Source organism: Artemia sp. Qi Xiang Cuo, chromosome 11 (assembly GCF_049724085.1).
Source record: "Artemia sp. Qi Xiang Cuo chromosome 11, ASM4972408v1, whole genome shotgun sequence".
In the NCBI taxonomy this organism is placed as follows: Eukaryota; Metazoa; Arthropoda; class Branchiopoda; order Anostraca; family Artemiidae; genus Artemia; species Artemia sp. Qi Xiang Cuo.
The window spans coordinates 32,004,884-32,148,520 of record NC_142804.1 but is presented as its reverse complement, the minus strand read 5'-3'; the positions used below and the strand labels follow the sequence as shown (position 1 = coordinate 32,148,520).

Below are 143,637 nucleotides of genomic sequence, written 5' to 3'. Positions count from 1 at the left end.
TTTCTAAGTGAATGAGTTCTTCTTGAATCTTCTTTGATAAAGCTTTCTATAAAAACCTTATATGCCCCCAGGGCATAATTTATAACCCTTGCCCTGAGGGCTCAAAGGAGTTATCATCCTCTAAGACCTAATTTCCAGAACTTTCAACCACGTTGAACAAAATGGCTATCTAAAAATTTTGATTGGATGTATTTGGATAAATGGTGGGCATGATGGGGAGAGTTAGTTGTACTCCAATCACTTTTAACTCTTAAAAAGGGCACTAGCCATTTTAATTTCCAATCGAATGAGTCCTTTTTGAAGTTTCTACGACTACGCTTTCTATAAAGATCTTATATGTTTCTTGGGCATAACTTATAATCTTGGCCCTGACGGCTGGGGGGGGGGGGGAAATGTCATCCACAAAGACCCAATTTACAGCACTTTCAACTAAGTTGAACAAAATGGCTATCTCAAAATTTTGATTGGAAGTGTTTGGGAAAAAGGTGGGCGTGAGAGAGGGGTTAGTTGCCCTCCAATCACTTCCGACCGTTAAACAGGGAACTAGCCATTTGAATTTCCAATCGAATGAGCCCTTTTTCTAAGTTTCTACAACAAAGCTTTCAATAAAAACCTTATATGCCCCCGGGGCATATCTTACAACCCCTACCCTGAGGACTGTGAGGGGGTTATCATCCTCAAAGACGTAATTTCCAGAACTTTAAACTACGTTGAACAAAATGGCTATCTCAAAATTTGATTGGATGTGTTTGGATAAATGGTGGGCGTGAGAGAGGGGTTAGTTGCCCTCCAATCACTTTCGACTATTGAAGAGGGCACTAGCCATTTCAATTTCCAATCGAATGAGCCCTTTTTGAAGTTTCTACGACAACGCTTTCTATAAAAACCTTATATGCCCCCAGGGCATAACTTACAACCCTTGCCCTGAGGGCTGTGGTGGGGGGAGGGGGTGTCATCCTCAAAGACCTAATTTTCAGAACCTTCAACTACGTTGAACAAAATGGCTATCTCAACATTTTTGATTAGACGTGTTTGGGGAAATGATGGGCGTGGAAGGGGTGCTAATTGCCTTCCAACCACTTTCGGCTATTAAAAAGGGCACTCGCCATTCCATTGTCCAATCAAATGAGCCCTTTTCGAACTTTAAACTAAGTTGAACAAAATGGCTATCTCAAAATTTTGATTGGAAGTGTTTGGGGAAAAGGTGGGCGTGAAAGAGGGGTTAGTTGCCCTCCAATCACTTTCGACTGTTAAAAAGGGAACTAGCCATTTGAATTTCCAATCGAATGAGTCCTTTTTCAAGTTTCTACGACAAAGCTTTCAATAAAAACCTTATATGCCCCACAGGGCATAACTTACAACCCTTGCCCTGAGGACTGTGAGGGGGTTATCATCCTCAAAGACGTAATTTCCAGAACTTTAAACTACGTTGAACAAAATGGCTATCTCAAAATTTGATTGGATGTGTTTGGATAAATGGTGGGCGTGAGAGAGGGGTTAGTTGCCCTCCAATCCCCTTCGACTGTTAAAAAGGGCAGTAGCCTTTTCAATTTCCAATTGGATGAGCTCCTTTTGAAGTTTTTAGAACAACGCTTTCTATGAAAACCTTATATGCCCCCAGGTCATAACTTATAACCTTTGCCCTGAAGGCTGTGGGGGGGGGTGTCATCCTCAAAGACCTTATTTTCAGTACTTTCAACTGCGTTGAACAAAATGGCTTTCTCAAATTTTTTGATTAGACGTGTTTGGGGAAATGATGGGCGTGGAAGGGCTGTTAATTGCCTTCCAATCACTTTCGGCTATTAAAAAGGGCACTCGCCATTGCATTGTCTAATCAAATTAGCCCTTTTCGAAGTTTCTACGACAACTCCTTCGATACGAAGTGCCCTGGTCTAGAAAAAAATGGCCAACATCGATGTGCCAACATCGTTCTTTACTTAGGCAGGGCAATTGCGCTGCCTATGATAATAACCACAAGCCAAAGACATACAATATCTTTGATTTATTATCACATAAAAATCATAGTTATGAAGCTTCTCAAAATTAAATGCTAGATTGTCAATTTTAAGTCAAAATTAAATGCTAGATTGGCCGGAAAATAACACAAACAAATTAATGCTTATATCGGCCATTATTTTACAAAATTCGAACTTTACCGTAAAGAGTGAGGTATTGACAAGAGGGCGAACTTTCTCATATAAATAATACAAGGGATTTATCCCCTCGTTAATACCTTGTTCTTTACGCTAAAGTTCGAATTTTGTTCCAATTCTTTAAGAATGACCTCTGAATCACAAAGGCCGTTTAATAAGAATAAATAGCTCTTTTGAAATTACTAAGAATACTTTAGCATAAAGAGCCAGGTAGTGACGAGGGGAAGCACCCCCTCATATAAGTAATAATTTCTGTTCGTTTTAAGGTTTAATGTTACTCCTTACTTTCAGTTGAAAAATCTTGTTTTTTTTTTTAAATTTTATTTCGGATTGTTTCTAAATAATGCTGGGATATCCAGTTCCCCCTTCATGGAAATTATCTTCCCCCATTAAAAATTGCTCCATGGACAGATCCTCCCATGTCACTCGATTCCCCTCCCCCACCCCTCAGCAGAAAAAATCCCCCATGAAAACGTCTGTATATTTACCAATAACCAATACTATATGTAAACAATGGGCAAGTTCATAACTTGCAGCCCTTACCCCGGGGACAGTGGGGGATTAAGTGGTCCTCAAAGACAGAGTTATTAGATATTTCGGCTATGCTGAACAAAGTGGCTATGTCAAAATTTTGAAATGGTGACTTTGGGAAAAAAATGAGCGTGGGAGGGGGCCTAGTTGTCCTCCATTTTTTTAGTCACTTAAAAAGGGCGCTAGAAGTTTTAATTTCCATTCCAATGAACCCTCCCACAATATTCTAGGACCACTGGGTCGATACGATCACCCTGGGGAAAAAAATAAATAAACACGCATCCGTGATCTTTCTTCTGGCAATAAATGCAAAATTCCACTTCTTTTGTTGATAGGAGCTTGAAACCTCTACAGTAAGGTTCTCTGATACGCTGAATCTGATGGTGTGATTCTACGACTTTGAGGTTCTATGTCGTTTAGGCTCGTAAACGTCGTTTTCTCAGGCTCGTAACGTTTGATGGGTAGAACCAAACTTGATGAACCAAACTTATATATTTGAAATCAGCATAAAAATCCGGTTCTTTTGATATATCTATCGGTATCAAAATTCCGTTTTTTAGAGTTTCGGTACCCCAAACTATCAGAGGCAACGCTATAGCGTTGCCTATAGTAAAGGCCATACGGCTCCAATGGTTTATTATTTATTTATTTTTCCCAGAGGTACTTTGTATGGGAGTGGTCGTCGCATAAACTTCGGAGGGGGCTCATTCGATTGGAAATAGAGAGTTTTAGTGCCCTTTTTAAGGGTCAAAAATGATTGGAAGACAACTAACACCCCTTCCACGCCCAGCATTTCCCCAAACACATCCAATCAAAATTTTAAGACTGCCATTTTGTTCTACGTAGTTGATTTTCAGATAGAAATTATGTTTTGAGGAGGACACTCCCTCCACAGCCCTCAGGGCAAGGGTTGTAAGTTATGCCCTGGGGACATATAAGCTTTTTATAGAAAGCTCTGAGAGATGAGATATATGAGATATATATTTATTGAAAAAGAAAACAAACACTATTCGCCTTTCGCCTGCCAAGAAAGGCAATAAGCTTGAAAGGGCAAGCGATGTTATCAAGCTCAGCTAATTAAAACAACATTCATACCTTGCTACTCAACACACAAGAAACTCATCTGATGAAGGAATAAAGGAAAAAAAGAGAGAAAGAGGAAAAGACAAGAAGTAGATAGAAAAAAATAACAGCAAAGTAAATTGGGGAAATACCTTAAATAGAATGACAACCTGGAGTGGGCTTGACACAAGTTCACTCACGAGATAAAAGAAACATCTTTGCCCGTGACCGGAAGAGTAGGCGCATTTTTAACACGCTCGGGCAATATATTCCAAACATGGGGACCATAATGGCGAATCACAAAGATGCCCGAGTGGTGCTCCTAAACTCATGAGTTAAGCTATCAGCTTTTCTTGTATTATGATCATGACGGTCTCTATTAAAAGTAAAAAGATTTTCAAAAGCGGGGGTGACCAGCTGATTCAAATATTTATACGAGAAAATAGCGACTTGGTAATTTCGAATTAGGGATACATCCATTAAGTTATTCTTTTTAAAATGCTCATGAGCAGGAACCTCATCAGAATCATCAAATTCAGATAATAATTTTACAGCTCTATTCTGAAGTTTTTGTACTCTTTTGAAACATTTTACAAAATGACTTGCCCATATAGAGCATCCGTAGCTAATATATGGGTAAAATATAGAAAAATAAATCATTTTCAGGATCTTTATTGGGACTAGATTTTTAATTCTTCGCATCACCCCAAGGCCTCTGCTTAATTTTTTCAGCTATTGCACTTGAATGGTTTTTTCACGACAGGTTTTCATCAATTAAAAACCCCAAATACTTCGTTGTTGCTACTCTCTTTATCACATTTTCTTGAACTGTGATATGGTCATTTCCAGCACTAGACGAAAGTCTAGAAAATATCATGAAAGAAGTTTTAGAAAAGTTTAGGGTTAACATATTTTGCTGAGAAAAAGTTATAAATTCAGAAACTGCATTATGAATTTTATTATATAAAACATCAAGTGAAGGCGCTGCCAGAAAGAGCAAAGTGCCATCTGCAAACAGGATGACACCAGCCTCTGACAGGTAGTGTTTCACTCGATCAATGAAAATAATGAAAAGTAGGGGTCCCGGGATTGACCCTTGTGGGACCCCGCACTCTATTTTCTTTTTTGAAGATAAAAATGACCCATTCTGAACTACCTAATACCGATTGTGTAGATATGATGAAAACCACTCCAGGCTTCAACCCTTCACCCCAATCGAGTCAAGAGCTTGAATAAGCTCTGAGTGGTCCACCGTATCGAACGCTTTTTTCATATCCATTCTCTATCGTAGAAACTTCAAAAAGGGCTCATTCGATTGGAAATTCAACATGCTAGTGCCCTTTTTAATAGACAAAAGTGATTGGAGGGCAACTAAACCCCCTATCACGCCCACCTTTTCTCCAAACATATCCAATCAAAATTGTGAGATGGCCTTCTGTTCAACGTAGTTGATAATTCTGGAAATTGGGTCTTTAAGAATGACAACCCCCCCCCACCCCATAGCCCTCAGGGCAAGGGTTGTAAGTTGCCTTATACGCCCTGGGGGCATATAAGGTTTTTTTATAGAAAGCGTTGTCGTAGAAACTTCAGAAAGAGCCCATGCGATTGGAAATTTATATTGCTAGTGCCCTTTTTAATAGTCGAAAGTAATTGGACGGCAACCAACACCCCTTCCACGCCCACCATTTCCCCAAACAAATCCAATCAAAATTTTAAGATAACCATTTTCTTCTACGTAGTTGATTTCCAGATAGAAATTATTTTTTGAGGAGGACACTCCCCCCACAGCCCTCAGGGCAAGGGTTTTAAGTTGCCTTATATGGTCTGGGGGCATATAAGGTTTTTATAGAAAGCATTGTCGTAGAAACTTCAAAAAGGGCTCATTCGATTTGAAATTTAAATTGCTAGTACCCTTTTTAATAGTCGAAAGTGATTGGGAGGCAACTAACATCCCTTCCAAGCTCACCATTTCCCCAAACACATCCAGTCAAAATTTTGAGATTGCAATTTTGTTCAACGTAGTTGAAAGTTCTGGAAATTATATCTTCGATCAGGGCACTCCCCCCACAGTCTTCAGGACAAGGGTTATAAGTTATGTCCTGGGGCATATATGGTTCTTATGGAACGAATGCTCGTAAAAACTTCAGAGAGGGCTCATTTGATTGGAAATTGAAAGTTCTAGTTCAATTTTTAAGAGTCAAAAGATATCGAAGGGTAACCTTCCCCCATCCACGCCCTTTTTTCCCAAATGCATCCGAAAAAACTTGAGATAGCTATTTTGTTAAAAATAGTTCACAGATCATAAAACAAAAACTCAGGTGTCGACACACTCCTCCACGGAGCTGAGACAGGCGTTGTGATTTATGCCCTGGGGGTATATATGGTTCTTATGGAAGGAATACTTACATAAAATTCAGAGAGGGCATTCGATTGGAAATTGAAAGTTCTAGTTCACTTTTTAAGAGTCAAAACAGATTGGAGGGCACCAAGCCCTTCCCTCTCCCCACTTCACGCCCTTTTTTCTTAAACCCATCCGATAAGAACTTTTAGATACTTTTTTTTATAAGAATAGTGCTAAGGCTATATAACGAAAACTCCAGGGTCGACACAGCCCCCCAGGGCCCGAGCGCAGGCGTTGTAAGTTACGCCCGGGGGGAATATATGGTTCTTATGGAAGGGATGCTCGTATAACCTTCAAAGAGGGCTTATTTGATTGGAAATTGAAAGTTCTAGTTCACTTTTTAAGAGTAAAAAGAGATTAGAGGGCACCTAGCCCTCCCCCCCTTCACGCCCTTTTCCCCTCAAACCCATCCCATAAGAACTTTGAGACAGACTTTGTTTTATAAAGATAGTGCTAAGACCATCTAACGAAAACTCCGGGGTCGACTGAGCCCCCCAGGACCCGAGGGCAGGCGTTGTAAGTTATGCCCTGGGGGAATATATGGTTCTTATGGAAGGGATGCTCGTAAACACTTCAGAGAGGGCTTATTTGATTGAAAATTGAAAGTTCTAGTTCAGTTTTTGAGAGTAAAAAGAGATTGGAGGGCAACTAGCCCCCCCCCCACGCCCCCATTTCCCCAAATGTATCTGATAAAACTCTGAGATAGCCAATTAAAAAAATTAAAAATTACTCAAAAGTCAGATAACAAAAACTTAGGTGTCAACACAACCCCCCCCCCCAGGGCCTGGGGGGAGGCGTTTTAAGCTATGCCCTGGGGCATATATGGTTCTTATGAAAGGGGTGCTCGTATAAACTTCAGAGAGGGCTCATTTAATTGGAAATTAAAGTTTTAGTTCACTTTTTAATAGTCAAAAGAGATCAGAGGTCAACTAGCCCCCCCCCCCACACGCCTTCTTTTTCCAAACCCATCTGATGAAAATTTTGAGATAGACATTTTGTTAAAAATAGTTCAAAGGTCTGATAAGAAAAATTTCGGTGTCAATACAACCCCCCAGGGCCTGGGGGGAGGCGTTCTAATTTATGCCCTAAAGGCATAAAAGTTGTAAGTATTGCTCTGGGGGCATATATGGTTCGTGTACATGGTTCTTATGAAAGGGATGCTCGGTTAAACTTCATAGATGGCTCATTTGATTTAAAATGGAAAGTTCTAGTTCACTTATTAAGATTCAAGAGATTTAAGGGCAACTACCCCCCCTCCCCCACGCCCTTTTTTCCCGAGCCCATCCGATAAAATTTTTAAAATAGTGATTTCATTAAAAATAGCTTAAACGTCGGACAAGAAAAACTCCTGTGTCGACACAACCCCCCAGGGCCCGGAGGCAGGTGTTGTAAGTAATGCTTTGGGGGCATATATAGTTCTTATGGAAGGGATACTTGTTTAAACTTCGGAGAGGGCTCATTTGATTGGAAATTGATAGTTCGCGTTCACTTTTAAGATTCAAAAGAGACCGGAGGGCAACTAGTCCCCCCTCTACGCCCTAAATGCATCAGATAAAAAGTTTAAGATAGACATTTTGTTAAAAATAGCTGAAAGTTCAGATAACAAAATATCCAGTGTCGACACAGCCCCCTAGGGTCCGGGAGTAGGCGTTGTAAGTTATGCCCTGGGGTCATATATGGTTTTTATGGAAGGGATGGACGTATAAACTTCATAGAGGGCTCATTTGATGGGAAACTGAAAGTTGTAATTCAATTTTCAAGAGTCAAAAGTGATAGGAGGGCAGCTAGTTCCCCCCCCCCCCACACACACACTCCATTTATTTTTTCCCAGAGACACTTCATATAGAAGGGTTCATCGAGGGGAAATCGAGAGTTCTAGCGCCCATTGTAAGAGTCAAAAGTGACTGAAGGGCAACTAGCCCCGCCCCCTCAAGCCGTTTTACCCCAAATTCAGATAATAATAAATTTGGGGTAGCCATTTTTTTTAAAATAGTTCAAAGATCATATAACAAAAAATCCTTTACCTGTGGCCATTTCGTTAAAAATAGTTCAAAGGTCAGATAAGAAAAAATCCTATGCCGACACAACCCCCCAGGGCCCGGGACACGCGTTGTAAGTAATGCTCAGGGGGCATATATCGTTTTTATGGAAGGGATGCTTGTAAAACTTCGGAGAGGGTTCATTTGATTGGAAATTGAAAGTTCAATTTCAAGTTATTGCTCTGGGGTATACATGGTTCTTGTGGAAGGTATGCTTGTATAAACTTCGTAGAAGGTTCATTTGATTGGAAATTGAAATTCTAGTTCACTTTTAAAGAGTCAAAAGAGATCGGAGGACAACTAGCCCCCCCTCCATGTCCTTTTTCCCCAAACCCATCCGATAAAAATTTTGAGATAGCCATTTTGTTGAAAATAGTTCAAACATCGGATAACCAAAACTCCGAGGTTGGCACAAACCCATTTCTTCAGTTTGTTACTGTTACTTTGATACCAGTTTTGATACCTTGATGAACATTTGATTTTTTTTCAGAAGTTTGATTTTGAAATAAGGACTTTTTAAAAACTTAAAACTTTTTGCAATCAAATACGAACAAAAATTAATTAAAAAAAACTTTTCCGAAAAATGAGTCTTTCAAAGAAAAGTAAAGGCCATTTTATACTTAAGCTCAGCAGAAAATTTGAAAGTCACCGAGAGGAGAGGAGGTGGGAATTAAAAAAAAAAAAAAAAAAAAAAAAAAAAAGAAAAAGCTCAGCAGATACAAATACCTGTCAAAATTTAAATCAAAACAACCAGTGATTACTATTGAAGATTAAATGAAACCCAAACTGAAAAGAAATTAAATAAACAATCATAGCATAAACTATACAACAAGTAATAATATGAATGAATAAATTGATCTTAAAGTGAGTAATGCTTGGATTGAATATGAAAATAAAGCTTAAAACGAAAAAAAATATTTTGCTATTGAAGCAAAGATGAAACTTAAAATGAACAGAAATTAAATAAACAATCATTGGGAACAAACATACAATAGATATTAATGTAAATGAATAAATAAATCTTAAAACGAGTGAAGCCTAAATTGAATATGCAAATCAAGCTTGAAACGAACAAAAATCACTACAAACAAGAGTTTGGGTATCGCCTCCTTCTCTCACTGTAAAAGTCTAAATCCTACTGCGTCATTGGCGCTTTACTGAAAACTATATGCGTCTTGAATAGTCTTGGAAAGTATAAACAACATAAAATTGAATATTTGATGTATAATGATATTAATTGTTGAAAAATCCATCAGTTATAAGAATTTATTTCACTGTAATTTTAGTTTTATTTTCAATGCTGCAAGAACTGGAAAAGAAAACGAGTGCTTCACTCGTTTTCAGTGAAGCACCAATGACACAGTAGGCTTATTTTTTACAGTTAAGGAAGGGGGCAGTATCCAAATTCTTGTTTGTAGTGAGACTATATTCGTCTTGAATAATTTTAGAAAGAACTAATAAATTAAACTTAATATTTGATGCATAATGATATTCGTTGCTGAAAGCTCATCAGTTCAAAATTTTACTATCATTTCAATGTTTATTTTAGATATTAAGTGCAAAAGAAAATATTTGTAATAAAATTGGTTTGCCAATGACGCAGTAGGTTTTAGACTTTCACAGTGAGAGAAGGAGGCGATATCCAAACTCTTGTTTGTAGTGATTTTTGTTCGTTTTAAGCTTGATTTGCGAATTCAATTTAAGTTTCAGTCGTATTAAGATTTATTTATTTATTTACATTAATATCTATTGTATGTTTGTTTGCACTGATTGTTTATTTAATTTCTGTTCGTTTTAAGTTTCATCTTTGCTTCAATAGCAAAATATTTTTTTTCGTTTTAAGCTTTATTTTCATATTCAATCCAAGCATTGCTCACTTTAAGATCCATTTATTCATTCATATTACTTGCAACACTTACAAGTTGCAAGTGTTGAATGTAGGACAGCTACGAGACTACCAAATAGGAATTTTTGCTTATCAATGCTGGAATGATGTTAGTCCAGAGGTTTTTCGTGATTATTTTAATGATAATAGGTCTTTGCACCATTATGAAACTCGTCATGCTAGTGATTTCATTGTTCCGAATAGAAGTGGAACCAGGGCCGGCTTCCATACTAGATTTTCAGGACCTAATGTGTGGAACTCTATTCCAGAGAGCATTCGGGCGGCTGAGCACCTGGGGTTATTTAAAAATAAATTGAAAAAATATTTGTTAGGTCAAGGTTCATAGTTGTTTTTTTTTTTTTTTTTTTTTTTTTTTTTTTTTTTTTTTTTTTTATTATTATTATTAAATGAATTGATGAGAGATTGATTGATTTCTTTTTCTTTTTTTGTTTTGTAGTGTTTGTATGTAATTTGCGTGTGTTGTTTTTTTAGTGTATGTACCCGCCCAGTCGCAAGTGCTTTTTGGTATCTTTCTTGGGGCGGGTATTGGCATATTTGTTAAATGTATTTTGATGTTAAATAAAATGAACTGAACTGAACTGAACTTGTTGTATAGTTTATGCTTTGACTGTTTATTTAATTTCTGTTCGTTTTGGATTTTATTTAATCTTTAATAGTAATTTCTGGTCGTTTTGATTTAAATTTTAACAGGTATTTGTATCTTCTGAGCTTGAGTTTAAAATGGCCTTTACTTTTCTTTGAAAAACTTATTTATCGGAAAGTTTATTTTAATTAATTTGATAAAAAGAGTACTTTTTTATTGTTTAATGTAACAAAGGACCGGCTTTCAATCCCTAGTTACAGGTGCCTCAACAAGTTTGATCTTGATCAAACCGCTGGATTTATCCGCTGAAGACGGCCACAATATATTCAGGATTGTCATCGTTAGTGGTTTATCACTTTTTCTAGTTATTTTTTATATTTCCTAAACGAAAAAACCCCTGCATCAGCACATAAATAACTATATTATTGAAGAAAATCACTAAATCAACCAAAAAACACTAGTTTCTAGTGATTTTTATTTTTATCGTGTGACAACCCTTTGTACTCTTACAAAATGTCCATATATTATCTTTGTTGTCGTTCACGGTCTAATAAGAGATTTTCCCTATTAAACTCACATGGTTAGTGATAACGAACTGTAAGTAAGGAGCGACGCTGCTCAATAGTAACCGAAACTCTAAAAAAAAGGAATTTTGATACCAATAGATATATCCAAAGAATTGACTTCTTATGAAAAATTAAAAATACATAAATTTCATTAAGTTTAGTGTTACTCATCAAAGGCTACAAGCCTGCGAAGATTTACCTGATTTTTGAAAATGGAGGACAACACTCCTTTAAAGTCAAAGAACCTTAATGAAAATCACGCCATCAAATTCAATGTATCAGAATACCCTAGTGTAGAGATTTCAAGCTCCTATCTGCAAAAATGTGGAATTTTGAATTTTTTGCCAGAAGAAAGATCACGGATACGTGTTTATTTATTTTTTTTCCCGGGGTGATCGTATCGACCCAGTAGTCCTACAATGTATGAAAAGGGCTAATTATAACGGAAATTAAAAGTTTCGGTGCCTTTTTTAATTTACCAAAAAGATTGGAGGACAATAAGACCCCCTCCCACAACCCTTTTCCCCAAAATAGTCTGATCGAAATTTTAAGATAGCCATTTTGTTCAGCATAGTTGAAAGGCCCAATTAATATGCTATTGGAGAAAATATGACCCTCCCCCACAGGCCTTGGGCAAAGGTCTTAAAGTTATAAGATTTGCTCATTGTTTACGTATAGTATTTGCTATAGAGAAGTATGCATACATTTTTCGGGTTGGGGGAACGAATTTTCTACTTGGGGGATTTTCCATGGGGAGAATTATACATGGGCAGGTATGTTTCCAAGGGTTGAGCTTTACAGGGGATGTTTTTTATTAAAGAGTTGGCCAGAATTCCTATGTAAAATTATTTTTATATGTCTTGCTTTTCTTTGCCGACCCAATTTTACGCGTTAAGGTCCGGGGTTTATTTTCGCCGAAATTCAATTGTCTAGAGGATATTTCGGTTGGGAGGAGGGATTTTTCCATGGAAGTGGAGCCAGATATCGTGGCGTCATTTAACAAAACTATCAGAAATTTGATAAATAAAACAAGTTTTTTTCAACTGAAGCAAGAAGCAACATTAAAACTTATATCGAACAGAAATTATTACGTATATCAGGGGTGTTAGCTCCTTCTCAACACCTTGCTCTTTACGATAAAGTTTGAGTTTTGTCTGAATACTGCAAGAACTATTCCTGAAACACAATGGTCGTTTAATTAGAACAATAAAGCTTTTTCAGAAGTACCAAAAGATTTAGCGTGAAGAAAGAGATGTTGAGGAGGGGGCAACACCCCTCATATATGTAATAACTTCTGTTCGTTGAATTTTCAATGTTGCTCCCGACTTTCAGTTAAACAAATATCTAAGACCCAGGTGCAATTCAAACGTATTTTTGCTTGAATGGTTTCATAGTTAAACAATGATGTAACAATTAGGCTCTACAATAACCATGGCAAGTTGTCACATCGTAGTATGTATCTATAAGGGAAAATAAACTTTGCGTTGGAACTTTATGCTTAATTGTGAAAGGTAAGAAAAGAGTAGGAAGAGTGAATGAGTTTGGTTTATGATGAAATATTGTGTGACGCTGCTCAAGCCACAATAGTGGCTTAATAAAACGTCATACGTTCTTACCATTTCTACGTTTGGTTGATAATGTTATTTAAAAAATGTGGTAAGTGCCAGTTAATATGATGTAATTATTAGTTGAAAATAAAACCCATCTCATCTCATCTCATCTCATCTATTATGAAATTAGAAAATTTCAGCACATAAGAGGATTACGAATCAATTACAAACAGTTTAGGAATAAGAAAATTGATTAAAATTCAATTAAAAAGTGGAATTCCTTGCGATTATTTGCGTGTGATTGCTTGCAATGTGCGAAATTATTTTGTCCTAAATTACTGTGCAGGCCTAGTCGAGGTATTGGCATACTAAACTTGCAATTTTATTACTTTAGGACCAGATATTTGAGTCATGGGTTGACTTAAGAAGTAAGCCTGTATAAGATTTGACGAACACATGAATATACAGTGCAAAGATTTCACGAACACATTCACGAACACATTCACGAACACATTCACGCCTACATTCACACCTACAAGACCATACACAGTTTCAGGGATACATTCACACCTACAAGACCATACACAGTTTCAGGGATACATTCAGGGATACATTCACGAACACATTCATGCCTACAAGAATGTGCTCAAAAGTGTATAAGATTTGACGAACACATGAATATACAGTGCAAAGATTTCACGAACACATTCACGAACACATTCACGAACACATTCACGAACACATTCACACCTACAAGACCATACACAGTTTCAGGGATACATTCTCACCTACAAGACCATACACAGTTTCAGGGATACATTCAGGGATACATTCAGGGATACATTCACACCTACAAGACCATACACAGTTTCAAACTTACATGAAAACTTACATTGAATAGATTTCAAGCGTACATTCACCCCTACAAAAATACATGAAAAACATGTATAATGTAGTCAAGCATGTTTTGAGAGTTTGGTCGTAATAATATAATTTAAAGCAGGTTTTTTTCTGTTTTCGTTGACGATTGCACAATGAATGTACGTCATGAATTCACGTGTACATTCTTAAAAAAAAAAACTGGTGTGATATAAAGTAGTCAGACATGTTTTGGGAGCACACACGAAATTATGGAAATGCTTTTACAATCGGAAATGTTTGATTAACATTTGCAAAAACGGGGTAATGGGATTTGTGAAAGGGAGGAGATGGGGTGATTTTGTACTGTATAATACAAAAGTGATGTTTTGGAGAATATTGTCAATTTAAAATAGTTTAGAAATAAAAAAAATTTAACAAGAAATGGCTGAAAAGTGTTTTGAGGGAGATGGGTTGCATGGAGGGTTGAGTTGCACGAGGGTTCAGTTAAAGGGGTACAGTTACACGAGGGTTTAGTTAAATGGGGTCAAGTAGCACGTGGGTTCAGTAGCACGAGGGGTCAGGAGCACGGCGGTTCAGTTGTCCGGGATTTCGGTTATACAGGGGGTCATTTTCATGGGGAGTTCAGTTGCACGGGGGTTTTTCTGTTTTTAGAGTTATGGTTACTTTCGGACGAGTTGCACTTTACTTTCACCTTGTTTCCCAAAAACTTTTTAAAATTAGGGTTTTTTTGTAGTTGTTTTCGTTTTTGCTTTATTGTTCGACTTGATAGGAATTCTGAAACTGGATGGTCGTTGAAATTTCTTAATAACTAAAGATTTTGTTTTTCTTCTAAAGGGCTTAATATTGTCAAGGTTTTAGCTTTTGGTGGATAACATTAAACCTAAGAAAATTTATCTATTTGGAATCAGCGTATAAAGCCAATCCTTTTCATGTATCTATAATTATTAAAATTCTGTTTTTAGAGTTATGGTTACTTTCGGACGAGTCGCACTTTACTTTCACCTTGTTTCCCAAAAACTGTTTAAAATTAGGGTTTTTTTGTAGTTTTTTTAGTTTTTGATTTATTTTTCGACATGATAGGAATTCTGAAACCGGTTGCTCTTTGAAATTTCTTGACGGCTAAAGATTTTTGTTTTTCTTCTAAAAGACTTAATATTCTCAAGGTTTTAGCTTTTGACGGATAACATTAAACCTAAGGAAATTTATGTATTTGGAATCAGCGTATAAAGCCAATCATTTTCATGTATCTATAATTATTAAAATTCTGTTTTTAGAGTTATGGTTACTTTCGGACGAGTTGCACTTTACTTTCACCTTGTTTCCCAAAAACTGTTTAAAATTAGGGGTTTTTTTTGTAGTTGTTTTCGTTTTTGCTTTATTGTTCGACATGATAGGAATTCTGAAACAGGATGGTCGTTGAAATTTCTTAATGACTAAATATTTAGTTTTTCTTCTAAAAGGCTTAATATTCTCAAGGTTTTTGCTTTTGACGGATAACATTAAACCTAAGGAAATTTATGTATTTGGAGTCAGCGTATAAAGACAATAATTTTCATGTATATATAATTATTAAAATTCTGTTTTTAGAGTTATGGTTACTTTCGGACGAGTTGCACTTTACTTTCACCTTGTTTCCCAAAAACTGTTTAAAATTAGGGTTTTTTTTGTAGTTGTTTTCGTTTTTGCTTTATTGTTCGACTTAATAGGAATTCTGAAACCGGATGGTCGTTGAAATTTCTTAATAACTAAAGATTTTGTTTTTCTTCTAAAAGGCTTAATATTCTCAAGGTTTTGGCTTTTGACGGATAACATTAAACCTAAGGAAATTTATGTATTTGGAATCTGCGTATAAAGCCAATCATTTTCATGTATCTATAATTATTAAAATTATGTTTTTAGAGTTAAGGTTACTTTCAGACGAGTTGCACTTTACTTTCACCTTGTTTCCCAAAAACTGTTTAAAATTAGGGTTTTTTTGTAGTTGTTTTCGTTTTTGCTTTATTGTTCGACGTGATAGGAATTCTAAAACAGGATGGTCGTTGAAATTTTTTAATGACTAAAGACTGTGTTTCTCCTCTAAAAGGCCTAATATTCTTAAGGTTTTAGCTTTCGCCGGATAACATTAAACCTAAGGAAATTTATGTATTTGGAGTCCGCGCATAAAGCCGATAATTTTCTTGTATCTATAGTTCTTAAAATTCTTTTTTTAGAGTTATGGTTACTTTCGGATGAGTTGCACTTTACTTTTACCTTGTTTCCCAAAAACTGTTTAAAATTAGGGTTTTTTTTGTAGCTGTTCTCGTTTTTGCTTTATTGTTCGACATGATAGGAATTATGAAACTGGATGGTCGTTGAAATTTATTAATTACTAAATATTTTTTTTTTATTCTAAAAGGCTTAATATTCTCAAGGTTTTAGCTTTTGACGGATAACATTAAACCTAAGGAAATTTATGTATTTGGAGTCAGCGTATAAAGCCGATCATTTTCATGCATCTATAATTATTAAAATTCTGTTTTTAGAGTTATGGTTACTTTCGGACGAGTTGCACTTTACTTTCACCTTGTTTACCAAAAACTGTTTAAAATTACGGGTTTTTTTTTGCAGTTGTTTTCGTTTTTGCTTTATTGTTCGACTTGAAAGGAATTATGAAACCGGATTCTCGTTGAAATTTCTTGATGGCTAAAGATTTTTGTTTTTCTTCTAAAAGACTTAATATTCTCAAGGTTTTAGCTTTTGGCGGATAACATTAAACCTAAGGAAATTTATGTATTTGGAATCAGCGTATAAAGCCAATCATTTTCATGTATCTATAATTATTAAAATTCTGTTTTTAGAGTTATGGTTACTTTCGGACGAGTTGCACTTTACTTTCACCTTGTTTCCCAAAAACTGTTTAAAATTAGGGGTTTTTTTGTAGTTGTTTTTGTTTTTGCTTTATTGTTCGACGTGATAGGAATTCTGAAACAGGATGGTCGTTGAAATTTCTTAATGACTAAAGATTTTGTTTTTCTTCTAAAAGGCTTAATATTCTCAAGGTTTTAGCTTTTGACGGATAACATTAAACCTAAGGAAATTTATGTATTTGGAATCAGCGTATAAAGCCAATCATTTTCATGTATATATAACTATTCAAATTCTGTTTTTTAGATTTATAGTTACTTTCGGACGAGTTGTACTTTACTTTCACCTTGTTTTCCAAAAACTGTTGAAAACTAGGGTTTTGTTTTTGTAGTTGTTTTTGTTTTTGCTTTATTGTTCGACATGATAAGAATTCTGAAACCGGATGGTCGTTGAAATTTCTTAATGACTAAAGATTTTGTTTTTCTTCTAAAAGGCTTAATATTCTCAAGGTTTTGGCTTTTGACGGATAACATTAAACCTAAGGAAATTTATGTATTTGGAATATGCGTATAAAGCCAATCATTTTCATGTATCTATAATTATTAAAATTATGTTTTAAGAGTTAAGGTTACTTTCGGACGAGTTGCACTTTACTTTCAACTTCTTTCCCAAAAAATGTTTAAAATTAGGGTTTTTTTTGTAGTTCTTTTCGTTTTTGCTTTATTGTTTGACGTGATAGGAATTATGAAACAGGATGGTCGTTGAAATTTCTTAATGACTAAAGATTTTGTTTTTCTTCTAAAAGGCTTAATATTCTCAAGGTTTTAGCTTTTGACGGATAACATTAAACCTAAGGAAATTTATATATTTGGAGTCAGCATATAAAGCCAATCATTTTCAGGTATCTATAATTATTAAAATTCTGTTTTTAGAGTTATGGTTACTTTCGGACGAGTTGCACTTTACTTTCACCTTGTTTCCCAAAAACTGTTTAAAATTAGGGTTTTTTTTGTAGTTGTTTTCGTGTTTGCTTTATTGTTCGACATGATAGGAATTCTGAAACCGGATGCTCGTTGACATTTCTTAATCACTAAAGATTTTTTTTTTCTTCTAAAAGGCTTAATATTCTAAAGGTTTTATCTTTTGACGGATAATATTAAACCTAAGGAAATTTATGTATTTGGAGTCAGCGTATAAAACCGATCATTTTCATGTATCTATAATTATTAAAATTCTGTTTTTAGAGTTATGGTTACTTTCGGACGAGTTGCACTTTACTTTCACCTTGTTTCCCAAAAACTGTTTAAAGTTAGGGTTTTTTTTTGTAGTTGTTTTCGTGTTTGCTTAATTGTTAGACTTGATAGGAATTCTGAAACAGGATGGTCGTTGAAATTTCTTAATTACTAAAGATTTTTTTTTTCTTATAAAAGGCTTAATATTATCAAGGTTTTATCTTTTGACAGATAACATTAAACCTAAGGAAATTTATGTATTTGGAGTCAGCGTATAAAGCCAATCATTTTCATGTATCTATAATTATTAAAATTCTGTTTTTAGAGTTATGGTTACTTTCGGACGAGTTGCAATTTACTTTCACCTTGTTACGCAAAAACTGTTAAAAGTTTGGGTTTTTTTTGTCGTTTTTTTTGTTTTTGATTTATTATTCGACGTGTTAGTAATTCTGAAACAGGATGATCGTTGAAATTACTTAATGAATAAATATTTTTTTTTTATTCTAAAAGGATTAATATTCTCACGGTCATATCTTTTGAAAGACAAAATTAAACACATGGAAATTTATGTATTTGGTATCTACTTATAAATAAAATCAATTTCATATATCTATAATTATAGAAATTCTTTTTTTAGTATTATGGTTACTTTCGGATATGCTACACTTTAATTTCACCTTGTCTCCCAAAAACTGTTTAAAAGTAGGGGTTTTTTTGTAGTTGTTTTCGTTTTTGCTTTATTTTTCGACATTATAGAAATTCTGAAAGAGGATGGTCGTTGAAATTTCTTAATTACTAAAGATTTTGTTTTTCTTATAAAATGCTTAATATTATCAAGGTTTTAGCTTTTGACGGATAACATTAAACCTAAGGAAATTTATGTATTTGGAATCAGCGTATAAAGCCAATAATTTTCATGTATCTATAATTATTAAAATTCTGGTTTTAGAGTTGTGGTTACTTTCGGACGAGTTGCACATTACTTTCACCTTGTTTCCCAAAAACTGTTTAAAATTAGGGTTTTTTTTGTAGTTGTTTTCGTTTTTTCTTTATTTTTCGACTTGATAGGAATTCTGAAACAGGATGATCGTTGAAATTTCTTAATGACTAAAGATTTTTTTCTTCTAAAAGGCTTAATATTCTCAAGGTTTTAGCTTTTGACGGATAACATTAAACCTAAGGAAATTTATGTATTTGGAATCAGTGTATAAAGCCAATCATTTTCATGTATCTATAATTATTAAAATTCTGTTTTTAGAGTTATGGTTACTTTCGGATGAGTTGCACTTTACTTTCACCTTGTTTCCCAAAAATGTCGTGAAATCAACATGCAAAGTCGACATAGCTTTATTTAATTTTTTAAGGTTAATTTAGCCGAGGTTACGTGCGCGCACGTAACCTCGTCTAATTTTAAACAGTTTTTAACAGTAATTTTTAACAGTAATTTAAACAGTAATTTTAAACAGTTTTAAAGCAAAAACGAAAACAACTACAAAAAAAACCCTAATTTTAAACAGTTTTTGGGAAACAAGGTGAAAGTAAAGTGCAACTCGTCCGAAAGTAACCATAACTCTAAAAAAAGAATTTTAATAATTATAGATACATGAAAATGATCGGCTTTATACACTGATTCAAAATACATAAATTTCCTTAGGTTTAATGTTATCCGTCAAAAGCTAAAACCTTGAGAATATTAAGCCTTTTAGAAGAAAAACAAAATCTTTAGTCATTAAGAAATTTCAACGACCATCCTCTTTCAGAATTCCTATCAAGTCGAACAATAAAGCAAAAACGAAAACAACTACGAAAAAAAACCTAATTTTAAACATTTTTTGGTAAACAAGGTGAAAGTAAAGTGCAACTCGTCCGAAAGTAACCATAACTCTAAAAACAGAATTTTAATAATTATAGATACATGAAAAGGATTGGCTTTATACGCTGACTCCAAATACATAAATTTCCTTAGGTTTAATGTTATCCGTCAAAAGCTAAAACCTTGAGAATATTAAGCCTTTTAGAAGAAAAACAAAATCTTTAGTCATTAAGAAATTTCAATGACCATTCTGTTTCAGAATTCCTATCAAGTCGAACAATAAAGCAAAAACGAAAACAACTACAAAAAAACCCCTAATTTTAAACAGTTTTTGGTAAACAAGGTGAAAGTAAAGTGCAACTCGTTCGAAGTAACCATAACTCTAAAAACAGAATTTTAATACTTATAGATACATGAAAATGATTGGCTTTATACGTTGATTCCAAATACATAAATTTCCTTAGGTTTAATGTTATCCGTCAAAAGATAAAACCTTTATAATATTAAGCCTTTTAGAATAAAAAAAAAATCTTTAGTCATTAATAAATTTCAACGACCATCCTGTTTCAGAATTCCTATCAAGTCGAACAATAAAGCAAAAACGAAAACAACTACAAAAAAACCCCTAATTTTAAACAGTTTTTGGAAACAAGGTGAAAGTAAAGTGCAACTCGTCCGAAAGTACCCATAACTCTAAACACGGAATTTTAATAATTATAGATACATGAAAATGATTGGCTTTATACGCTGAATCCACATACATAAATTTTCTTAGGTTTAATGTTATCCGTCAAAAGCTAAAACCTTGAGAATATTAAGCCTTTTAGAAGAAAAACAAAATCTTTAGTCATTAAGAAATTTCAACGAGCATCCGGTTTCAGAATTCCTATCAAGTCGAACAATAAAGCAAACACGAAAACAACTACAAAAAAACCCTAATTTTAAACAGTTTTTGGGAAACAAGGTGAAAGTAAAGTGCAACTCGTCCGAAAGTATCCATAACTCTAAAAACAGAATTCTAATAATTATAGATACATGAAAATGATTGGCTTTATACGCTGATTCCAAATACATAAATTTCCTTAGGTTTAATGTTATCCGTCAAAAGCTAAAACCTTGAGAATATTAAGTCTTTTAGAAGAAAAACAAAAATCTTTAGCCATCAAGAAATTTCAACGACCATCCTGTTTCATAATTCCTTTCAAGTCGAACAATAAAGCAAAAACGAAAACAACTGCAAAAAAACCCCTAATTTTAAACAGTTTTTGGTAAACAAGGTGAAAGTAAAGTGCAACCTGTCCGAAAGTAACCATAACTCTAAAAACAGAATTTTAATAATTATAGATACATGAAAATGATTGGCTTTATACACTGATTCCAAATACATAAATTTCCTTAGGTTTAATGTTATCCGTCAAAAGCTAAAACCTTGATAATATTAATCATTTTATAATAAAAACAAAATCTTTAGCAATTAATAATTTTAAACGAGCATCCGATTTCAGAATTCCTATCATGTCTAACAATAAAGAAAAAACGAAAACAAATACAAAAAAAACAAACTAATTTTAAACAGTTTTTGGGAAACAAGGGGAAAGTAAAATGCAACTTGTCCGAAAGTAACCATAACTCTAAAAACAGAATTTTAATTATTATACATACATGAAAATGATTGGCTTTATACGCTGACTCCAAATACATAAATTTCCTTAGGTTTAATGTTATCCGTCAAAAGCTAAAACCTTGAGAATATTAAGCATTTTAGAAGAAAAACAAAATCTTTAGTCATTAAGAAATTTCAACGACCAACCTGTTTCAGAATTCCTATCATGTCGAACAATAAAGCAAAAACGAAAACAACTACAAAAAAACCCCTAATTTTAAACAGTTTTTGGGAAACAAGGTAAAAGTAAAGTGCAACTCGTCCGAAAGTAACCATAACTCTAAAAACAGAATTTTAAGAATTATAGATACATGAAAATGATTGGCTTTATACGCTGACTCCAAATACATAAATTTCCTTAGGTTTAATTTTATCCGTCAAAAGCTAAAACCTTGAGAATATTAAGCCTTTTAGAATAAAAACAAAATCTTTAGTCATTAAGAACTTTCAACGACCATCCTGTTTCAGAATTCCTATCACGTTGAACAATAAAGCGAAAACGAAAACAACTACAAAAAAACCCCTAATTTTAAACAGTTTTTGGGAAACAAGTTGAAAGTAAAGTGCAACTCGTCCGAAAGTAACCTTAACTCTAAAAACATAATTTTAATAATTATAGATACATGAAAATGATTTGCTTTATACGCAGATTCCAAATACATAAATTTCCTTAGGTTTATTGTTATCCGTCAAAAGCTAAAACCTTGAGAATATTAAGCCTTTTAGAAGAAAAACAAAATCTTTAGTCATTAAGAAATTTCAACGACCATCCTGTTTCAGAATTCCTATCACGTCGAACAATAAAGCGAAAACGAAAAGAACATAAAAAAAACCCCTAATTTTAAACAGTTTTTGAGAAACACGTTGAAAGTAAAGTGCAACTCGTCCGAAAGTAACCTTAACTCTAAAAACATAATTTTAATAATTATAGATACAAGAAAATGATTGGCTTTATACACAGATTCCAAATACATAAATTTCCTTAGGTTTAATGTTATTCGTCAAAAGCCAAAACCTTGAGAATATTAAGCCTTTTAGAAGAAAAACAAAATCTTTAGTCATTAAGAAATTTCAACGACCATCCTGTTTCGGAATTTCTATCATGTCGAGCAATAAAGTAAAAACGAGAACAACTACAAAAAAAAACCTAACTTTAAATAGTTTTTGGGAAACAAGGTAAAAGTAAAGTGCAACTCGTCCGAAAGTAACCATAACTCTAAAAAAAGAATTTTAATAATTACAGATACATGAAAATTATTGGCTTTATACGCTGATTCCAAATACATAAATGTCCTTCGGTTTAATGTTATCTGCCAAAAGCTAAAACCTTGAGAATATTAAGCCTTTTAGAAGAAAAACTAAATATTTAGTCATTAAAAAATTTAAACGACCATCCTATTTCAGAATCCCTATCATGTCGAAAAATAAATCAAAAACGAAAACAGCTACAAAAAAAACCTAATTTTAAACAGTTTTTGGGAAACAAGGTGAAAATAAAGTGCAACTCGTTTGGAAGTAATCATAACTCTAAAAACAGAATTTTAATAATTACAGATACATGAAAATGATTGGCTTTATACGCTGACTCCAAATACATAAATTTCCTTAGGTTTAATGTTAATCGTCAAAAGCTAAAACCTTGAGAATATTAAGCCTTTTAGAAGAAAAACAAAATCTTTAGTCATTAAGAAATTTCAACGACCATCCTGTTTCAGAATTCCTATCATGTCGAACAATAAAGCAAAAACGAAAACAACTACAAAAAAAACCCTAATTTTAAATAGTTTTTGGGAAACAAGGTGAAAGTAAAGTGCAACTCGTCCGAAAGTAACCATAACTCTAAAAACAGAATTTTAATAATTATAGATACATGAAAATTATTGGCTTTATACGCTGACTCCAAATACATAAATTTCCTTAGGTTTAATGTTATCCGTAAAAAGATAAAAACTTGAGAATATTAAGCATTTTATAAGAAAAACAAAATCTTTAGTCATTAAGAAATTTCAACGACCATCCTGTTTCAGAATTCCTATCACGTCGAACAATAAAGCAAAAACGAAAACAACTACAAAAAAAAACCCCTAATTTTAAACAGTTTTTGAGAAACAAGGTGAAAGGAAAGTGCAACTCGTCCGAAAGTAACCATAACTCTAAAAACATAATTTTTATAATTATATATACATGAAAATGATTGGCTTTATACGTAGATTCCAAATGCATAAATTTCCTTAGGTTTAATGTTATCCGTCAAAAGGTAAGACCTTGAGAATATTATGCCTTTTAGAAGAAAAACAAAATCTTTAGTCATTAAGAAATTTCAACGACCATCCTGTTTCAGAATTCCTATCATGTCGAACAATAAATCAAAAACGAAAACAGCTACAAAAAAAACCCTAATTTTAAACAGTTTTTGGGAAACAAGGTGAAAGTAAAGTGCAACTCGTTCGAAAGTTATCATAACTCTAAAAACAGAATTTTAATAATTATAGATACATGAAAATGATTGGCTTTATACGCGGACTCCAAATACATAAATTTCCTTAGGTTTAATGTTAATCGTCAAAAGCTAAAACCTTGAGAATATTAAGCCTTTTAGAAGAAAAACAAAATCTTTAGTCATTAAGAAATTTCAACGACCATCCGGTTTCAGAATTCCTATCATGTCTAACAATAAATAAAACACGAGAACAACTACAAAAAAAACCCCAATTTTAAATAGTTTTTGGGAAACAAGGTAAAAGTAAAGTGCAACTCGTCCGAAAGTAACCATAACTCTAAAAACAGAATTTTAATAGTTATAGATACATGAAAATTATTGGCTTTATACGCTGACTCCAAATACATAAATTTCCTTAGGTTTAATGTTATCCGTCAAAAGCAAAAACCTTGATAATATTAAGCCTTTTAGAATAAAAACAAAATATTTTGTCATTAATAAATTTCAACGACCATCCTGTTTCAGAATTCCTATCACGTCGAACAATAAAGCAAAAACGAAAAGAACTACAAAAAAAACCCCTAATTTTAAACAATTTTTGGGAAAGAAGTTGAAAGTAAAGTGCAACTCGTCTGAAAGTAACCTTAAATCTAAAAAGATAATTTTTATAATTATATATACATGAAAATGAATGGCTTTATACACAGATTCCAAATACATAAATTTCCTTAGGTTTAATGTTATTCGTCAAAAGCCAAAACCTTGAGAATATTAAGCACTTTAGAATAAAAAAAAAATCTTTAGTCATTAAGAAATTTCAACGAACATCCTGTTTCAGAATTCCTATCATGTCGAGCAATAAAGCAAAAACGAAAACAACTACAAAAACAAAACCCTAATTTTAAACAGTTTTTGGGAAACAAGGTGAAAGTAAAGTGCAACTCGTCCGAAAGTAACCATAACTCTAAAAACAGAATTTTAATAATTATAGATACATGAAAATGATTGGCTTTATACGCTGACTCCATATACATAAATTTCCTTAGGTTTAATGTTATCCTTCAAAAGCTAAAACCTTGAGAATATTAAGCCTTTTAGAAGAAAAACAAAATCTTTAGTCATTAAGAAATTTCAACGAACATCCTGTTTCAGAATTCCTATCATGTCGAACAATAAAGCAAAAACGAAAACAACTACAAAAACAAAACCCTAGTTTTAAACAGTTTTTGGAAAACAAGGTGAAAGTAAAGTACAACTCGTCCGAAAGTAACCATAACTCTAAAAACAGAATTTTAATAATTATAGATACATGAAAAGGATTGGCTTTATACGCTGATTCCAAATACATAAATTTCCTTAGGTTTAATGTTATCCGTCAAAAGATAAAACCTTGAGAATATTAAGCATTTTATAATAAAAACAAAATCTTTACTAATTAATAAATTTCAACGACCATCCTGTTTTAGAATTCCTATCACGTTGAACAATAAAGCAAAACCGAAAACAACTACAAAAAAAAACCCTAATTTTAAACAATTTTTGGGAAACAAGGTGAAAGGAAAGTGCAACTCGTCCGAAAGTAACCTTAACTCTAAAAACATAATTTTTATAATTATAGATACATGAAAATGATTTGCTTTATACGCAGATTCCAAATACATAAATTTCCTTAGGTTTAATGTTATCTGTCAAAAGCTAAAACCTTGAGAATATTAAGCCTTTTAGAAGAAAAACAAAATCTTTAGTCATCAAGAAATTTAAACGAGCATCCGGTTTCAGAATTCCTATCAAGTCGACCAATAAAGCAAAAACGAAAACAACTACAAAAAAAACCCTAATTTTAAAGAGTTTTTGGGAAACAAGGTGAAAGTAAAGTGCAACTCATTTCCAAATAGATTCCAAATAGATAAATTTCTTTAGGTTTAATGTTATCCGCCAAAAGCTAAAACCTTGAGAATATTAAGCCATTTAGAATAAAAAAAAAATCTTTTTTTGTTAAGAAACTTCAACGACCATTCAGTTTCAGAGTTTCTATAAAGTCTAACAATAAAACAAAAACAAAAACAATTGCAAAAAAACCGTAATGTTAAACAGTTTTTGGGAAACAAGGTGAAAGTAAAGTGTAGCTCGTCCGAAAGTTCCCATAACTCTAAAAACAGAAAAACCCCCGTGCAACTGACCCCCCCAGTACCATTAACCCCTGTATACTCGAACTCACGGACAATTGAAACTCTGTGCTACTGAACCCTCTAGATACTAAACCCTTGTGAAAATCGACCCTCTGTAATCATACCCCCGTGGCACTGTACCCTCTTTAACTGAACCCTCGTGCAAATCAAACCTCCATGCACCCCCTCTCCTTCAAAACACTTTTCAGCCATGTTTTGTGAAATTTTTTTTATTTCTAAACTATTTCAAATTTAAAATACTCTCAAAACCCTCACTTGTGTGTTTCGCAGTACAATCTCATCCCATATTCTCTCTTTCACCAAGCCCGGTACATCGTTTTTGCAAATGTCAATAGAACAATTCCAATTGTAAAATCATTTCCATAATTTCGTGTGTGCACCAAAAACATGTCTGACTACTTTATATCACACCAGTTTTTTTTTATAAGAATGTACACGTTAATTCATGACGTACATTCATTATGCAATCGTCAACGAATACAGAAAAAAAACCCTGCTTTAAATTATATTATTACGAGCAAACTCTCAAAACATGCTTGACTACATTATACATGTTTTTCATGTATTTTTGTAGGGGTGAATGTACACTTGAAATCTATTCAATGTAAGTTTTCATGTAAGTTTGAAACTGTGTATGGTCTTGTAGGTGTGAATGTATCCCTGAATGTATCCCTGAAACTGTGTATGGTCTTGTAGGTGTGAATGTATCCCTGAAACTGTGTATGGTCTTGTAGGTGTGAATGTAGGCGTGAATGTGTTCGTGAATGTGTTCGTGAATGTGTTCGTGAAATCTTTGCACTGTATATTCATGTGTTCGTCAAATCTTATACACTTTTGAGCACATTCTTGTAGGCATGAATGTGTTCGTGAATGTATCCCTGAATGTATCCCTGAAACTGTGTATGGTCTTGTAGGTGTGAATGTATCCCTGAATGTATCCCTGAAACTGTGTATGGTCTTGTAGGTGTGAATGTAGGCGTGAATGTGTTCGTGAATGTGTTCGTGAATGTGTTCGTGAAATCTTTGCACTGTATATTCATGTGTTCGTCAAATCTTATACAGGCATACTACTGACTTATTGTTTGGTTTTGGGACGGAGATCTGCGGCAGGACTCTGTAAGCTCACCCAGATTCGACCCCGCTCCAAATGGGTACTTTGAGAAATCTGGAGGAGAAACACGAGAAGTGTCAGATGATTTGCCCCAAGCCTCGCATAGAACTCCCAGCCGACGGTAGAGAATCAGGAAATTGGTACCTGGGCTACGCGGACCATTGGTCTACATCTGAAAAAGTATTTTTTCCCTAAAGGTTTTGATATATCAGTGGCGTTTCCCATGTTTTGTTTCGCCAAAACGCACTGAGCAACCTCTTAAATGGAGTGGATCACGACCACATCCCTGCAATATATCAAAGCAGACTATTGATTTTATCTTTTATTTATCAAAACTGTTAGTCCGTGACAATTGACGAGAGCAGATAATGGTAGAAATAAGCTTTGAAGCATGCTCTTCGAAAGTCCGGCTCATCAGACAGTAGACAATAAAGTTCACCGCTGAATTAAACAATCCTAAGATGTCAAATATCTCTCCTAGTTGATTGTGACAGTCCGTAAAAAACGTATATCCAATAATGGCACTATATAGAGATATTATCCCTTGAGGGAATTCAGTAACTAAAAATATCACATTGATTCCAATCAACAATTTAGTACGACAATCCTTCTTTCTGTTTCCATATCTTGTTGGAACATTTCCGCTAGACCTGTGTGCAGTACGGGAAGAATTAAGCGATAGTTGAGCTTTAAATTTGTTCGAGTCAAGAAGATTTCGCACCAGCCAAATTGTTAGTCCTGTGAGAATTATACATGGCAAAAGCTTGACTACCAGACCGTACATCATCAAATTCACCTGCAAAGATAGAAAAGCACAATTTATCACCCATAAACTGTAAGTGATAAGTCCTTCCTATGAAGAAAAGTCGTAGAAATAAATAGAACAGAGCAAAATTTCCCCTTACCTATTGTATATAAAAAAAAACAGCATATCGCACTGTAAAGCCACCTGAGGCCAAAACACCCGTACAAATCTGTGTTAGTTTCTTGGCTATGTTTGCCTCAAGGGTAACAACTCATTGAGCGTTATCGTTTTTTAACCTTCGTATGTTTTACAAGATTTTCCCATTTTATTCTAACGTTAACAACACCTGTTAACAACTGGGATGCCAGTTGTGCCTTTATGTTCAGCATCCCCTTAACATTCTCTGAATGGTTCAATTTTTTACGCTTCCCTAAAGCTGTTCTCAAAATATTGAAAGGGGCTGTCCCCTCCTCAACGCCTTGCTCTTTATGCTAAAGTTTTTATTGTTTTAAAAAATAGCGTTGTGAGAAATAATCTAACTTTAGCATAAAGAGCGAGGCGTTGAGGAGGGAACAGCCCCTTTCATGTACGGAATAATTTCTGTTCGTTTTAAGTTTCAATGTTGCTCCTTACTTTCAGTTAAATAAAAACTTGTTTTTTTAATCTAATTTTTGAACGTTTTTGAATTAGTGCATGTTTTGATTTTGGATCACCGTACATGAGTAATTAAAACAAAATTTGCATATTAATCTTACTTTTATTTGGTTAAATGGCTTTCTCGAAAGTTGTTTAATTTTATTTACGAACGTTTTTATTAGTAATAAATATACGTAACTTACGAATTAACTTACGTAACGAACTTCTATATTCGTATATCTTTACTACGTATATTAGGATGTTCGCCCCCTAGTCAATACCTCGCTCTTTAGGCTAAAGTTCGAGTTTTGTTCCAATTCTTTAAAAATGATCCCTTAATCACAAAGGCCGTCAATTAGAATAAATAGCTCTTATGAAAGTACTAAAAAATCTTTGGCTTAAAGAGCGAGATATCGAATAGAGGGCAACCCAATCATATTCTTAATAATTTCTGTTCCTTTTAAGGTTTGATGTTTCTCCATAGTTTCAGTTGAAAAACTTGTTTTTTTTAAATTGGTTTTTCTGACCGTTTTTTTAAATAATGCTGGGAAATCCGGCACCCTCTTCAAAGCAATGTCCCTTCCCCCATGAAAACTTCCTCCATGGGAAGATCCTCCTGCATAACCCCCGACCCCCCACTAACAGAAAAAATCCCCCCTGAAAACGTCTGTATACTTCCCAATAACCAATACTATATGTAAACTTTGGGTAACGTTCATGACTTTCAGCCTTCCCCCCGGAGGCTTTGGGGGAATAAGTCATTCTCAAAGACATATTTATTATATTTTCGACCATGTTGAACAAAATGGCTATCTCAAAATTTTAATCGGGTGACTTTGGGAAAAAAATGAACGTAGGACATTTTTGGTGACTTAAAAAGGGCACTAGAACTTTTAATTTCCGTTTGAATGAGCCCTATCACGATATTCTAGGACCACTGAGTCGATACGATTTCCCCTGGAAAAAAAACGAATAAACACGTATCTGTGATCTTTCTTTTGGCAAAAAAAAATACAAAACTCCACATTTTTGCAGATAGGAGCTTGAAACCTCTACAGTAGGGTTCTCTGATACGCTGAATATGATAGTGTGATTTTCACTAAGGTTCTATGCCTTTTAAGGGGTTTTCCCCCTTTTTTCATAAATAAGGCAAATTTTCTCATGCAAACTTTTGATGGGTAAGACTAAACTTGATGAAACTTATATATTTGAAATCAGCATAAAAATTTGATTCTTTTGATGTATCTATTGGTATCAAAATTCCGTTTTTTTAGAGTTTTGGTTACTATTGAGCCGGGTCGCTCCTTACTTACAGTTCGTTAACACAAACTGTTTGACGTGGATGCACCTATTGTCTTTAGATTCAGTGCAATATCCCCCTCAATATTCCTTGAACGTTTCAACTTCATAATCTTAGCCTTTCGTAAAATATTACAGATAAGAACTTTTGACAGCCTGAATGTTCTTTGCTATTTGACAAGCATGATGCACCCAACTCTTTAAATTTAGTTCAATAATTCTAATCGTAATAATATAAGTTTCAGTTGTATTTGCAGTCACGGTTGCGATCGCGGTAGTAATAGCAGTTTCATAGGCAACGCAGTAGCTCTGCATAAGTAAAGAACGATGCTGGCACAACGTATTATTTATTTTTTTTCTTTTCCTTTTGACCAGGCCACTTCGTATTGAAGGAGTTGTCGTAAAAATTTCGAAAAGGACTCATTCGACTGAAAATTGGAATGGCTAGTGCCCTTTTTAATAGTCGATTGGAAGGCAACTAAAACCCCTTCCACGCCCCCATTTCCCCAAACACATCCAATCAAAATTTTGAGATAGCCATTTTGTTCAGCGTAGCTGATTTCCAAATAAAAATTATGTTTTTGAGAAGGACACTCCCTCACAGTCCTCAGGGCGAGGGTTGTAAGTTATGCCCTGGGGGCGAATAAAATTTTTAAGGAAAGTGTTGTCGTAGAAACTTCAAAAAAGACTCATTCGATTGGAAATTCAAAGGGTTAGTGCCCTTTTAATAGTCAAAAGTGATTGGAGGGCAAGTAACCCCCTCTCACGCCCTCCTTTTCCCCAAACACATCCAATCGAAATTTTGAGATAGCCATTTTGTTCAACGTAGCTGAAAATTCGGGAAATTAGGTCTTTGAGGACGACAATCCCCCCACAGCCCTCAGGGCAAGAATTGTAAGTTATGCCCTGGGGGCATATAAGGTTCTTATAGAAAGCGTTATCGTAGAAAATTCAAAAGGGGCTAATTCAATTGGAAATTGAAATGTCTAGTGCCCTTTTTAATAGTCGGAAGTGATTGGAGGGCAACTAACCCCCCTCACACGGCCACCTTTTCCCCAAACACATCCAATCAAAATTTTGTGATAGCCATTTTGTTCACGTAGTTGAAAGTTCCAGAAATTAGGTCTTTTAGGATGACAACCCCCCCCCCACAAACACAGCCCTCAGGGCAAGGGTTGTAAGTTATGCCCTGGCGGCATATAAGGTTTTTATAGAAAGCGTTGTTGTAGGAAATTCAAAAGGGGCTAATTCGATTGGAAATTGAAATGGCTAGTCCCCTTTTTAATAGTCGAAAGTGATTGGAGGGCAACTAACACCCCTTCCACGCCCGCCATTTCCCCAAACGCATCCATTCAAAATTTTGAGATAACAATTTTATCGGCGTAGTTGAAAGGCCCGGAAATTATATCTTTGAGCTTGACACTCCCCCCACAGTCTTCAGGGCAAGGGTTATAAATTATGCCCTAGGTGCATATAAGGTTTTAATTGAAAGCGTTGTCGTGAAAACTTGAAAAAAGGTTCATTCGATTGGAAATTCAAAGGGCTGGTGCCCTTTTTAAAAGTTGAAAGTAATTTCAAGGCAACTAACCCCCTCTCACGCCCACTATTCCACCAAACATTTTTGGGGGACTTCGTATTGAATTATTTTTTTTCCATACCACGGCACTTCGCATCAAAGGAGTTGTAGAAACTTCGAAAAGGGCTCATTCGATTGGAAATTGGAATGGCTAGTTCCCTTTTTAATAGTTGGAAGTGATTGGAGGGCAACTAGAACCCCTTCCACGTCCACCATTTTCCCAAACACATCTAATCAAAATTTTGAGATAGCTATTTTGTTCAGTATCGTTGGTTTCCAGATAGAAATTATGTTTTTGAGGAGGAAAGTCCCCCCCATAGCCCTCAGGGCAAGGGTTATAAGTTATGCCCTGGGGCATAGAAGTTTTTTTTGTAGAAATCTTTGTCGTAGAAACTTCAAAAAAGGCTAGTTTGATTTGAAATTTAAAGGGCTAGTGCCCTTTTTAATAGTCAAAAGTGATTGGAGGGCAACTAACCCACTCTCATGCCCACTTTTTCCGCAAACACATCCAATCAAAATTTTGAGATAGCCATTTTGTTCAACGCAGTTGAAAGTTTTGGAAATTAGGTCTTTGAGGATGACAACCCCCCCACAGCCCTCCTGGCAAGGGTTGTAGGTTATGGCCTGGGGGCATATAAGGTTTTCATAGAAGGTGCTGTCATAAGAACTTCAAAAAGGGCTCGTTCGATTGGAAATTCAAAGGGCTAGTGCCCTTTTTAATAGTCGAAAGTGATTGGAAGGCAACTAATTCCCCCTTCCACGCCAACCATTTATCCAGACACATCCAGTCAAAATTTTGAGATAGCCATTTTGTTCAAAGTAGTTGAAAGGTCCAAAAATTGTATCTTTGAGGATGACACTCCCCCCACGACCCTCGAGGTAAGGATTGTAAGTTATACCCTGGTGGTATATAGGGTTTTTATTGAAAGTTTTGTCGTAGAAACCTGAAAAGGGCTCATTGGACTGGAAATTCAAAGTGCTAGTGCCCTTTTTAATAGTTGAAAGTGATTGGAGGGCAACTAACCCCCCTATCACGCTAACCCTTCCCCAAAACACATCAAATAAAAAATTTTGAGATAGCCATTTTGTTCAGCGTAGTTGATTTCCAAATAGAAATTATGTTTTTGAGGAGGACGCTCCCTCACAGCCCTCAAGATAAGGGTTGTCAGTTATGCCCTGGGGGCATATAACATTTTTAAGTAAAGTGTTGTCACAAAAAATTTAAAAAAAGGCTCATTCGATTGGAAATTCAAAGGGTTAGTGCCCTTTCAATAGTCGAAAACGATTGAAGAATAACTAACACCCCTCTCAAACTCACCATTTCCAGAAAACACATCTAATCAAAATTTGAGATATCCATTTTGTTCGAAGTAGTTAAAAATTCTATTTTTGAGGATGACACTCTCCCCACACCCCTCAGGGCAAGGGTTGGCAGTTATGCCCTGGGAGCATTTAAGTTATTTTATTTTTTTTATAGAAAACGTTGCCGTAGAAACTTCAAAGAGGGCTCATTCACATGAAAATTGAAAGGGCTAGTGCTCTTTTTAATAGTCGAAAGTGATTGGAGGACAAGTAAACCCCCACTCACGCCCACCATTTCCCCAACACATTCAATAAAAATTTTAAGATAGCCAATTTGTTTGACGTAGTTGAAAGGTCCGGAAATTATGTCTTTGAGGATGACACTCCCCCCATAGCCCTCAGGACAAGGGTTGTAAGTTTTGACCTGGGGGCATATACGGTTTTGACAGAATATAAGGTTTTGAAATTGAAAGGGCTAGTGCCCTTTCTAACAGTCGAAAGTGATTGGAGGACAACTAACCCACTTCTCAAGCCCACCATTTACCCAAACACATCCAATCAAAATTTTGTTATAGCCATTTTGTTCACGTAGTTGAAAATTCTGGAAATTAGGTCTTTGATGTTGACAGCCCCCTCCCCCCCACAGCTCTCAGGCAAAGGTTGTAAGTTATGCCCTGGCGGCATATAAGGTTTTTATAGAAAGTTTTGTCGTAGGAAATTCAAAAGGGGCGAATTCAGTTTGAAATTGAAATGGCTAGTGCCCTTTTTAATAGTCGAAAGTGATTGGAGGGCAATTAACACACCTTCCACGCCCGCCATTTCCCATAACACATCCAATCAAAATTTTGAGATAACCATTTTGTTCAGCGCAGTTGAAAGGTCCGGAAATTATTTCTTTGAGCTGGACACTCCCCCCACAGTCTTCAGGGCAGGGGTTGTAAATTATGCCCTGCGGGCATATAAGGTTTTTATTGAAAGCATTGTCGTAAAAACTTGAAAAAAGGCTAATTCGATTGGAAATTGAAAGGACTAGCGCCCTTTTTAATAGTTGAGAGTAATTGGAAGGTAACTAACCCCCTCTCACGCCCACTATTCCCCCAAACATTTTTAGGGAACTTCGTATCGAGATATTTTTTTTCCAAACCAGGGCACTTCGTATCAAAGGAGTTGTCGTAGAAACTTCAAAAAGAGGTCATTCGATTGAAAATTGGAATGGCTAGTGGCTTTTTTAATAGTTAGAAGTGATTGGAAGGCAACTAAAACCCTTTCCACGTCCACCATTTCCTCAAACACATCCAATCTAAATTTTGAGATAGCTATTTTGTTCAGCATAGTTGATTTCCAGATAGAAATTATGTTTTTGAGGAGGACATTACCCCAGAGCCCTCAGGGCAAGGGTTATAAGTTATGCCCTGGGGGCATATAATTTTTTTTATAGAAAGCTTTGTCGTAGAAACTTCAAAAAAAGGCTCATTCGATTCGAAATTCAAACGGCTAGAGCCCTTTTTGATAGTCAAAAGTAATTGGAGAGCAACTAAGCCCCTCTCACGCCCACCTTTTCCCCAAACACATCCAATCAATATTTCGAGATAGCCATTTTGTTCAACGTATTTGAAATTTCGGGAAATTAGGTCTTTGAGGATGACAACCCCCCCCCCCCACAGCCCTCCGGGCAAGGATTGCAGGTTATGCCCTGGGGGTATATAAGGTTTTTATTGAATGTGTTGTCGTAGAAACTTAAAAAAGGGCTCGTTCGATCGGAAATTTAAAGGGCTAGTGCTCTTTTTAATAGTCGAAAGTGATTGGAAGGCAACTAACACCCCTTAACGCCAACCATTTATCTAGACACATCCAGTCAAAATTTTGAGATAGCCATTTTGTTCAAAGTAGTTGAAAGGCCCGGAAATTATATCTTTGAGGATGAAACTCCCCCCACAACCCTTAAGGTAAGGGTTGTAAGTTGTATCCTGGGAGTATATAAGGTTTTTATTGAAAGGTTTGTCGTAGAAACTTGAAAAGGGCTCACTGGACTGGAAATTCCAAGGGCTAGTGCCCTATTTAATAGTCGAAAGTGATTGGAGGGCAAGTAAACCCCCACTCACGCCCACCATTTCCCCAACACATTCAATAAAAATTTTAAGATAGCCAATTTGTTTGACGTAGTTGAAAGGTCTGGAAATTATGTCTTTGAGGATGAAACTCCCCCCATAGCCCTTAGGACAAGGGTTGTAAGTTTTGACCTGGGGGCATATACGGTTTAGACAGAATATAAGGTTTTGAAATTGAAAGGGCTAGTGCCCTTTCTAACAGTCGAAAGTGATTGGAGGACAACTAACCCCCTTCTCAAGACCACCATTTCCCCAAACACATCCAATCAAAATTTTGTTATAGCCATTTTGTTCACGTAGTTGAAAATTCTGGAAACTAGGTCTTTGAGGTTGACAGCCCCCGCCCCCCCCCCGCTCTCAGGCAAAGGTTGTAAGTTATGCCCTGGCGGCATATAAGGTTTTTATAGAAAGTTTTGTCGTAGGAAATTCAAAAGGGGCGAATTCAGTTTGAAATTGAAATGGCTAGTGCCCTTTTTAATAGTCGAAAGTGAATGGAGGGCAATTAACACCCCTTCCACGCCCCCCATTTCCCCAAACATATCCAGTCAAAATTTTGAGATAACGATTTTGTTCAACGCAGTTGAAAGGTCCGGAAATCAAATCTTTGAGCTAGACACTCCCCTCACTGTCTTCAGGGCAGGGGTTGTAAGTTATGCCCTGGGGGCATATAAGGTTTTTATTGAAAGCATTGTCGTAAAAACTTGAAAAAAGGCTCATTCGATTGGAAATTGAAAGGACTAGCGCCCTTTTTAATAGTTGAAAGTAATTGGAAGGCAACTAACCCCCCCCCCCTCTCACGCCCACTATTCCCCCAAACATTATTAGGGGACTTCGTATCGAATTATTTTTTTTCCATACCAGGGCACTTCGTATCAATGGAATTGTCGCAGAAACTTCAAAAAGAGGTCATTCGATTGAAAATTGGAATGGCTAGTGCCCTTTTTAATAGTTAGAAGTGATTGGAAGGCAACTAAAACCCTTTCCACGTCCACCATTTCCTCAAACACATCCAATCAAAATTTTGAGATAGCTATTTTGTTCAGCATAGTTGATTTCCAGATAGAAATTATGTTTTTGAGGAGGACATTACCCCAGAGCCCTCAGGGCAAGGGTTATAAATTATGCCCTGGGGGCATATAAGTTTTTTTTTATAGAAAGCTTTGTCGTAGAAACTTCAAAAAAAGGCTCATTCGATTCGAAATTCAAACGGCTAGTGCCCTTTTTGATAGTCAAAAGTAATTGGAGAGCAACTAAGCCCCTCTCAAGCCCACCATTTCCCCAAACACATCCAATCAAAATTTTGAGATAACCATTTTGTTCAACTTTGTTGAAAATTCTGGAAATTAGGTCTTTGAGGATGACAACCCCACCCACAGCCCATCGGGTAAGGGTTGTACGTTATGCCCTGGGGGCATACAAGGTTTTTATAGAACGCGCTGTTGTAGAAACTTTAAAAAGGGCTCATTCGATTGGAAATTTAAAGGGCTAGTGCTCTTTTTAATAGTCGAAAGTGATTGGAAGGCAACTAACACCCCTTAACGCCAACCATTTATCTAGACAAATCCAGTCAAAATTTTGAGATAGCCATTTTGTTAAAAGTAGTTGAAAGGTCCCGAAATTATATCTTTGAGGATGAAACTCCCCCCACAACCCTTAAGGTAAGGGTTGTAATTTGTATCCTGGGAGTATATAAGGTTTTTATTGAAAGATTTGCCGTAGAAACTTGAAAAGGGCTCACTGGACTGGCAATTCCAAGGGCTAGGGCCCTATTTAATAGTCGAAAGTGATTGGAGGGCAACTAACCCCCCTTTCACATCGACCTTTTCCTGAAAAACATCCAATCAAAATTTTCAAATAGCAATTTTGTTCAACGTAGTTAAAAGTTTTATAGATTAGGCCTTGGAGGATGATAGTCTTCTCAGAGCCCTCGGGGAAATGGTTTTAAGTTTTGCCCTGGGGGCATATAAGGTTTTTATAAATAGCGACGTTGTAAAAACTTCAAAAAGGGATGATTCGATTGAAAATTAGAAGGGCATGTGCCATTTTTAATAGTCGAAAGTGATTGGAAGATAACTAACACCCCTCTCACACCCACCGTTTCCCCAAAAACATCCAATCAAAATTTTAAGATAGCCATTTTGTTCGACGTAGTTAAAAAGTCCGGAAATTCTGTTTTTGAGGATGACATTTTTCCCACACCCCTCAGGGCAAGGGTTGGCAGTTATGCCCTGGGGGCATATAAGGTTTTTTCTTATAGAAAGCGCTGTCGTAGAAACTTCAAAGAGAGTTCATTCAATTGGAAATTGAAAGGGCTAGTGCCCTTTTTAATAGTCGAAAGTGAATGGAGGGCAAGTAACCCCCACTCACACCCACACTTTTCCCCAAACACATTCAATAAAAATTTTAAGATAGCCATTTTGTTCAACGTTGTTGAAAGGTCGGGAAATTATGTCTTTGAGGATGACACTCCCCAGCCCTCAGGGAAAGGGTTGTAAGTTTTGACCTGGGGGCATATAAGGTTTTTATAGAATGCGCCGTCGTAAAAACCTCGAAAAGGCCTCATTCAGTTGGAAATTGAAAGGGCTAATGCCCTTTTTAATAATTGAAAGTGATTGGAGGACAGCTAACCTTCTCACTCCTACTATTTCCCCAGACACATCAAATCAACATTTTTAGATAGCCGTTATGTTCAACGTAGTTGAAATTTCTGGAGATTAGGTCTTTGAGGATGACAACCCTCTCACAGTCCTCAGGGCAAGGGCTGTAATTTATGCCCTGGGGGTATATACGGATCTTAAGGAAAGTATTTTCGTAGAAACTTCGAAAAGGGCTCATTTGATTCGATATTAAAAGGGCTAGTGTCCTTTTTAATAGTCGGAAGTGATTGGAGGGCAACTAACCCCCCTCTCACGCCCACAATTTCCCCAAAAACATCCAATCAAAATTTTGAGATAGCACTTTTGTTGAACGTAGTTGAAAGTTCCGTAAATTAGGTCTTTGCGGATGACCCCCTCCCCCCCCCGGCCCTCAGGGCAAGGGGTGTAAGCTGTGCCCTGGGAGCAAATAAGGTTTTTATAGAAAGCTTGTCGTAGAAACTTCAAAAGGGATCATTCGATTGGAAATTGACAGGGCTAGTGCATTTTTTAATATTTGATTGTGATTGGAGAGCAGCTAACGCTCCTCTCACGCCTACCATTTCCCCAAACACATCTAATCAAAATTTTTAGATAGCCATTTTGTTTAACGTGGTTGAAAGTTCTGGAAATTAGGTCTTTGAGGATGACAACCCCCTCACAGTCCTCAGGGCAAGGGTTGTAATTTATGTCCTTGGGGCATATAAGGTGTTCAAACAGGGCTCATTCGATTCGAAATTGAAAGGGCTAGTGTTATTTTTAGCAGTCGGAAGTGATTGGAGGGCAACTAACCCCCCTCTCACGCCCAACATTCCCCCATACACATCCAATCAAAATTTTGAGATAGTAATTTTGTTCAAGGTAGTTGATAGTTCTGGAAATTAGGTCTTTGAGGATGACTACCCCCTCACTATCTTCAGGGCAAGGGTTGTAATTTATGCCCTGGGGGCATATAAGATGTTAATAGAAAGTGTTGACTTAGAAACTCGAAAAAGGCTCATTCAATTGGAAATTGAAAGGGCTATTGCCCTATTTAATAGTCAAAAGTGATTGGAAGGCTTGAAATTTTTATAGTAAAGAGCAATGTGAATACAATGTATTATTTTCTTTTGTTTAGACCAGCACCTCGTATCGAAGGAGTTGTCGTAGAAACTTCGAAAAGGGCTCATTCGATTAAAAATAGAAATTGGGACCCTTTTTAATAGTTGAAAGTGATTGGAGGGCAAATAATCCTCCTCCCGCGCCCACCCTCCCATTTTCCCATTATGTTTATAAACTCAATATTGCCTTAAGATTAAATCAAAATACACTCTGTTAATGCTAATTCCCAATAAGCCATCTCAGTTGTATCCCATGAATGACTGAGTGTATTATGTTCAAACTTTTGGGGCTACTTCTGTCTTAAAATTTAACCAAATCAAAATAGCGAAAATAGCGTGAATGTATCTCACGCTATGCCAGAAGAAGCACTCGCCAGCATACTTTTCAATTTTGAGCCCCCTCAACATGGCTGGAAGCGCCCCCTTGGAAGACCCTGGTTCAGATAGAGGGACAGCCTTACCCAGTACTTCTTCCTTATGATCGGCACTGATCTCCAAGAAGCAGTAACGCTTGCGCAGGACCGTTCGAAATGGATGCAAAGAGTCTCATCTCTCTCTACGCTGGACCACCAGCAGAAGCCTTAAGTAAGTGAAAGTCAGTATCCAGGCTATCAAAGAAAGTAAACAGATTTTTTTTGCGAATGGTATCAAGTTTTTTATTTCAGGTGAACTAGAGGAGGTTTGAAACTAAATTAAACACTATTATTTGTGTCCAGATTTTTAAAAGGGTGTATGTTGTTAAAAATTGCTGAAAAATTATCTCCAGCATACAAATAGCAAGCCAAACTATAAAGTTTGAAAAAACGAAAAGATTTAAACTATTATTTGCTTTTTCCCTTAAAAGACTATGTCAATATAAAACGAACAGAAATTAATTGAAAAACTTTTTACACAAAATAATTTTTTCAAAGAAAATTAAATAACTCCATTAAACCAAAAATGAGCAAAAATAAAATCAAATAATCTACCAAGCGTTAATCGAACACAAATCAATAGTAGTAACCTATTACACAGTATGAACCGTACATTCAACTGTGCTTTTTCACCGGTGCTTTTTCACCGGTGCTTGCGTAATTTGTCTTATCTCTAGCATGTACAAGAATGTGCAGCATAGCTTCACGTGGACATTTTAAAAAAAGAAGCTGGCAATCTATAAACTGGTCCAACATGTTTTTTTTTGTTTTTTTAAATCGAAAACTAGAGATTGTCAAATTGCGTTATCCACTGTTCCATTTCTTTGAATTATGTGCTATCAAGAGCGGTTTCTGATTTTTTTGGACAATTGCCTTTAGCCAAGAATAGTTTGATATGAATGTGTCGATAGATAGCATTTGCTAATTGGATCCTACATTCAGAATTGTTTGATTGACATTTGCAAAAAGGGATAAGGGATTGTATTTAGTTTAAATAATGCTAGGAGGAATTGAGTTTTGTGGGTTGGGTTAAAAAAGGTACTTATTCAATATCATGTAAAGAATACGAGTAGAAGTGATTCAGCATAAAGAGGGGTTTTGCATCCTTCTCAAATTTGGGAGGAGGGGGGTGGAGGCGAGTATTTAGTTAAAATAAAGCTAGGAGGACTTGTGTTTTGTGGTTGGGGTGAAAAATGGTACTTATTCAATATCCTGGTAAGCATACGACTAGAAATGCTTCAGCATAAATAGGGGTATTGCGTCTTTCTGAACTTTATGGGGAGGGGAATAATGACAAGTATTTAGTTTAAATAATTCAAGGAGGAATAGAGTTTTGTGGGTGGTGTGAAAAATGGTACTTATTCAATATCCTGGTAAACATACGACTAGAAATGCTTCAGCATAAATAGGGGTATTGCGTCCTTCTGAAATTTCCAGAGAGGGGAATGGAGGCAAGTATTTAGTTTAAATAATGCTAGGAGGAATTGAGTTTTGAGGATGGGGTGAAAAATGGTACTTATTCAATATCCTGGTAAACATACGACTAGAAATGCTTCAGCATAAATAGGGGTATTGCGTCTTTCTGAACTTTCTGGGGAAGGGAATGGAGACAAGTATTTAGTTTAAATAAAGCAAGGAGGAATAGAGTTTTGTGAGTGGTGTGAAAAATGGTACTTATTCAATATCTTGGTAAACATACGACTAGAAATGCTTCAGCATAAATATGGGTATTGCGTCCTTCTGAACTTTCTGGGGGGGGGTGGAGGCAAGTATTTAGTTTAAAAAATGCTAGGAGTACTTGAGTTTTGTGGGTGGTGTGAAAAATGGTACTTATTAAATATCCTGGTAAACATACGACTAGAAATGCTTCAGCATAAATAGGGGTAGACCAACTAGTAAATATTTATCGGGGTTTTATTTTTTCTGTTCAATTATTTTCAGTGTAAGCCAATATAATTACCTCATTCTTTTATTCTAACTTAACTTGGAGGAATAGGACTTCTAGAATAAGGATTCATTCCCTCGACTAAATCAGTTTATTCATGTATAATGGTGAACAAAAGACTATTAATTCTCCGTATTCTTCTTCTTCTTCATATCTAGCTAAACGTTGCGCTGTGTTTGTCACACCAACTAGTAAATATTTATCGGGCTTTTATTTTTTCCGTTCAATTATTTTCAGTGTAAGCCAATATAATGATAGGGGGGTAACTTAAGTTTTAAGGGGTTTAAAAATGGTAGTTATTTAGTACCCGGTAAACATGTGACTTTAAATGCTTCATTAGAAATAGGGTATTGCTAATGATACCTCCTCGACAGATATTTTTTTTATTTTTTTATAGCTATTAGCCAAACGTTGCTCTGTGTTTGTCACACCAACTAGTAAATATTTATCGGGGTTTTATTTTTCTGTTCAAGTATTTTCAGTGTAAGCCAATAAAATTAACTCATTCTTTTATTCTAAATTAACTTGTAGGAATAGGTCTTCTAGAATAAGGATTCATTCCCTCAACTAAATGATTTTACTCATGTATAATGGTGAACAAAAGACTGTAGATTATCAATATTCTTCTTCTTCTTCTTATCGACCTACCTAGGTTGCGGTGTTTGACTTTCTCGCTAGTAAAGTAGCCCTAGGTTTTTATATTTTCCTTTGAAAGATTGACACCTCAGGCCAACATCGAGCAAGAAGCTACAGTAAGTTTGAGGGGGGTAAAATGATAGTATTATAGTAGTCTTTAAAAAGATTACTTAAAATGGTTCATTCGAAAGTTGTTATTGCTAATGATACCTCCTCGACGGATATTTTTTTTATTTTTTTTATAGCTATTAGCCAAATGTTGCTCTGTGTTTGTCACACCAACTAGTAAATATTTATCGGGGTTTTATTTTTTCCGTTCAATTATTTTCAGTGTAAGCCAATATAATTACCTCATTCTTTTTTTCTAACTTAACTTGTAGGAATAGGACTTCTAGAATAAGGATTCAATCCTTCAACTAAATCAGTTTATTCATGTATAATGCTGAACAAAAGACTATTAATTCTCCGTATTATTCTTCTTCTTCTTATCTAGCTAAACGTTTCGCTGTGTTTGTCACACCAACTAGTAAATATTTATCGGGCTTTTACTTTTTCCGTTCAATTATTTTCAGTGTAAGCCAATATAATGCTAGGGGGTAAATTAAGTTTTGAGGGGGGGTAAAAATGGTAGTTATTTCGTACCTGGTAAACATGTGACTTGAAATGGTTCATCAGAAATAGGGTATTGCTAAGGATACCTCCTCGACAGATATTTTTTTATTTTTTTATAGCTATTAGCCAAACATTGCTCTGTGTTTGTCACACCAACTATTAAATATTTATTCGGGTTTTATTTTTTCTGTTCAATTATTTGAAGGGTAAGCCAATATAATTAACTCATTCTTTTATTCTAAATTAACTTGTAGGAATAGGTCATCTAGAATAAGGATTCATTCCCTCGACTAAATGATGTTACTCATTTGTAATGGTGAACAAAGACTCTAGATTACCAATCTTCTCTTTTTTATTCTGATCTACCTAAATGTTGCGCTGTGTTTGTCATTCCAACTAGTAAATAATCACTAGGCTTTTATTTTTTCCGTTCAATTATTTTCAGTGTAAGCCAATATAATGCTGGGGGCTAAAATAAGTTTTGAGGGGGGTAAAAATGGTAGTTATTTAGTACCCGGTAAACAGATGACTTGAAATGCTTCATTAGAAATAGGTTATTGGTAATGATACCTCCTCGACAGATATTTTTATGGCTCTAACAATTGTACTCTATGCTTGCCCAGAGACACGATGCGGCTTTCCCACTATTACTCTATGGCCGGTTATCGACACTACATAGTTTATTGCATGTATTAAATCAGTATTTTTTACACGGTGGAACGATAAACACATAGCTAATATCTCTAAAAAGTGAAGATGAAGCATTCAAGAAAGTGTGTTCACATGATAGTGTTATTGTAGCATTGAATGCTGACAAGGAGAAGTATTTAAACTTTGAAATAAGTACAAGTGGTAGCACTATCGGAAACGTATGCGTGCAATGTCATGACAGTAAGGAATTGAATTTCTTTGGAGTACCAAAAAAATTCAACTCTTATGATGGTGGATATGCGTGATTGAGATCTCCGGAGATGATTGCACTCAAAGAGAATGCCAACATAAAAATAAAAGTTGATAAAGAGGGGCATCTTCTTGCTAGTGCTTGTGGTAACATGTTACCCAGTGTTAAACCATATCGTCAGCTTTCGGGTATTAGCATTCAAATGAAAGCAAAGACGACAAGAAAGGCCTACTCTTCTACTAATATCATAAACCATATCTTGTCTACGTGCCGGAACTGTTACCTGTGTAAAAATAGTGAGATAATAGACAGTGAAATTGCTAGAAAATAAAAAGGGCATTGGCAGAAAATATCACTAAGGAATATAAAGATGAATCGATGAAAAGCAAAGTACCAGCAAATGTTACCGCCATTGATCAAACAGTCAATGAATCAAATAATACCAAAGATGAAAAGCATACTGAGCCTGTCGATGACACACCTATAAAAATTGTGTATGAGTCAAAATGGAATAATGATTATTCTAATGATAACGAACTAAGAGAAGACAATAGCTATAGTATCAAAAGAGAAAATGATGAAGCATTTTATGGAACAGATTCAAAATGTCCAAAGTTGTTCACTGATTTTAATAATGTATAATAACATGTATTTTTTGTATTAATAGTCTACATGACATTATTTCATTAGAAATATATTATGCATTACATTGTTATGTGTTCATTATTTTTAGAGTAAGCTAGCATATCGAACGTTTAGAATTTCTATTAAAATATCGGAGTTGTAAGAAAAGTAATTTACATACATCATATATTGGATAGATAGGGGCGCGGTGGGGGGGGCGGGGAACACCCCGGGAGGCCGCTGCGGTGGGGTGGAGGGGGGCATTAAATAGTGGAATTTGTGAGGAAATTGCTCTGCCTTGCACACACACAGACACATTGTTACTTACTTACAATTTTTTCATAATTTCTTGAAATATTTCAAGAAAGAGTTTTTTACCTATTTACAATTTCTTCATAATTTCTTGAATGAAATTTCCGTATTGTGTATCCAATAGGTGAAAACAATAAAGAGTTTATTACTTACTTACGATTTTATCATGATTTCTTGAATTAAATATCTGTTTTGTGTCCAGGAAGCGAATTCAAGAAAGTGATTGTTACTTACTTACAATTTCTTCATAATTTAATGAAATGAATAGAACTATTCTAAAGAATTAAGATGGGTTAAGCTTAAAGATATTTATTGCTTAAACGTCTTAACAGATTTTTTTTGAGAAAAAAAAACAAACACATATTTACATAAAAATAGTACTTAGAGTTCAATCTTGAACATCCTGAAACGATGGTCTCTTGATATAGAATAGTTTTTACCATGTCTTATGGATTTATCAGGATCAGGTATGTCCTTAGATATCCACTTCGCGAAGAACCTAACCTCGTCTTCAGGACAGTGATAACCCCCTTCAAATTTAGGACAATTAAACTCTTCTAGATTGAAAAGTGGAATCCTAGGATCACACTTTTGAATTTTATGGAACAGATTCAAAATGTCCAAAGTTGTTCACTGATTTTAATAATGTATAATAACATGTATTTTTTGGATTAATAGTCTACATGACATTATTTCATTAGAAATATATTATGCATTACATTGTTATGTGTTCATTATTTTTAGAGTAAGCTAGCATATCGAACGTTTAGAATGTCTATTAAAACATCGGAGATGTAAGAAAAGGAATTTACATACATCATATATTGGATAGATAGGGGCACGGTGGCGGGGGCGGGGAACACCACGGGAGGCCGCTGCGGTGGGGTGGAGGGGGGCATTAAATAGTGGAATTTGTGAGGAAATTGCTCTGCCTTGCACACACACAGACACATTGTTACTTACTTACAATTTTTTTCATAATTTCTTGAAATATTTCAAGAAAGAGTTTGTTACCTATTTACAATTTCTTCATAATTTCTTGAATGAAATTTCCGTATTGTGTATCCAATAGGTGAAAACAATAAAGAGTTTATTACTTACTTACGATTTTATCATGATTTTTTGAATTAAATAACTGTATTGTGTCCAGGAATCGAATTCAAGAAAGCGATTGTTACTTACTTACAATTTCTTCATAATTTAATTAAATGAATAGAACTATTCTAAAGAATTAAGATGGGTTAAGCTTAAAGATATTTATTGCTTAAACGTCTTAACAGATTTTTTTTGAGAAAAAAAAACAAACACATATTTACATAAAAATAGTACTTAGAGTTCAATCTTGAACATCCTGAAACGATGGTCTCTTGATATAGAATAGTTTTTACCATGTCTTATGGATTTATCAGGATCAGGTATGTCCTTAGATATCCACTTCGCGAAGAACCTAACCTCGTCTTCAGGACAGTGATAACCCCCTTCAAATTTAGGACAATTAAACTCTTCTAGATTGAAAAGTGGAATCCTAGGATCACACTTTTGAATTAAAACTTTATCTGTAGGTACATTACCCTTTACGTAGAGTGCTTCGACCCCGAAAAAGCTGCAAATTTCACTGACTTCCTCCTGAACATTTCTCAGTTCCTGACCAGTATTATTAAGTGGTGTAATCACTCTATCGTAGAATCCCAGTCTGTTTATATGACGTAATGTAGTACTCCACAAGCTTTTATCATACTCAAACATGTTATAGTTCACTATCGAATGATAACAGTCAATTTCTTGATGTTCCATAGACATTAATAGAAATGAACATTCAAATATAACACCACAAGTTGATTTTTTAAAACCAATAAATACGGTTTCATACAGTCCTATTATCTTGGAAGCTATTAATGTAGTTCTTAAGTAGAGAAATACTTCATCAAACTTTTATACCTTCGCTCAAGGTTGAATGGAGTTATGGCTAGGGGGATGAGTCCTAAAACCATCTGAATTCATTGTGGGGAGGAGTCATAAAACCCTTAAAAGTCATTGCGGGGAGGGGTCATAGAACTCTCAGAATCTATTGCATGCAAATGAAGTCTGGAAATGCAAATGAATTGCGTGCAATGAAGCATTTCTAGTCGTATGTTTACCAGGATATTGAATAAGTACCATTTTTCACCCCATCCTCAAAACTCAATTCCTCCTAGCATTATTTAAACTAAATACTTGACTCCATTCCCCTCCCCAGAAAGTTCAGAAAGATGCAATACCCCTATTTATGCTGAAGCATTTCTAGTCGTATGTTTACCAGGATATTGAATAAGTACTATTTTTCACCCCATCCACAAAACTCAATTCCTCCTAGCATTATTTAAACTAAATACTTACCTCCACCCCGCTCCCCAGAAAGTTCAGAAAGACGCAATACCCCTATTTATGCTGAAGCATTTCTAGTCGTATGTTTACCAAGATATTGAATAAGTGCCATTTTTCACACCACCCACAAAACTCAATTCCTCCTAGCATTATTTAAACTAAATACAATCCCTTATCCCTTTTTTGCAAATGTCAATCAAACAATTCTGAATGTAGGATCCAATTCGCAAATGCTATCTATCGACACATTCATATCAAACTATTGTTGGCTAAAGGCAATTGTCCAAAAAAAATCAGAAACCGCTCTTGATAGCAGATAATTCAAAGAAATGGAACAGTGGATAACGCAATTTGACAATCTCTAGTTTTCGATTAAAAAAAAAAAAAAAAATCATGTTGGACCACTTTATAGGTTGCGAGCTTTTTTAAAATGTCCACTTGAAGCTATGCTGCACATTCTTGTACATGTTAGAGATAAGACAAATTACGCAAGCACCGGTGAAAAAGCACCGGTGAAGAAGCACGGTTGAATGTACGGTTCATACTGTGTAATAGGTTACTACTCAAATCAGCATCGATAAATAAATGAAACCCAAAACGAACAGAAATTACAATAAATAACCGAGTCAAGCTCAAAACGAGCATAAATTTACATGAGGAGATCTCACAACCCCTGTGCCTTCTCAAGGCCAGAACATAAATTGCACTTTACTGAAAAAAATACAAATGAATGTGCATCGTCAGTTTGATATACATATACTGATATTTATTAATCAAAATGTTAATATTATCTGATTTATTAAAGTTATAAAAGTAAAGATACTTATATTTTTTTAATTTCTGCTTGTTTTGTGTTTGACTCGGTTATTTATTGTAATTTCTGTTCGTTTTGGGATTCATTTATTTATCGACGCTGATTTGTGGTAGTTCCACGCTTGGTAGATTATTTAATTTTATTTTTGCTAATATTTGGTTTAATGGAGTTCTTTACTTTTCTTTGTAAAACTTATTTTGTGGAAAAAGTTTTTTCATTAATTAATAGTAAAAGTCACCTTCGCAATTAGTAGTGGTTGAAGTGAGAAGTTCGTGGCCACAAATTGTCGCTGTTGCAGTCACAAGTTGTCACAGTTGAAAGTAGCCATAGTACCAGTCGAATTGCATTCGTATTTATAGTTGCAAGTAGTTGCACTCGCATTCATAAGTTCACGCAGTCTCAATTAGTCATAATTTCAAGTAGTGACCGTCGCAAGCAATCACAATCCCTGTTTCAAGTAATCGTAGTAAAAGTCACAAGTAGTCACAGTTTCAAGTTGTATCAAGTAGTCATAGTTGGACTCACAAATAGTTGCAGTAACAACAGCAGTAGTTTTATTGGTCCTGAAAGTTTCAAGTTAATTCCCCTGGCCGCTCCAAACATTGCAGGTATGCCCTTTTTATAACCTGTAAACATATAATGTCTTTTCATTTAGTTTAACAGCCCCCCCTCCCACCAATATCCCCTGAAGTTTCACTTTAATAGCCTTTGCCTTTTCTGACGCACCCAGGCTCAAACACCCCCCCTCTTTCCCAATAATAAATCCTGCGTGTAAACAATGGGTACATTGCATAATTTACAACAATCTCTTCTGGGGCTATGGAGGACATAGCATCCACAGAGGCATAATTATTAGACTTTTTTGCTATTTTGAACAAATTGGCTATTTCGTAATTTTGATCAGTATGGGGGCATTTAAAAGGACAAGGGGTCGTTTGCCCTCTATGAACTGTTCAACATGCCCTGAAAGTTTCAACTTAATACCCTCAGCCGTTCCTGAGATACTGCTGATGCGCCGTTTTCATAATCAGCATGCATATTGTGTATTCTCGGCACCCCCTCAACATTTCCTGAAAGTAGTCAGAAATAGAAGTAGTAGCAGTCCCAAGTAGTCAGTTGTCGCAGTCGTAAGTAGTCACAGGCGTAGTCGCAACCAGTTGCAGTTGCAGCTTTAGTATTAGTGGTAGTAGTTGCCTTGAAAGTTTTCAAGTTATTACCCTTATTCGTTCCAAGGATATTACAGATTCTCCCTATTGCTAGCCTGGGTGCATGCAGCGTCTTTTGATTCACAGCATTCTTCTCAGCATTCCCTGAAGTTTTACCTTAAAAAACTTAGCTTTTTCGGACACACCCAGGATCAAACATTCCCTCAATGATGCATCCTGTAAGTCAACATTGGGCAAATTGAATGATTTACGACCTTTCCTCAGGTGGTTTGAGGGGCTTGGAATCCCCGGAAGTATTGTTGTTAGGCCTTTTGAATATTTTGAGCAAACTTTTTTCAAAAACACGTGTATGACAACACACACTACTTTTTTTTTTGTTTGTAAACACCTCCTTATTGACTTTGTTAATATTTTCTTACAAGTTTTCAGAGAGGAAGTCGAAAATAATACTCATGTTAATAATTGCTCGTTTTGAGTTTGACTCGGTTATTTATTGTAATTTCTGTTTAGTTTTGAGTTTCATTTATTTATTTAATGTGATTTGTGGCAGTTTTACGCTTGGAAGCATATTTGACTTTATTTCTGCTCACATTTGGCTTAATGGAGCTCTTTACTTTCTTTGAACAACTTGTTTTGTGGAAAAAGCTTTTTAAATTAATCTCTATTAAGGGCTAATTTTTGGTGAATGTTTAGGCCCAAGATGGTCAATCATTTTGATCAAAAGCTTCCGTCCATCGATTGACTTGTGCTTCAATCGACCCTTCAATCCACCCTTTAATCTTGACCAAAGCTAATTTCAAGTTTATTTTTAACTCACGGCCAGATTTTTAATTTCATTTCAGAGTCGGGCAGTGAAGTGTCTACCGTGTGTGAGATGCCACAGTAGAGAGAATATAATACAATATCGACAAAGGCTCTCTCCGTTATAAAACCATTGAAACACATTTAAAACCACAAAAGACTCATACTTCGCCTTCGCGCACGCGCGATTCCCATGTACACATCACGAAAAGCCTAAGGAAAAACCTGTTTTTTTTGTCCAACCACTAGCAACTAAACTAAGGTTGTGACCAAAGTATAATCATCTACGGAACAAGTACTGACAAAACCTATCCTCTCCACACAAAAAAGTGACCCTTTGTTATACAATTTACACAGACCCTTAGGTTATTTTTAAGGCCCTTAATTACACAATTCAATACAAATTTCCGGGTAACTCTTCGCCTGAATCACGCTCTAGCATAATTTATTGGCTGAGAGCAAAGTACTTTGGCTCGGAGCGATTAAGTAGTACAACATTTTTCGTCTAGAGGCACTGAGGTACGCGGGGTCACTTTTGGAGAGTTTTGTCAGTACTTGTTCCGTAGATGATTATACTTTGGCTGTGACGTATTTGCTCAGAGCAAGTACGCGTGGTATGAAAGTTTATCATATTTGGGAAAAGAAGACGCTACAGTATAAAGTGGTGAGATGCACGGCCCTCCAAAGTTAAAAGCGCAAAGATACACAAAAAGTCACTTTCCGAGTTACATATACCACTAGATTCAGCTCGACGAGCTGAATCGAATTGTGTATGCAAGAATACCCTAACATGATCTCCTGCAGTGTTTTTCCAGCCGAAATCGCGTATCTGTAATATTCTATCCCGTCTGCCTAAGGTAAAAACACGTATCTGTTATATACACTTTTTTACCGGTGGATTCTAGCGCGCAGCGTCATGGCTCCGCATATACGGGATTTTACTTTTGGCAGCCAGACACATTTTTGTATATACGCGTTATTAAACCACAATTTTTCATAGCTTTCAGCAAGTTTAGCTAACTTAGCAGCAACATAAATGTAAATAAAACTTGTCTCCACCAGAGTCTAGGGGTCTGAAAAGTCTAAAATTGGCCTTGGAGATAAGGAAAAAGCAACAGTGAGTACAACTTTGAAGTATCTATTCATATATGTATGTACAGGATCTTTGTGTGTTATATGTACTAACTGTTGGAAATTTAGTGTTCACTGAGTTTCATATGATCTGGTAGGCCACACTGGAAGCTGGAGTATATCATAGGAGGTACTTGTGTGTGTCGTACTATGTCTAAGCCTACATTAATTACACTTTGCCTACACTACGCTACCTAAGATAGCTGCTGGTTTAGTGATATAACTAGTAAAAACAACTTGGTACAAAAAGGTAAAATTACTGGTATAAAAGCAACATTTCTGAACAGCAACCTAGTGTGGGTGTAACTTTCCAGGAACAACGAAGTGCTAGGCACTGATTTAGTTACTCTAGCAAAAGATAAGCTTACTTCTAAAGAGGTTAAATTTGTTGCAGATATTGTATAAACAGACAGCAAACATTTAAGTTTTGTCTCAATGGGAAACACTGCTGAAACTATTTAACCTAATAAGAGCTGCTGGTCTGGTGGAGTAACTAGTAATAATAACTGGTATAGGCTATTAGGTAAAACCATTATAAAAATTGACTTCTTAAGACCTAATGGTATCAACTTTCCAGGACTGACGAAGTACCAGCTGCTGATTTGGCTGCTCAGTCTCCCCAGCCTACCCCGAAGGATAATAAGTACTCAACTATAAAGATCAGACAGAATGTCGACTATGCTGACTGTGGCAACGACAGCAGTAGCACTAGTGAGAAAGATGATTCAGATAGGCCAAAGATATATAGTAAGCTCGAACCAATGTCTGTTGCAAGCCTGGTCAAATATGCCTCCAATGATACAGATTTTCCATCATGTTTTAGTGTTGTGTCTGATTTAATCTCAAAGCTGCTGGAGACAGACCAAACATTGATCCTTTCCTTGGCGATATGGACATTTCCTTGTGCCCAGATGAAATTGAAGCTGAATTGATTGCTACAAGTGTTGCCGTCTTTCAGGAGCACCAAATAGTTCTCGATCAGATGACATATGGTAGCTGCATCGAAGATGTTGAACCAATAGTGCAGCTGCCCCCCGCAGACCAGTAAAGTCCATATCGACAAGGTGTTGAACCATCAATGGAGCTCCCCCCCGCAGAACAGAAAAGTCAAGAAAGACAAGGGGTTGAACCATTTGTGGAGCTCCCCCCGCAGAACATGAAAGTCAAAAAGACAAAAAAGTGAGATTGTTGCACTATGTTTGAGTCATCTGGTTATTCGGAATAGAGTGAGAAATAAGAAAGGGAAAAGTGTAAGAGAAATGACAAAGCATCCTTTCCCATTAAACACAGATTGCGATTCAAAGAAATGCACTAATAATTGCAATTTGTTTGATCACGAAGACATGAAAAAGCTATATAACAGGTTTTGGACAATGAGCTATGAAGAAAGGGGTAAATTGTTCGTTACGCTGTTATGCTTTCTTCTAGTCACCCGAACAGTTGCAGAATGTGTAGAAAAGTTCCGAAAGAACTCTACTGTGGTTTATTTTATTACTAAAAATACAGCAAAAGATCTAAGTGCCACCCCAAAAATTGAAAGAATTAGGGTTTGCAAGTCCAAGTTCCTTGCCAGCTTTGGATTAGGAAAAACAGATGCTGTCATTTTCTCCATAAGAAAATACCTTGCACGTGATGAACTAAGTACAATAGTGCTGAAAATCGTGGCAAAAGGTACAGAAAACATGGAAACAAAATCGACAGACAAGTAAGAGTATACCAAGGAGAAAGTTTCCATCCAGCTATACCGCAATACCGTTGATCGCATGCACCTGACATGAGGTACCTGCCATGGGATCTTAGTGTTTTGATCATGATGGAAGATTTCCAGCTTAAAAACCCTGGCATCAAGATTTCAGAGGAGACGTACAGAAAAATATTGAAGGAGGAAAATGTATCCCTCTGTTTACCTCAGAGTGATAGTTGTGATATTTGTGTTCTTTTAAAGGACAAGGTTGAGCAAGATCTTGCATCTGATACACAAAAAGAAGACTACCACAAAACACAGAGCTCTAAATGAGACTGTGAGGCGAGAAATTGAAAAAGATAGAACTGAAACGGAGACAAAGGTCTATACGGTGGATTTGCAGAAGGTGCTTTTTTGCCAATTATGCCTAGCAGACAAGAAGCCTTTTTCTTGTCGCGCCTTGTCTGTTTCAATAAAACTTTCCCCCATTTGAAGCTACAAGACAGAATCCCAATTTGTGTGACATGTGGAATGAAACTTTGCAAGAACTTGACGCACGATATTGGTGGCTCGTATCGAAAAGTTGTCAAGATGAACCGTGACACGAATAAGTTTTTGTTCTGGGCCAGTAATTGTTTCGCAGATAACAAAAATTGGACCCTTTACAGTAAGTTTCTGATTTTTTTGAATTCGAAGGATGGGCCTGATAGCATCGTCATCAAATATTTAGTGAAGGGTCACACGCATGTGGCTGCAGATTCTGTGCATGGATCCATAGACTCCAAGCTTCGAAATAGAGACGTTCTGTACTTCGATGACCTGTGTGACCTGATTGAAAAAAGCAGGAGGCACGTCAAAGCTGTGAGGATGTGCTTAGACGATTTTCGACAGTGGAGTTCCATCAGATCTCCGTCCCTGGTGATGAAAAAGGTTGGAGTCAAGATCGAACAATTTTTTCGAGTAAGATTTGAGCGTGGTCAATCATCTCTGTTCTACAAGACCTCACCAGATAGCGAAGAAAAGTCGATTGATTTTGTGCTGAAAAAGCATGTCAAAATGATAGAAGAGGGTAAGCATCCTCTTGCTGAAAAGGTAAACGGAGTGAGAGGGGTGAAACCTGGGAAAAAAGATGCTATTTTGACAAAGCTTGTGCCTTTCATGCCAGAGAACCGCAGAATTGTTTGGAAAGACATGCCATCTGGCACCAATTCTGTTGACCTACTAAAGATTGTTGGCTACTGAATGATTTTTTGTATTCTGAATATGATTTTCCTCTTACTGTCGGAATAAATAACTGAATCTTTAAATTTTGCTCCAAGGGTTAAAACGCATATCCACGGATCTACGTTTTTTATCCGAGACCGGTTCATACAGGAACAAGAAAAACGCCAATGGTAAAAACGCGTAGATGACATATAGCAGTGTTAGCGAAGTCTGGCATTTATTTTACTCATGTAATCGGAAAGAACACTATCTAAAACCCGTCCAAACAACTTTTCACTTAAATCCTGTGTCTAGATTTTGATCGGATATCTCTTGGTTTACGGGTGGGTAGCAAAAAAGGACATCTGGGGGTTTGCTTCCCCTCTAATCAGTTTTGACTCTGAACGGGGATACTAGAAATTTTTGTCGCTAATATAATGAACCGCTCTTGGGTTTCTACTACTACCTTTTTCTTGCCAAGTGGCTAGGAACAACAATACATGGAAGGCAAAAGGCTCTTTACTTAGAGAGGGCTATTGCTCTTTTTCATTCCCAATTGTTTTTATTTCCCAGTGGCCCAGAGTAATTGCCCAAAAAACTCAAGCCGATCGGTGAAGAAAAGCTTACTGAAAAGTTGCTTATGGAAAATGGTGCTGGAGGGACCAATGGCTCATTTTTTGCCTTCAACCACATGGACTGAACATTTTTATATCATCCACTTCTAAAGGAATGTAAGACATCTATGTTTCAGCTAAAAAGTTTGCACTGCACCCCTCCCACGAAAAAGTGTTTCATCGTTTTGAACCTATTGAGCGATCCATGTAAGTTTTGAGTTATTTAATACCCAAGACCAAACATTTCCTCCTCTTCCCACAATATAAACAACATGCAATTTTTAGAATTTACGTCTTGTGTCCCAGGTGTTCTGGGGATTATGTAATCCCTGGAGGCATATTTATTGAGCCTTTTGACTATTCTGAACAAAATGACTATCTCAAAATTTTGATCCGACATCTTTTGTTCCATGGGTGGATAGTAAAAAAGGACATCTTCGAATGATTTGCCCTTTAATCAGTTTTGACTCTAAAAGGGAGCGCTGGAACTTTCTCTAATCAAAATGAACCCCTCTCAGGTTTTTACGACCACCCTTCGAAGGAGCGCTCAAATGGGGAATCAAGCGTGGTTTTCTTGCACCCCATGTGTACTTCCGCACCGTCAAGGTGTACATGAATTGGTTTTAAACTGGTTTTAAAACCAGTGGTTTTAAACTCACCCACATTCCCATTACTGGATAGTGTTCACTTGACTCGGTTGTCGCCCCCCTATTTTACAGGTCGAGGAGCCTTTGTGGGGATTAGTGCTAAATGTATATTGTATACTTATTGTACTACGAATAAACCTCTTTTTGTGAATAATGTTTGAACTTGTATTAACTATACATCTCATAATTAATAAATAATTGAATTTTCATCTGTCACTCCTGAAAGAGACCGATGATGGTATTCCCCTTTGACAGTTTATGTGACAAAACTACACATTTTTTTGTGACTAAGTTTCATGTGATACAAAACTTATATTTTATCCCCTATGCTGATAAAAACACTTCTTCGCCTATGCTAGACAAAGAACTTTTTGTAAGGTTTATTGTGTATAATTAAAAATCTGAAGAATAAACAAAAATTAAATTTTGCTAATAGAAGTAAAGAGCGTAAAATGAACAAAATTATTGTTCCTAAAATTAATTATTGTGAAAGAAACAAAACAACATATATCCTTCTGGAAATCTGGTCCAAATAAACTGACTCGTGAGTTTTCACAACGTTTTTAGGATTTTGAAAAACCAGAGCTTAGGCAAAAACTAAGCTTGCTTGAGTTTTTTTTTATAATAAAGATTATATACTAATATTTGTAACTTCACTAACGGTGAACTACTATTCAGAGCCTTACAAATTAATCTTTTATTTCTGCAAGTTAGTTAAGGATATTTCTGGTACAAATTCTGTTTTGGTTTTGTTTTTTGTAAACCGCTAGTTATCAGAATTCTACAAATAGCCTATTGGGATATAGGCTAAATCTTTTACTTGAGCCAGTCTTTTAGGTCAATACTGCATAAACAGTGAAGCAATAATACTTTTTCGTTTTAAGTTTCAGTCTCGCTCTTTACTTCTTTCAGAAAAACTTTTTTTTAATTAATTAGAAAAAAATCAAGATACAGCTCAAAACAGTCAACCTTGCGGGGAAAAATTACCTTAATGCACTGTATCATGTGTTAATACTTTTACAGCAGTAATTTTCGTCCATCTATTCCCCCTTTGAATCCATCTCTTTTGAATAGAGTATAATTTCGTTAATTTAAGTACTTTTAGAAATATTGATTGACAATGTTCGAAGCAATTTATTGATTTATACAGCGAGTAATAAAGCCAAACTGAAAAACGAACAGAAGTTACAACGAATAAGAGTGGGGTTAGCACCCACTCAAACTCCACGTCATGCTAAAACATCATTTCTGGCTTAATGTAGTGATAATGATAATAGAATAAAAAAAAATCGAAGTGGGCTACATTGGAATTTTGTATTTTTTGCCAGAAGAAAGATCGCGGATGCGTGTTTATTTGTTTTTGTTGTGTTTTTTCTTTTTTTTTCAAGGAAAGATTGTATCGAACCTATTTTTCCTAGAATATCAGGAGAGGGATCATTCGAACAGAAATTAAAATTTAGGGTCAGGACTTCCACTCTCGACTCCTAAAATTCGGGGACAAATCTTCAAAATTTGGGGAATTTTTGGGTAAAAGTCTTGAAAATTCGGGAAACTTCCGGGGGAAAAAAGAACTGAAATTCTGTTGCAAAAATCTTGGAACCAAAATTAGTTTTAGCTTTATTTTTAGGCTCAAGCAGGGCTTGAATCTGCGACTGAATCAAGTTGTTTACAGAGTAAGCTCCAGATTGAAATCACAAGATTGGAACTAATAGCTGAAAAAGCTTATTGCGGATATTGCGGCAAAAGCTTCAAAATTGTTTTCAAAGTAAAAAAAAAATGGCTGACATATACTCTGGTTCTCTGTTCCTTTAGCTTTTACATTATCTTTGTCGCTTTGTTCTCTTAGCCTGAAAACAAGGCTTTTATGTCACTTATTTTCAGAAATATGACAAAATTAAAGTGTAGAAAGGCAATAATCAGAGGCAACGCTATAGCGTTGCCTATAGTAAGGCCATACGGCTCCAATGTTTTATTATTATTATTTATTTATTTAATATTTTTTTCTTAGAGGAACTTCATATGGAAGGAGTCGTCGTAAAAGCTTCAAAAAGGGCTCATTCGATTGGAAATCGAGAGTTCTAGTGCTGTTTTTTAGGGTTAAAAGTGATTGAAAGGTAACATCATCTTCTCAAAAATATTAGATCCAGATTTTAATAGGACCATTTTGTTCTACGTACCGGATTTCCTAATAGAAATTGTGTTTTTGGGAAGGACACTTCCTCGCAGCCCTCTGAGCCCGGGTTTTAGGTTGTGCCCTTGGGGAATATAAACTTTTTATAGAAAGCTTTGTCGTAGAAACTTCAAAAAAGGCTCATTCGATTGGAAAGTCAAAGGGCTAGTAACCATTTTAATAGTCGAAAGTGATTGAAGGGCAACTAACCCCCCTCTCACACCCACCTTTTCCCTAAACACATCCAATTAAAAGTTTGAGATATCCATTTTGTTCAAAATGGTTGAAAATTCTGGAAATTAGGTCTTTGAGGATGACACCCCTCCCCCAGTCTTCAAGGCAATGGTTTTAAGTTATTCCCTGGGGGCTTGTAAGGTTTTTGTAGAAAATTTAGTCGTAGAAACTTCAAAAAGGGCTCATTCAATTGAAAATTTAAATGGCTAGTGCCTTTTTTAAAAGTCGAAAGTGATTGGAAGGCAAGAAACACCCCTTACACCCCACCATTTCCCCAGACACATCCAATCAAAATTTTGAGATAGCCATTTTGTTCAACGTAGCTGAAAGTTCTGAAAATTATATCTTTGAGCATGACACTTCCCCTCATCAAGGTCTTAAGGGCAAGGATTATAAGTTATGCCCTTGGGTCATATATGGTTCTTATGGAAGAAATGCTCGTATAAACTTCAGAGGGCTCATTCGATTGGAAATTGAAAGTTCCAGTTCACCTTTTAAGCGTCAAAAGATATTGGAGGTTAACCAGTCCCCCCACGCCTTTTTTCCTAAATGCATCCGTTAGAAATTTCGAGATAGCTATTTTGTTAAAAATAATTCAAAGATCGTATAACAAAACTCCGGTATCGACACAACCCCCTAGGGCCTGGAGGCAGGCGTTGTAAGTTATGCCCTGGGGCATAACTTACATATATAGTTCTTATGGAAGGAATTCTCGTATAAACTTCAAAGAGGGCTCATTTGATTGGCAATTAAAAGTTCTAGTTCACTTTTTAAGAGTCAAAACAGATAGGAGGGCACCTAGCCCTTCCCCTCCACGCCTTTTTTCTCAAGCCCATCTGATAGGAACTTTGAGATATCTATTTTGTGAAAAATAGTTCACAGACCAGATAACGAAAGCTTCAGGGTCAAAAAAGGCCCTCAGGGCCCGAGAGCAAGTGTTGTTATTTATGCCATTAGGAACTATATCGTTCATATTTACGGAATGATGGTAAAACTTTATGAGAGGACTGATTTGATTGGAAATTGTAAGTAGCCCACCCTCCCATTGGAAGGGTAACAAGCCCCCCCCCCCTTGCTCTTTTTTCCCAAATGCATCCGATAAAAATTTTGAGATAGCTATTTTGTAAAAAAAAAAAATGTTCATATATCAAAATCTCCGGTATCGACACAACCCCCCAGGGCCATAGGGCAGAAGCTGTAAGTTAAGCCCTGGGGGCATATATGGTTCTTATGGAAGGGATGCTCGTATAAACTTAAGAGAGTACTAATTTGATTGGAAATTGAAATTTCTAGTTAAGTTTTTGAGAGTCAAAAGAGATTGGGGGGGCAACTAGCCCCCCACACGCCTCTTTTTTGCCGAATACATCCAATAAAAATTTTTAAATAGCCATTAAGTTAAAAAAATTTCAAAAATCAGATAACAAAAACCCAGGCGTCGACACAACCCCCCCCAGGTCCCTAGTTCATTAGTTCAATTGAAAGTTCTAGTTCACTTTTCAAACATCAAAAGATATTGGAGTGTAATCATCCCCCCCCCCCACGCCCTTTTTTCCAAATGTATCTTTTAAAAATTCCGAGATAGGTATTTTGTTAAAAATAGTTCAAAGATCATATAACAAAAACTCCGGTGTCAACACAACCCCCAGGGCCTAGGTGCAAGCGTTTTAAGTTATGCCCTGGGGGCATATTTCATTCTTATGAAAGGAATACTCGTTGGAAATTGTAAGTAGCCCCCCTCCCATTGGAAGGGTAACAAGCCCCCCGTCCCATGCTCCTTTTTCCCAAATGCATCCGATAAAAATTTTGAGATTGCTATTTTGTAAAAAAAAAAAAAAAAAAAAAAATGTTCATGTATCAAAATCTGCGGTATTGACACAACCCCCCAGGGCCCAAGGGCAGGCGTTGTAGGTTATGCCCTGGGGGCATATATGGTTCATATGGAAGGGATGCTTGTATAAACTTAAGAGAGGACTAATTTGATTAGAAATTGAAATTTCTAGTTCAGTTTTCGAGAGTCAAAAGAGATTGGAGGGCAACTAGCCCCCCATGCCCCTTCTTTCCCGAATACATCCAATAAAAATTTTGAGATAGCCATTCAGTTAAAAATTGTTCACAAGTCAGATAACAAAAATCCAGGTGTCGACACAACCCCCCAGGGCCCTAGTTCATTAGTTCACTTGAAAGTTTTAGTTCACTTTTTAAACGTCAAAAGATATTGGAGGGTAATCAGCCCCCCCCCCCACACCCTTTTTTCCCAAAGACATCTGATAAAAATTCCGAGATAGGTATTTTGTTAAAAATAGTTCAAAGATCAGATAAACAAAAATTCCGGTGTCAACGCAACCCCCTAGGGCCTGGGGACAAGCGTTGTAAGTTATGCCCTGAGGCGCATATATGGTTCTTATGAGAGGGATGTTTGTATAAAATGCACAGAGGGCTCATTTGATTGGAAATTGAAAGTTTGAGTGCACTTTTTAATAGTCAAAAGAGATCCAAGGGCAACTAGACTCCCCCATGCCTTATTTTTCCACATCCATCTGATGAAAATTTTCAGATAGACATTTTGTTGAATAATATAGCTCAAAGGTCGGAAAAGAAAAATTCCGGTGTCAATACAGCTCCCCCAGGGAGAAGGTGTTCTAAGTTATGCCCTAAGGGCATGTAGGCTATGGTTCTTATGGCAGGGATGCTCGTATAAACTTCATAGAAGGCTCATTTGACTGACAATTAACAGTTCTAGCTCAATTTTTAGAATTCAAGAGATTTCAGGGCAAGTTGTCCCCCCACGCATGCTCTTTTCCCCCAAACCCATCCGATACAAATTTTGAGATACCCAGTTTTTTAAAAAGTGTTCAAAAATTACACAACAAACCCTCCAGTGTCAACACAACCCCCCAGGGCCCAGGGGGTAGGCGCTGTAAGTGTTTTCCTGAGAGCGTGTATAGTTCTTATGAAAGGTATGATCGTATAAACTTCAGAGAAGGCTCTTTTGGTTTGAAATAGAAAGTTCTAGTTCACTTTTTAAGAGTCAAGAGACACTACTGTGTCGGTACAAGCCCCATGGCCCGGAGGCAGGCGTTGTATGCAATGCTCTGTGGGCATATATCGTTTTTATGGAAGAGATGCTTGTATAAACTTCGGAGAGGGTTCATTTGATTGGAAATTGAAAGTTCTCGTTCATTTTTTAAGATTCAAAATAGATTGGAGGGCAACAGCCCCCCCCCCTCCTCTCCCTAAAGGCATCAGATAAAAATTTTGAGGTAGACATTTTTTTTAAAAATAGTCAAATTTTCAGTTGGAGTTTTGTAAATTTCAAATAATAAAAACTCCGGTGTCGACAAAACCCCCCAGGGCCCGAGGGTAGGCGTTGTAAGCAATGTCCTGGGGGCATATATGGTTGTTATGGAAGGGATGCTCGTATAAACTTCATAGAGGGAATATTTGATTGAAAATTTAAAGTTTTAATTCACTTTTTAAGAGTAAAAGGTGATTGGAGGGCAGCTAGCCTTCCCCCACACTCCATTTATTTTTTTTCCAGACGCACTTCATATAGAAGGGGAAGTCGTATAAACTTCAAAGTCGGCTCATTTCAAAGGGGGCAAACTTGTTTCACTTTGATACCAGTTTTGATACTTTGATGAAGATTTGAGTTTGTTTTTTTTTAAGTTTGATTTTGTAAAATAAGAAATTTTTAAAAACTTGAAACTTTTTGCAATCAAAAACGAATAAAAATTAATTAAAAAAAACTTTCCAAAAAATAAGTTTTTCAAAGAAAAGTAAAGGCCATTTTAAACTTAAGCTCTGCAGATACAAATAACTGTTAAAATTCAAACTCAAAACGACCAGAAATTACTATTAAAGAATAAATGAAACCCAAAACGAACAGAAATTAAATAAATAATCATAGCAAAAAACATACAACAAGTAATAATATAAACGAATAAATAGATCTAAAATAAAAAAGAAATCAAGTAATGCTTGGATTGAATATGAAAATCAAGCTTAAAACGAAAAAAATATTTTGCTATTGAAGTATAAATGAAACTTAAAATGAACAGAAATTAAATAAAGAATCAATGCGATCAAATTTATATTAGGTGTTAAAGATGATTAATGAATAAATAAATCTTAAAACGAGTGAAACTTAAACTGAATATGCAAATCAAGCTTGAAACCAACAAAAATCACTACAAAACAAGAAAATGGGTATCGCCTCCTTCTGTCACTGTAAAAAGTCTAAAACCTACAGCGTCATTGGCGCTTTACTGAAAACTGCATGCGTCTTGAGCAGTCTTGGAAAGTATAAACACCCTCAAATTGAATATTTTATGCATAGTGGTATTAGTTGTTGAAAGATCCATCTGCTACTACTACTACTAACAACTCACCGCAGCACCAAGCCGCCTGAGGCCAACACAGCTACGCACGCTCTTCCTCCATCCCAATCTATTCAAAGCCTCCCTCTACACCCTCCCACGAATTTCCAATGTCCTTTAAATCTTTCTTTATGACGTCCTCCAACCCCAGACGGGGACGCCCTGCTTTCCTTTTAGCCCTAGACGGTTGGCCAAAAAGAACAATCTTCAGCAATCTGTCATCCTTCATACGTACAACGTGCCCTAGCCACCTCAGCCTTTCTTCATTATAGCCCTAGAGAGCGGTATTGAACCACATTTTTCGTACAGCCTATTGTTTGAAATACGGTCAGTCAGCCGGGTACCCAGAACAATCCTTAAGCAATTTCTCTGGAAAACATCTAGCAAATGTTCATCCGAATTTCGGAGCGTCCATGCTTCAGAGCCATATTTGACCACTGTCATCCATGTAGCTTCTAATATTCTAATCTTGGTTTGCACACTTATCTTCCTATTCTTCCAGACTTTTTTTTAACTGTGAAAAAACACCCCGAGCCTTGGCTATTCTACTTTTAACATCTTCACTGGTCCCACCGTATTTAGTAATAATACCACCAAGTTAAGTAAAGCTGCTCATCTGATCAATCTTTTCATTACCCAACGTCACCTTTTCATCTTCTCTTATTCCCAGCCTTAGTGACTTAGTCTTCCTAACATTAATTTTCAATCCAATTCTAGCACCCTGAAATCACAAAACCTCTAAAACTTCATTCATTTGCTCACACTTTCATCTATGATGCTTAAATCGTCAGCATAACCTAAGTCCAGGAAACTTTTTCCTCCCCATTTGATTCCGTAGCCTCCCATTGCCTTTCCTGTGCTCCTTAAATCAAAGTCCATCAACATAATCCATATAAAGGGGGATAGAACACAACCCTGCTTAACACCTGATTTAATCCAAAACCAGCTGCTAACCTCATTTCCTACCTTAACCGCAGCAGTGTTATTCTCGTACATATCACTAATCACTTTTATGTATTTGTCTGGTATACCATACAAGGATAAAACCTTTACTAAAGCTCTTCTATCAACAGAATCGAACGCTTGCTCATAATCTATAAAACTGAGCACTAAAGGTGTTTGAAAGCTCTGGCGCTTCTCAATTATTAACCTAAGAGTGAAATTTTGGTTAACACATCCACTACCCTTCATAGAGCTACACTGCTCTTCTCTTAAAACTTTGTCTATAGCATCTATCAGTCTAAAAAGTATCATATTACTAAGTAATTTACTAAGTTAAATAATTTATTTCACTTTATTTTTTTTTCTTTTTTCAATGCTGTAATAAATTGAAAAGAAAATATTTGTAATATAATTCTTTTACAGTTACGCGCCAATGACGCAGTAGGCTTTTGGTTTTTATTTACAGTTAAGGAAGGGGGCAGTATCCAAATTCTTGTTTGTAGTGAAACTATATTCGTCTTGAACAACTTTAGAAAGAACTAATAAATTAAATTGGATATTTGATGAATAATAATATCAATTGCTGAAAGCTCATTAGTTTAAAATTTTACTATAATTTTAATGTTTATTTTCAATATTAAGTACAAAAGAGAAAATTTGTAATAAAATTGGTTTTTAGTAAAGCGCCAGTGACACAGTAGGTTTTAGACTTTTACAGTGAGAGAAGGAGGCGAGACCCAAACTCTTGTTTGTGGTGATTTTTGTTCGTTTCAAGCTTGATTTGCAAATTCAATTTAAGTTTCACTCGTTTTTAGATTTATTAATTCATTTGCTTTAATATCTATTGTATGTTCGTTTGCATTGATCGTTTATTTAATTTATGTTCGTTTTAAGTTTCATTTATACTTCAATAGGAAAATATTTTTTTTCATTTTAAGCTTGATTTTCATATTCTATCTAAGCATTACTCGCTTTATGATCTATTTATTGATTTATATTGTTACTTGTTGTATAAATATTGACGAAGACCACACTGCCTTTCATATCAAACAAACACAACCTAAAAACAATAGGGAAATTTTTTTCTTCAAGACAGTGCAATTTAAATTGCACTGTCTTGGAAAAAATTTCCCTATTGTTTTTAAGTTGTGTTTGTTTGATACTTGTTGTATGTTGTTTTCTATAATTGTTTACTCAATTTCTGTTCGTTTTGGGTTTCATTTATTCTTTAATAGTAATTTCTGGTCGTTTTTAGCTTGAATTTTAACAGTTTTTTATATCTGCCGAGCTTAAGTTTAAAATGACCTTTACTTTTCTTTGAAAAACTTATTTTTCGGAAAGTTTTCTTTTTAATTAATCACATACAGAGAAACAACATCTGCAATGATTTCTCGGAATTACTGAATACTCTTCGACAAGCGGACATTAACTTATACCAGGAATTAAATAAAAAAATATCTGAAAGTAAGTAATCTGAAAGCAATTTTCATCTGAAGGTAAGGAGTAACATTAAACATCAAAAAGAAATGAAATTATAACACATATGATGGGGGTTGCCCCTTTTCCAGCACTCGGCTCTTCACGCTAAAGTGTTTTAGTACCCTTAGAAAAGCTTCTTATTGTTTTAATTAGACGACCCTTTTATTTCGGGATTCGCTCTTACAGAATTGGAACTAAATTCAAATTTTAGCGTAAAGAACAAGATGTTGAAGAGGGGCTAACACTCTTCATATTTGTAATAATTTCTATTCGTTTTAAGTTTTAATGCTGCTCCTTAATTTCGTTTGAAAAACTTGTTTTTTTTATTTGATTTCTGATCGTTTTTTAATAGTCCCAAGAAATCCAGCTCCAATTCTAGAGAGTCCCCCCCCCCTCTTCTCCACGAAATGATTGTCTAGACAATTAAATCCCCGTGAAAATTTATCCAAGACAATCACCCTTAACATCACCACACGTAAAATTGAGTCGACAAAGAGAAAGCTAAGACTTTTGTTTAGGAATTCTGGCAAATTCCCCCAGTGTAAAATTTCTCCTGAAAAGCTCGTCTTCTTGAAAACTCCCTCCTTTTGGAAAATTGTCCCTGCGGAAAATCCCTCCAGCACAAAAGTCAACCCTCCATCCAAAAAAATGTATGTATACTTCCCAATAACATATGCTATACGTAAATGATGGGCAAGTTTTATATCTTAAAGACCTTTCCCCAGGGACTGTGGGGGGGTAAAATTAAATCTAAAAGCATATTATTGGGTCTCTCAACTATGAACAAAATGGCCATCTCAAAATTTTGATCAAACAATTTTGGGGGAAAAAAGGCATGGGAGAGGGCCTAGTTGCCCTCTAATGTATGTGGTCACTTGAAAAGGGCAGTAGAACTTTTAATTTCCGTTCGAATGAGCACTCCTCCGATATTTTGGCATCATTGGTTCGATACGATACCTCCTGAGAAAGAAAGAAAAAAAAAAAAACAACAATAAATATATACGTATCCGTGGTCTTTGTTCTGGCCAAAAATACAGAAGTCCATATTTTTGCAGATAGGAGCTTCAACCCTCTACAGTAGGATTCTCTGATACGCTGAATCCCATGGTATTAAAGTCATTAAGATTCTATGACTATTATAAGTTATTTCTCCTCTTTTTTCAAAAATTGTGCAAATTTTCACAGGCCCTTAGCCTTTGATGAGGAACGCTGAACTTAATGAATCTTATATATTTGGAATCATATGTAGTGCAATAATGCTGCCTATATAAAGAGTGATTTTAGCACTAGGTGCATACATATATATATATATATATATATATATATATATATATATATATATATATATATATATATATATATATATATATATATATATAAAGGGGCTCATTCGATTGGAAATTCCAACGTCTATTACGTCTTTTAATATTGGATAGGAATTGGAGAGAAACCATCTCCTCTTTCCCTAAGCCCATCATTTTCCCAAATACATTAAATCAAAATTTTGTGTTGGCCATTTTATAAGCGTAGTTTAAAGGTCCAGTAGTTATATCTTTGAAGATGACAACCTCCCCCCACAGCCCACAGGGCAAGGGGTGTAAGTTGTATCGCGGGACAGACAAAGTTTTTATGGAAAGGGTGGTCGTATAAACTTTGGAGTGGGCTCATTGGATTTGAAATCAGAAGTTTTAGTTCCCTTTTTAAGATTCAAAGTAATCAGAGGGCAACTTAAAAACTATTTTCCCCAAGTGCATCCGATAGAAACTTTAAAATAGCCATTTGTTCAAATACACTCCAAAGATCACATAAAAAGGCCTTTGGGGTTGACACCCTCCCCCCCCCCAGAGTCTGGGGTCGAGAATTTTAAGTTATACCCAGTGGGCATTTAACCTTTTATGGAATGGATGGTTGTGTGAACTTTAGAGGAGGCTCATTTGATTAGAAGTTTAAAGTAATAGTTCCCATTTAAGAGTCAAAGTGATGGAGCACCACTAGACCATCCTCCCTGACACCCTTTTTTTCCCAAAGGCACCCGATCAAAATTGTGAGATAGCCATGTTGTTCCCAATAGTCCAAAGAGCATATAAAAATTCAATAATAGTGGACACAATCCTCCAGAGCCCAGGGGCAAGGGTTTTAATTTGTACCCCAGGCAAATAAGGTTTTTATGGAACAGACGGTCGTATAAGCTTCGGATCGGATGGGGCTCATTTGATTGGAAGTCACGGCAGTAGAGAGGCCTTATCCGATACTAGACGAAGTGACGTCACAGCCATACGCCTATTTCTAGGCTAATCAGAGATGTTTATGAGCCTAATGAATACCGCTGGGAATCCACCTTTCAAGGAATTTAGCATTGGATTTGCGTGATAGCCTATTTCTGTTTTGATACGATTTCACCTTGGAACATTGTACAAGAGCTTCGACTGTGTAAGAATTCATGACAGAAAAATCAATAGGATTCATGGGAATTAGAATATATCTGAGCATAGTTGTCTATACACAATGGAAGAGACAAAAATTACTTTTAGGGGATTATTTGGGCGAAACAGATTGTGACATTTTAGAGGATTATTTGGACGAAACAGGGGGGCACAACGAAATGTTGGACAAATTTAGTAACTGAATTTAGTGATTTGATGAGTTTGGGCTTATAAATAATGACTGAAAGGCCTTATTGTCCCCCTCATGAAAATTTAGGGTAATGAGAGATTACGCTCTTTCGGGGGGCACAGCGAAATGTTGGGCAAATTTAGTAACTGAAATTAGTAATTTGATGAGTTTGGGCTTATAAATAAAGCCTAAGAGGCCTTATTTTTTTCCTCATGTAAATTTCGGGTAATGAGAGATTACGCTCTTTCGGGGGGCACAACGAAATGTTGGACAAATTTAGTAACTGAATTTAGTGATTTGATGAGTTTGGGTTTATAAATAACGCCTAAAAGGACTTATTTTTCTCCTCATGTAAATTTTGGGTAACGAGACATTATGCTCCGTAGGGGGCACACAACGAAATTTTGGACAAATTTAGTAACTGGATTTAGTGATTTGATGATAAATGATGATTTGCACAACGAAATAATGCCTGAAAGGCCTTATTGTTCCCCTCTTGAACATTTAGGGCAATGAGAGATTACGCTCTTTTGGGAGGCACGACGAAATGTTAAACAAATTTAGCAACTTAATTTAGTGATTTGATGAGTTTGGGCTTATAAATAACGCCTAAAAGGCCTTATTTCCCCCTCATGTAAATTTAGGGTAATGAGAGATTACGCTCTTTTGGGGAGGAAAACGAAATGTTGGACAAATTTAGTAACTGTATTTAGTGACTTGATGAGTTTAGGCTTATAAATAATGCCCGAAAGGCCTTATTTTTCCCCTTCCTGTAAATTTAGGGTAATTAGAGATTACGCTCTTTTTTTTGGGGGGGGGGAGGGGGGACAGCGAAATGTCGGACAAATTTAGTAACTGAATTTAGCACTTCGTCATTGATTTTAGTTTAATATAAACTTTCCAGTACTATTTCATAATAAAATTCAGTGATTTAGCTGGGCTGAAATCTTCCACAATGAATAGAATAATTTAGTTGCGGGGCCAACACTTTGATTTTTGTATTGTTTTTTTTCCTGTGTCGATGATTTTAGTTTACTATAAGCTTTCAAGTACCCCTTCTTAGTAAGAATCGGGGTTTGACTAGGACTGGGTTTCTCCCACACAAAAAGGATTATTTGGTTGTGGGGGGCAACACTGATTTTTGCCATGTTCCTTTTCGCTTTGTCGGTGATTTTAGTTTAATATAAACTTTCAAGTACCACTTCATAGTAAAATTCGGGAGTTGATTTGGGCTGGAATCCTCCCAAACAAACAAGATTTGGTTGCGGGGGCAACACTTTGAATTTCGTTATGTTTTTTTTTGCTTTGTCGATGATTTTAGTTAAATATAAACTTTCAAGTACCATTTCATAGTGAGTTTCTGTGGTTGAGTTGGGTTGGGATCGTCCCACAGAAATGGGATAATTTGGTTGCGGGGGCAACACATTAAGTTTTGTCATGGTTTTTTTATCGCTTTGTCGATAATTATAGTTTATTATAAACTTTCAAGTGCCACTTCATAGTAAGATTCGGGGGTTGAGTTGGAGTAAGATCCTACCACACCGACTTATTGATTACAGTGAAAATAATATCTGTTGTTCGAATGGGTTAATGCGATGTTTCAATTGAGTTTGCTAATGAGTTGATGAATAAGCTTTTTAGATATCCATGGAAAAGTACCATCGCCTTATTGGTTACTGTTAAAGTACAGCGGACAGTGAAAAAAAAATATGTTGTTTGAATGGGCTGTTGGAATTTAATGTGCTAATGGGTTGTTGAATGGGCTTTTTAGGTATCGATGGAAAAGTACCATCGCCTTATTGGTTACTGTTAAAGCATCAGATACAGTAAAAATAAAACCTGTTGTTCGAAAGGGTTAATGGGTTGTTTGAATTTAATATGCTATTGAGTGGTTGAATTGGCTTTTAGGTACCCATACAAAAGTAACATTGCATTTTAGGTTACTGTTAAAGCATCGAGGATAGAGAAAATACAATCTGTTGTTTGAGTGGGTTAATGTGCTGTTTGAATTTAATGAGCTAATGGGTTGTTGAATGGGTTTTTAGTTACATCTCTGACTTTTTAAATAAACGTTCTAAACGTTTGACTTGCTAGCGTACCCTAAAAATAAAGGTAATATAAAAAATTAATGCATAAAATATTTTTATTGAAATAAAGACATGTAGAATATCATAGGTAGCGTGCTAGCGCTGCCTAATAAAAGAACGATGTGGGCCCAATGTGTTTTTATTTTTATTTTTTCTTCAGCCGGACACTTCGTATCGAAGAGGCTGTCGTAGAAACTTCAAAAAGGGCTCATTCGATTGGAAATTGGATTGGCTATTGCCCTTTTTAATATTCGAAAGAAATTGAAGGGCAACTAGCCCCCCCCCCCACACCCATCATTCCCCCAAACACATCCAATCAAAATTTTGAGATAGCCATTTTGTTCAGCGTAGTTGATTTTCAGATAGAAAATATCTCTTTGCGGAGGACACTCCCCCACAACCCTCGGGGCAAGGGTTTTAAGTTATGCCCTGGGGGTATATAAGAACGATGTTGGCACAATGAACCATTTATTATTTTTTTTTTCTTTAAAGTAGGGCACTTCATATGGAAGGGGTCGTCGTAAAGACTTCAAAAGGGGCTCATTCGATTGGAAATTGAGAGTTCTAGTGCCCTTTTTAATAGTCGAAAGTCATTGGAGGGCACTTAGTCCCGCCCCCACGCCCGTCATTCCCCCAAACACATCCAATCCAAATTTTCAAATAGCCATTTTGTTCAGTGTAGGCTAGCTGATTTCCAGATAGAAAATATGTTTTTGAGGAGGACACTCCCCCGTAACCCTCAAAGCCAAGGTTTTAAGTTATGGCCTGGGGTATATAAGGTTTTTATAGCAGGCGTTGTCGTAGAAACTTCAAAACAGGCTCATTTGATTGGAAATTCAAAGGGCTAGTGTCCTTTTAATAGTCGAAAGTGATTGTAGGGAAGCTAGCCCCCTCCCACGCCCATCATTACCCCAAACACATCCAATCAAAATTTTGAGATAACATTTTGTTCAGCGTACTTGATTTCCAGATAGAAAATGTGTTTTGAGGAGGACACTCCCCCACAACCCTCAGGGCATAGGGTTTTAAGTTATGCCCTGGGGGCATATAAGGTTTTTATAGAAGGCGTTGTCGTAGAAACTTCAAAACAGGCCCATTCGATTGGAAATTCAAAGGGCTAGTGCTCTTTTTAATAGTCGAAAGTGATTGGAGGGCACTTAGTCCCCCCCACGCCCATCATTCCCCCAAACACATCCAATCAAAATTTTTAAATAGCCATTTTGTTCAGTGTAGGCTAGCTGATTTCCAGATAGAAAATATGTTTTTGAGGAGGACACTCACCCGTAACCCTCAAGGCCGAGGTTTTAAGTTATGGCCTGGGGTATATAAGGTTTTTATAGCAGGCGTTGTCATAGAAACTTCAAAACAGGCTCATGCGATTGGAAATTCAAAGGGCTAGTGCCCTTTTTAATAGTCGAAAGTGATTGTAGGGCAACTAGCCCGCCCCCACGCCCATCATTCACCCATATACATCCAATCAAAATTTTGAGATAGCGATTTTGTTCAGCGTAGATGATTTCCAGATAGAAAATATGTTTTTGAGGAGGACACTCACCCTTAACCCTCAAGGCCGAGGTTTTAAGTTATGGCCTGGGGTATATAAGGTTTTTATAGCAGGCGTTGTCATAGAAACTTCAAAACAGGCTCATGCGGTTGGAAATTCAAAGGGCTAGTGCCCTTTTTAATAGTCGAAAGTGATTGTAGGGAAACTAGCCCCCTCCCACGCCCATCATTACCCCAAACACATTCAATCAAAATTTTGAGATAACATTTTGTTCAGCGTACTTGATTTCCAGATAGAAAATGTGTTTTGAGGAGGACACTCCCCCACAACCCTCAGGGCAAGGGTTTTAAGTTATGCCCTGGGGGCATATAAGGTTTTTATAGAAGGCGTTGTCGTAAAAACTTCAAAACTGGCTCATTCGATTGGAACTTCAAAGGGCTAGTGCTCTTTTTAATAGTCGAAAGTGATTGGAGGGCACTTAGTCCCCCCCCACGCCCGTCATTCCCCCAAACACATCCAATCAAAATTTTCAAATAGCCATTTTGTTCAGTGTAGGCTAGCTGATTTCCAGATAGAAAATATGTTTTTGAGGAGGACACTCCCCCGTAATCCTCAAGGCCAAGGTTTTAAGTTATGGCCTGGGGTATATAAGGTTTTTATAGCAGGCGTTGTCGTAGAAACTTCAAAACAGGCTCATGCGATTGGAAATTCAAAGGGCTAGTGCCCGTTTTAATAGTCGAAAGTGATTAGAGGGCAACTAGCCCCCTCACGCCCATCATTCACCCATATACATCCAATCAAAATTTGGAGATAGCGATTTTGTTCAGCGTAGATGATTTCCAGATAGACAATATGTTTTTGAGGAGGACACTCCCCCACAACCCTTAGGGCAAAGGTTTTAAGTTATGACCTGGGGGCATATAAGGTTTTTATAGAAGGCAGTTGTCGTAGAAACTTCAAAACAGGCTCATTTGATTGGAAATTCAAAGGGCTAGTGCCCTTTTTAATAGTCATAAGTGATTGGAGGGCAACTAGCCCCCCACCACGCCCATCATTCACCCATACACATCCAATCAACATTTTGAGATAGTGATTTTTTTCAGCGTAGATGCTTTCCAGATAGAAAATATGTTTTTGAGGAGGACACTCCCCACAACCCTCAGGCAAAGGTTTTAAGTTATGCCCTTGTGGCATATAAGGTTTTTATAGAAGGCGTTGTCGTAGAAACTTCAAAACAGGCTTATTCGATTGGGAATTCAAAGGGCTAGTGCCCTTTTTAATAGTTAAAAGTGATTAGAGGGCAACTAGCCCTCCCCCACGCCCATCATTCCCCGAAACACATCCAATCAGAATTTTGAGATAGCCATTTTGTTTCAGCGTAGGCTAGTTGACTTCCAGATAGAAAATATATTTTTTAGAAGGATACTCTCCCACAACCCTCAGGACAAGGGTTTTAAGTTATGCCCTTGGGGCATATAAGGTTTTTATAGAAGGCATTGTCGTGGAAACTTCAAAACAGGCTTATTCGATTGGAAATTCAAGGGGCTAGTGCCCTTCTTAATAGTCGAAAGTTGGAGGGCAACTAGCCCCCCCCCCCCAAGCCAATCATTCCCCCGAACACATCTAATCAAAATTTTAAGATAGCAATTTTTTAAGCGTAGTTGATTTCCAGATATTAAATATGTTTTTGAGGAGGGCACTCCCTAACAACCCTCAGGGCAAGGGTTTTAAGTTATGTCCTGGGGTGTATAAGGTTTTTACAGAAGGTGTTGTCGTAGAAACTTCGAAACAGGCTCATTCGATTGGAAATTCAAAGGGCTAGAGTCCTTTTTAATAGTCGAAAGTGATTGGAGGGCAACTACCCCTCCCCCCCACGCCCAACATACCTCCAAACACATCCAATCAAAATTGTGAGGCAGTAATTTTGTTCAGCGTAGTTGATTTCCAGATAGAAAATATGTTTTTGAGGAGGACACTCCCCCACAACCCTCATGGCAAGGATTTTAAGTTATGCCCCAGGGGCATATAAGGTTTTTATAGAAGGCGTTGTCGCAGAAAATTCAAAACAGGCTCCTTCGATTTGAAATTCAAAGGGCTAGTGCCCTTTTTAATTGTCGAATGTGATTGTAGGGCACCTAGCCCCCCCCCCACGCCCATCATTCCCCAAACACATCCAATCAAAATTTTGAGATAGGCATTTTGTTCAGCGTAGTTGAGATCCAGATAGAAAATATGTTTTTGAGGAAGACACTCCCCCCAACCCTCAGGGCAAGGATTTTAAGTTATGCCCTGGGGGCATATAAGGTTTTCATAGAAGGTGTTGTCGTAGAAACTTCCAAACAGGCTCATTCGATTGGAAACTCAAAGGGCTAGTGCCCTTTTTAATAGTCAAAAGTGAATGGAGGGCACCTAGCCCCCCCCATGCCCATCATTCCCCCAAACACATCCAATCAAAATGTTGAGACAGCCGTTTTGTTCAGCGTAGGCTAGTTGATTTTCAGATAGAAAACATGTTTTTGAGGAGGAAACTCCCCTGCAACCCTCAGGGCAAAGGTTTTAAATTATACCCTGGGGGCATATAAGGTTTTTAAAGAAGGCTTTGTCGTAGAAACTTCAAAACAGGTTCATTCGATTAGAAATTCAAAGGGCTAGTGCCCTTTTTAATAGTCGAAAGCGGTTTAGGGAAACTAGCCCCCACCCCTATGCCCATCATTCCCCCAAACACATCCAATAAAAATTTCGAGATAGCCATTTTGTTCAGCGTAGTTGATTTTCATATGGAAAATATGTTTTTGAGGAGGTAACTCCGCCACAGCCCTCAGGGTAAGGGTTTTAAATTGTGTCCTGGGGGCATATAAGGTTTTTATAGAAGGCGTTGTCGTAGAAACTTCAGAAAGGGGCTCTTTCGATTTGAAATTCAAAGGGCTAGTGTCCTTTTAAGTATTCGAAAGTGATTAATAATGATTTTTGTTGTTGTTGTTGTTTAGACCAGGACACTTTGGATCGAAGGAGTTGTCGCAGGAACTTTAAAAGGGGCTCATTCCATTGAAAATTGAAAGAGTTGATGCCCTTTTTAATAGTCGAAAGTGATTGGAGGGCAACTAATCCCCCTTCACTCCCACCCTCCCACACCCATCCTCACATTTGCCCATTATGTTTAAAAACTAAATATTGCCTTAAGATTAAATCAAAATGCACTGTGATAATGTTAATTCCCAATAAGGCATCTCAGTAGTATCCCAAGAACGATTGAGGGTATTATTTTCAAACTTACGGGGGTACATCTGCTCTTAAAATTTAACCAAATCAAAATAGCGTAAGTTTATCCAAGCTATCAAAGAAAGTAAACAGATTTTTTGCGAATGGTATCAAGTTTTCTATTTCAGGTCAACTAGAGGAGGTATAAAACTAAATTAAACCTTAATATTTGTTTCCAGATTTTTAAAAGGGTGTATGTTGTTAAAAATTGCTGAAAATTTTTCTCCAGCATACAAATAGCAGGCCAAACTATAAAGTCTTATAAAAAGAAAGGATTTAAATTATGATTTTCTTTTTCCCTGAAAAGACTATGTCAATATAAAACGAACAGAAACTAATTAAAAAAAACTTTTTCCAGAACATAAGTTTTTCAAAGAAAAGTAAAGAACTCTATTAAACAAAAAATGAGCAAAAATAAAATTAAATAATCTACCAAGCGTGAAACTACCACAAATCAGCATCGATAAATAAATGAAACCCAAAACGAACAGAAATTACAATAAGTAACCGAGTAAAACTCAAAACGAGTAGAAATTAATATAAGTTGGGCGCAAAACCCCTATGCCTTCCCAAGGCCAGAACAAATTTTGCACTTTACTGAAAAAATACAAATGAATGCGCATTGTCAGTTTAATATACATATACTGATATTTAGTAATAAAAATATTAAATTATTTGATTTATTAAAGTTATAAAATTAAAAACATTCATATTTTTTTCAGTAAAGTGCAAATTTTATTCTGGCCTTAGGAAGGCATAAGGTTTTCGAGCCAAACTTATGTAAATTTCTGCTTGTTTTGAGTTTCACTTGTTTTGTGTGCGCATGCTAAAATCATCGTTGCGTTTAATGCTGACAAGGGGAAATATTTCAATTATGAAACAAGCACTACTGGTAACACTATTGGAAATGTATGCATGCGATGTCATGACAGCGAGAGTTTAGATTTATTTGGAGTACCCAAAGCATTCTACAATGGTGATGTTGGATATGCGAGAGTGAGATATCTGGAGATGATACTGCTCAAAGAGAATGCCAACTTTGAAAATAATAGTTGACGATGAGGGGCAACTTCTTACTTATGGATCTGGTAACACGTTACCTATTGATAGATCCTATCGTCATCTTTCTGGTATTAGTATTCAACGAAAGCTAAAAAGGAGACAGGCATACTCTTCTAGCAAAATTATAAACCATATTATTTCTTTCTAACAGAATTGTTATCTGTGTAAAAATAATGTGACAATAGACAGTGATATCACAGGCAAAATAGAAAGGGCACTGGCAGACAATATTACTAATGAATATAAAAATGAATTGACGGAAAATAAAGCGCATGTGAACATTGTTGCTAATATTGATCATATAGTCAATGAACCCAATAATATCAAAGATGCAACACATATTGAACCTGTAGGTGAAACCCCTGTAAAAATTGTGTATGACTCAAAATGGATTAATGATTATTCTACCGGTTATGAACTAAGAGAAGAGAGTAACTTTAGTATCAAGAGAGAATATGATGAATTATTCTATGGAACAGATTCAAAATGTCCAAAGCTGGTCAATGATACTAATAATGTATAAAATGCATGTAATATATTTTTATTTTAATATTCTACATGTCGTTATTTCAATAAAAATATTTTATGCATTACTTTGTTAAATTTCCATAATTTTAGGGTACGCTAGCAGGTCAAAAGTTTAGAATGTTTTTTAAAAAGTCAGAGATGTAAGAAAAGGAATTTTCAGAGATAAAGATACTGCTAACATTCTCATATGGGGATACTGAAATAGGTTAACAGATTTTATACCAAAGTCTGAGCATACCCCTATACTAAGCAATACTTTTCAGAAGACATTATTCTATCGTTTCTCTCATATGGGATGTCACATCATCACTTAGAATGGACATTTCAATGTCGCTATTTCAATAAAAATATTTCATGCATTACTTTGTTATATTTCCATTATTTTAGGGTACGCTAGCAGGTCAAACATTTAGAATGTTTATTAAAAAGTCAGAGATGTAAGAAAAGGGATTTTCATAGATAAAGATACTGCTAGTATTCTCATATGGGGATATATTAGAAACTGAAATAGGTTAACAGATTTTATACCAAAGTCTGAGCATACCCCAATACTAAGCAATACTTTTCAAAAAATTATTCTATCGTTTCTATCATATGGTATGTCACATCATCGCTTAGAATGGACATTTCAATGTCGTTATTTCAATAAAAATATCATATGCATTACTTTGTTATATTTCCATTATTTTAGAGTACGCTAGCAGGTCAAACGCTTAGAATGTTTATTAAAAAGTCAGAGATGTAAGAAAAGGAATTTCAGAGATAAATATACTGCTAGCATTCTCATATGGGGATATATTAGAAACTGAAATAGGTTAACAGATTTTATAGAAAAGTCTGAGCATACCTAAATACTAAGCAATACTTTTCAAAAGACATTATTCTATCGTTTCTCTTATAGGATGTCACATCATCGATTAGAATGGACATTATTTTATTAATTTTGACTTTATACATATCCCCAATACTAAGCAATACCTTTCAAACGACATTATTCTATTATTTCCCTCACATATTTGTAAATTTATGCATGTACATCATTTGTACTCTATGATTGCACATAGACACTACGCGACTGTCAAGATTCTCTATCGCTACTTATCGAAACTACCTAGTTTATTGTATGGATTAAATCAGTAATTTTGACACATTGGAAGGATAAAGACCTGCATCTTATTTTTTTTTTAAGTGAAAATGAATTGTTCTAAGAGTGTGTTATATTTGCTAGAGTGGCAGAAACGTTACATATTTATTAAATTTAAACTAAAAAATTCTAAGCGTTTGACCTCCTAACATACCCTAAAATAATGGAAATATAACAAAGTAATCCATAAAACATTTTTATTGAAATAACGATATGTAGAATATTAAAACAAAAATATATTACATACATTATTGATATCATTGACCATTTTTAGACACTTTGAATCTGTTCCGTAGAATAATTCATCATGTTCTCTCTTGATACTAAAGTTACTCTCTTCTCTTCGTTCATAGCCGGTAGAATAATCATTAATCCATTTTGAGTCATACACAGTTTTTACCGGGGTTTCACCTACAGGTTCACTATGTGTTGCATTTTTGATATTATTGGGTTCATTGACTATATGATCAATAGTAGCATCAATGTTCATATGCGCTTTATTTTCCGTCAATTCATTTTTATATTCATTAGTAATATTGTCTGCCAGTGCCCTTTCTATTTTGCCTGTGATATTACCGTCTATCGTCACATTATTTTTACACAGATAAAAATTCTGGCACGTGGACATGATATGGTTTATAATGTTGCCAAGAGAGTATGCCTGTCTTCTTTTTAGCTTCCGTTGTATATTAATACCAGAAAGATGACGATAGGATCTATCAATAGGTAACGTATTACCAGAACCATAAGCAAGAAGTTGTCCCTCATCGTCAACTATCATTTTTATGTTGGCATTCTCTTTGAGCAGAAACATCTCCGGATATCTCACTCTCGCAAATCCACCATCCCCATTGTAGAATGCTTTGCGTACTCCAAAGAAATCTGAACTCTCGCTGTCATGACATCGCATGCATACATTTCCAATAGTGTTACGACTTGTACTTGTTTCATAGTTCAAATACTTGTCCTTGTCAGCATTCAAAGCAACGAAAATTTTATAATGCATACAAACTTTCCTCGAATAATTCATTTTCACTTGTATGATGCAGGTGTTTATCCTTCCAATGCGTGAAAACTGCTGATTTAATACATGCAATAAACTAGGTAGTGTCGATAACCTATCATAGAGTACCATTGGGACATGCGCGTAGTGTCTATAAGCAGCCATAGAGTACCATTGATACATCAGCATTAATAAAAAATAATTTTACAAGTCCAAGAAAATCCTAGTCAGAAAAAGAAAAAATGGAATAGTGCTACTTCTTCTTAATTTTTCCTGGGCTTTATGTTACAGCGAGCTGTTAATAGTAGTTCTATTTTCGTGTTTTTTGTAAGTCATTTGTACTATAACTTAACAATTTTCAGATATTTTCTTGATAAAACGTACCTTTTGTTTCCCTCAGGTGGCTTGGTATTGCAGTGAGTTGTTAGTATTAGTTGTATTTTCACCCTTTTTTTGCGCGGCAATCATACTATAGCTTAAACATTTTTAGATATTTTCTTGATAAAACGTATCTGTATTGACCTCAGGGCGCTATATGTTAAAGCGAATTGTTAGTAGTAGTTCTATTTTCATGTTTTTGTAAACCATTTGTACTATACCTTAAACATTTTCAGATATTTTCTTGATAAAATGAGTTTGTTGCTAGCAGTAGTAATAGTATTTTCGTTATTTTTGTAAGCCCTTTATTATATAGCTTAAACATTTTCAGATATTTTCTTGATAAAACGTACCTTTGTTTCCCTCAGGTCGCTTGGTAGTGCAGTGAGTTGTTAGTAGTAATTGTATTTTCACCTTTTTTTAAGACTTTCATACCATAACTTAAACATTTTCAGATATTTTATTGATAAAACGTATCTTTATAGACCTCAGGTGGCTTTATGTTACAGCGAGTTGTTAGTAGTAGTTTTATTTTCATGTTTTTTTGCTAGCCATTTGTACTATACCTTGAACATTTTCAGATGTTTTCTTGATAAAATGAGTGGGTTGTTAGTAGTAGTAATAGTATTATCATGATTTTTTTTTGTAAATCATTTTTTCTATATTCTATACCTTAAATATTTTCAGAGTGAAAATTGTGTATGACTCAGAGTGTGATAATCTTTGTTTCCCTCTGGTGGCTTGGTAGTGCATTGAGTTGTTAGTATTAGTTGTATTTTCACCCTTTTTTTACAAGGCATTCATACTATACCTTAAACATATTTAGATATTTTCTTGATAAAATTTATCTGTATTGACCTCAGGTGGCTAAATGTTACAACAAGTTGTCAGTAGTAGTTCTATTTTAATGTTTTTGTAAACCATTTGTACTATACCATAAACATTTTCAGATATTTTCTTGATAAAATGAGTGGGTTGTTAGTAGTAGTAATAGTATTTCGTGTTTTATTGTAAACCATTTATACTATAGCTTAAACATTTTCAGATATTTTCTTGATAAAACGTACCTTTGTTTCCCTCAGGTGGCTTAGTATTGCAGAGAGTTGTAAGTAGTAGTTGTAAGTGTATTTTCATCTTTTTTTGCAAAGCATTCATATTATACCTTAAACAGTTTCAGATATTTTCTTGATAAAACGTATCTGTATTGACCTCAGGTGGCTTTATGTTACAGTGAGTTGTTACTAGTAGTAGTTTTATTTTCATGTTCCTTGCAAGCCATTTGTATTATACCTTAAACATTTTCAGATATTTTCTTGATAAAATGAGCGGGTTGTTAGTAGTAGTAGTAGTATTATCATTTTTTTTGTAAACGATTTATTCTATACCTTAAATATTTTCAGAGTAAAAATTATGTATGACTCAAAGTGGGATAATGATTACTCTACTGGTTATGAACTAAGAGAAGAGAATAACTCTAGTATCAATAGAGAGCGTGATGAATTATTTTATGGAAAAGATTCAAAATGTCCAAAGCCGTCAATGATATTAATAATATATAATAATGTATATTACAGATTTTTATGTTACTATTTTAAATGTAGTTATTTCATTAAAAATATTTCAAGAATTACTTTGTTATGTTTCCATTATTTTAAAGATACGTTAGGCAGTCAAACCTTTAGAATGTTTATGAAAAAATCAGATATGTAACTAAAAACCCATTCAACAACCCAATAGCTCATGAAGTTCAATAAGCACATTAACCCATTCAAACAACAGATTTTATTTTTTGTGTCCTCTATGCTTTAACAGTAACCTAAAAGGCAGTGTTACTTTTCCATGGATAACTAAAAGCCCATTCAATAACCCATTAGCATATTAAATTTAAACAGCCCATTAACCATTTCGAACAACAGATTTTATTTTCACTGTCCTCGGTGCTTTAACAGTAACCAATAAGGCGATGGTACTTTTCCATGGGTAACCAAAAAGCCCAATCAGCAACCCATTAGCACATTAAATTCAAAACACCCAGTCAAACAGCAGATTTTATTTTCACTGTCCTCTGTACTTTAACAGTGACCAATAAGGCGATGGTACTATTCCATGGATATCTAAAAACCCTATTCAACAACTCATTAGTACACTCAATTGAAACATTGCATTAACTCATTCGAACAACAGATGTTATTTTCACTCTCCTCGGTGCTTTAACAGTAATCAATGAGTCGGTTTGGGAGGATCTTACTCCAACTCAACCCCCAAATATAACTATGAACTTGTACTTGAAAGTTTATAATAAACTATAATCATCGACAAAGCGATAAAAACATGACAAAACTCAATGTTTTGCCCCCGCAACCAAATTATCCTATTCGCTTGGGAGGATCTCAGTCCAAGTCAACCCCGAATCTTACTAAGAAGTGGTACTTGAAAGCTTATATTAAACTAAATTCATCGATAAAAAAACATGACAAAAATCAAAGTTTTGCCCCCGCAATAAAATTATAACTAAAAGCATCGACAAAGCGAAAGAAAACATGGCAAAAATCAGTGTTGCCCCCCGCAACCAAATTATCCTATTTGTGCGGGAGGAACCCAGTCCTAGTCAACCCCCTGACCTTACTATGAAGTGGTACTTGAAAGTTTATATTAAACTAAAACCATCGACACAGCGAAAAATAACTTGATAAAAATCAAAGTGTTGCCCTGTCAACCAAATTATCCTATTTGTGTGGGAGGATCTCAGCCCAACTCCACCGCCGAATCTTACTATGAAGTGGTACTTGAAAGTTTATATTCAGTTACTAAATTTGTCCGACATTTCGTTGTCCCCCCGCCCCCCCCCATAAAAAAGAGCGTAAGCTCTCATTACCCCAAATTTACAGGAGGGGAAAAATAAGGCCTTTCGGGCATTATTTATAAGGCTAGGAACTTCACTTATTATTACTACTTTTCTATTATACGGACCCCATTCCAAGTAATTATGCATGGAAATTTCGCCAGGATACAAATTTTACCTAAAACTGTGACACCTGGTCGTGCCAAATCTTGCCTGTGCGGGAATGTCGCCTAAAATTGCGACACCTGGTCGCAAAACGAGGAAATCGCCGTTAAACATTCTTCTTGAACCTATGGAAGAAAGAATAATCCCTGGGATGACTTTGAAAGTAGTAACCCCCCACTTCTAAAGTGTTTCCACTCAAATGAAAAAGCTGCTTCAAGAATTACAATAAGTGTTATATATGCTTATGCTAACAGTAGAATTTAAGTACGGAACGATGCGCAAATGAATTACGAAAACCAATCACGAAAAAAAGTGCTAGTGGGATATTAGGACAGCGTAGGGGCGTTTTAATAGGAATCCAAGCAAGGGTTTCACAATTAGCGTCTTATCCTTCCCCCTCGTTAAGGCATGTATCATTTGGTTATTTGTTTTGATCTTACATGGAGGCCCATCATTTAGGGACAAGGGGAAGGCACTGGCTCCCCTAATTTCGGTAATGTTCTTTGTATTATTCTTGTATTCCTTATAATAACATAATTTTAATGACTAATTATCCTAAAATTTTGGGGGCCTGAGAAGCAGAAATAACGAAAATATATTCCTTTGTGAGAAACTATAAGTTCTTTTCAGCACTGGAGGGGAAAAATTACAATAATAATTACATTTAACAACAACACAAATTTTTTTAAATTATATTTAGTATACAACTAAAATTCGTTAATGTCCTTCAGTTTTCTAAAACCTCTATACGATTTTCACAGTATATTCTACTATCGTCTCGCTTAATTACAAGAAGTACTAACGCTCAGGCATGTTTGCGAACAACCATAGATTTATTACTAACCCATTAATTTTTACTGAAACAATTAAATATTTTAGCTTGGGAAAAAATAAAATTGAACTAATCAAACAGTTCGTGGTAACGAACTGTAAGTAAGGAGCGACCTGGCTCAATGGTAACCGAAACTCTAGAAAACGGGTTTTTGATACCAATAGATACATCAAAAGAATCAGATTTCAATGCTGATTTCAAATATATAATTTTCATCAAGTTTAGAGCTACCTATCAAAAGTTACGCGCCTGAGAAAATTTGGCTGATTTTCGAAAAAAGGGGGAAACACCCCCTAAAAGTTATAGAACCTTAATGAAAATCACACCATCATATTCAGCGTATCAGAAAACCCTCCTATAGAGTTTTCAAGCTCCTATCTACAAAAATGTGGAATTTTAAATTTTTTGCCATAATAAAGATCACGGTTGCTTTTTTATTTGTTTTTTTTTTTGTTTTTTTTTTACCCAGGGGTGATCGTATCAAACCATCGGTCCTAGAATATAGTTGGAGGGCTCAATTGAATGAAAATTAAAATTTATATTTCCCTTTTTAAGTGACAAAAAAAATGGAGGGCAACTCGGCCCCCTCCCACGCTTATTTTTTTCCCAAAGTCACCCGATCAAAATTTTGAGATAGCCATTTTGTTCAGCATGGTCGAAAATATGATAAATATGTCTTTTAGGATGACTTAATCCCCCGAATTTCCCAGAGGGAGGGCTAAAAGTTATGAACTTTACCCAATGTTAACATATAGTATTGGTTATTGGGAAGTATACAGAAGTTTTCAGGAGGTTTTTTTTCTGGTAGTGGGAGGGAAGGGTGGGTCGGTGGTTATTTTGGAGGATCTGTTCATGATGGAAGTTTTCATGGGGGAAGGGAAATTGCAATGAAGGGGGCGCCGGACTAGCCAGCATTATTTATCGGTTATTGGGAAGTATACAACCATTTTCAGGAAGGATTTTTTCTGGAGGGGGGGGGGGCGATAGGAGGGGATTACTCTGGAGAATATTTTCGTGGAGGATGTTTATTTGGGGTAAGGGACATTTCTATGAAGGGGGCGCCGGATTTCCAAGCATTATTTAAAAAACGATCAGAAATTAAATAAATAAAAAAACAAGTTTTTTCAACTGAAATGTAAGAAGTAATATTAGAACTTAAAACGAACAGAATTTATAACGTATGTGAGGGGGTTCTCCCCCAAGTCAATACCTCGGTCTTTACGCTACAGTTTTTTTTTGTGCTTTCAAAAGAGCTATCTATTGTAATTAAAAGGCCTTTGTGATTAAGGGGTTTGTGAATCAAAATTTTTTTTTAACTTTTAACGTAAAGAGCGTGGTATTGACTAAGGGGAGAACCCCTTCATATACGTAATAACATATACGTAATAAAAAACAATAAAAAAACAAGCGATACGGCTCAATAGTAATCGAAACTTTTAAAAACGGAATTTTGATGTCAATAAATGTATCAAAAGAATGTGTTTATAATGCTGATCCTAAATATATAAATTTTATTAAGTTTAGTATTGCTCATCAAAGGCTACGAGCCTGAGAAAATTTACTCGATTTTGTAAAGAGGGGGGAAACATCCCCTACAAGTGAAAGAATTTTAATAAAAATCACACCGTCAGATTCAGCATAAAAGAAAACCCTATTACATAGGTTTCAAGCTCATATCTGCAAAAATCTGCAACTCTGTATTTTTGGCCAGAAGAAAAATATACGAATATAGAAGTTAGTTACGTAAGTTAATTGGTAAAGACATCCATTTAGCAAAAGAAAAGTAAAATTTTTATGCAAATAAAAGCTGCATTAACTAAAAAACGATCAGAAATTAAATAAAAAAAAGTCTTTTTTTAACTGAAAGTAAGGAGCGACATTAAAACTTAAAACAAACAGAAATTATTCCGTATGTGAAAGGGGCTGTCCCCTCCTCAACGCCTCGCTCTTTACGCTAAAGTTTGACTCTGTCTCACAGCTTTATTTTTAAAAAAATAAAAAAAATTAGCGTAAAGAGCGAGGCGTTGAGGAGGGGACAGCCCCTTTCATATACGGAATAATTTCTGTGCGTTTTAAGTTTTAATGTCGCTCCTTACTTTCAGTTTAAAAAACTTGTTTTTTTTATTTAATTAGCCTTAAATACCGAAAGAAAAATTATTAAGCATTCAAAGTATGAAAATCTAACTGAGACACAAACTCAAATAAAGCTATGATGGTTGCAGCAGCAGCTGCGAACATGGTTGCAACTATAGCTCCAACCTAGTAAAGAGTGAACTACGGCTCAAATTTGTATTAAATTTTTTTAAACGTGGTTTCAAAGAAACTACAGTGAAACAGGTATTCAATTCCAATACATTTTAGGATTGTAATTTTTTATATGGATTTAAAATCTGTGTGTGTTTAAAATTTTATCATAATTTCCATTATGAAAACGTATTTTTGAGAATTCCAATAGGAGCCTGAAATCCCTCAAAAGTGTGAGCTGGAAACTTAAAATGAACCAATATTATTTCTTTGGAGTTTATAGAATATATATCTGCACAAGTAGTTCAAAGAAACTAACTCATGACTGTGGTGCCAATGGAGGGGGGAGGTCAGCATTTGCCCATAGAATTTTTTGCGCAATCCCTAGGTTTTAAAAAAATAACGTCCCATGAATTTTCACTGAAAATGCCTTTTTTAGGTATTCCCATTGAAACGTTTTAAGAATAGCAATAAAATTATCCCCCCCCCTTAATATTGTATTGACACTACTGACTCATGATGTTCCCCTTTACCTGTAGAGTTCTGAATTAGTAGTCCTTTACTGAAACACAAAACCCTACTAAAAAATAGAGTGCTCTCTTAGCAGTAGAAGTCTTTACTTAGCCAACAGAAAATAAAAGACTAATTTATAAGGCTTTCAGTATTTTTTCACCAGCCCTCATATTGATAGTTTTAGTATACGATATTAATTATCAAAAAAAACTCAATCCTGCTGAGTTTTCAGTGAATTTCTAGTTTTTTGGAATTTCTCTCTTTATTTCATCAGAACTGTTTTTAATTAACTTTGTAAAAATACACTTATAACCGACACTGATTAACTGCTTCGTTGTGACTTACATCCATTTTTTTCCGATGTGTAGACAAACCAGAAGTTTCAGTTTAAGAATTATATTTAGCTTTATTAGCTTACAGTAAATCACAAATGATATTTTGGGGTTTTGATGTGGTATGAACACCAACATTATTTTTGGTAGTTTGTTTTACAGTGTTCACTTCATTATTGTTTTGTAATTTTGTTTTAGTTTGACTTCATTGTTAATACTCCTTGGCTTAAAGTTTATCATCCCTATTCAAGTTCCCGTATGTTGTTTTTCTAATTTTCTAAGATTTTAATATATTAATGGAAAACAAAAATTTTAATATTAACCCATAGCTCAGATTCAGTTCTATCCCTTTATCGAATTACAAATTCGAAATTTGGAACCCAGCGTTTTTTGTGTTGTAGTTCTTAGGAATTAGTTGAATATTTCAGAAAAAAAATTCTTATCTTTTAATCAAGTTTAGATCTTTTTGTAAGAAGAAGTTTGAGTAACATAATTATGGCTCGGTAACTGGACGAGTCTGAGACTAATGAATTCAATGATGCAAGTACCTTGTCCTTTTGGTATAAGTTACCGCTGTGTGGCTCATTTTTTCATTCATTTTCGAGATGGGTTTTAAAATAACTTATTGTTTTGCATTGACAATTTTTTTAACCTAAAAATGGGCCAATAACCTGTTTTGATCAGCCTAAGACTTTTTTCATTAAGCCCTTGAAGCAAGGGATTCCAATGCAAAACAAAGAAAAGAAAAAAGAATCATTCAGCCGAAAACAGGGTCCGTAAATTGTTATGTAGCAAAGCATTACCTTTAAGCTATAAAAAGAGCGAGAATTACTATCTAACTCATTATTTAAAGGTCTTTTTAAGTAGGGAGCTCTCCGAACTTCAATTTAGATACATTTGGAAAACTTAAGGGCAATTTGTTTAATGTTCATGGAAAAACTTTCAATTATTTCTACACGACGTAAGAACGATCACAACAATGAGAGGGGCTACGCGAGCGGTGGTAGTTGCCCCCATAAAATTTTAGACTTGCACTCTTTTGGACCAAAAATCACTCTTTTTGGGCCTTGATTTGCACCGTTTTGAGACGTCGGCAGTTGCCAACCGTCATTTGACTAGTTAACAAATAAATAAATTTAAGCCTGATTAACTGTATACCTGTTTGGAATATACTACAAGCGAAATACTTTTGAACAGGCAACTTAAACTCGTGAGATAATTTTATTTAAATTGCGAGATAACTTTATATACATTTTATATTGACGAGTTTATTCAGCTGTTTTTTGAAGAATTTGCATTTTAACAAAAGTGGCCCAGGGGGACTGTTGGATTTATTACATGAAAGTGGCCCTTCCGTGTAAGTTTCACTCAATCCCTTTTTATCTTGATTGAGCAGGTAGAGCGGTATTAACTGGTAGCAACATGTCAGTGAAGAAAGGCCAATTTTGGCCTTTAGATGGTACCAATTGCCATATAAACGAGCTTCAAAGTTTGATTTCAAAGCTTCAAAATGAAATTAAAGTACTGTAATAAGATAATAACCTAGTAAAGACTGAGCTGGTTTATGCCAAGACTACTACCCTGCGATCGGAAAAATATGTTCGAAGAAATAATATTCTTATTCACGGCGTCAAAGCTCCGAGAGGAACAGAAAACCTTCAAGAAACTGCAGTGACATTTTTTCAGTCCAAAGTTCAAATTACTGATGCTGATTAGCAGCGTAAGGGTGCAAAGTATTACATTTTTAAGAGAACATCCCCCCCCCAAACTTGGAGCCTGGCCAAGCCTTTGAAGTAATTCACAAAAGCAGAAAGGTCTCAAGCCAATCAAGGTTGCAACGGTAGCTGCAACCTAGTAAAGAGCAAACCACAGCCTATAGTAACCAACAATAAAAAAACACGTTTAAAAGAAAACTACCAAGTGAAAAAAATTCCATCTGACACTAATTCATGAATGGTAAATATTATTTCAGTTTGTCTTAAAACTAAAAGTTTATTGCGAAAAGAATTTGTGGTGATTAAAAAAAAATCTGAAATTTCTCGAAAATGGCGTCTGATCAAAATGAAAAGTCTACCATTGGAATCAGCATGGTCCAAAACCTGGCTTTGGGAAATTATATCCCCTTCCTTGAATAACAAAGAAAATGACTCTTTTTGCATGGGTAGCGCTGATCTGTTTCCCGTTGTTTTTTTTTCGTTTTTATTTTCTAGCAAGGCTAGGGGGTGACCAAGAATCATAGAGAGATGTGTAATAGCTCAGTCGAACGGAAATTAAATTTGCTAGTGCCCTTTTTAAGGGACCAACAACATTGAAGGTTAACTAGCCCCCTTCCCTAAAGGCCTTCTCCCCCCCCCCCAAAGTCATTCAATCCCAATTTTGAGATAGCCATTTTGTTCAACATAATTCAAAGGTCCAATATTTTTGGTTTTAGTGATGACATGACCCTCCATAGCCCCTGGAGAAAGGTCTGCAAACTATATCGGTATCGGACGTATTTATATTACGCGTACCGGTATTGGCGTACTGTTATTGGGCGTATTGGTATTGCAGGTATTTAGACATATTTTTAGTAGCTCATATAAGAGATATTACTCATATCTTCGTCCTTCATATAAACTAAACCATCAACAAATTCAAAATGGCACTAAAAACGGCACTTTTGGTGCCATGTCTCAAGTGGAAAAGCTGCGATGAGTTAGCTACCAGAGCTTTTTAGAGTGACGTTTAATGGCTCGTTTGAAAGTTATTGCTTATATCTACGTGATGTTTATCAATTCTACTATCCGTAAATGTGATATAGCTCTAAAAACAACACTTTTGATTTCACTTCTGAAGAAGAAAAGCTTGGAAATATAAAATGATATGTAATCCTTAACTGGAGGTTTGCAAGAACACCTCTCGTATGTTCCTCCTCCAAGTCCCCTTAATGAACTACGCAATTAAGATACAAAGAGTTTTTATCAAATTAAATTACTAAAGGTGTGCTTCTGCTAGTACAGCGTTCGACTTTGAATTAGTGTCTTTCGTTCGATTCCTGCTTGGGTGTTTTTTGTTTTTTTTCAATCATGGTTTTCTCCCTTCTAAGATATCATTTTCAGATAATTTTACTGTTGTTGTAAATGTGATGCACTCATTTTTAACGCATGTCAGTTGTATAGGTGTATGCAGATTGAACGGCTAGTACTCCCTGGATCCAAGTATGCAGTTCGAGTGGCCCGTATCCTCACAATAGCGTATCATTCTGAGCGCACACATATCATAACATTCCAAGAGCCTAGGAAGTGTTATAAGAGAAAGACCATCCAAATTATTGCATGCACTTTAATCGCACATATATAATAACATTCCAAGAGGCATGTGCTATAAGAGAAAGACCATCCAAAGCATTACATTCACTTTAAGCACACATATCCTAACATTCCGATCGCACACATCTGGTCTTATCTCAATTTGCACTATGACAAGGCATTCTTGAAAAATACTATTACTTCAACGGGGCCCATAGGAATCTCAGCCAAAGATTTTGATATAAAAGAATGGTCGCCCTGGTTCAAGTATGTTGCTCAATAATAGAATTGAGTTTGTAGTGACATGTTGTCTAATAAACGAAGTTTTGATATGGATTCTAATATACAATTGGTAGAGATCTTTTTGTACACTAATGGTATCTACTTGATTATAGATTATTGATTATTGATAATTGCTTATGATATATCTGAGTTTCGTATGACAAATATGTTGTTCAATAATAGAATTGAGCTTGAAGTAACATGTTGTATAATAAACGAAGTTATGTTATGAATTCTAAAGATCTTTTTGTACACTAAAGATAACGAGCCGATTATTGATTATTGACAATTGATAATTGATTATGACATATCTGAGTTTCGTTTGACAAGTCTGCTTTTCAATAAAAGAAATGAGTTTGAAGTGGTATTATGTCAAATAAACGAAGTTTTGAAATGGATTTTAATATGCAATTGGTAGAGATCTTTTCGTACTCTAATGATATCGACCCAATTATTGATTATTGATAGTTGATTATGACTACAACAGGGCAGGTATCAGTATTGTAATGTAATGGTCCTGTGCATATCGGTTTTCTGTTACCGGGCTTGTGCATGAGTTCGGGCCCACACATCCTCATCCAGGGTCCCCAAGTATCCCATGTGGGCACTAAGGCCCCACTTCATGCCCTTCTCCAGGCCTCTCAAGTTTTTTGCCCCCCTTTTTTTAAATGAATTTCTTCTACTTCTTTTCCATGTCTTAAAATCACATCAAATATACTTATGTTAAAATCACGTCAAATATACTCTTAGCAAAAAAATCACCTATGATACTTTAAAAGTAAAAATGAGGATGATATTAATATGTGAGTCGTAATTTTTTTTTTATTAGAAAAATGATGTCTGTAGTGAAGTTTTCTTATTGACTTATTTTTTTATTGAAGTAAAACTGAAATTTTTCAACTTTTTTTTCATCTCCAAGTTACCAAAGCTTCCAGGTATAAAGAAAATAATCTTAATTTGACCTAAGGTACATGGATCCCAGAGACGAAAAAACCTTTTAATTTCATGTCGTTGATACCAAAACTTCCCAATATAAAGAAAATCTTAATCGGACCTAAGGTACGTGGATCCAAGAGACGAATAAACACTTTAATTTCATGTCATTGGTAGCAAAAGTTCCAAATATACAGAAAAACTTACAAAAGCATTGTTTTAGGTATGATTGGACCTAAGACTCATGGGTCCAAGAGATGAAAAACTTCTCAGTTTCATGTCCTTAATAGCAAACTTCCAAATATGAAGAAAAATCATTTTTAGACTTATGGCACATGGATCCAAGAGACAAAAAACGTTTTAATTTCTTGTCATTGGTACCAAAACTTCCAAATGTAAAGACAAATCTTAATTCAACCTAAGGCACATAGATCCTGGAGACGAAAAAACATTTTAATTCCATGTCCTTGATACCAAAACTTCCAACTATAAGGAAAGATCTTAATTGGACCAAAGGCCCTTGGATCCAAGAGATAAAACACGTTTTAATTTCATGTCCTAGGTAGCAAGACTCCCAAATATAAAGAAAATCTCAACTGGACCCAATATACATGGATCCAAGAGACGAAAAAACATTCTAATTTCATGTTAAAGACATTTCAAAATAAAGTGTAATATTTCTTTAAATAGAGATTTGGGGGAATATTCGCTTAATGCCCTATGCACAAATTTAATTAAAAATGATTTAACTAATTATATTAAAAAAACAGTAAATAATTCCACTCAACCTGTTACGAATAGACCATCTAGGCTGGCTGCCAAGAAGGCGAGATTAGCTCTAAGAGCTTGTCTGTAAGTATTTTTATTCCATTTGAATGAATTGTTCTTTTTCCACTTCGCTTGGTGTACCAGTCCTGGTTGAACTTCCTTGAAGTAATGATATTAGGGCTGTTTTGAAAATTTAAAAGAAAACTCTTTTCAGTTTTAATGATCGAATTTTAATGTAAGTTTCTTTTATATTGATTTTTCTTCGTTTGTTTTGCTGAGGACGGCCCTTGGATATAGGGTCGAAATATTCATTTAAAAGTTGCGTTCCACTTTCTTGTATAAAAAAATTCCCTGTTGTTCTACTTATTGTTTAGGATGGAAAGGCAGTGTGGTCTTCGTCGCTATTTATTTGTCTTCATATTTGGAAGTTTTAATATCAAGGGAATGAAATTAAAAAGTTTTTCGTCTCTTGGACCCATGTGTCTTATGTCCAATCATACCTGAAATCTGTGGTTTTCTGAGATTTGTCTTTATATTTGGAAGTTTTCCTACCAATGACATGAAATTAAAATATTTTTTCATCTCTTGGATCCATGTACCTTAGGTCAAATTAAGATTTTTCTTCATATCTGGAAGTTTGGTACCAAGGACAGGAAAAAAAGTTGAAAAAAATTTCAGTTTCACTTGAATAAAAAAATAAGTCAATAAAAAACGTCACTACAAACATTATTTTTCTATTAGAAAATTTGCGACTGACATATTTATATCATCCTCATTTTGTACTTTTAAAGTATTACAGGTAATTTTTTTGCTAAAAGTATATTTCATGTGATTTTAACACACGAAATAAAGCTGGAAAGAATTCAGTAAAAATAGGGGGAGGAACTTGGGGGAGCTGAAGGGTGGCATGGAGTGGGGGTTTGGTGCCCTGGTGAGGGACTTGGGGGCCCTGGGTGAGACTGTAGGGGTCCAAAGTCAAGCGCAAGCCCGGTAATAGAAATCGATGTGCACAAAACTATTATATTACAGTAATGATACCTGCCCTGTTAAAGTCATAATTAATTATCAGCTATCAATTATCGGATCAATACCATTGGAGTACAAGAAGATCTCTACCAATTGTTTATTAGAATCCATATCAAAACTTCGTTTATAAGACATAATATCACTTCAAACTCAATTCTATTATTTAAAAACATACTTGTCGAATGAACTTCAAACAAAATTCCATTCTTGAACAATATACTTTTCATACGAAACTCAGATATTTCTTTAGCAATTATCAATAGTCATTGATCAATAATCGACTCCATAAAATTAGTTTACAAAGAGCTCCCTACTAATTGCATATTAGAATCCATATCAAAAATTCGTTCATTAGACAACATGTAAATTCAAACTCAATTCTATGATTTAAAAACATACTTGTCAAACGAAGCTCAGATATATCATAAGCAATTATCAATAGTCAATAATCAACTCAATACCATTAGTGTACAAAAAGATCTCTACTAATTGCATATTGGTATATATGAAAACTTCGTTTATTAGACAGCATGTAACTTAAAACTCAATTCTATTAATGAAAAACATACTTGAACCAGGGCGATCCTTCTTTTATATCAAAATCTTTAACTGAGATTCCTATGGGCCCTGTTAAAGTAATAGCATTATCCAAAAATTTCTTATCTTAACGAAAGTTGAGATAAGACCAGATGTGGGCGCTCGGAACGTTAGGATATATGTGCACTTTAAATGCATACAATGATTTGGATGGTTTTTCTCTTATAACACCTGCTGGCCTCTTGGATTGTTATGATATGTGTGCGCTCTGAATGATACGCTATTGTGAGGGTACTGGCTGCTCAGACTGTATACAATACAGGGATCCTGGGGATACTGGCCGCTCATTCTGCAAACACCTATACTACTCATGTCCTAGGAAGGTAGCTGTTCAGTTATGTTTTTTCAAAGGGGAATATAGGTCATCCAGTTCATGGTTTGCAACGACATTCTGAGTAGATCACTAAATCCATACCCGAACAAATGGCGTAATTTTGTCAAAATCCCGTATGGTTGGTTGAAGTTGGAGCCAAATAAAAAATGTAAAGATTTACTGAAGAAAACTGACCTATTTCAGTGGATGCTTGAATTATGCAGGCTCAGCTTAGTTTTTGGCAATATTTTTGGAGAATTAAAGTTTAAGCAGGGAGGGGGGGGGACGGGGGTCTAAGATCTGGGAGGGTAAGTTGCCCCCTCTTCCCCATAGTAAATTATACTCCTGGCCCAAACCCCTTGCCACCTAGTGGTTGGAGAAGTGTAGGCATGTGGTTTTTGAACCACTCAAAGTTGTAAATTAAAAGAAGGATTACTTAATGTTATACTTATTTATTCAAATTGTTTACTTGACCATTCCACTCGTAATATTCAAGATTGTGCATCTAAAGAGAAAGAAAGACAAATGAAAACAGTTCTGTAGGAGAATTTGGGTAATTCTTCCCAAAATTTTTGACATTAAAACAAACTTAGTTTATAGTACTATTTATCGTACCTACACAAGAAATGATCTTTGTTTGAAATTTTCATTCATTTCTGAGTAAAGACGGGCCTTTTACTTAGGGACAGGTCAAATTAATCCCTAAGCCGAAAGACACATATCTGTTGAGCTAGCGAAATGTTCCACAAGTACGTCAATATACAAACCTGTCCACTCAGCTAACCTTAAGTGTGATTCAATTTGATTTTCTAAAACAAAGAATTAAAGATCTTTTTCTCCTTTATTATTTTTTTTTCTTACAAAAATAAACGACAATATGTTTTGATTTTTTTTTCACTCTAAACCTATTTTTTTCTTCAAATCTTTTACGGCTTCTTAGTTCAGCTCATTAATAAGGGTTGAGGTGTCTTATCCCCCCTAGACTAGAGATGATTAGAAATTATAAAAAAAAAATAAGTTTTCAACTGAAATCACGGACCAACATTAAAACTTAAAACAAACAGAAACTATTCGGTATAAATAAAAAAGGTCATAGCAGTGTTATTTCTAAATCAAACTCTAATCAAAAACGAGCATAGATTATGCTAATGTTAAAAAAACAAAGTTTATCCGCAGGAAGTAAATAGCAAATTTTAAACTTAAAACGAACAAAAATCATTACTTCACAGCCTATTTAACATATATCAATAAAACTAATACAAATAAATCAACAGGTGATATTTCCCTATGTTTGTAGGATTACAGAAAACTAGCACTTTACTGAAAACACAAAACAATATAGGAGTTCTGGTATGAGTAGGGATGACACTAGTACTCCCACGAGAACACCGTGCTGCCATCTACAATTGAGTCTAATGGTACCTAACCGCATAGACAATTTTATTGACTCGTGACGGGAGTTCATATATGGGCATAGACTCCCTAGGGGAAATGGATTTCCGAGAAATTGATTTGTTGGTGTTCGTCCAGGAGAATTTACTCCGGGCGAAGTTTACACATGCGCTTTCAAGGTCAATTTATTTGTTGGTGTTCGTCAAGAAGAATTGTCTCCGGGCGAAGTTTGCACATGGGCATTGACGTGTTTTGATCTTAGAGATGAAGAGACTAACGCGGGAAAGGGTTTCCTAGGAATTTCAAATGTGACAGCACAGGGATGCCAAAACAAAAGGAACACGCACAAATTACGTTTAGGGATTATTTGGGTGAAACCGTTTTGAGACATTTTAGAAGATGATTTGGGCGAAACAGTTAGAGACATTTTAAAAGATGATTTTAGAAGATGATTTGGGGTGAAACTCTGTGGTCGTTATAATACACAAGTTCTATTTGAACAGTGTTGTGAGGTCCTCTACCCCAACCCCAAAGGGCCCCGATCCCCCTACCCTAACTCCGAAGGAACCCCCGGCCCCCAAAGGTCCCCCGGCACCCCAAAGCCCCCCCCCATTTTTTAATACTTTGTTAAGTGCAGTTGAGACATAGAAGGGCCCCCCACATTTCAAAATGCTTTATTATATCTTTTCAGAACAAGTTTCTTTCTTAATATTCCCTCCTAAACCCATTTTACAAGTTGATGTACTCATCCTTTTCACCACAACTTTACCTTACGAATTTTTGAATACCCCAACGCCAAGCAGTACTTTTCAAAAGACTTTTTTATATTATTTCAGAACAAGTTCTTTATGTAATGTCCCGCCTAAACCAATTTTACAACTTGAAGTACTCATCCTTTTCACCCACAACTTTACTTTATGGCTTTTTGAATATCCCATCACCAAGCAGTACTTTTAAAAAGACTTTTTTATATTATTTCAGAACAGGTTCTTTACGTAATGTCCCTCCTAAACCAATTTTACAACTTGAAGTACTCATCCTTTTCACCCACAGCTTTACTTTATGGCTTTTGAATATCCCATCACCAAGCAATACTTTCAAAAGGCTTTTTTATATCTTTTCAGAATAAAAATCAAATATTATTAATAAAATCACATGTATTTTAAATGTGTGCATCAAAGTAACAACAATTTTCTTTAATAACACCAAACGTTTACTGAACACACAAACTTTTCTCTTAAAAATAATATTTTTCATCAATGATAGCACTTTTAGTGTTCAAACCAGCAAGTTTTCTGTCAAAGATACCAAATTTTTTCTTAGAAGTAACGTTTTTTGACTGTGATAACAACTTTTCTGTCAGAAGTATCAAGTTCTGCCTAACATTAACACACCTTCTCATCAAAGTAACGACATTTTACCTTAATACCAATATTCTTTTACTGAACACACACAAATTTCTCATAGAAATAATATTTTTCATCAGTGATAACACTTTTTCCGTTCGAACTAGCAAGTTTTCTACCAAAGATAGCAAATTTTTTCTTAGAAGTAAATTTTTTGACTCTTAGAAATAAGGTTTTTCATCAATGATAACACTTTTTCTGTTCGAACTACCAAGTTTTCTGTCAAAGTTACCAAATTTTTTCTTAGAAGTAACATTTTGTTGACTGTGATAACAACTTTTCTGTCAGAAGTAACAAGTTCTGCTTAACACTAACAAACCTTCTCATCAAAGTAACGACAAAGAACACACACAAATTTCTCAAAGAAATAATATTCTTCATCAGTGATAACACTTTTTCCGTTCGAACTAGCAAGTTTTCTACCAAAGATACCAAATTTTTTCCTAGAATTAAATTTTTTTTCTGTGGTAACAACTTTTCTGTCAGAAGTAGCAAGTTCTGCTTAACACTAACAAACCTTCTCATCAAAGTAACGACATTTCACCTTAATACTAACATACTTTTACTGAACACACACAAATTTCTCTTAGAAATAATATTTTTCATCAGTGATAACACTTTTTCTGTTCGAACTAGCAAGTTTTCTAACAAAGATACCAAATTTTTTCTTAGAAGTAACATTTTTTTATTTTTATAACAACTTTTTTGACAGAAGTAGCAAGTTTTGATTAAAACTATCAAACCTTTTCATCAAAGTAACGACATTTTATCTTAATACTAACATACTTTTAATGAACACACACAAATGTTTCTTAGAAGTAAATTTTTTTTATTAAGATAACAACTTTCTGTCAGAAGTAGCAAGTTTTGCTTAACACTAACAAACCTTCTCATCAAAGTAACGACATTTTACCTTAAAACTAACTTACTTTTACTGAACACAAACAAATTTCTCTTAGAAATAATATTTTTCATCAGTGATAACACTTTTTCTGTTCGAACTAGCAAGTTTTCTACCAAAGATACCAATTTTTTTTTTAGAAGTAACATTTTTTTACTGTGATAACAACTTTTCTGTCAGAAGTAGCAAGCTTTGCTTAACACTAACAAACCTTCTCATCATTTAACGACATTTTACCTTAATACTAACATAGTTTTACTGAACACACACAAATTTCTCTTAGAAATAATATTTTTATCAGTGATAACACTTTTTCCGTCCGAAATATCAAGTTGTCTACCAAAGATACACAAATTTTTTCTTATAAGTAACAATTTTTTGATTGTGATAACAACTTTTCTGTCAGAAGTAGCAAGTTTTGCTTAACACTAACAAACCTTCTCATCAAAGTTACGACATTTTATCTTAATACTAATATACTTTTAATGAACACACACAAATTTTTCTTAAAAGTAACATTTTTTTTATTGAGATAACAACTTTCTGTCAGAAGTAGCAAGTTTTGCTTAACACTAACAAACCTTCTCATCAAAGTAACGACATTTTACCTTAAAACTAACTTACTTTTACTGAACACAAACAAATTTCTCTTAGAAATAATATTATTCGTCAGTGATAACACTTTTTCTTTTCGAACTAGCAAGTTTTTTATCAAAGATACCAAATTTTTTTTTTAGAAGTAACATTTTTTTATTGTGATAACAACTTTTCTGTCAGAAGTAGCAAGTTTTGCTTAACACTAACAAACCTTCTCATCAAAGTAACGACATTTTACCTTAATACTAACATCCATTTACTGAACACACACAAATTTTTCTTAGAAGTAATATTTTTTGGAATGAGATAACAACTTTCTGTCAGAAGTAGCAAGTTTTGCTTAACACAAACAAACCTTCTGATCAAAGTAACAACATTTTATCTTAATACTAACATACTTTTACTGAGCACATACAAATTTCTCTTAGAAATAATATTTTTCATCAGTGATAACACTTTTTCTGTTCGAACTAGCAAGTTTTCTACCAAAGATACCAAATTTTTTCTTAGAAATAAAATTTTTTTGACTTTGATAACAACTTTTCTGTCAGAAGTAGCAAGTTCTGCTTAACACTAACAAACCTTCTCATCAAAGTAACAATATTTTACCTCAATACTAACATACTTTTAATGAAAATACACAAATTTCTCTTAGAAATAATATTAAATTTTTTCTTATAAGCAACATTTTTTTGACTGTGATAACAACTTTTCTGTCAGAAGTAGCAAGTTCTGCTTAACACTAACAAACCTTCTCATCAAAGTAACGACATTTTACCTTAATACTAACATACTTTTACTGAACACACACAAATTTATCTTATAAATAACATATTTAGTCAGTGATAACACTTTTTCTTCTCGAATTAGCAAGTTTTCTACCAAAGATACCAAATTATTTCTTAGAAGTAACAATTTTTAATTGTGATAACAACTTTTCTGGCAGAAGTACCAAGTTCTGCTTAACACAAACAAACATTCTCATCAAAGTTACGACATTTTATCTTAGTACTAACATACTTTTACTGAACACGCACAAATTTCTCTTGGAAGTAACATTTTTTTATTGAGATAACAGCTTTTCTGTCAGAAGTAGCAACTTCTGCTTGACACTAACAAACCTTCTCATCAAAGTAACGAAATTTTACGTTAAAACTAACTTAATTTTACAGAACACAAACAAATTTCTCTTAGAAATAATATTCATCGTCAGTGATAACACTTTTTCTGTTCGAACTAGCAAGTTTTCTGCCAAAGATACCAATTTTTTTTCTAGAAGTAATATTTTTTGACTGTGATAACAACTTTTCTGTCAGAAGTAGCAAGTTTTCCTTAACACTAACAAATCTTCTCATGAAAGTAACGACATTTTACCTTAAAACTAACATACTTTTACTGAACACACACAAATTTTTGTTAGCAGTAACATTTTTAGGAATGAGATAACAGCTTTCTGTCAGAAGTAGCAAGTTTTGCTTAACACTAACAAACCTTATCATCAAAGTAACGACATTTTACCTTAAAACTAACATACTTTTACTGAAAACACACAAATTTCTCTTAGAAATAATATTTTTGATCAGTGATAACACTTTTTCTGTTCGAACTAGCAGGTTTTCTACCAAAGATTCCAAATTTTTTCTTAGAAGTAACATTTTTTTGACTGTGCTAACAACTTTTCTGTCAGAAGTAGCAAGTTCTTCTTAACACTAACAAACCTTCTCATCAAAGTAACAATATTTTACCTCAATACTAACATACTTTTAATGAAAACACGCAAATTTCTCTTAGAAATAATATTTTTGGTCAGTGATAAAACTTTTTCTCTTCGAACTACCAAGTTTTCGACAAAACATACAAAATTTTTTCTTAGAAGTAACATTTTTGATTGTGATAACAGCATTTCTGTCAGAAGTAGCAAGTTTTGCTTAACACTTACAAACATTCTCATCAAAGTAACGATATTTTACCTTAATACTAACATACTTTTACTGAATACACACAAATTTTTCTTAGAAGTAATATTTTTTATTGTGATAACAACTTTTCTGTCAGAAGCAGCAAGTTTTGCTTAACACTAACAAACCTTCTCATCAAAGTAACGATATTTTACCTTAAAACTAACATACTTTTATTGAACAGACACAAATTTCTCTTAGAAATAATATTTTTCATCAGTGATAACACTTTTTCTGTTCGAACTTGCAACTTTCCTACCAAAGTTATCAAATTTTTTCTTAGAAGTAACAATTTTTTGATTGTGATAACAACTTTTCTGTCAGAAGTAGGAAGTTTTGCTTAACACTAACAAACCTTCTCATCAAAGTAACAATATTTTACCTTAAAACTAACATACTTTTACTGAACACACACAAATTTCTCTTAGAAATAATATTTTTCATCAGTGATAACACTTTTTCTGTTCGAACTAACAAGTTTTCTACCAAAGATATCAAATTTTCCACTTCAGTTCAGATTTTTCTCAAAGAGATGAAAAAGGTTTAAATAATGTTCCAAATTTTTCATAGAAGATAAAAAAGTTCAAGTTCACTTCTGAATTTTACCAAAGAACACAATTCAATTCTAATTTCTCCAGAGAAAATGAAAATCTTCCACTCCAGTTGTAAGTTCACCAAGACATAAAGAAATTTAAAGTTCTGTTCTCAATTTTTCCGTAGTAGATAGAAAAAGCAATACCATAGTTGCGAATATTTGCTATGAAGATAAAAAGTTCTACTTCAATTTTAAATTTTCTCAACGAAGTGAAGAAAATTTCAACTTCGATTCTGAATTTTCTCAATGAAAAGAAATAAGTTATTGATCAATTCTATTTTTCCCAAATAATATAAAAAATTTCCACTTCAATTCAGATCTTTCTCAAAGAGATGAAAAAAATTAAAATACTGTTCCAAATTTTTCATAGAAGATAGAAAAGTTCAAGTTCTCTTCTGAGTTTTACCGAAGAACACACTTCAATTCTAATTTCACCAGAGAAAATAAAAAGCTTCCACTTCAGTTCTTATTTCCCCAAAGACACAGAAATTAAAGTTCCATTCTAAATTTTACCATAGAAGATAGAAAAAGTTATACCTTAGATGTGAATACTTACCTTGAAGATAGAAAGTTCCACTTTAATTCTGAATTTTCTCAACGAAAAAGAAATAAGTTATTGATCAATTCTATTTTCCCAAAATAATATAAAAATTTTCCACTTCAGTTCACATTTTTCTCAAAGAGATGAAAAAATTTAAAATACTCTTCCAAATGTTTCATAGAAGGTAGAAAAGTTCAAGTTCTCTTCTGAATTTTACCAAAGAAATCAATTCAAACCTAATTTCTCCAGAGAAAATAAAAAGCTTCCACTTCAGTTTTAAGTTCACCAAGACATAAAAAATTTAAAGCTCAATTTTAAATTTTTCCGTAGAAGATAGGAAAAGTTATACTATGATTGTGATTATTTTCCATGAAGATAAAGAGTTTCACTTTAATTCTAAATTTTCTTAAATTCAGTTCCGACTTTTCTCAAAGAGATGAAAAAATTTAAAGTTCTGTTCCAAGTTTTTCATAGAAGATAGGAAAAGTTATACTTTAATCGTGAATATTCAAGTTCTCTTCAGAATTTTACCAAAGAACATAATTCAAATCTAATTTTACCAGAGAAAATAAAAAGCCTCCATTTCAGTTTTAATTTCACCATGACATGAAAAATTTAAAGTTCAATTCTAAATTTTTCCATAGAACATAGGAAAAGTTATAGTCTGATTGTGATTATTTTCCATGAAGATAAAAAGTTTCACTTTAATTCTAAATTTTCTTAAATTCAGTTCCGACTTTTCTTAAAGAGATGAAAAAACTTAAAGTTCTGTTCCAAATTTTTCATAGAAGATAGGAAAAGTTATACTATGATCGTGAATATTCTTAATGAAGATATGGAGCTCTACTTTAATTCTGAGTTTTCTCGTAGAAGTGCAAAATGTTCAAGTTTTCTTCTGGATTTTCTTAAAAAAAGAAAAAGTTAGCTCAATTCTGAAATTTACCAATGAAAATGAAAAAAGCTTCCATTTCAGTTCTTAATTTCTCAAAGACATAAAAAATTTTAAGTTCAGTTCTAAATTTTTCCGTAAAAGATAGGAATGGTTATACTATGATTGTGATTATTTTCCATGAAGATAAAAAGTTTCACTTTATTTCTAATTTGTCTAAAATTCAGTTCCGATTTTTCTCAAAGAGATGAAAAAATTTAAAGTTCTGTTCCAAATGTTTCAAAGAAGATAGCAAAAGTTATACATTGATCGTGAATATTCTCCATGAAGATAAGGAGCTCCACTTTAATTCTGAGTTTTCTCGAAGAAGTGCAAAATGTTCCAGTTCTCTTCTGAATTTTCTTAAAGAAGAGAAAAAAGTTAGCTCAATTCTGAATTTTACCAATGAAAAAAGCTTCTACTTCAGTTCTTAATTTCTCAAAGACATAAGAAATTTAAATTTCAGTTCTAAATTTTTCCATAGAAGATAGGAAAAGTTATACTATGATTGTGATTATTTTCCAGTGAAGATAAAAAGTTTCACTTTATTTCTAAATTTTCTTAAATTCAGTTCCGATTTTTCTCAAAGAGATGAAAAAATTTAAAGTTCTGTTCCAAATTTTTCATTGAAGATAGAAAAAGCTATACGTTGATCGTGTATATTCACCATGAAGATAAAAAGTTCCACTTTAATTCTAAATTTTCTCAATGAAATGCAAAATGTTCAAGTTCTCTTCTAATTTTTCCAAGAAAATAAAAAGGTTCCACTTCAGTTCTGGTTTTTTTCTCGAAGAGATGAAAAATTTAAAGTTCTGTTCTAATTTTAAATTAAATTTTAGCTCCTTTGTCTTATGAATTTACCCTCAAATTTTTAAATTAGAAAATGAGTGACTCAATCTATTATTAAAGACAATCGTTCAAACTGGTTCGTCTAACCTAAAAAACTAGAGGTTAGGTTTGGTTAGCTATAAATAAATATTGATAAATAAATAAAAACATTTCTCCATGTTTAAGTTAGATTAGGTTGGCTTATCATGAGCGCCCATGATAAGCTAACCTAACCTAACTTAAACATGGTAAAAAGTCGACCTGGGGGGGGGGAATTTTCCGGTGAGTATGGTTAGGTTAGGTTAGGCTAGATTAATTTAGGTTAGGTTAAGATAGGTTAGGTTAGCCAACGTACGCGCGCGTACGTAGGCTAACCTAACCTAACGTAACCTAACCTAACTTAATCCAACCTAACCTAACCATACTCGTCGGAAAATTCCCCCCCAGGTCAACTTTTTACTATGTTTAACTTAGGTTAGGTTAACTTATCAGGAGCGCTCATGATAAGCTAACCTAACCTAAGTTAAACATGGAGAAATGTTTCTATTTTTTTATTAATATTTATTTATACCTAACCTAACCTATTGTTTTGGAGGTTAGATGAACGAGTTTGAACGATTGTCTTTAATAATAGAGCAAGTCACTCATTTTCTAATTTAAAAATTTGAGGGTAAATCCATAAGACAAAGGAGCTAAAATTTAATTTAAAATTATAACAGAACTTTAAATTTTTCATCTCTTTGAGAAAAAAAACAGAACTGAAGTGGAACCTTTTTATTTTCTTGGAAAAATTAGAAGAGAACTTGAACATTTTGCATTTCATTGAGAAAATTTAGAATTAAAGTGGAACTTTTTATCTTCATGGTGAATATACACCATCAATGTATAACTTTTTCTATCTTCTATGAAAAATTTGGAACAGAACTTTAAATTTTTTCATCTCTTTGAGAAAAATCGGAACTGAATTTAAGAAAATTTAGAAATAAAGTGAAACTTTTTATTTTTCACTGGAAAATAATCACAATCATAGTATAACTTTTCCTATCTTCTATGGAAAAATCTAGAACTGAAATTTAAGTTTTTTATGTCTTTGAGAAATTAAGAACTGAAGTAGAAGCTTTTTTCATTTTCATTGGTAAAATTCAGAATTAAACTAACTTTTTTCTCTTCTTTAACAAAATTCAGAAGAGAAGTTGAACATGTTGCACTTCTTTGAGAAAATTCAAAATAAAAGTGTAGCTCTTTATCTTCATGGTGAATATTCACAACCAAAGTATAACTTTTTCTATCTTCTATGAAAAATTTGGAACAGAACTATAAATTGTTTCATCCCTTTGAGAAAAATAGGAATTCAATTTAAGAAAAATTAGAAATAAAGTGAAACTTTTTATCTTCATGGAAAATAATCACAATCATAGTATAACCATTCCTATCTTCTACGGAAAAATTTAGAACTGAACTTTAAATTTTTTATGTCTTTGAGAAATTAAGAACTGAAATGGAAGCTTTTTTCATTTTCATTGGTAAATTTCAGAATTGAGCTAACTTTTTTCTTTTCTTTGAGAAAATTCAGAAGAGAATTTGAACATTTTGCACTTCTTCGAGAAAACTCAGAATTAAAGCGGAGCTCCATATCTTCATGAAGAATATTCACAATCAAAGTATATATTTTACTATCTTTTATGAAATTCTTTGAGAGGTACTTTAAATTTTTTCATCTCTATGAGGAAAGTTGGAACAGTACTTAAGAGGATTTTTAAAGAAAGTAAAACTTTTTACCTTCAAGAGTAATAACTAAAATCATAATACAGCTTCTTATTTCTTCTACTAAAAAATTTAGAATTGAACTTTAAATTTTTTATGTCATGGTGAACTTAAAACTGATGTGGAAGCTTTTTATTTTCTCTGGAGAAATTAGGTTTGAATTGTGTTCTTTGGTAAAATTCAGAAGATAACTTGAACTTTTCTATCTTCTATGAAAAACTTGGAAGAGTATTTTAAATTTTTTCATGTCTTTGAGAAAAATGTGAACTCAAGTTGAAAATTTGTATATTATTTTGGGAAAATAGAATTGATCAATAACTTATTTCTTTTTTGTTGAGAAAATTCAGAATTAAAGTGGAACTTTTTATCTTCAAGGTAAGTATTCGCATCTAAGGTATAACTTTTTCTATCTTCTATGGTAAAATTTAGAATGGAACTTTAATTTTTGTGTCTTTGGAGAAATAAGAACTGAAGTGGAAGCTTTTTTATTTTTTCTGGTGAAATTAGAATTGAAGTGTGTTCTTTGGTAAAATTCAGAAGATAACTTGAACTTTTCTATCTTTTATGAAAAATTTGGAACAGTATTTAAAATTTTGTCATCTCTTTGAGAAAGATCTGAATTGAAGTGGAAAATTTGTATATTATTTGGGAAAAATAGAATTGATCAATAACTTATTTTTTTCATTGAGAAAATTCAGAATCGAAGCTGAACTTTTGTTTACTTCACTGAGAAAATTTAAAATTGAAGTTGCACTTTTTAGCTTCTTAGCAAATATTCGTAACTATAGTATTGCTTTTTCTATCTACTACCGAAAAATTTAGACCAGAACTTTAAATTTCTTTATGTCTTGGTGAACTTAAAACTGGAGTGGAAGATTTGCATTTTCTCTGGAGAAATTAGAATTGAATTTTGTTGTTTGGTAAAATTCAGAAGTGAACTTGAACTTTTCTATCTTCTATGACAAATTTGGAACATTATTTTAAATTTTTTCATCTCTTTGAGAAAAATCTGAACTGAAGTGGAAAATTTGATATCTTAGGTAGAAAACTTGTTAGTTCGAACAGAAAAAGTCTGATCACTGATGAAAAATATTATTTCTAAGAGAAATTTGTGTGTGTTCAGTAAAAGTATGTTAGTTTTAAGGTAAAATATTGTTACTTTGATGAAAAAGTTTTTTAGTGTTAAGCAGAACTAGCTACTTCTGACAGAAAAATTGTTATCGCAGTCAAAAAATTGTTACTTCTAAGAAAAAATTTGGTAACTTTGGTAGAAAAGTTGCAAGTTCGAACAGAAAAAGTGTTATCACTGATGAAAAATATTATTTCTAAGAGAAATTTGTGTGTGTTCAGTAAAAGTATGCTAGTTTTAAGGTAAAATGTCGTTACTTTGATGAGAATGTTTGTTAGTGTTAAGCAAAACTTGCTACTTCTGACAAAAAAGTTGTTATCTCAATAAAAAATTTTACTTCTAAGAAAAATTTGTGTGTGTTCATTAAAAGTATGTTAGTATTAAGATAAAATGTCGTTACTTTGATGAGAAGGTTTGTTAGTGTTAAGCAGAACTTGCTGCTTCTGACAGAAAATTTGTTATCACAATCAAAAATGTTACTTCTAAGAAAAAATTTGGTATCTTTGGTAGAAAACTTGCTAGTTCGAACAGAAAAAGTTTTATCACTGATCAAAAATATTATTTCTAAGAGAAATTTGTGTGTTTTCATTAAAAGTATGTTATTATTGAGGTAAATTATTGTTACTTTGATGAGAAGATTTGTTAGTTATAAGTAGAACTTGTTATTTCTGAAAGACAAGTTGTTATCCAAGTCAAAAAAATATTACTTCTACAATCAACTTTTTTGTATTTGATTGAAAATTTGCTAGTTCAAAATGAAAAAGTTTTACCACTAAATGAAAAATATTATATCAAATATCAGATTTTGTTTGTTCAGTAAAAGTATGTTAGTTTTAAGGTAAAATGTTGTTACTTTGATGAGAAGGTTTGTTAGTGTTAAGCAAAACTTGCTACTTCTGACAGAAAGTTGTTATCTCATTCAAAAAAATATTACTTCTAAGAAAAATTTGTGTGTGTTCTGTAAATGGGTGTTAGTATGAAGGTAAAATGCCGTAACTTTGATGAGAAGATTTGTTAGTGTTAAGAAAAACTTGCTACTTCTGACGAAATTTTTGATATCACAATCAAAAAATGTAACTTTTATAAAAAAAAATTTAGTATCTTTGGTAGAAAACTTGCTAGTTCGAATAGAAAAAGTGTTATCGCTGACGAAGAATGTTATTTCTAAGAGAAATTTGTGTGTGTTCAGTAAAAATAAGTTAGTTTTAAGGTAAAATGTCGTTACTTTAATGAGAAGGTTTGTTAGTGTTAAGCAAAACTTGCTACTTCTGACAGAAAGTTGTTATCTCAATAAAAAAAATGTTACTTCTAAGAAAAATTTGTGTGTGTTCAGTAAAAGTTTGTTGGTATTAAGGTAAAATATCGTTAATCTGATGAGAAGGTTTGTTAGTGTTAGGCAGAACTTGCTACTTCTGACGGAAAAGTTGTTATCACAGTCAAAAAATGCTACTTCTAAGAAAAAATTTGGTATCTTTGACAGAAAACTTGCTAGTTCGAAAAGAAAAAGTGTTATCATTGATGAAAAATATTATTTCTAAGAGAAATTTGTGTTTGTTCAGTAAACATTTGGTGATATTAAAGAAGATTGTTGTTACTTTGATGCATACATTTAAAATAAATGTGATTTTATTTATAATATTGGATTTTTGTCCTGAAAAGATACAAAAAAGCCTTTTGAAAGTATTGCTTGGTGATGGGATATTCAAAAGCCATAAAGTAAAGTTGTGGGTGAAAAGGATGAGTACTTCAAGTTGTAAAATTGGTTTAAAAGAGACATTACGTAAAGAACTTGTTCTGAAATAATATAAAAAAGTCTTTTGTAAAGTACTGCTTAGTGATGGGATATTCAAAAAGCCATAAAGTAAAGTTATGGGTGAAAAGGATGAGGACTTCAAGTTGTAAAATTGGTTTAGGAGGGACATTACGTATAGAACTTGTTCTGAAATAATATAAAAAAGTCTTTTGAAAAGTACTGCTTGGTGATGGGATATTCAAAAAACCATAAAGTAAAGTTGTGGGTGAAAAGGATGAGTACTTCAAGTTGTAAAATTGGTTTAGGCGGGACATTACGTAAAGAACTTGTTCTGAAATAATATAAAAAAGCCTTTTGAAAAGTACTGCTTGGCGCTGGGGTATTCAAAAAGTTGTAATGTAAAGTTGTGCCGAAAAGGATGAGTGCATCAACTTGTAAAATATGTTGAGGAGGGAATATTAAGAAAGAAACTTGTTCTGAAAAGATATAATAAAGCCTTTTGAAATGTGGGGGGCCCTTCTATGTCTCAAGTGCACTTAGAAAAGTATTAAAAAATGGGGTGGCCGTTTGGGCGCCGGGGGACCTTTGGGGGCCGGGGGTTCCTTCGGGGTTGGGGTAGGGGGATCGGGTCCCTTTGGGGTTGGGGTAGAGGACCTCACAACACTGTTCAAATATAACTTGTGTATTATAACGACCACAGAGTTTCACCCCCAAATCATCTTCTAAATCATCTTCTAAAATCATCTTCTAAAATGCCTCTAACTGTTTCACTTAAATCTTCTTCTAAATGACTCAAAACGGTCTCACCCAAATAATCCCTAGACGTATTGTGTTCGACTTCCTTTTGTTTTGGCAGCCCGGTGCTGTCACATTTGAAATTTCCAGGAAACTCTTTCCCGTGTTATTCTCTTCATATCTAAGATCAAAACATTCTCTCCACCGTCATTGCGCATGTGCAAACTTCGCCCAGAGACATATCTCCTGGACGAACACCAACAAATCAGTTGACCTTGAAAGCGCATGTGTAAACTTTGCCCGGAGACAATTCTCCTGGACAAACACCAACAAATCAATTTCTCGGAAATCCATTTCCCCTAGGGAGTCTATGCCCATATATGAACTCCCGTCACGAGTCAATAAAATTGTCTATGCTTTTAGGTACCGTTAGAATAAATTGTAGATGGCAGCACGGTGTTCTCGTGGGAGTACTAGCTTCATCCCTACTGGTATGTTAAAAGTAAACCTTTTAAGGACTCTTTTAACCGTATAAAAGTAAAGTATTTTTAGATTGTTGCTTTTATTTATTTTTTCGTTTAATTTGGCATCACTTCTGCACAATGAGATCAGTTCAATGATTGACTGTCGTTTTGGATCTGAAAAGAGGATTTCATGATTATTTTGTAGACAAGTTTGAAGAGAAGGAATCTTATTAGTATTAGGACTACTGACTCGCTTTAGAATTTGTATCACAACTCAAAATTCTCCGTTTTATAGAGAGAAATAACTTGATTTCCAGAGTTCGGTCGATATGTTCTTCATTTGGAATAGTACTAGGTGCAGGGTTGCCATCCTGAGTTCGAAGAATTTACTAAATCGGAGAGGAAAAATTTACTAGATCGTATCTGTTTTTACTAAATGCTCAAAAAAAATTTTCCATCATCAAGCATCGATTTTTACTATAGGAGGATAATCAGTACGATTTTCACATTTTTTTTCTTTTTTTTTCTTTTTTCTTCTTTTTTTCTCTTTTCCTCTTTTCTTTCGTTTTCATAGTATGATTGAAAATTCCGGAAACATACAAGTTCAAAAATCCTGTTTTTGGATTATTTGGATGTACTACTGGATAGGGTTCCTATTCCAGATGTGGTGTATGCAAGATGTCGAACAATAGTCTAGACTATTGGATTCTGGAGATTATGCAGTTGAAGCCCGGCTTTAAATTTATCAATTTTCTTCTCGTCATAAAACTCAGATATATTGAAAAAGTAAAAAACAATCAACGAAGACAAGCAGCTACAACTCCATCACGAAGCAATTCAGGCGATGAAGTGCTAAGAATCTGAGGTGTGTTTGAAAGTGACGGCTTTTGAAATTTGTCCCCCAGTTTCCGTTTTTAGGTTTGAAACCTAAACCCTTAAATTTTACATTTTTAGGAGGAAATTTGCCAGTTTTAAAACACTATTTGGGCCGGTCTTTAAATTCGGGATAAGCTGCTTACAAAGATGTCTGGCAGATTTTAAAGCAATTAATTTATGATTTTTTTTTTAACTGATTTTTTTCTGGATTCTTTCTCGTTCGTATACTAGAGAATCAAAAACCAATTTAATCTATGTCGCTTCAAAATGGAAACGACGTAATCGGCGACCGGTTTAGTTGTAAAATTATGTAAATTAAAAAGTATACCTCAAATTGGACTAGGGCTGCCAAGAAAAAGAAAACTTATATAACATACAATAGGCTAATTAGTTTAAAAAATACAATTTTGTCAATAGTCTTCAGCTATGGTAAATCATACAAATTTAATAGTAAAAAGAAAAACAGGTAGTCATAATTAAAAAAGTCGCACTTAAAAGGCTTTACTCGTCCTCGTCCTCATCCGAATTTAAAGCATCCAATAGTGTCGAATTCTGACTCAAGGGATCCACCTATTTCCATTTCTTGGTAGCCCTAGTCAAATCGCTGGGGATCACTCTGTCATGGACTCCACTTGACGACCTGAGGACAAGTTGCTTTGTTTTCATATTTAGCTTATTCCGATTTTTGGTTTTTATGACGGACAAAATCGAGAACTGTCTCTCTGCTCCAGCACATGAATGGGGCAAGCTGTAGAGAGTCAGAAAGAAGTTTGGCAAGTATGGAAACAGTTCATTTCCAGCAGTGTCTTTAAAAAGGGACAAAGCTTTCCAAAAATTGCACGGACTTTCAAGGTCAGACTGTGAAACGTGACGGATAATAGTTTTCCTCCGTTTAGTTAACGCAAACTCAAGTTTACGTTCTTTAAACTTGCTCATAACGCATGTTTACCGGATCACCCTGTTTTGCCCCCCCCCTAAAATTTTTTTCAGATCAACCTATTTTGCCCCCCCCCCTAAAAAAATCCTGGATCCACCCCTATGCAGACTGAAACCATATGTCATCTCAATCAGAAGAGAAGAAGCACTCCAGCTCACGTCATTCACCCAACACAGTGGTCAGCAGCCATTTTAGTAAGAGACTCAAATATAAACAATGGGACGATTATTTAATATCTGACAACAATAAATGTTTATTAATGTATCAAACCTATATCATAGATTTAGACCTTAACTCAATTACGAGTGCCCCACCCGCAATTACCCCCAACTCACAAATATTACTATTTACGTTAGTTCTACCCCAGGATGTAAGGATGATAAACTTTCTTTCTACAAGTAAAATGAATCATTTTATGCAATTCTGAAAAAAAGATAACTTTTTGAGAATGAGGAGATGCACAAAATCACCTTGGGTGGTTTTTGTTTTGAATGGCTTTTCCAATAGATTCCCAATCATCACAAATCCAAGTGTCATTACAGCTTCATTTTTAGTTGGTAAGATTTGGTACACAAAAAGATGATTTTGTCGACGTTTAGACACAAGAAGTGAAGTGTCTGTTTATAGAAATAGGTGACTGCTTGTCTGCCTCTTAAAATAGAGACAAGAAAAATTGTAAATTGTCATATATTTACGATAGTTTTTTTCCCTGAATTCATTGAAAATAAAAAAAGGTTTTGTTTACAATAAATCATGACTTTTTACTAGTTTTAACTAGATTTCGAGAAATTTGCTAGATCCTCTAAATTTACTAGATTTTTTTTTTTTTTTTCTAGATATAGTAAAATCCTACTGACGGTGGCAAGCCTGACTAGGTGAGACCAAAATACTACCTGACAAATTAATTCATTATTTCTTATGCTGTGTAATGACTTTGAGCTTATTTTTTTTTATGCCCAAGTTTGTAAAATAACTTTAATTGTGTACTGAAAGTTACTGGTATCACAGTTTCTGAAGGACTATGAAAAGCGTTATTATTTTGTTGTTGTGAGACTAAGTATCTACTTTTTACTTCTTAATAAATATTCTTGTTTGTTAATCTTGGCTTTTGTGTTTTCAGTAAAGCGCTAGTTTTCTGTAATCCTACAAACATAAGGAAATATCACCAGTCGATTTATTTGCATTAGTTTTATTGGTATATGTTAAAGAGGCTGTGAACTAATAATTTTTGTTCGTTTTAAGTTTCAAATTATATCTTTACTTCCCTGGGAAAAAACTTTGTTTTTTAAAACTAATCTTTATTAGCCTCTTAGACACTGAACACTCAACTGTTATGAAAGAATTTGGAAAGCTGAAAACATGGGTTTCAGCGTGTCAACAGACCTGCTGGCAGAATCCGGTAAAAGAAAAAATATCATTGCTAGCGCTAGGGTACAAGCTAAAAAGTTCTAAATCGACCACAGAAAAGGCCAGCGAGGAATAAGACTGTGGTTAGATGTAAAAAGTTGCAAAACTAACAATGGACTAAATTTCAAGACTACAACTTCTATCCTCTGAAGTGTGATTTTTTGTTTTTGATTTTTTATTTGTTGTCATCTGATAGTTCTATCGGCTGTAGTCGAATGGGGCTATGCGAAGTACTTCGGTTCATTCCTTGACGAAAACCTTTCCTAACTACATTACGTGTATCCCGTTGATATGAAGGTTTCCAGTAAGCCTGTCATTTTAAGGAAACTGGAGCATACGTTCCCTCAAAAATCTCTTCGTCTACTTTACAATAGACTTCTGAAACCTCAATTATAATATTGTGCGTCAATTTGCTTGTCAACAGTCACATGCCACCTGACAAAGCTTGGTTCAATCCACGAACGTGCCCTAAAACTAATTGTAAGTATGGACAAATTTCTTTCACTTGCATCACTTTATCATTTATGATGCTCAGTTATCGTTTTCAAATTTTTTCCGGAATACTTCCATCAGCATTCAACAAACAGTTCGATCTGGTATGAGAACAACATGTAAAGAAAACGAGACCTGGATCAATCATTCTAGGTAGACGAAAACCTGCAGTAAGATGGGATTCGGCCCCGGATGTGGTTTGCGCCCAAATGTGGAACATGCTTTCACAAGAAGTTAGATGCAGGAGCTCCCTTGGTCTTGTAAAATAATTAAATTCTGATTCGCTTTCAATAAATAGAGTTAATTAATAATTAAGAGATTTTTGGTTATCTAATTATTTTATTAATATTATTATTGTCTCCGTTTTTATTGTTATTGCTATTATTTTGTAAGGTTAAGGGGGCTGTGCTCTCGGGAAAGAAGGGGAAAATTATTATATCTTGAATTGTTTTGATGAGGGATGGGGTTGTGTTGAAGAGTGAAACGAGAGCTGTATCACGTGAATAAGAGAAATTGTTAAGTTCAAGGAACTCGTCTTGTGTTTTTGCATAGAGAAGTATAATTTATGTTTGTTTATTTCTATTTGTATTAATAAAACCCACTTGAATCTGTATCCGAATATACATGGTAATCCAGAGAAATTTATTAAAGTTATTAGTGATATGTACAAGAATAACATTATTGTGCTTAATATCGGGAATGAAGTTAGTGGCAGGTCTCGTATTGAAGCAGGAGTTAAGCCGGGTTTCGTTCTATCTCCATGTATAACTATCATTTTGACAGACTTTGTTCTAAGGAACACGGCATAGGCTTTGGGAGAGCATGGAATCAAATGCCAAAATAAAGCTATCATAGACTTAGAATATACGATTGATGTTTTGGAGGTTTCTGGAAATCGGTGGACAAGAATATGCTTGAAAATTAATGTTAAGAATACTAAGACGGAGGAAGATATGCTAGATGTTTTTCAGAGGAATTGTCTACGGATTCTCTTGGATATCCGTCTGACTGACCGTATTTCTAGCAGTAAACAGAATGAAAAATGTGGTTTGATGGATGTTATCTAGGACTGTAATGAGAGAAAGGTTGATATGGCTAGGATAAATTCTGCGCATGAAGGATGGATATTGTCAAAAATCGTCCTTCTTCAGCCAACCGTCTATGGCCAAATAAAATTCAGTTCTTCCTTGAATTGAGCTAGAGGAGGTCGCAAGGAAGGATTTAAGGCAAATTATAACTTCTTTAGAGGGTGCAAAGGAGAATTCTTTAAATAGATTGGGATGAAGGTGCGCAGCCGTGTTGGTCTCAGGCACCTTGGTGCTGGAGTGAGTAGTTAATAATAGTAATAGCAATAGGGGTCCGTTTAGCCGAAATAACATTTGATCGTTATTTTCTAGCTGATTGAAGGCACAAAATAAAACCTCCGAATTTTATGAATTCCAAGTCTTTTAGTCCTTTTGTGTGAAATAATAAAAAAAAAACAAAAAAAACACCCATTGATAAAGAGTCAAACAATAAGGCTGAGCGAGTCTTATGTGATCAGAAAAAAAAACATTTTGACCCATTCTCAGGCCAAACAGTTCAAAGAAGAAACATTTCAATGACAAAACCTCTTTTAGAGGGTTTGACACTTATTTCTGTCGGCTTTTAATTGGGGGATGGCTGGCCCCCAGCCCCCCATTGCACTTCCTGGCTGAAGGGCCAAGAAACGGAGATCAGCACCGCCGATTTGGACCTTAAGGGTCTAGTGTCGTCATACTTTTAATTAGAATTTTGATTTTTTTTTTTTTTTGGTGCTGATATTTTGACTGATAAAACACACCAGTCAAAATACAAATCACTAAATGTAAGGTACAATTGACACTCTAGCCTTTAGAGGTTTTAAGGACGTGGTACTCCTGCTCATATCTGTTTACAATAAGTTCGACTTTAACTTATCGATTAAAAGAGACTCTAAGCTAAAAGTTAGAGTACGCGAATAATAAATAATTTACCTTATACAGAAACTGATCATTCTTCTGTCCTTTCTCTGACACATCAACCGTATAAGCGACGTACTCAGTTTTGTTTTCACTTGCAGTATCTATTGTGATATTCTTCTTGACAATTGCAATATTTACGAACATAGGGATACACAGAATCACAGAGCAAATAAATACACCGGTTATGACAAAATAGCTTAAAGTTCTACCAAACTGCCTCTTTCTAATTGTTTTGAGAAAAGTATATCTCCAGAATGCTAAGCTTAAAGTTAGCAGAATTGAATAAGTGTGAAACACTTGAGAAAAAAACGCATGGAATAGGTTGAAACAGGCCCAAGAAAAAGTGTGGATGTCCTCGAGGCTGCGAATCCAGAATAGCTCATAGAAATGTATAGACCAAGGAATATACTCCAGCATCACAAGGCCGTCAGCAATAGCCAAAGCTGAAAGCAAGCTATAAAAAGGCGATCTTAGTTTTTTGTCTGTGAGAATTAAAATAACAAACGAATTTAGTATAACTCCTAAGATGCTGACTATTAAGCTAATACAGCCATGATATGGACGATAAGCGATTCCAACCGTTCTGAAGATGCTTCCACATATTCCATCAAAGCTTTTATTTAAAAGTTCCTCTTCTTCAGCGTTGGTTCTAGTTACATTCATACTTGGGTTTTCCTAAAACATCGAAAACAGATAATCTATTAGTAATCGTCAAAAATCATTCGTGGTCATATAGTTTATTTTGTGTTAATTACACATGCTGAAGTATATGAAGTTTACTTCATATACTTTTATGAAGTATAAAAGGACCTGTTACTAAAATCTTCAATATTTACCTTTTTGTTAAGGGATGTTCAAAATAAGGTATTTACGCGGAATTACGAATCCGGGGGGGGGGTTCTAGTTTTCATTAAATAAAAAAAGATTTTGTTTCACTTTAAAGTAGGAAGCGAAATTAAAACTTAAAAATGTCATAAAGCCAGACTTCAGTTTATTTAGCAAGGGGTTGAGGAGGAGGTATCCTCCTTCCTATACGGAATAAACTGTGTTCGTTTTAAGTTTTAATACTTGCGCCTTACTTCCAGTTGAATAAAAATTATGTTTTTGTTTGTTTAATTTCTGATCGTTTTTCAAGTCATGGCAAGGTCTAACCAAGATAAGATGTGAGTTACCGACCATATTAGCTCCCGATCTATTGCTGTTAAGTTTTATACATCAATAATTGTAAATTGCTTGATAGAGCCCCGCCTTTGCAGTTTTTCTGCTTAAGAAGTAAAACGTTGGATTATAATTGAAATTGTGGACAAAATTTGCATATTTCGTCAAAACTTTCGATAAAAGTAGTTTTGTTGAATGAATCCTTACTTATGTTTTTACTACCAAATTTTGGGTGGAAATAGAGGGGTAGTATAGTTCAAATAGATGGAAATTAAGCGTGAATTTTGATATTCTACATTGCTGAATCCCTCACGACCTGGAAAATACGACCTGTACTCTATGAAGTTTCATTATGTTGTATATTTACGTTTAAATACATAGAAAAATTGTATATAAAGAGGAAAAGAGATATATTAACTTTTAAAACGCTGAAAACAAAGGTCTTGGTAGCACACACTAACACCCCACCCATAAGAAAATTCCAGGCGAGGTTCATGATGTCCGGTCTCACATTTTTCACCTATGCCGCTAAACATGTGAACCTGGTATTTTATCATATATAAAAAAGATTGTTCCAATAGGAGGGGCAGTATTATCCCCCCCTCCAAAGAACTTCTAATAAAGGCGTAGACCAAAAATATTCCTGGGAATCAAGAAAGAATATATATCGAAACGATCACCTAAGGTAAAAAAAAGTAAATAAAAAAAAATAATAATAAGCATACATCCGTGGTCTTTATTTTAGGAAAAACAATTACAAAATTCCAAATGTTTGAAGATAGGAGCCTGAAACCTTTGCAGATGGGGTTCTCTGATGTACTGAAAGTTAATGATATGATTTTCATTAACACCACTTACCTTTTTGAGGCCGTTCCCTCTTCTGTTTTTCAAAAATCAGGCCAGTTTCCTAATGCTCGTAAGTTTTGAAGGGTACTATTAAATTTAATGTATTTATTTAGTTAAAATCAGCATAAAAGGCAATTCTCTGCATATATTAATTATTATAAAAATCCGTTGCTTATAGTTTCGGTTACTATTAACCCGAGTCACTCCATATTTACTTTTTGTCTCTACGAAATCTTTGAAAAAAATATCAAACAAACAAAAACACCAGAAACAAGCTTCGTGTACAAAATAGTGAAATTTGGAATAGAGGGCAAAGTTGTGTTCAGCCCCTTCTTTCTTCCTGTACAAGCACTTACACAAGGACACCAAGGGGAGCTATATGACTAAGCAACTCTCCCCTGTCCTCACAATTTAAAGATTTTGAAATTTTTCTTAATGATTTCTTATATTTTACGGGTAATTCCCATATTTTTTGTGTCTTTTTTACGTCTCTTTTCCTTAAAGAAATATCACTTCCTGAAAAATTCAAGTGTAATTGCCTGTATTTGCGCAAAAAAAAAAAAATAAGTAGTAAGCTGAATAATTTCATATTATATAAGTTTTTTGACATTGGAAAAAACATTCTTAACTTGAAAAATGTCCGTGAACTCAGCAGAACTGGTTACAACATTACATTCTGGGCCATTGTAAACACTGTCAGTACAAAGCAACTGTATTTGCCCTCATAATTTCAGTCGAATTTTTACCACACATGTATTTTCTAACGGGCTTACTACCCTGTTTATAGAGAGGGTTAGAGAGGGACGTTGATTTCAAAATATTAATACTAACAAATACACAGCCACACTACCAATTGAAAAATAAATATGCCTGCCAGAAAAAAGTAATGTAAATTGAACTACAAAAGTAATTTATTTTCATGTACCAATTATACGTAAGTATATATAATCCAATCGAAATTAAAAACAGCAGGGAGTTTAGAGACAAGGGTAGGGGGATTATACCAAATAAAACTCAGTTCTAATCACTTTTTCTAGGCAATCAAAGATATTTTGAATGTCTAATGTTATGTGTTCTGATTATGCTCTTGTGGCGTTTTATTCTTATACTTTGGTTTAATAAGAGACAAATGTGGTCTTTTTGTTTGCGTAGCTTCAAATCTATCAGCTGCACCCAAATAAGATAATAGTTTGTTTAAAAAGAAATCACACCTCACAACTAGATTACTATTCCGTTAACTGGCTAACGAAACTTGAATTTCCTGGCCTTTGCAGGAATCCTGTAGTGTGAATACTGAATTCCCAGGAAAATCTACTCGTAATTCATCAGCTTGTGACCTCGCGCAAGACATTTTTCAATAAAATATTAGCTGAAAACGTAAATGCTGGAGACGGGCATCCATGTTTATCTGTCGATCCAACATAGGGCCAATATCTAAAAGATTGGTCGTTAGATATGTTTCCTGGGGCTTCTTGTTTTTTGTTGTTTTTTTTTTACACATAATCTGATACTCTTTAATGTTCCTTTAATTCAATAGTAATGGTTGTATTGTTCTTAGTGTCTATGATACAGGCAAAATTACACGAGAAACATACCTAAGCATAAAATGCCAAGTGTTTTGAGTCTTTTTGCAAAATGCCTTTTTACTAGTTTCATAATACCTAGGGGACAAAAGAATAGAATAAAGAAATATGCGATTAGAATACTGCGAGAACAACAATTACGAGTCAAAATTTGATATTAATTTTCTTTATCAGCAGTATCACTTCGTGCTTCTATTCTCCGTGGTATTTTTTCTGATGAGCTTATTGTGCAGCCAAAAACTGAAAATGTCACATATATTCGCACTTGGTCTCATACATCAAATCTAGACCATGTGGTTACTTCGATTGATTTCCCAATTTCTGTGGTTACCGTAATATATATTTACCAATTATCAAACCATCTTCCCATAGCAGCGTCTTTTAAACTAGATTCAACATATATACAAATGAACCAAGGTACACAAAGCCTAAGTGGTTTTTAAAGATAGATTGGGATAAGACTGATTTGCTCCTATATCAACAAGTTCATGATCCTATTTGGCAAAAAATTCACATCCCTTTCCAGCTTCTTCAGACATCTTGCCCTATTGATGACATTGAGATAGAGATTGCTCTTGATTTTTATTGTGCTGAGATTTGGCAAGCTCTAAGATATGCCGAAAAAGCAGCTGTTCCAACTTGAAACATAGGCATCGGCACTCAAGTCCCCAGTCGGTCAAAAACCGCAGAACTCTGTGAAGCATGCTCCATTGCGAAGCTTTGGTTTTCTATTTGGAAAGATAATGATCGTCCTAGGTCGGGTGTTTTGAATGATATTTGACTCTATACAAAAAAAAATTCAATCAAGCTAGCTCGTCACCGTGAAGGCATTGTTGATTCGTATGCGCTTAGAGTTTCTACTTAGCTCAGTTCCATTTGGAAAATCCTTGCTGACCCAAACGCCACATCCTTGAATACTCCCAAAGCTTCTGATGTTCCTCTATCTGAGTGGAAAACACATTTTTCAAACGAATTCGCCACGCCAAATCCAACTTTAGAGTCTAAATATGAAACTGAGCTTGATGAATTTCTATCTATTTACCCGGAGTCTCACTATGCTGTTACAATGCAAGCCATAAAAAAGGCAGTCTCTAAGCTCAAACAGAAAGCTTCGTTTGGTATAGATAATATTAAGATATTTCACGTACTCCATGGAACCCCTTTGCTCATGTCCCACCTAGGATAGCTCATGCAAATGATTTTCTATGTTTTTACACTACAGTCGTCTTTTTGCATTGGTGCTCTCACTCCCATCCACAAGAAAGGCAAATCCAACACTCAATGTTTGACCTTTAGGCCTATTACAATCTCTACAACATTCTGTAAAGAGTTTGAGCTGCCTTTTGTTGATAAAATTAAAGGAGAAATATAGTGTTCCACCATACCAGTTTGGTTTTCAGAATAAAATAGGATACACTGATTCACTTAGTGCTGTAGCTGATGTCCTAATAGAGGCTGAACTGGCCCAAGAGGGTCACGTTCTAGAAACACACGATGCTAGGTGTGCATTTGACTCATTATTGCACGGAGCCATGCTCCTTCATACAGTAAAAAGAGGTGTTCACCCCTCTATTATTCGCACCTTGAGAAATTTGTATTCGCGGCTTAAAGTACGCATTAAAATTACAAATCTATGTAGCTTGCCGGTTTCCAATTCATCTAATCTAACACAGGCTCCATGAGATAGCCTCCAATAAGCCACCGAATGATCTGAATAGTTTTGTCTCCGTTTATAAAGCTACACTTCAAGGTGCTATCACTTCGCCTATTCTTTTTAACAACGTAGTTCAAGATGCTCAATCAAAATGCATATCCTCATGCATTGAGGCAGCAACAAACGTGAAACTTGTCTGTTATACGGATGATGTCCTTAATCTTTGCAGGTCATTACAGCGTATCAAAGAAAACTTCAGCATACTCGAGAGTGAATATTCTAAATTGGGACTGGAATGTAATTCTGAGAAATATGAGATTTTTTTTTATTTAATTGGGGTAATTCGGGTCCCACACTGTCAGTCCAACTGGGACGTTCTTTAAGAAAGCCAATAGAAAAACTTGTTTATCTTGGTCTATCAATTGGCCCATCCCTAAAGAAAGTCTGTTCTCTGGTGATTTCCCACCTTGAACAAAAAATGTGCTGGGTCTTATGCTTCAGTCGTCCGAAATAAAAAACATTTCAACCGAATAATCCTAGCTAAACTTTATAATTCAACAGCGCTACCATATTTTCTATACACAGCACCATTTTGGAAGATTTTTTCACAAACAGATAAACGTAAACTCCGTTCAGTATATCCAGCAATAGCTCTATCAAAACGTATTTCGAAACACAATTGCAGCATCGATTTTGATCCCTGTGATAATTCTTATACAGTGATATTTAAAGTTGTATGTATGTAAAAGCTGTTCAGTGGTTAATAGATGTTCTTTATTAATTATTCTGATAGCTGTCATGTCTTTTTTTTTTTCTCCTATTCCTTTTTTTTTGTATTTTTATGTACTCCGTTTCTGTGCACTTTTGTATTGTATGACGGGTATGAACGAATCAATGACTAGGTTAGTTTTCTTCACTTTCAATTTAATTCGTTCTACTCTTCAATGTTGCATGTCTTGTAGGTTGGATATTTTTTCGTTCTTCATTTTTGTTTTTGACTCGTTGTAATTGTTGCTGACGCAAGTAGTCTAACTGTATATTTCTTTGTTCTTCATTTTCGTTTTGTATTACTTTAGACGTTTTTTCAATACGTTTACCTTAGCTGCTTGGATTGGTCCTGTCAAATTTGATGGTATATTTTATTCATTTGTCCTCTAGGCATTGTGAGACTTAAAGCGCCTTTTCTGCCAATTTTCCAAAATATTTTTGACACGTCCTGATTCTCGCTGTTGCTTGTAATTCTTGTTGCTGCTTATCCTTCTAGCCACATATTTCTTTGTTCTCGCTGTGGCATATCTTTTAACTGAATATTTATCTCTTCTTTCTTTCATTTTTAATTCGTTCTGCTCCTCGTTGTCGTATGTTTTGTAACCGCACATTTTATCTTCACTATCAATTTTGACTCGTTGTAATTTTCATTATCATAAGTATTCTGACCGTATCTTTTTTTGTTGATTGTTGTCTTTTATCACTACTTTTAATATTTTTTTTCAATACTCTTTGCCTTTTTTGCTTACTATTTCTTTGTTCTTCATTTTCGTTTCCAATAACTTCAGACATTTTTTCAAAACCCTTTACCTTAGCTCCTCGAATTGTTTTTTTTTTTTTGTTTTTTTTTTTAATTTTGATGGTGTGGATCATTCATTTATCTTCTAGTCATTACTACACTGCTTAAAACGCCTTTCAAACAGTTCGTGATAACGAACTGTAAGTAAGGAGCGACCAGGCTCGATAGTAACCAAAATTCTCAATTACGTAATTTTGATACCAATAGATATTTCAAAAGAATATGATTTTTATGATGTCTTTAAATATGTAAGCTTCATTAAGTTTGCTCTTTACCAATAAAAGGTTACCAGCCTGAGAAAATTTGCCTGATTTTCAAAAAATGGGAGAAACACCCTCTAAATGTCATAGAATCTTAATCACAATTCCACCATCAGATTCAGCACATCAAAGAACCTTACAGCAGAGGTTTCAAGCTCCTATCTCCAAAAATGTGGAATTTTGTGTTTTCTACCAGAGTAAAGATCACGGTTGCGTGTTTATTTGTTTTTTTTTTGTTTTTGTTTTTTTCCAGGGGTGATCGTTTCGACCCAGTGGGACTAGAATTGGGAGAGAGCTCATTCTAACGGAAATTAGAAGTGCTAGTGTCCTTTTTAAATGACCAAAAGAATTGGAGGGCACCTAGGCCCCCTCCCACGTCACGTTTTTTCTCAAAATTATCCAATCAAAACTTTTTGATAGCTGTTTTGTTCAGCATAGTTGGAAATCCTAATAGCAATCTCTTTGGAGATAAAATGGCCACCCCTCCCCCCTCACAGCCCCTGTGGAAAGGTCTTGAAGTTAAAAGATTTGCCCATTGTTAAGGTATAGTATTTGTTTTTGGGCATTATGCATATATTTTCCGGGTTAGGAGGGGACGATAAATTTCCTGCTGGGAGGTGGGGGGGGGGTGCATGGGGAGAACTTGCCATGGAGAGGGAAGCTTTCTGGGTTGAAGTTTTCAAAGGAGATTTTATACTGGGTGAATTTACCAGAATTCCTATATGAAATTTCTTTATAAGTCTTGCTTTCTCTTTACCGACACGATTTTGCGCGTGGAACTGTTAAAGGTAATTGTCCGGAGCATTAGGAGGGTTGCCCCCTCCTCAACACCTCGCTCTTTACGCCAAAATTTGAAATTTCGTCCCAATTCTTCAAAAACGACTCCTGAAACATAAGGGCCATTTAATTAGAACAATGAGTAGCTTTTTTTAAAGTGCCAAAAAATTTTAGCGTGAAAAGCGAGATGTTGAGGAGGGAGTAACCCCCTCAAATAGGTAATAATTTCCGTTCGTTTTACGTTTTAATGGTGCTCCTTACTTTCAGTTGGAAAAGCTTTTTTTTGTTTAATTGTAAATAGACCCATTACAACTAATATTTATATTCAGCTATGTTCCTTTTGTACATGCGGCATAGATACTAAAAACTATAGAATTGCTCCTAGGAGGAGGGGGGATGTTGTAATTTATTCTCTTGAAATATCCTCATAAATATGACGTCACTCACGGGATTTTTCTCCCGAAAATTTAGGGTCTTAACAAATTTTATGAAACTCGTGACCTATACAGATCGTTTTTTTAGGTAAGAAAAGCATAGGATGCCACTTTAGAAAAAAAATGGAGCCTCTTTGAGAAATTGTATATATGAATAAATATACAACTATTGCTCGTTTAAAGAGATAAGATATAGAGCACTGGGAGACCGGTGGCCTCACCGCCGGTCCCAGGCATGGCTACGCAGCAGGTCTAAATATATTGATTCTTACTGTCGCTTGTCTTCTAACCGTAGACAATGTGAACTTCTTCTTGATGTTATGGCGTTACCATAGGTTCGATTAAACCACCCTAGGAAAAATACAAATTCTTCCTTAAAGTTGTCACCTATTCAGTTTATTCTTGTGGCCAGAAATGTCAATATGTGTCACTATAGGTAAGATACAACAAAACCTGGGAAATACGTATTCTTTCTTAGGTTGACACCTATTTAGATGTTTCTTGTGACCAAATATGTCATTTTGCCAGTTTTAAAACTTAAAAAAAAACAAAAACAAAAAAATATACAAACCCTCCGGGAATAATAAGAATTCTTCCTTAAAGTTGTCACCTATTTAGGTCGTTTTTGTGGTCAAAAATGTCAATATGCCAGTTTTAAGAAAAAAACCTAAAACTATGCTACCAATTTTGAGGAAAATTCTATTAAGAAATTAAAATTATAAAAAAATTGAAATAAAAAAATTATTAATTTAAAAAAAACATAAACTAACAATAAGATTTTTTGTTGACAGTTGCCAGAGCTTCCTTCCACACTTCATTATGTGTTGGTCGTCAAAAATATACTGGATTTATACAGTGATCGTCATCATCAGAAATACTACAAATAAAACAATTAAGACCTGTAATATATATACAAAATAAAATAATTACATATTGTTTATTGCTCTTATTTTTTTCAAAGCAATATCAGAAGCAATTCTTCTTGACCTCCTATTCTTAGATATTCTCTTAGATAACAGCATTTTCCAATATTTTGGCTTAAAAGGCTTAGGGGATGATAGTTCTACTCCTGTTTGTCGTAATTTCTGTGCATTCTAAGTTAAACTTGATAATTCGTTGCAATTTTTTGTTTCGTCTTGGGTCTCAGTTTCTCAGTTATAGTTATTTCTGTTGGTCTTAAGTTTTTAATTATTATTTTACTTTTGTGTCTGCTTGTTTTTGGTTTGAAAAAGTTTGGAAAAAGGTTTTTTAAGGCTAATTTAGGAAATAATAGTTATATTCTGATTCAAATGAACAGTAATTTTTAATTGCACTGTTTTTTACTTTTAATTTCGAGTAAAAACCTAAAGCCCTTTGAAAATTAAATATAATTGAAATAAGAAGTAAACGATTGAAATAACCACTTTCTAAAACCCTTGAACGAAATTTTTTAGTCTCCCACACTGCGTCAAACTTTTACATGGGTAGTACTGGTGTTTCTCCCTTTCTAGCAATTTTTTTCATGGATTATTTTGTCGATCCAATGGCCGAAAAAATCAAAATAACGCTTAGTTAAACGGAAATCAAAATAACTAGTGTTTATTGTTTCAAGTAGCAAAAAAGATCACGCCACTGTAAAGTATTGGTTTCTGCCGCTTTGTGCAGCATGCAGCAATTTTTGCCGAAATTGGCCTAATCTACAGAAAAATATAAATTTTGAAACAGCCGATCTATTTAAATGGTCTATAGTCATTAATTGGAGGTTTAAAGTTCCTGGTTTTGAAAATTTAGGAACTTTCCATTTCAAAATGGGTAGAATAACGGCTGTGCCTTGTCTTTTTCTTTTTTCCCAAGGGTTGTGCTGATTGTACTGACACACACATCGTTGAAAATAATATGGAACTCATTCGAATGGAAACTAAAAGTCCTAGCACCTTTTCTAAGTGAACAATGCGATTGCCCTGCAACAAATGCTGTTATCAGCCGCAAAACAACTATATTGGCCGGATAATTCCGAAACGCCAGTGACCGACAATTCTGAGATAGTCAATCGACTGAAAACTATTTAACGGCTGTATATAAAATCAGATCCTCTTCCAATTTTTAATTCAACCCTCTGCCCCTTAAAAAAACATCTCCTTCTATCCTCTACCCTCCCAAAAACCCTGAACTTTGATGGACTTGGAAAACTTCGTGACTTCATATATTTTTGAATCTAATTGGTTTCATGTAATTTAGCACCAACGTATGTGTACAAGCGAGCCTTGAAGACGTGTATGACGGTAAATTCTATACCAATTCAGCCAATAAGTCAACATACCATTTGATTGGCTATTTGATGACCTGTAAAATATCATGACTGCTCCTGTCGTAGATGGACGGTTAAGTAATATAAAAACGAATTCTCTGGTAGAATAAAGAATAAAAATACTGATTAATGCCTTGGGTAATCAAATTGCTTTAAAGGCATTAAAATGTCTTTAACATTTCAATGGAAGTAGTTGTGCTAGTTATATAAGACTTTTTAGAAAGTTCTAGGAATTAGTATATGAACTCATCACAGAAATTTGCTTTCACATATATCCTTGCATTTGCAAAGGAGAAGTTATTAAGGAGCAACCTACAAAGCGTCCAGCAGAGGTTCTAGTTCCGCATCAAGAATGGCATCAGAGTCTCGCAAGTATTTTCAACCAAAGAAAGTAAGGAAGCAGAGTCACAAGGTCGGATTTTCCTGTGGATTTTAACCTTCCAGGTATGCTCACTAGCTTGAGTGCCAAGAGGGTTGTCAATTACCATCTGTCGGGTTCATTTTCCGGGGAATCCTCCCGAAACTTTTGCTCGACACACCAGTCACATCAGCAGCTCTCCCGAAGTCTGCAGGAGACTTGACGAGCAACCTATAGAAGTAACTGTTCCATGGGCAGCTGGCAGAACACGTCTCTTTCCGTCAACTTGAATCTGTGGATGCTGATCTACCGTAAACTTGTAACGTGTAGTGAAGACCCATCTAATGTGTTTAGCTGAAAGTCCAAATTGTCGATACCTAAGGTAGAGAAAAGTCTTTTCTGCAGATTCGAAGAAATGAAAATCTAGTCTTCCAAAATTTCCCTCAGCTATTTTCCCTGACTCCAGCAGGCATTCAAACTCGACTGGATCAAGCACTATCATACAAAAGAAGTTTTACAGGGAGTCAGGGACAATTTTCATAGCTTTGGAAAAGTCGGCATCGTAAGCATTTTCCCCTTCTTTACTTTTCCGGCAGTTTCTAGCAGCGATTATTTCTTTTCGCATGTGCCTGCCGTAGTGCAAGTTTAAAAACCTTCGTTTAAGGAGTGAGAACATGAACCCCCTAAAGATGTCCCCGACCTAGTGCTCAACCTTGTTACTGGCCAACTGCTTGCTTTCACTCGACGAGACAGATGAATGTCCTCTTCGTCGGACCTGCTCAAAAGGGTTATAGAGCTTACCTCTGGTAAGAGTGCAGCGCCATATTGGTTCATGGCCGTCTGAACATTGACCTGCCTAGCGTCTTCAACGCATGAACTTGAATCTTCGGCATCCGTGGTTTATGATCCGACTATCATACGAGGACTGTGATCCGTACACAGTCCTCGTCCATATTTAGCCGAAGTGACAGGATCTGTTCCAGAAAATGAAAAGCCATTAGTAAGCGCCCGAAAAATACCCATAATATCTGTCCTTCTTCTTGCCGCCAGAATCCAACTTCGCCTTCAAATCGATTTAAAAGTTTCTGCTTGGGCCTATAGCTCCTGATGGGATTTACTCAATAAATGACCCGAGCAATATCTTATTGTACTCTTCGCAAAGTCCATTAAGGTAATAGATTTGCCATTGCGACACTTCGGTTCAAATATCTGGCAAAACGAGTCAAAAGTTGCAATAGCCCTTATTGACCCATCGTCTTCTTTGGGCTTACAGTCCATAAACAGTTCTTCATGCACTTGTCATGGTATCTGACATCCTTTGCTGGCATATGTATTGACACTTTTTTATCTCCTTTAATATAGAGTGGAACATAAGGATATTGACCACAAGCTACCTTTGCTTGCTTGCATATCATTTCTTGCTGGTTGTAAGTCTCTACTCGGTGCAACTGTTCTCTTATCTTACGGAGCTTACTGCAGATCAAACACAGACTATAGTCAAAGTTCTCGCCTGTGCTTTCTCTTGTGGTCGGACGAGCCAGCTCTGTGCTTGGAGCTGCACTGGCAAGCCAGGAAACCCTTTTATCGCACTCAATGTGGTTTGTGCTTGTGAACTTTTTTCTGCATGGATCATGCCACTTAGGATATAACTCATCACTAGCGGAATCTATCACTTTCATTACGCACTCAGAAAGTTTGTCTTTTCTTTTGGAAGCAGCTCGGTTGGACGATTTTATGCTCATTCCTGTCACCTTTCCAGTCGGGTCCTGACATATTAAGCATCTCGAGAAGTCGAAAGATTCTGTAATATCCATGTGGTTGCTAGTCTTCGCTGGAATCTCATATTTGACCGCAGTCAACCCAGCCTAGAAGAACAGCACAAATGAACTCAAAAGCAATTATTGGCCTTTAAATTTTTTCTTGCACCGGTAGAGCGAGAGAGATGTTAACTATTTGCTTTTAGTACGTGCTGATGTAATGTACCCCAGTAAAAAGTCGCCAGTCCCTCATATTGGAGGGCTTGAAGGGCTTTGGAGGGCTTTGACGATTCAGGCTTAGGAAATTTGACTCATTGGCCTATGTGAATTTTCCAAACTAGAAAACCCCAGGCTCCAGTAAACTCGAGCTGAAACCGTAGCATTTACTAAATTGACTAAGTGACTTTCAAGTTATTTTTTTCGGGCGATAATGCCTCGTATTAAACGTCTGGTCGTTCAAGTCAGCCTCGAGTGTGTCTGTGTGTAGTCCAGCATGAATCACGGTTGTACCTACTATCGGAAAAAAGTAGGGGGATAGCAACGGTAATAAAACTAACAGAATATATAACATAACCCAGCCTACATTGTGGAACCGCAGGGAAGTAGCCTACAACTCTTTTTCTTTTTTTACAGGGTTTGGATTAATTTTAAAAAAAAAATCCTCGTTAAAAATCAGAATTCATCCCAAAAATTTGCAATAAAAGTAAAAATCCGAGATTAAATCTAGATTAATTCGGACATGGAATGTACACCAGTCCCCAGTTCTTGAATCCTTGGGCAGGGGGGAAATGGAACAAACTTAATTTCAGAAGAAAACTCAACAATTGTAATACAAGAATGAAAACCCGACAATGAAAACCCCACAATGAAACAACAATACTAGGCTAGAAAATATGGTGTACCTCACGCAAGATGTTGTTGCCGGAATCCTTGCCTTTAGCTAGATCAGATAAATATCGTAACTTTTGCTACTTTGTGCAACTAAAACCCGATATGTAGTATGCTCGGGTTTTTTATTGCTGTGGAAACCAAATTCGCGCATGAGATCGCAGAATGAGGCATCTGTTATTTTCCTGGTTAAAAAAATTAGTTGTATAGAATGTAAATACATGGTTTGATTCAGAAAAGAGCGATCTATCGTTTGGTTGAATAATAATTATAGGTTGTGTTGAAAATATTTTGAGTAAAACGCGACTATTTAGAAAATTTTCTCTTTTTTTTTGGGGGGGGGGGGTGATTCTCTTGTTCAAACGCTAATATTTTCTTGCAGATTCAAATCTCAACTTTTGTTTTTATTAACAGCGTGTAAAGGACATTCTGACGGTTCGAATGATGTGCAGTTTGATCCGTTTTAATTTTTTTATTAACAGCTAAAACAAATAAAAAAAAACTGTCGGTCGTTGTGGTCATTGTAGGCTAATTTCTTCTTTATAGGCTAAAATCGTCAAGTTCTACATTAGTGCAAGCATGTGCACCCCGATATTCATTTTAAGCACTTTAGATTACCCCGGAATCCGTACTCAAATCAACTGCGGCTGATGTGAGCCATCCCCTCACTTGTTTGAACGATAGCGAGCCTTGGATCACTGACCAATAACAACAAAACAAATGTAACAATTACAAAGACAAAAAACACACATAATAATATATTATATTGTTTTGGGTTTGCAGTAAAGCCCTAGTTTTTCATTATGCTACAAATAATTGGAGACATTATGAGACTGCTTATTTGAGCTAGTTCTATAAATATGTGTCACATAGGCCGCGAAGCAACAATTTTTGCACTTTTTAAGATTCAGTTTTGCTCCTTACTTTTTTTATTATTATTAATCTTACAGAATGACTATTTTCAGATATTCTGGAAGGGGGTGGACTCTTTGATCAGAATTTTTTAAGATGTGATTCCCAAATAGTAAACATGGGGAAACTTTTCAAGATTTCTATGTGCAGTATGTCCTTGGAAAACGTGCAGCCAAAACTAGCGTAGAATAACGAGATTACGTTGCTGTTAAACAGACGCAGTTGCAAATTAAGGGAAAATTTGCTAGATCTCCAAATACTTATCTCCAATTAAATAATTGAGAGAATGCTGCACATGCCCTGCATATGCAATTTGAAGGATTATCTCTCTGTCGCACCTACCGTTAGGAGTCAGTATATTACCTAGATCCTTGAATTTGTTGACTTCTCTGATGTCAGTTTCCCTAAGCTTAAGGCCTCCAGCAACCGAAGTAAAAATATAATTTGATATTGCCTTAGTCTTGTTCACATTAATCTGCAGAGCTCGTCTGGGAGGCTTTTGAAGCTAGCTCCTTAATATTTCGTTGCATATCTTCTGTGCAATGAGTAGCAAGAACTATGTCGTCCAGAGTGTCTCAGTCGTAAAGTTTTCTCTGTGGGTTCTACTGTACTCCACCCCAGAAGTTGCAAGACCATAGAACAAAGTCGATGACAAATGGGCAGACGTGTGTTCGGGTGCCTGCTGTTTTTTGGTTAATAAGTACATAGATCTACTCCCTCCAAGACCTGCAGTTCGTTTGTCTTCTATGACTATATTCTTAATATATACGGAAGACTAATACTACTGATACTACTGATGCTATTACTTCTACTACTATTATGCTGTAAATACTATTACTTCTGCTACTCTTACTACTACTACTGCTACAACTACTGCTAATCCTACTACTCTTAGCTGAAAAGAAAGCAAGTATATTCAAGGTATCCGATTAAGAAGCAGCTGTGAGTGTTAAGTCAAAAGAGTCTATTGGAATTATCAAGCACATACCGCCTGAATTTCAGAATTATCTGTGTTCTTTCATTCATAAGTGTATGCAGAAAAATATGATGACTCACGGACTTTCAAAGTATTCTTCTCGTATCAAGCGGACTTGGATTATGCAATCACAAACCCGTCACATAGGATACGAAGTGCACAGAGTTCAGCCTTTTCTATTTCTTCCCAGGAGATGTTACAGGTATCAAAAAGCTGTATCCTGTATCCTGGATCATAAACAGCGGGGCTTATGAGAAACTTCCTTTTTCTTGAGTCGTTGTTAGACCGATTCGGTATCGTATGCCTTCAAGAACATTTTCTTTCCAGTTTCCAGTTGCCCCTTATGACCCTATCTCACGCGTTAGTCACAGTTTCTTAAGCAGAATTTCGCCGGAAGAAGCGAGATCGTCCCTGTGGAGGCCTCGCAGTGCTAAGCAAGTCTCAACTCCATACCCCAGAAGTTAGTAAACACTTTGGTTCCGTAGCTATTAATTGTATTGCTCTCATAAATGTCTGCTTATCTACTAACAAAGTGACCAAGCCTCCGAGGTCCGTTTTGCCTCTGCTTGTCGGAGGCTAGCAAAGTTTGCTAGTAAAAATCCGTTCTTTCCATACATGCGTTATCATAGGTGACTTTAATTATGATCCAATCCGCTCTAACTGCCCACGTCCTGAAAATATTATAAATATGCTGCCTTTCTTATTCGTATTGCTTCAAAAGAACAAGGACTTTACATACGTATCACTTGCTAGCACTATCTCAAACCTAGACCATGTACTGTATTCAGGCAGCCCAGTCAAATATGTGACAGTAATGGACTATCAGGCCACAAACGACCATATTCCTATATGTGTCCCGACAACCGTCGTGGGGGCCAAAATTGACGACTCTCAACCTGTGAGAAAGTTATCATATCCTGACTAAATTGTAAAAATAGCAAGCTTTACTATGACCTTTGGGTAATGGTAAAAGTAACGAAGCATTAATTTTCTTTATCTAAGAAAAACAAACCTAACATTGTAAAATCAGATTTGAATAAGAATACCCTTGATTCGACAACGTCCATAAAATGCAAATAAACCGGACCGCTTCAAAATCGAGAGGTCAACGGCTAGAATATTACGCGACAGTAATCACATGACAAGATATAGAACAAAACAGGGTTTTTGAATGGAGAAATCGGAAACCAACATTTTGAACAAAGAATTATTATTAGCCTTATTACAGAAAAAGAGGAATTGCATAAAAACTGGTCTCTCGCCAATTGGAGACAAGAATGACGAAATAAGACAACGCTTAAACTAATGGTTCGGGGACCGAAATAGGGTAGTCCTTTTTTGGAACTAACAACGAGTAAGTGTTTTCTTTGTAATTAAGATAGGCTACCACTGTCTGTCTGAATTCCTCTTTGAGGATAAAATTGAGATAAGATGTAAACCTCTAAAAGATATCTGTCACCTGAATATAAATTTAATACGTATATAGGAGACAAGGATAAAAACTAGTGCTGAAATCAAAGCACGACATTTGAGTAAAATTTAGTGATTTGGGATATATTGGATTCGAAAGACTTGGGGGCCCTAGGTGAAATACATCAGTTTCTAAGGATTGGAATAGAAATAAAATTAGTTCGTCTTCGAAACTTGAACATAGGAATAACCTAAGGTTTAAGTATAATATAAACTCCTTGACCTAAAAGAATAAATTAAAGAGCCCTTTTTGCCTCTTTCTTCCAGCTTAGTGACCTTTCGAATTTGCCTAGCGTTTATTAAAATCTTATATATAAGAAGATTGGAGCGATAGGACCACACAATATTACCCCCTAGCGAATTCTCTGACGTTATACGAAAGAGGGACTCAGTCTCCTCTTTTAGCCACTTTGGCATTTCAACCCGTGCAAATATTTTATAGAGGCGGCCCTGATGTTTATAGAATGGTTAGGGAATAAAGGAGGAATTAAATTGCTACATTAAGATTTCCAATCTCTTCTGTCCAAAGATCCAATTTTCTCTAGAAAGTTGTAGTTTATCAGAGTTCCAAAGAACACTAACTTTCTTTTAGGATATAAACCTAAAACTTGGTTTAATTTATACAACCATTGAGACTTGATAAAAAGGTTATTCCTAGGAACAATAATTTGACGCAAAGAACTTTAATTACACCAGTGCTCAAGCCAGTCTGATCGTCCAAGTGTAGTTATTTCAATTAGAAACATTAGATACCCTAGAATTAACTAAACCCTTTTTTTTCGGTATACATTGGTGGATTGAACAAGCAGACCCATAGAATATTAGACAACAGACCTAGAAGAGGTCGAGAAATATTATAATTAGAGTTAGAATAATTACATTTTATTTCTTTTATAATAAATATCAGTTGTCACTGAATTCTGAGTACCGATTCTTACCCATAGCCTCAGTTATAACACGCTACCAAATTTTAGCCCTGATAGTAGGGGCAACCTTACAAGCCCAAGTAGTTCTTGAAGAATACGTGAAGTAACTTATGCGTACCGGAATTCTGCGGGTCTTGCGACGGCATCCTAGTGAAACTGAAGGTTCTATACCATGTGTTACAGCCAAGAACCAACCTAAGTGAAAATGAGATAAGGTTACAACTAAACATATACTGTGAGCAAATAATTTATGCACTGAAATGTGCTGATAAGGTGGCGATTTCAGTGAGGCGAATACGTTGCAAGAGTTAGAAATGCGAGAGGTTTTGTCAAGCGTCTTTGCAAAGATATTTGAGCTTCTGATTGCTGATCATTGAAAAGGAAGGTTTATTATGCCGCCACTCCTGTTCGGGCTCCAGTTGGGGTCTTTTTAAGTATTATCAAAGACTTATCAAGTCTTTTTAATATACTCAGAGATACAGAAACATCTGGAAGCACTCTGGTTCTGAGAGTAAACGATGTTACGAATGCTTTTGGTTCCTTTAACCACTCACGGGCAACGTTGGAGTCTATAGTTTGTTGGAGTTCGTTTTACTTTGGGAAAAGTACTTTCGGATAGTAAGCTCCCTGTATCCGTCAGAATAAAGCAAAGAGCCATCACATAACCAATTATCTACAACAATGCGTCTCTTCCTACACAGACTGGCCTTCCTATTATTTGCTTTTGAAAAAGGGATGGATACATACGTGCTTTGTTATACGTAGAATCTGTTAAATCCGTGCTGGTCAATAGCTAGTCTTCAACGCAGTTTTGATAACCTATCTAATAGATATCTACAAATAAGACTAAGTATGAACGCTGTGAAGTCCAAAGCTATCTGATTTAATTTTCACGCTAGTCCTGTCCCTGAGAAAGTCTGTCTATGTGATAGTGATGTGAAACCAAGGGCGGATCCAGGATTTTTTTTCGGGGGGGGGGGGGGGGTTTACTAATTTTTGACTTTTTTGAGGGGGGGGGGTTACTAATTTTTGACTCAGTTTTCGACTAATTATACTGATTTTTACCTAGGTTTTACTAATTTTCGACTTATTTTCGACTCGGTCAAAAATTTCGGGGGGTGTTCAAACCGGGTAACCCCCCCCCCTGGATACGGCCTTGGGTGAAACCCACAACTATATTCACATATTTAGAGGTTAGTCTTCAAAAGCTATAAATAGGACTAATCTACAAATACATATCTACAAATATCTACATCTACAAATAGGACTAAGTATGAATGGTACAAAGTCCCAAGTCCTCTCCTTTAATTTTACGCTAGTCCTATGCCCGACAGTTTCCATCCAGGTGATAGTGAGGTGACACCCACAACTATGTTCACATGTTAAGGTTCCCCGATTGGGTCTTCGATTAAGAATACGCGAAAGTCTTTGCTTCGGAATGCTAAACGTAAAATTAGAGCTTTTTATGCTAGTGTGTTTACATCGCAACTTAAACTGGAACAAAAAGCCACTACTTGATTATAAAATAGTTTGGCTCTTCGTCTTATTCTATATTTGATCCCATTTTGGGAAATTTTTACGGAATCTGATAGGAGAGGGTTGCGAAGCTGTTATTTAAGTCTGTAAAGTTTTTGCTTCAGGCCCCTCGTTGGTTCAAGAATAGGTAGGCTTACATCGTTAACCGTTTCGGTGTGGTGGAACCGCTTTGGGCCGGGGATGAACAGTTTCAGAAACTGAGTAACCAACCCTCTTCTCAGCCGTGGAAAGACGCGCTATTTTAGTTATACAGTCATTGGAAATTTGTGTTCACCTTTATGTTGTGTTTATTTTGTTTTCCTTTCTTTTTCTTTTAGTGTACTCCATCGTTTTCTTTTTTTCTTGTTGTTAGATGGATAATAAAGAAAATTCATGGAAAGCTCTGGAAATTATGACTTTGAGGATGACATCCCCCCACACCCCCGCCCCCAAAGCCCTCAGCGCAAGAATTAGTAGACGTAGCAGTATCAGTAGTAAGAGTGGTAGTTGCTGCAGGGGTAGTAGTAGTAGTTGTCGCTGTAGCATTAGTAGTAGCATTAATAATAGCAGAAGAAATAATAGCAGAAATAATACTAGTAGCAGTATTAGTAGTAGTAATAGTTGTCACAGTACCAACTGTTTGCTTTGACTTGACGAGACAGAGGTATGTCCTGTTCGTCGGACCTGCTCAAAAGAGTCATAGAGCTTACCTCTGGCAAGAGTGCAGCGCCATATTGGTTCATGGCCGTCTCAACATTGACCTGCCTAGCGTCTTCAACGCATGAACTTGAATGTTCGGCATCCGTGGTCTCTATCCGTACATAGTCCTCGTCAATATTTAGCCGAAGTGACAGGATCTGTTCCAGAAAATGAATAGGCGTTAGTAAGCGCCCGAAAAATAACAATAATATCAGTCCTTCTCCTTGCCGCCAGAATTCAACTTCGCCTTCAAATTGATTTTAAAGTTTCAGCTTGGGCCTATTGCTTCTGATGGGATTTACCTCAGTAAATGACCCGAGCAATATCTTATCGTACTCTTCGCAAAGTCCATTAAGGTAGTAGATTTTGCCGTTGCAACACTTCGGTTCGAATATCTGGCAAAACGAATCAAACGTTGTAACAGCCCTTATTGACCCATCATCTTCTTAGGGCTTACAGTCCAGAAACTTCTTCATGCACCTGTCATGGTATCTGACGTTCTTTGCTGGCATATCGATTGACACTTTTCCATCTCCTACAATTCGGAGTAGAACATGAGGATATTGATCACGAACTGCCTTTGCTTGCTTGCATATTTTTTCTTGACGGTTGTAAGTTTCTACACGGCGCAACTGCTCTCTTATCGTACCCGGCTTACTGCAGATCAAACAAAGACTATAGTCAGAGTTCTCGCGTATACTTTCTCTCGTGGTCGGACGTGCAACCTCTGTGCTTGGAGCTGCACTGGCAAGCCTGGAAACCCTTTTATCGCACTCAATGTGGTTTGAGCTTGTGAACTTTTTTCTGCATGGATCGTGCCACTTAGGGTATAGCTCATCACTAGTGGAATCTATCACTTTCATTACGCTTTCAGAAAGCTCGTCTTTTCTTTTGGAAGCAGCTCTGTTGAACGATTATGTGCTCATTCCTGTCACATCTTCAGTCGGGTCCTGCCATATGAAGCATCTCAAGAAGTCGAACGATTCTGTAATACCCATGGTGTTGCTAGTCTTCACCGGACTCTCATATTTGACCGCAGTCAACCCAGCCTAGAAGAAAAGCACAAATGAACTCGAAAGCAATTAATGGCCTTTAATTTTTTTTTCTTGCATCGGCAGAGCGAGAGCGATATTCACTAGCCTATTTGCTTTTAGTGCGTGCTGATGTACTTTCGCCCAATAAAAAGTCGCCAGTCCCTCATATTGGAGGGCTCGAAGGGGGATTTGGGGATTCAGGCATAGGGAATTTGACTCATTGGCCTATGGTAATTTTTTAAACTAGGAAACCCCAGGCTCCATTAAACTCGAGCTGAAACCGTAGCATTTACTAAATGGACTAATTGACTTTCAAGTTATTTTTTTTTTTTTTCGGGCGATAATACCTCCTATAAAACGTCGGGTCGTTCAAGTCAGCCTCGAGTGAGTCTGTGTGTAGTCCAGCATGAATCACGTTGTACCTACTAGCGGGAAAAAGTAGGGGAATAGCAACGGTAATAGAACTAACGGAATGTATAACATAACCCAGCCTACATTGTGGAACCCACGAGGAAGTAGTCTACAGCTCTTTTCCTTTTACAGGGTTTGGATTAATTTGAGAAAAAAAAATCCTCGTTAAAAATCAGAATTCATCCCAAAAATTTGCAATAAAAGTAAAAATTCGAGATTAAATCTAGATTAATTCGGACATGGAATGTACACCAGTCCCAAGTTGTTGAACCCTCGGTCGGAGGGAAATGGAACAAACTTAATTTTAGAAGAAAAATCAACAATTGTAAGGCAAGAATGAAAACCCGACAATGAAAACCCAAAAATGAAACAACAATACTAGGCTAGAAAACATGGTGTACCTCAGGCAAGATGTTGTTGCCGGAATCCTTACCTTTAGGTAGATCAGATAAATATCCTAAATCCTTTCCTTTTATTTCGTAACTTTTACTACGTTATGCAACTAAAACCCGATACATAGTAGGCTCGGGTTTTTTTATTGCTGTCGAAACCAAATTCGCGCATGCGATCGCAGAACAAGGCATCTGTTGTTTTTTTTTCTGATTAGAAAAATTAGTTGTATAGAATGTAAATACATGGTTTGATTCAGAAAAGAGCCATCTATCGTTTGGTGAGATAACAATTATAGGTTGTGTTAAAAATATTTGAGTAAAACGCCACTATTTAGAACATTTTCTTTTTTTTGGGGGGGGGGATTCTCTTGTTCAAACGCTTATACATTCTTGCAGATTCAAGTCTCGACTTTTGTTTTTATTAACAGCGTGTAAAGGACATTCTGACGGTTCGAATGATGTGCAGTTTGATCCGTTTTAATTTTTTTATTAACAGCTAAAACAAATAAAAAAAACTTGGTCATTGTAGGCTAATTTCTTCTTTATAGGCTAAAATCGTCAAGTTCTACATTAGTGCGAGCATGTGCACCCCGATTTCTATGTGCAGTATGTCCTTGGAAAACGTACAGCCAAAAATAGCGTTGAATAAAAGTTTTCAAGACGGCCTTTCTAATTGAATATTATTCCAGGAATTAGTTTCTTCTACCGCCTTTCTGCTAAAACGTGTCCATGAGACTTGAGTTCAGATGTGTTGTTTCATAATTTTGGACTCTTGCTGTGACAGAAGAGATCAAACTGGGTTGCAAGCTCCATATATGAAGCACTATTTGGGGAATCTTTACCGAATATTTTTGGATTTAGGACTTTGATATTGCAGTATTTCTCTTGATATTTTAATCAACAATCTAAAAAATCTGTAGGTACCAGCTTGTGAAAGTTGAATATTCCTTATGAAATATGCACTTACAATATTGTTGGAAGTTTCCACCTGTTTTTACTTATTAACTATCAAATTAAAAGTTAATTTGACTGATGTTCAGACACAAATTATGTTTTATCTCCCAGTGGATTTTAGTGACATCTATTTTTTCTTTATACTTCATTACATTGAGATGATCCTAGAGGATTATTTATTCGAATCAATAAGGAATAAAAGAAAAAATCCCAAGTAAACGATTTTTTGTGGTTAAGTGACCTGGTTTGATATTGGAAATTCCAAGTTTATTTAAATTATGCAGTAGTAAAATGGTTAACAGATGAAAAGAGCTAGAAGTGTATCTAAAAAAAAATATTTTCAAGGTTTGGAATCAAAATAAGGTTTGAAACCACGGTTGAAACCCTGAAACCAAAGTTCCAGTGAATATTTAGTGGTCAGTCTCTTTTGAAGATAACATGTTAAATGAATCAAATTAGTATCAGTAGAGTCTTTATTTTATGGTATTTCCAAACATCATGATCCCTTTTGTTCTTGCTAGAACGGTCTGCAGATCACACTGCTGAAAATACGTCAGGTGCTTCCTGATGTGATTTTGAAATTGTAGTTCACAGAAAGTATAGTTGTAACGTTAAGGAATCTTGGGATTTTTATGTTGCTGATTATTTTAACTGTTTTAATTTATGTATATATGTTGACAAATTATCGAAATGAGGCTTCTACAGAAAATATGCGTCGGCTAGTGTAAAACACAGTGTAAAGCTAGTGTAAAACATCTCTGTAAAACACTGCATAAAATAAGAAGGTCAAATAAACCACTGCGGATTTGTATTGATTTTAACACTGACTTCATGCAGTAGTTTTAGTGGTAGTAATGGTAGTAACAGTGATAGTAGTGATAGTACTGGTAGCAGTAGTTGTAGTAGTAATAATAGCGTGAGATTATTGCCTTTTTGGTCAATTGATCATCTCCCCCATGATTTTCTGAGATTTCATAATTAATACACTAAGTCATTCCCGAGTTCAGTCATTTTGAAATCCAAAATGCTCATGAAGTGCTTTAATTTACTTCGACACTCCCCTCAAAATTCTCTAAAAGCCTCATCTAATTGTCCTTCGTCTTTTGAACACTAGAGGTTGAACTTGCCTACCATGCTCAATATTAGTTTAAAAAGCTTTTCAACGAACCAAGTTCCCCTTAATATCCCCCTAAACAATCCCCCTAACTGTTCCATGGGCAGCTGGCAGAACACGGCTCTTTCCGTCAACTTGAATCTGTGGATGCTGATCTACCGTAAATTTGTAACGTGTAGTGAAGACCCATCTAATGTGTTTAGCTGAAAGTCCAAATTGTCGATACCTAAGGTAGAGAAAAGTCTTTTCTGCAGATTCGAAGAAATGAAAATCTAGTCTTCCAAAATTTCCCTCAGCTATTTTCCCTGACTCCAGCAGGCATTCAAACTCGACTAAAATCAAGCACTATCATACAAAAGAAGTTTTACAGGGAGTCAGGGACAATTTTCATAGCTTTGGAAAAGTCGGCATCGTAAGCATTTTCCCCTTCTTTACTTTTCCGGCAGTTTCTAGCAGCGACTATTTCTTTTCGCATGTGCCTGCCGTAGTGCAAGTTTAAAAATCTTTGTTTAAGGAGTGAGAACATGAACCCCCTAAAGATGTCCCCGACCTAGTGCTCAACCTTGTTACTGGCCAACTGCTTGCTTTCACTCGACGAGACAGATGAATGTCCTCTTCGTCGGACCTGCTCAAAAGGGTTATAGAGCTTACCTCTGGTAAGAGTGCAGCGCCATATTGGTTCAAGAATTATTATTAGCCTTATTACAGAAAAAGAGGAATTGCATAAAACTGGTCTCTCGCCAATGGGAGACAAGAATGACAAAACAAGACAACGCTTAAAATAATGGTTCGGGGACCGAAATAGGGTAGTCCTTTTTTGGAACTAACAACGAGTAAGTGTTTTCCTTGTAATTAAGATAGGCTACCACTGTCTGTCTGAATTCCCCTTTGAGGATAAAATTGAGATAAGATGTAAACTTCTGAAAGATATCTGTCACCTAGATATAAATTTAATACGTATATAGGAGACAAGGATAAAAACTAGTGCTGAAATCAAAGCACGACATTTGAGTAAAATTTAGTGATTTGGGATATATTGGATTCGAAAGACTTGGGGGCCCTAGGTGAAATACATCAGTTTCTAAGGATTGGAATAGAAATAAAATTAGTTCGTCTTCGAAACTTGAACATAGGAATAACCTAAGGTTTAAGTATAATATAAACTCCTTGACCTAAAAGAATAAATTAAAGAGCCCTTTTTGCCTCTTTCTTCCAGCTCGATTCGCCTTCCAGCTTCGAATTTGCCTAGCGTTTATTAAAATCTTATATATAAGAAGATTGGAGCGATAGGACCACACAATATTACCCCTTAGCGAATTCTCTGACGTTATACGAAAGAGGGACTCAGTCTCCTCTTTTAGCCACTTTGGCATTTCAACCCGTGCAAATATTTTATAGAGGCGGCCCTGATGTTTATAGAATGGTTAGGGAATAAAGGAGGAATTAAATTGCTACATTAAGATTTCCAATCTCTTCTGTCCAAAGATCCAATTTTCTCTAGAAAGTTGTAGTTTATCAGAGTTCCAAAGAACACTAACTTTCTTTTAGGATATAAACCTAAAACCAAATTTTAGCCCTGATAGTAGGGGCAACCTTACAAGCCCAAGTAGTTCTTGAAGAATACGTGAAGTAACTTATGCGTACCGGAATTCTGCGGGTCTTGCGACGGCATCCTAGTGAAACTGAAGGTTCTATACCATGTGTTACAGCCAAGAACCAACCTAAGTCAAAATGAGATAAGGTTACAACTAAACATATACTGTGAGCAAATAATTTATGCACTGAAATGTGCTGATAAGGTGGCGATTTCAGTGAGGCGAATACGTTGCAAGAGTTAGAAATGCGAGAGGTTTAGTAACCTATCTCTAGTAACAGTCTGTGTTAGGGTGAAGTTGTGGTTACGGCTCAGGAAAGAATAAGAGAGGCCAAGGACCGGGGTGGTAAATGTGGTCCAGATTTATTTTGAGAGAATATTTAGGAATGCTGTACAAGAGTATCTGGTGGTGGTTAAGCGGGTTACAGCTGAGAAGATTGTAAATGACCTTAATTATCTTTGGAAATCTCGTCCTCGTTCTGGGAAGCAGAACCATGAGGGTCCCGATAATATCCTAGAGTGTGAGTGGTATACCCAGTCCCAAAATTTGCTTGTTAAGCCTAATAACAGCGTGAGAAGTTCTTTCGATAGTGAGATAGCTTCGTTGCTTGATTCTACTCAAACCTTGAAATCTAATGTGATTACACCCTCTGCTATTAGGGAGGCTGTTCTGAAGCTTAAAAAGAAGAAATTCTCGGTTGGTGCCGACAGTATTTGTGCTGAGCATCTTATTACCGTAAGTGGCCTCCTCTATAACCACCTTGCATTAATTTTACAAATGGTTTTAACGTTTGTGTCGTTCCGGACAATTTATGCATGGAGTGGTTGGCCAAATTCTGGATAAGAATAAACCAAAATCACCATGCTCATCATATAGGCCAGTGTCTGTGTCAAGCGTCTTTGCAAAGATATTTGAGCTTCTGATTGCTGATCATTGAAAAGGAAGGTTTATTATGCCGCCACTCCTGTTCGGGCTCCAGTTGGGGTCTTTTTAAGTATTATCAAAGACTTATCAAGTCTTTTAATATACTCAGAGATACAGAAACATCTAGAAGCACTCTGGTTCTGAGAGTATACGATGTTACGAATGCTTTTGGTTCCTTTAACCACTCACGGGCAACGTTGGAGTCTATAGTTTGTTGGAGTTTGTTTTACTTTGGGAAAAGTACTTTCGGATAGTAAGCTCCCTGTATCCGTCGGACTAAAGCAAATAGCCATCACATAACCAATTATCTACAACAATGCGTCTCTTCCTACACAGACTGGCCTTCCTATTATTTGCTTTTGAAAAAGGGATGGGTACATACGTGCTTTGTTATACGTAGAATCTGTTAAATCCGTGCTGGTCAATAGCTAGTCTTCAACGCAGTTTTGATAACCTATCTAATAGATATCTACAAATAAGACTAAGTATGAACGCTGTGAAGGCCAAAGCTATCTGATTTAATTTTCACGCTAGTCCTGTCCCTGAGAAAGTCTGTCTATGTGATAGTGAGGTGAAACCAAGGGCGGATCCAGGATTTTTTTCGGGGGGGGGGGGGGTTTACTAATTTTTGACTTTTTCGGGGGGGGTTTACTAATTTTTGACTCAGTTTTCGACTAATTATACAGATTTTTACCTAGGTTTTTACTAATTTTCGACTTATTTTCGACTCGGTCAAAAATTTCGGGGGGTGTTCAAACCGGGTAACCCCCCCCCCCCTGGATACGGCCTTGGGTGAAACCCACAACTATATTCACATATTTAGAGGCTAGTCTTCAAAAGCTATAAATAGGACTAATCTACAAATACATATCTACAAATATCTACATCTACAAATAGGACTAAGTATGAATGGTACAAAGTCCCAAGTCCTCTCCTTTAATTTTACGCTAGTCCTATGCCCGACAGTTTCCATCCAGGTGATAGTGAGGTGACACCCACAACTGTGTTCACATGTTTAGGTTCCCCGATTGGGTCTTCGATTAAGAATACGCGAAAGTCTTTGCTTCGGAATGCTAAACGTAAAATTAGAGCTTTTTATGCTAGTGTGTTTACATCGCAACTTAAACTGGAACAAAAAGCCACTACTTGATTATAAAATAGTTTGGCTCTTCGTCTTATTCTATATTTGATCCCATTTTGGGAAATTTTTACGGAATCTGATAGGAGAGGGTTGCAAAGCTGTTATTTAAGTCTGTGAAGTTTTTTCTTCAGGCCCCTCGTTTGTGCAAGAATAGGTAGGCTTACATCGTTAACCGTTTCGGTGTGGTGGAACCGCTTTGGGCCGGGGATGAACAGTTTCAGAAACTGAGTAACCAACCCTCTTCTCAGCCGTGGAAAGACGCGCTATTTTAGTTATACAGTCATTGGAAATTTGTGTTCACCTTTATGTTGTGTTTATTTTGTTTTCCTTTCTTTTTCTTTTAGTGTACTCCATCGTTTTCTTTTTTTCTTGTTGTTAGATGGATAATAAAGAACATTCATGGAAAGGCCTGGAAATTATGACTTCGAGGATGACATCCCCCCACTCCCCCACCCCCGCCCCCCACAGCCCTCAGCGCAAGAATTAGTAGACGTAGCAGTATCAGTAGTAAGAGTGGTAGTTGCTGCAGGGGTAGTAGTAGTCGTTGTCGCTGTAGCATTAGTAGTAGTAGCATTAATAATAGCAGAAGAAATAATAGCAGAAATAATACTAGTAGCAGTATTAGCAGTAGTAATAGTTGTCACAGTACCAACTGTTTGCTTTGACTTGACGAGACAGAGGTATGTCCTGTTCGTCGGACCTGCTCAAAAGAGTCATAGAGCTTACCTCTGGCAAGAGTGCAGCGCCATATTGGTTCATGGCCGTCTCAACATTGACCTGCCTAGCGTCTTCAACGCATGAACTTGAATGTTCGGCATCCGTGGTCTCTATCCGTACATAGTCCTCGTCAATATTTAGCCGAAGTGACAGGATCTGTTCCAGAAAATGAATAGGCGTTAGTAAGCGCCCGAAAAATACCAATAATATCAGTCCTTCTCCTTGCCGCCAGAATTCAACTTCGCCTTCAAATTGATTTAAAAGTTTCAGCTTGGGCCTATAGCTCCTGATGGGATTTACCTTAGTAAATGACCCGAGCAATATCTTATCGTACTCTTCGCAAAGTCCATTATGGTAGTAGATTTTGTCGTTGCAACACTTCGGTTCGAATATCTGGCAAAACGAGTCAAACGTTGTAACAGCCCTTATTGATCCATCGTCTTCTTAGGGCTTACAGTCCAGAAACTTCTTCATGTACCTGTCATGGTATCTGACGTTCTTTGCTGGCATATCGATTGACACTTTTCCATCTCCTTCGATTCGGAGTAGAACATGAGGATATTGATCACGAACTGCCTTTGCTTGCTTGCATATTTTTTCTTGACGGTTGCGTAAGTCTCTACACGGCGCACTCTTATCGTGCCCGGCTTACTGCAGATCAAACGCAGACTACAGTCAAAGTTCTCGCCTATGCTTCCTCTCATGGTCGGACGTGCAACCTCCGTGCTTGGAGCTACACTGGCAAGCCAGGAAACCCTTTTATCGCACTCAATGTGGTTTGTGCTTGTAAACTTTTTTCTGCATGAATCATGCCACTTAGGGTATAGCTCATCACTAGCGGAATCTATCACTTTCATTACACTTTCCGAAAGTTCGTCTTTTCTTTTGGAAGCAGCTCTGTTGAACGATTATGTGCTCATTCCTGTCACATCTTCAGTCGGGTCCTGCCATATGAAGCATCTCAAGAAGTCGAACGATTCTGTAATACCCATGGTGTTGCTAGTCTTCACCGGACTTTCATATTTGACCGCAGTCAACCCAGCCTAGAAGAAAAGCAAAAATGAACTCGAAAGCAATTAATGGCCTTTAATTTTTTTTTTCTTGCACCGGTAGAGCGAGAGCGATGTTAAATATTTGCTTTTGGTGCGTGCTTATGTACTGTCCCCCAATAAAAAGTCGCCAGCCCCTCATATTGGAGGGCTTTGAGGATTCAGGCTTAGGGAATTTGACTCATTGGCCTATGGGAATTTTTCAAACTAAGAAACCCCAGGCTCCAGTAAACTCGAGCTGAAACCGTAGCATTTAATAAATTGACTAAGTGACTTTCAAGTTATATTATTATTTTTTTTTTCGGGTGATAATGCATCGTATTAAACGTCTGGTCGTTCAAGTCAGCCTCGAGTGTGTCTGTGTGTAGTCCAGCATGAATCACGGTTGTACCTACTATCGGAAAAAAGTAGGGGGATAGCAACGGTAATAAAACTAACAGAATATATAACATAACCCAGCCTACATTGTGGAACCTACGAGGAAGTAGTCTACAGCTCTTTTCCTTTTAAAGGGTTTGGATTAATTTGAAAAAGAAAATCCTCGTTAAAAATCAGAATTCATCACAAAAATTTGCAATAAAAGTAAAAATCCGAGACTAAATCTGGATTAATTCGAACATGGAATGTACACTAGTCCCAAGTTGTTGAACCCTCGGTCGGAGGGAAATGGAACAAACTTAATTTTAGAAGAAAAATCAACAATTGTAAGGCAAGAATGAAAACCCGACAATGAAAACCCAAAAATGTAACAACAATACTAGGCTAGAAAACATGGTGTACCTCACGCAAGATGTTGTTGCCGGAATCCTTACCTTTAGGTAGATCAGACAAATATCCTAAATCCTTTCCTTTTATGTCGTAACTTTTGCTACGCTATGCAACTAAAACCCGATACATAGTAGGCTCGGGTTTTTTTATTGCTGTCGAAACCAAATTCGCGCATGCGATCGCAGAACGAGGCATCTGTTGTTTTTTTTTTTCTGATTAAAAAAATTAGTTGTATAGAATGTAAATACATTGTTTGATTCAGAAAAGAGCCATCTATCATTTGGTGAGATAACAATTATAGGTTGTGTTAAAAATATTTGAGTAAAACGCCACTATTTAGAACATTTTCTTTTTTTTTGGGGGGGGGATTCTCTTGTTCAAACGCTTATACATTCTTGCAGATTCAAGTCTCGACTTTTGTTTTTATTAACAGCGTGTAAAGGACATTCTGACGGTTCAAGTGATGTGCAGTTTGATCCGTTTTAATTTTTTTATTAACAGCTAAAAAAACAAAAAAACTTGGTCATTGTAGGCTAATTTCTTCTTTATAGGCTAAAATCGTCAAGTTCTACATTAGTGCGAGCATGTGCACCCCGATTTCTATGTGCAGTATGTCCTTGGAAAACGTACAGCCAAAAATAGCGTTGAATAAAAGTTTTCAAGACGGCCTTTTTAATTGAATATTATTCCAGGAATTAGTTTCTTCTACCGCCTTTCTGCTAAAACGTGTCCATGAGACTTGAGTTCAGATGTGTTGTTTCATAATTTTGGACTCTTGCTGTGACAGAAGAGATCAAACTGGGTTGCAAGCTCCATATATGAAGCACTATTTGGGGAATCTTTACCGAATATTTTTGGATTTAGGACTTTGATATTGCAGTATTTCTCTTGATATTTTAATCAACAATCTAAAAAATCTGTAGGTACCAGCTTTTGAAAGTTGAATACTTCTGATGAAATATGCACTTACAATATTGTTGGAAGTTTCCACCTGTTTTTACTTATTAACTATCAAATTAAAAGTTAATTTGACTGATGTTCAGACACAAATTATGTTTTATCACCCAGTGGATTTTAGTGACATCTATTTTTTCTTTATACTTCATTACATTGAGATGATCCTAGAGGATTATTTATTCGAATCAATAAGGAATAAAAGAAAAAATCCCAAGTAAACGATTTTTTGTGGTTAAGTGACCTGGTTTGATATTGGAAATTCCAAGTTTATTTAAATTATGCAGTAGTAAAATGGTTAACAGATGAAAAGAGCTAGAAGTGTATCTAAAAAAAAAATCTTTTCAAGGTTTGGAATCAAAATAAGGTTTGAAACCACGGTTGAAACCCTAAAACCAAAGTTCCAGTGAATATTTAGTGGTCAGTCTCTTTTGAAGATAACATGTTAAATGAATCAAATTAGTATCATTAGAGTCTTTATTTTATGGTATTTCCAAACATCATGATCGCTTTTGTTCTTGCTAGAACGGTCTGCAGATCACACTGCTGAAAATACGTCAGGTGCTTCCTGATGTGATTTTGAAATTGTAGTTCACAGAAAGTATAGTTGTAACGTTAAGGAACCTTGGGATTTTTATGTTGCTGATTATTTTAACTGTTTTAATTTATGTATATATGTTGACAAATTA

General features: G+C 35.4%; 1 protein-coding gene across 1 annotated transcript; it reads right to left on the bottom strand.

The window, feature by feature from the left end:
• Positions 1-27,287: 27,287 nt before the first annotated feature.
• On the bottom strand, positions 27,288-125,443 carry LOC148946886 (G protein-coupled receptor dmsr-1-like). Its single transcript, XM_089097181.1, has 3 exons — positions 125,412-125,443; positions 111,841-112,503; positions 27,288-27,761 (listed from the first exon to the last, which is right to left on the bottom strand). Exons 2-3 carry the CDS (start codon positions 112,489-112,491, stop codon positions 27,288-27,290), a joined length of 1,125 nt encoding a protein of 374 aa, XP_088953307.1. The 5' UTR covers positions 112,492-112,503; positions 125,412-125,443.
• Positions 125,444-143,637: the final 18,194 nt, after the last annotated feature.

Bases quoted from the DNA above. Each gene is read 5' to 3' on its own strand.
- LOC148946886 (XM_089097181.1), bottom strand. From the start codon at position 112,491: ATGAATGTAACTAGAACCAACGCTGAAGAAGAGGAACTTTTAAATAAA. The intron at 27,762-111,840 runs GTAAATTATTTA...CTATCTTTGCAG, and splicing joins ATGATCAGTTTCTGTATAAG to GTGAATTTGATGATGTACGG.